Below are 144,179 nucleotides of genomic sequence, written 5' to 3' on the forward strand. Positions count from 1 at the left end.
TGTAATAGCGAGTCTACCCACTCGCATAAGTGAGATCAATTTTTTTATTATGAGTTTCATTAGGTTCAGAGAACAGTTAGTAAGGATCTGGTTCCACTCTTTCTTGAATTCATCCGAATAGGATGTAGTGGAGATTTTTTTGATCCTAAGACCTCTTGGAACCATGTCTTTTGCCATATAATTTTTTTGAATGAAATTGATTACAAGGGCAAAATGCATGAACTGTTGTCAAACAGGTCCACTTATGAAAAACTTAATAAGAAACCAACTAAAGAATACAATGATAAAATTGCAAAATTGGTTGAAGAGGGTGTTTATTTGGCAGTTATTAGTAAAAAACAAGCCGAATATCTATATGTAGAATCCCCAAAATTGCCCATCATGTACGGTCTCCCAAAAGTACATAAATGTGTAGGTTTACCTACCACGCGCCCGATTATATCGGGCATCGGATCTATGTTGGAACTCTTATGCGGGTGGGTAGACTTGCTATTACAACCTATAGTCATGAAAATGCCAGGATATGTAAAGGACTCTAGAGAAATTTTAAAAATATTAAAAAATTGGCAATGGAAACAAAACTATACTTGGCTAAGCTGTGACGTTATATCGCTATATACAAGTATACCCCATGACATAGCAATGAAAGCGTTAGAATTCCATTTAATAGACTATGGCCAATATTCTCAAGATCTCATCAATTTTGCATTAAAAGTAACATATTTTCTTATGAAACATAATATTTTCTCATTTGATGGTGAAATGTATGTACAGAAGTTGGGAGTCCCTATGGGGGCTAAGTATTCACCGTCTCTGGCTAATTTGACAATGGCATATTGGGAACAGACATTTATATACTCTGCTGAGAATCCTTATGTTAACCACATCTCCTGGTATGGCAGATACATCGACGACACCCTCATTATTTGGGGGGGTGATGTGTCTGCCATACCGGGATTTGTGGAATACATCAACTCTAATAAATTTGGTATACAATTTACATTTGTTTATGACCCAAAAAATATTTCTTTTTTAGATTTGGAATTATGTGGTATTGCTGGGGAGTATATCATTAGTCGAACTCACATAAAACCAGTCAGTGGGAACACGATCTTACACGCAGATAACAGTCACCCAGCCCACACCATTAAATCGATACCTGTGGGGGAGTTTACTAGGTTGAAGCGAAATTGCAGTAAAGAGGAGGATAAGCTTCAAGAATTTCATAAGCTAAAGAAGAAATTAAGAGTCTGAAATTATCCAAATTGGACATTGGAGAGGGCTACCAATATAGTGGATAAAAAACAAAGAGAAGAGCTATTGGTATCCAGTACATCAAATAGCCCCGTAAATAAAAAACTTGCTAATAAATTACATCTATGCTTACAATTCTCCCCTCAATTCAACCAAATTACAAGGATTATAAATAAGAGATTACCTATTCTTTATGAGGATAATACATTAATGCACATACTGAAAGATGGAATTAGTGTAGTAGCAAGGAGAGCACAAACCATCGGAGACATAATTGCCCCTAATTCAGCTCGGCCGAAATCTGGATCTAGATCTAACACATGGTTAGACTGCAAAGGTTTTTATAAATGCGGTACCGCAACCTGTAGTACTTGTGCTCATGCGCAACTGGGAAACATTTTTTGGAATTCTGAAAGAACTAAAAATTATAGCATAAATAGCTTCACCAATTGCCACACCAAAAATGTGGTTTATAAAATAGATTGCGCAGTGTGTCATATATCCTATGTAGGATGCACGTCGCAAAAATTAAAAACACGTATAACAGAGCACCTTAGGGATGTAAATTATTGCAATATAACTAATAGAAGTGTTTCAATGGCAGCGAACCATTTTTATGCAGTACACAATGGGGACACTTCAGCTTTCAAAGTGCACGGCATTGAGAAAATCTATCCTCCTAATCGAGGAGGAGATATGAAAAGACGCCTTCTCACAAGAGAGGCATTTTGGATTTATAACCTCAATACTCGCTTTCCTGCAGGCTTGAATAAAAGAAACAAAATATTGTACTATTATTGTTGACTATTTAGTGTTAGTACACTTTTTTGTGTATACTTTTTATTGCATTTTAAGTTATTTGGATATATGTGCTCGTAGGACCTTCACACTAAATCATGTGATCTTCAAGGGGTGGGTCTTAGAGTTACGAGTACTATATGTGCAGCTCACATTTCTGATGTGACAAAGGCATGTGAGTAAGGGTACCGTCTCACATAACGATTTACCAACGATCACGACCAGCGATACGACCTGGCCGTGATCGTTGGTAAGTCGTTGTGTGGTCGCTGGGGAGCTGTCACACAGACCGCTCTCCAGCGACCAACGATGCCGAGGTTCGCTGGTAACCAGGGTAAACATCGGGTTACTAAGCGCAGGGCCGCGCTTAGTAACCCGATGTTTACCGTGGTTACCAGCGTAAAAGTAAAAAAAAAAAACGTACATACTCACCATCTGATGTCCTTCAGGTCCCTTGCCGTCTGCTTCCCGCTGTGACTGAGTGCCGCCGTAAAGTGAAAGCAGATCACAGCGGCGACGTCACCGCTGTGATCTGCTCTCACTTTCCGACCGGAAGACAGTCAGAGCGGAAAGCAGACGGCAAGGGACCTGACGGACATCAGATGGTGAGTATGTACGGTTTTTTTTTTTTTACTTTTACGCTGGTAACCACGGTAAACATCGGGTTACTAAGCGCGGCCCTGCGCTTAGTAACCCGATGTTTACCCTGGTTACCAGCGAACGCATCGCTGGATCGCTGTCACACACAACGATCCAACGATGACAGCGGGAGATCCAGCGACGAAAGAAAGTTTCAAACGATGTGCTACGACGTACGATTCTCAGCAGGGTGCCTGATCGCAGTAGCGTGTCAGACACAGCGAAATCGTAACTATATCGCTAGAACGTCACGAATCGTTCTGTCGTAGCGATAAAAATGCCACTGCGTGACGGTACCCTAAGACCTATATTGGTCAAAACGCGTTGCCATGATTATTACAAGCACCTGTCTGGTCCACTGATGTATAGGATTATGTTTTAACCATTTTGGATAAATAAAGTCTTCACTTGTTTTATCGGAGCTGGAGTACCTTCGTGTTTTGGATTTGCTGCTGCTTGACGTCTGGGTCAGGATGAACTCCCGTGCTCCATGCCTGTTCGTCTGGTTGGTGAGCTGGCTACGGCTTTCTAGCCGATTTTCTATTTATGTTTTAGAGGGCAGAGCAGTCGGCTCTGCAGAGATCCTGTGTGAGGCAAGACAGACAAGTAGAGCCAAGCAGCCAGAGACATATGGCACCCACAGCATGCACAGTTTTACAGTCACCCACAGTAACTGGTCAGAGGTGGACTGGCGTGTTTAGTGACTGTAATCCAGAGGATATGGTTCCCAGTGGCGATCCAGAGGATATAGTGTGCAGTGTATTGCTGTGAGTAAAGAGACATTAACATGGCAGTGCAGTCACCCACGGCAACAGGTCAGAGGTGGACTGGCATGTTTAGTGACTGTAATCCAGAGGATATGTTCCTGGCTGTCATCCGGAGGATATTGTGTACTGTGTAATGCTGTGAGTAAAGAGACATTAACACGGAGGTGCAGTCGGCCACAGCAACAGGTCTCAGGAGGTGGACTGGCATGTTTAGTGACTGTAATCCAGAGGATATATGCCCAGCTGCGATCCAGAGGATATCGTGTGCTGTGTGTTTTGAGTTGAACATTAAAGAGACATTTTGCTTTGAACTCTCCTGGGTCACTGCCTCATCACGGCATACGGTGCTACTGCTGTACTACAGTATATAAAATGATTTTCTGCAGCCCTGATTGTTCATGCACCGCTGTATATGTAATTTATTCAGAATGATTATTGTAGTCTTTTATTTCAGACCTGCTATCATTTGTAGTTTTGCTCAATGCAGCTTTTGCTTGCAATGTGAATAGACCAGTAGATCCAGTGCAGACAAGGTTTTTTATTTTTCCTTTCCTCAGGTATTTACCCTTAAGCACAGTTCAGATCAAGCGTTTTTTATTTTGAGATATATATATATATATATATATATATATATATATATATATATATATATATATATATATATATATATATATATATATGTAAAAAACCCTAGTCTTTACAATTCTGATTGTTCGTGCACCATTATATATAAACGTTCTCTCTTGTTATATAGCTCTGGCAAAAATGAAGATCCCACCACATCAAATCATGGCTGCCCAATCTCCAGACCTGAACCCCATTGAATACTTCTGGAATGTAATCAAGAAGAAGATGAATAGTCACAAGCCATCAAACAAAGAACGGCTTACTTTATTGTAGCAGGAGAGGCCAGGGGTGAACCTAGCCACACTGCTGCCTGAGGCGAACTTCAAAATGGCGCCCCCCCCAAACACATATACAATACAGCCCCCCTATAGGGCTCCCATCTCATATACAGTCCCCCCCATACATTACATGAGTGATAACTATTGTACATTCTAGAATAGGTCATAAATCAGACAGTATGGTCCTCCATACAGTATTCTGGGCACCACAGTGCTCCATACAGAATAATGAGCCCCATATATTGCTCCATACAGTATAATGAGCCCCATATATTGCTACATACAGTATTGGAGGCACCGCACAGCGCCCCATACAGAATAACATGCCCCATATATTGCTCTATACAGTATAATGAGCCCCACATGATGCTCATTACTGTATAATGGCCACACAGTGCTCCATACTGTATAATGGCCACACATGATGCTCCATACTATATAATGGCCACACAGTGGTCCATACTGTATAATGGCCACACATAATGCTCCATACTGTATAATGGTCACACATGATGCTCCATACTGTATAATGGCCTCACATGATACTCCATACTGTATAATGGCCACACATATTTACTCCTACACATGCGGCTGCGCTCCATACATCTTGCACACACGGCTCCACTCTGTACTCACGCAGCTCTGCTCCATACACTTCGCACACACCCGGCTCTGCTCCATACACCCCCAGGTCTGCTCCATACACCTCATACACATTCAGCTCCGCTCCATACACCTCATACACACACGGCTCCGCTCCGTTTACCTCATTTTGCTGTGAAGTAAACATGTGGTCTAAGGACCTCTCCATGCAGGTGAAACAAGCCATCCTTAAGCTGCGAAAACAGAAAAAACCCATCCGAGAAATTGCTACAATATTAGGAGTGGCAAAATCTACAGTTTGGTACATCCTGAGAAAGAAAGAAAGCACTGGTGAGCTCATCAATGCAAAAAGACCTGGGCGTCCACGGAAGACAACAGTGGTGGATGATCGCAGAATAATCTCCGTGGTGAAGAGAAACCCCTTCACAACAGCCAACCAAGTGACCAACACTCTCCATGAGGTCGGCGTATCAATATCCAAATCTACCATAACCCAGGAGTTTATTAAAGCAAAGACGTGGAAGATTCTGGAATGGCCAAGTCAGTCACCTGATCTCAACCCAATTGAGCAGCATTTCACTTGTTAAAGACTAAACTTCAGACAGAAAGGCCCACAAACAAACAGCAACTGAAAACCACCGCAGTGAAGGCCTGGTCGAGCATCAAAAAGGAGGAAACAGCGTCTGGTGATGTCCATGAGTTCAAGGCTTCAGGCAGTCATTGCCAACAAAAGGTTTTCAACCAAGTACTAAAAATGAACATTTTATTTAAAATTATTGAATCTGTCCAATTACTTTTGGTCCCGTTAAAAACAGGGTGGCACATGTTAAGGAGCTGAAACTCCTAAACCATTCATCCAATTTTAATGTGGATCCCCTCAAATGAAAGCTAAAAAGTGTGAACTTCAACTGCATCTGAATTGTTTTGTTTAAAATTCATTGTGTTAATGTCTATAACCAAAATTAGAAAAATGTTGTCTCTGTCCAAGTATATATGGACCTAACTGTACACACCGCCGAGCCGTGAAGAATGTTTTCATAATAAAGGAACCTGTGTGCGAAGACTGGTGAGTGCTGCCGTCATTATTCTTCTTTCAACTGTTCAAGGTTGTTATCTTCTCGGCTCCAGCACCGGAAGTCAGCGGGTTGATTGCAGCTGTATGGATTGCAGAGTTCACAGTCAGTGACAGCGGTAGTGCGGTCAGCTGTTTACTACTATTAACATTAATTCATAGTTTTGATGCCTTCAGTGTGAATTTACAATTTTCATAACCATGAAAATACAGAAAAATCTTTAAATGAGAAGGTGTGTCCAAACTTTTGGTCTGTACTGTATCGCCCTCAAATACAGCACCAGCGACCCTGTCCCAGTTTGCACACACTTTGGAATAAATAACTGCAATCAATCGCTTCCTACAGCCATCAACAAGCTTCTTACGCCCCTCAGCTGGAATTTTCCAAACTGCTCCAGGTCTCTCATATGTGAAGGCGTCCTCTTCTCTCAACAGCAATTTTAAGATTTCTCTGCAGTTGATCAATGGGATTTAGAGCCAGACTCATTGCTGCCACTTCAGAACTCTCCAAAGCTTTGTTTCCATCCATTTCTTCTTGAAGTATGTTTTGGTCATTTTCCATGACCTAAGACACAAATCCAGCTTTCTGACACTGGGCATTACATTGCCACCTAAAAATCCTTTGGTAATCATCACATTTCATGATGTCTTGCACACAGTCAAGGCACGCAGTGTCAGAGGCAGCAAAACAACCCTAAAACATCTATGAAACTCCACCATATCTGACTGTAGGTATTGTGTTCTTTTCTTTGTAGACCTCATTCCGTTTTCAGTAGAAGTGGAATGCTGTATTTTACCTAAAAGCTCTATCTTGATCTCAACTGTCCAGTAGAGGATTTTGGTTACTCACATATATTTTGGCAAGCTGCAGTCTAGCTTTTTTATGTTTCTGTGCTAGTAGTAGGGTCCTCCTGGGTCTCCTACCATAATGTTTCATTTCATTCACATTTGGAAGAATAGTTTGTGCTGACACTGATGCACACTGAGCCTGCAGGACAGCTTGGCTTTCTTTACACCTTGATTGCGGTTTATCCACCATCCGGACTATCCTTTCATCATTTTTTCTCTGCCATTCACGTTCACTGAGATTAGCTAAAGTGACACGGGTTGCAAAATTCTTGATTATGTTGCGCATCATGGACAAAGGAACATCAAGATCTACAAAAAGAAATAAAGAAGCTCACTACGCCATATTTTTCGGGATACATCGGAAAGTTGATGACTTGGAGCCAATTCCTGCTGGTGAAGCTCAGCGATTGTAGACCCAAAGAGGGAAAAAAATGATTTTTTGGCCATAAAATTAAACTTTTTATTAAAAATTAATTTAAAAACAGGAAGATCCATCACGAGGATAAAACCATACGCGTTTCTGACATACACCTTAGTCATAGGATTCTGCACAGAATCATGAGAACTCTGTTTTAACCTATGAACAACCAATGGCAATGCTTATCACAAATACAGGACTAGTTCTTTTAAATAAATTGTGCAAAATGAAAAAGAAAGAATGCTTGATCTGAACTGCACTTAAAGGCAAATACCCCAGGAAAGGAAAAATAAAAAACCTGGTCTGAACTGGATCTACTGGTCTATTCACATCCCCCTTATGTATTGTTGTGAAGAGCTTCACCGCCCCGGAGTGACCGGTATAACCGCACTGATTATTGGTCAGGCGACCAGCTCTTCAGGTGGCCTAAGCCACATATCTGACATTTTATCTCCCAGGTCACACGAAGTATCCACATGGAAGGAACTGCAGGAATTATTTATTCCTTCTTTATTATAGTCGCTCCGTTCTCCTTCAGTATCGGACCGATATCACTCAGTCAAAGCTTCACATCTAGAGATGACTGTGCTTCAGGCTGTAGTTCACACTAGGCTTTTTCTATTTCTCAGGCATTTCATTTTGAACGCAGTTCAGATCAAGCTTTTTTCTTCTCAAGGCTTCTAATATGTAATTTCAACTTCATGTAAGATCTTCTTTTTTTTTTAATTATCACCGTTTCTTTTAGTTTACATTTTTGCATGATTTATATACACTGTGAGACAGTGACTAGTGTTACATGTGAGGGTCACTGTATGTTCCCCCAGGATGTGCACTGAGGCATAATGAGGCCATGAGAGTGCATTGCAGTCACAGGCGTAGCTGTGGTTGCAATGCAGATTAAAGTGACTATAGGTCTTGGACATGCTGGTTGTCCAAGGCAGATTTAGGGAAAACCTTCTCAGGGATTTTGTGTTTTGAAACAGACTGCAGGATGGTATTGGTGCAGTCCATTTCATTCCAAGCTGGGTTTTCCATGTGGCTGAAGGTCACAGGTTGCTAGGTAAAATACCTGCATGTTTGGGATTTGGGTGTGTCAGGTTCAGGGTCAGTGTCAGTCTGGTGTATGCTAGAGGGCAGAGCAACAAATCCAAAACACGAAGGTACTCCAGCTCTGATAAAACAAGTGAAGACTTTATTTATCCAAAATGGTTAAAACATAATCCTATACATCAGTGGACCAGACAGGTGTTTGTAAAAATCATGGCAACGCGTTTCGACCAATATAGGTCTTACTCATGCCTTTGTCACATCAGAAATGTGAGCTGCACATATAGTACTCGTAACTCTAAGACCCACCCCTTGAAGATCATATGATTTAGTGTGAAGGTCCTACGAGCACATATATCCAAATAACTTAAAATGCAATAAAAAGTATACACAAAAAAGTGTACTAACACTAAATAGTCAACAATAATGGTACAATATTTCGTTTCTTTTATTCAAGCCTGCAGGAAAGCGAGTATTGAGGTTATAAATCCAAAATGCCTCTCTTGTGAGAAGGCGTCTTTCATATCTCCTCCTCGATTAGGAGGATAGATTTTCTCAATGCCGTGCACTTTGAAAGCTGAAGTGTCCCCATTGTGTACTGCATAAAAATGGTTCGCTGCCATTGAAACACTTCTATTAGTTATATTGCAATTATTTACATCCCTAAGGTGCTCTGTTATACGTGTTTTTAATTTTTGCGACGTGCATCCTACATAGGATATATGACACACTGCGCAATCTATTTTATAAACCACATTTTTGGTTTGGCAATTGGTGAAGCTATTTATGCTATAATTTTTAGTTCTTTCAGAATTCCAAAAAATGTTTCCCAGTTGCACATGTGTTATGGACCTGGTGGTTAGGAGCACCCGGAATGACCTGATGGTTAAACTAGTAATCGGGACCAGCTCTGGGGAAGTGGGAACTCTGCTGACCGCAAACCCTACTCCTATCACACACACTAGAAATAGCCGTGGAGCGTACCTAACTCTCCCTAGACGCCTCTTCACAGCCTAAGAGCTAACTGCCCCTAAAGATAGAAATAGAAGCCTTACCTTGCCTCAGAGAAATTCCCCAAAGGAAAAGGCAGCCCCCAGGTTTTAGCAAAGGAGGCCAGTTTTCACTAAATAGTCAGAGGATAGAAAAGGGAACTATGCGGTCAGCACAAAAAACTACAAAAACCACGCAGAGTATGCAAAAAGATCTCCACACCGACTCACGGTGTGGAGGTGCAACTCTGCACCCCAGAAGTTCCAGCTAGCAAGGAAATATCATGATAGCAAGCTGGACTAGAATAAGCAATACTAAGAAATATATTCTAGAAGCAGTAACAACAAATGAACTAGCAGGAACTTAGCTTCTGCTGGAGTAGACAGGTCATCTGAGAAGTCCAAGAAAGATCAGAACCAATACTGAGACATTGACAGCTGGCATGAAGTAACGATCTGAGTGGAGTTAAATAGGAAAGCCAGCATAGCAATAAACGAGGGCAGCTGAGAAAGCCAACCTCAAGGACCAGCAGTTCCACTCAAAGCCACTAGAGGGAGTCCAAGGACAGAACTCACCAAAGTACCATTCATGACCACAGGAGGGAGTCCGAGAACAGAGTTCACAACAGTACCCCCCATTGAGGAGGGGTCACCGAAAGGCACGAACTAAATCGGCAGCATGGACATCGGAGGCAACAACCCAGGAATTATCCTCCTGACCATAGGCCTTCCATTTAACCAGGTACTGAAGCTTCCGTCTTGAAATACGAGAATCCAAAATCTTCTCCACCACATACTCCAACTCCCCCTCGACCAACATCGGAGCAGGAGGATCAACGGAGGGAACCATAGGCGCCACATATCTCCGCAACAACGACCTATGGAACACATTATGGATGGCAAAAGAAGCTGGAAGGACCAAACGAAATGACACAGGATTGAGGATTTCAGAAATCTTATAAGGACCAATGAAACGAGGCTTAAACATAGCGAGAAGAAAACCAAACCAAATCCCCAACACGAAGTTGAGGACCAACACAGCGACGGCGGTTAGCGAAACGTTGAGCCTTCTCCTGGGACAATGTCAAATTGTCCACTACGTGAGTCCAAATTTGCTGCAACCTGTCCACCACAGAATCCACACTAGGACAGTCAGAAGGCTCAACCTGCCCTGAAGAAAAACGAGGATGAAAACCAGAATTGCAATAAAAAGGCAAAACCAAAGTAGCCGAACTAGCCCGATTATTACGGGCGAACTCAGCCAAAGGCAAGAAGGTCACCCAATCATCCTGATCAGCGGAAACAAAGCATCTCAGATAGGTTTCCAAAGTCTGATTGGTTCGTTCGGTTTGGCCATTTGTCTGAGGATGGAAAGCCGAAGAAAAAGACAAATCAATGCCCATCTTCGCACAAAAAGACCGCCAAAACCTAGAGACAAACTGGGAACCTCAGTCCCACACAAAGTTCTCCGGAATGCCATGCAAAAGAACCACATGCTGAAAAAATAATGGGACCAAATCAGAGGAGGAAGGTAATTTAGGCAGGGGTACCAAATGGACCATCTTAGAAAAGCGATCACAGACCACCCAGATGACAGACATCCTTTGAGAGACAGGAAGATCAGAAATAAAATCCATGGAAATATGCGTCCAGGGCCTCTTCGGGACCGGCAAGGGCAAAAGTAACCCACTGGCACGAGAACAGCAGGGCTTGGCCCGAGCACAAGTCCCACAGGACTGCACAAAAGAACGCACATCCCGTGACAAGGAAGGCCACCAGAAGGACCTAGCCACCAAATCTCTGGTACCAAAAATCCCAGGATGACCAGCCAACACCGAACAATGAACCTCATAAATAACTCCACTAGTCCATCTATCCGGGACAAACAGTTTCTCCGCTGGACAACGGTCAGGTCTATCAGCCTGAAACTCCTGCAGCACCCGCCGCAAATCAGGGGAGATGGCAGACAGAATTTCCCCCTCTTTGAGAATACCAGCTGGCTCAGGGACTCCCGGAGAATCAGGCACAAAACTCCTAGAAAGGGCATCAGCCTTCACATTCTTAGTACCTGGAAGGTAGGAGACCACAAAATCGAAACGGGAGAAAAACAGCGACCTTCGAGCCTGTCTAGGATTCAACTGCTTGACAGACTCGAGATAAGTCAGATTCTTGTGATCCGTCAAGACCACCACGCGGTGCTTGGCTCCCTCAAGCCAATGTCGCCACTCCTCGAATGATCACTTCATAGCCAGCAACTCCCGATTGCCAACATCATAATTATGCTCAGCAGGCGAAAACTTTCTAGAAAAGAAAGCACATGGCTTCATCACAGAGCAATCAGAACTTCTTTGAGACAAAACAGCCCCTGCTTCAATCTCAGAAGCATCAACCTCGACCTGAAAAGGGAGCGAAACATCTGGCTGACACAACACAGGGGCCGACGAAAAGTGACGTTTCAAATCCTGAAAAGCCTCAACGGCCGCAGAGGACCAATTCACCACATCAGCACCTTTCTTGGTCAAATCAGTCAAAGGTTTAACCACACTAGAAAAGTTAGCGATGAAGCGACGGTAAAAATTAGCAAAGCCCAAGAATTTCTGAAGGCTCTTCAAAGATGTAGGTTGAGTCCAATCATAAATGGCCTGAACTTTAACAGGATCCATCTCGATAGTAGAAGGGGAAAAAATGAAGCCCAAAAAGGAAACCTTCTGAACTCCGAAGAGACATTTAGACCCCTTCACAAACAGGGAATTAGCACGAAGGACCTGGAATACCATTCTGACCTGCTTAACATGAAACTCCCAATCATCCAAAAAGACCAAAATATCATCCAAATATACAATCAAGAATCTATCCAGATACTTTCGGAAGATGTCATGCATAAAGGACTGAAACACAGAGGGAGCATTAGAAAGCCCAAAAGGCATCACCAGGTACTCAAAATGGCCCTCGGGCGTATTAAATGCTGTTTTCCATTCATCGCCCTGTTTAATACGCACAAGATTATACGCCCCTCGAAGATCTATTTTGGTGAACCAACTAGCCCCCTTAATCCGAGCAAACAAATCTGACAGCAGAGGCAAAGGTTACTGAAATTTGACCGTGATTTTATTGAGAAGGCGGTAATCTATACAGGGTCTCAGAGAACCATCCTTCTTGGCCACAAAAAAGAACCCTGCTCCCAACGGTGACGAAGACGGGCGAATATGCCCTTTCTCCAAGGACTCCTTTATATAACTCTGCATAGCGGCGTGTTCTGGCACAGATAAATTGAAAAGTCGTCCCTTAGGAAACTTACTTCCAGGAATCAAATTAATAGCACAATCACAATCCCTATGAGGAGGTAGAGCACTAGATTTAGGTTCATCAAATACATCCCGGTAATCCGACAAGAACTCAGGGACTTCAGAAGGAGTGGAAGAAGAAATTGACATCAACAACGGAACATCGCCATGTACCCCTTGACAACCCCAACTAGACACAGACATTGATTTCCAATCCAATACTGGATTATGAACCTGTAGCCATGGCAAACCCAACACGACCACATCATGCAAATTATGCAACACCAAAAAACGAATTTCTTCCTGATGTGCAGGAGCCATGCACATGGTCAACTGAGTCCAGTACTGAGGTTTATTCTTGGCCAAAGGCGTAGCATCAATTCCCCTTAATGGAATAGGATGCTGCAAAGGCTCCAAGGAAAAACCACAGCGCCTGGCAAACTCCAAGTCCATCAAATTCAGGGCAGCGCCCGAATCCACAAATGCCATAACGGAGTAGGACGACAAAGAGCAAATCAGAGTAACAGACAAAAGAAATTTAGGCTGTACAGTACCAATGGTGACAGACCTAGCAAACCGCTTAGTGCGCTTAGGACACTCAGAGATAGCATGAGTGGAGTCACCACAGTAAAAACACAGCCCATTCTGACGTCTATGTTCTTGCCATTCAGCTCTGGTCAAAGTCCTATCACATTGCATAGGCTCAGGCCTCTGCCCAGAGGACACTGCCAAATGGTGCACAACTTTGCGCTCGTGCAAACGCCGATCAATTTGAATGGCCAAGGACATTGATTCATTCAAACCAGCAGGCGTGGGGAACCCCACCATAACATCCTTAAGCGCTTCAGAAAGACCCTTCCTAAAAATTGCTGCCAGGGCACACTCATTCCATTGAGTAAGCACAGACCATTTTCTAAACTTCTGGCAATATACCTCCGCTTCATCCTGACCCTGACACAAAGCCAGCAAGATTTTATCTGCCTGATCCACTGAATTCGGTTCGTCATAAAGCAATCCCAGCGCCAGAAAAAACGCATCTAGGGAGAATGCACAGTCTTGAGGGTCGCCACGTAACAAAGAAATAATAATTTTGACTTGCTGAATGGGGTCACCAGAGGAGCGGGGTTTCAAAGCAAGAAAAAGTCTACAATTATTTTTGAAATTCAGAAACTTAGATCTATCTCCAGAAAACAAATCAGGAATTGGATTTCTAGGCTCTAACATCGGATTCTGAACTACATAATCTTGAATGCTTTGCACCCTTGCAGCGAGTTGATCCACACAAGAGGACAGACCCTGAATATCCATATCTACACCTGAGTCCTGAACCACCCAGAGGTTAAGGGGAAAAGAGAGACAAAACACACTGCAAAGAAAAAAAAATGGGTTCAGAACTTCTCTTATCCCTCTTTTGAGATGCATTAACACTTTGTGGCCAGCTGTACTGTTATGGACCTGGTGGTTAGGAGCACCCGGAATGACCTGATGGTTAAACTAGTAATCGGGACCAGCTCTGGGGAAGTGGGAACTCTGCTGACCGCAAACCCTACTCCTATCACACACACTAGAAATAGCCGTGGAGCGTACCTAACTCTCCCTAGACGCCTCTTCACAGCCTAAGAGCTAACTACCCCTAAAGATAGAAATAGAAGCCTTACCTTGCCTCAGAAAAATTCCCCAAAGGAAAAGGCAGCCCCCCACATATATTGACTGTGAGTTTAGAGGAAAGTCACAAACACAGGAATGAAACAGGTTTTAGCAAAGGAGGCCAGTCTTCACTAAATAGTCAGAGGATAGAAAAGGGAACTATGCGGTCAGCACAAAAAACTACAAAAACCACGCAGAGTATGCAAAAAGACCTCCACAACGACTCACGGTGTGGAGGTGCAACTCTGCCCCCCAGAGCTTCCAGCTAGCAAGGAAATATCATGATAGCAAGCTGGACTAGAATAAGCAATACTAAGAAATATATTCAAGAAGCAGTAACAACAAATGAACTAGCAGGAACTTAGCTTCTGCTGGAGTAGACCGGTCATCTGAGAAGTCCAAGAGAGATCTGAACCAATACTGAGACATTGACAGCTGGCATGAAGTAACGATCTGAGTGGAGTTAAATAGGAAAGCCAGCATAGCAATAAATGAGGGCAGCTGAGAAAGCCAACCTCAAGGACCAGCAGTTCCACTCAAAGCTACTAGAGGGAGTCCAAGGACAGAACTCACCAAAGTACCATTCATGACCACAGGAGGGTGTCCGAGAACGGAGTTCACAACACACATGAGCACAAGTACTACAGGTTGCGGTACCGCATTTATAAAAACCTTTGCAGTCTAACCATGTGTTAGATCTAGATCCAGATTTCGGCCGAGCTGAATTAGGGGCAATTATGTCTCCGATGGTTTGTGCTCTCCTTGCTACTACACTAATTCCATCTTTCAGTATGTGCATTAATGTATTATCCTCATAAAGAATAGGTAATCTCTTATTTATAATCCTTTTAATTTGGTTGAATTGAGGGGAGAATTGTAAGCATAGATGTAATTTATTAGCAAATTTTTTATTTACGGGGCTATTTGATGTACTGGATGCCAATAGCTCTTCTCTTTGTTTTTTTATCCACTATATTGGTAGCCCTCTCCAATGTCCAATTTGGATAATTTCAGACTTTTAATTTCTTCTTTAGCTTATGAAATTCTTTAAGCTTATCCTCCTCTTTACTGCAATTTCGCTTCAACCTAGTAAACTCCCCTACAGGTATCGATTTAATGGTGTGGGCTGGGTGGCTGTTATCTGCGTGTAAGATCGTGTTCCCACTGACTGGTTTTATGTGAGTTCGACTAATGATATACTCCCCAGCAATACCACATAATTCCAAATCTAAAAAAGAAATATTTTTTTGGTCATAAACAAATGTAAATTGAATACCAAATTTATTAGAGGTGATGTATTCCACAAATCCCGCTATGGCAGACACATCACCCCCCCAAATAATGAGGGTGTCGTCGATGTATCTGCCATACCAGGAGATGTGGTCAACATAAGGATTTTCAGCAGAGTATATAAATGTCTGTTCCCAATATGCCATTGTCAAATTAGCCAGAGACGGTGAATACTTAGCCCCATAGGGACTCCCAACTTCTGTACATACATTTCACCATTAGTGTTGAGCATTCCGATACTGCAAATATCAGGTATCGGCCGATATTTGCGGTATCGGATTTCCGATACCGAGTTCCGATATTTTTGCGATATCGGAATCGGAAGTGTGCGGTGCTTATGGTTCCCAGGGTCTGGAGGAGAGGAGACTCTCCTTCAGGCCCTGGGATCCATGTTCATGTAAAAAATAAATAATAAAAATAAAAAATATTGATATACTCACCCTCGGACGTCCCCTGGCTCTTAGCGGTGCCTCCGTTCCTAAGAATGCAGGGAGTGAAGGACCTTCGATGATGTTGCGGCTTGTGATTGGTCGCGTGAACGGTCACGCGACCAATCACAAGCCGCGATGTCATCAAAGGTCCTTCACTGCCTGCATTCTTAGGAACGGAGGCAGACGCTTGGACCGGTGAGAGCCAGGGCTGTCGGAGGGGTGAGTATATCAATATTTTTTTTTTTTATTCTTTATTTTATACATGAATATGGATCCCAGGGCCTGAAGGAGAGTTTCCTCTCCTTCAGACCCTGGGAACCATTCCGATATTTTGTGTTCCATTGATATGCATTGGTATCGGGTATCGGTATCGGCGATATCCGATATTTTTTAGACTATCGGCTGATCCAATCCGATACCGATACCTTTGCATATCGGAAGGTATCGCTCAACACTATTCACCATCAAATGAGAAAATATTATGTTTCATAAGAAAATATGTTACTTTTAATGCAAAATTGATGAGATCTTGAGAATATTGGCCATAGTCTATTAAATGGACTTCTAACGCTTTCATTGCTATGTCATGTGGTATACTTGTATATAGCGATATATCGTCACAGCTTAGCCAAGTATAGTTTTGTTTCCATTGCCAATTTTTAAATATTTGTAAAATTTCTCTTGAGTCATTTACATATCCTGGCATTTTCATGACTATAGGTTGTAATAGCGAGTCTACCCACTCGCACTGGCACTGCTACATCCACACTGTAAACCCCTCCTGACCTCATACATAAGGCAGCTTACCATGGCAACCAGCACAGTAGATTCCTGCAATCCATGGAGATCCTGATCATGTGACCCCTGACCCCTCCCCTCCTGTGACCTCATCACAGGTCATGTGCGCACAGAGCAGCCAATGTGTGGTGTGCTGCTCTGTGGGTGCAGGGATGACCGGCTGATATTGCACACCTTGGGTTGTGACTAAGGCCTCTTTCACATTTCCACGGTGCACAACGTGGGTAGCGGATGCAATTTTAAGATGCATCCGCTGCCCATTATGAATTTCGGGGAGGAGGGGGCAGAGTTCCGGCCGCGCATGCGCGGTCGGAAATGGCGGATTCGAAGGACGAAAAAACGTTCCCTGGAACGTTTTTTCATCACGACGGGCCGCAAAATCACGGCGCATCTGTTGCATGATGGATGCGACATGTGCCCATTCGTCGCAATAAAAGTGTATGGCAAAAAAAAACGGATCCTGCGGGCACATTTGCAGGATCCGTTTTTTTACCAAAACAACGGATTACGACGGAGGCAAAAAACAGAAATGTAAAAGAGGCCTTACCTAACGGTTAGGTTGTGGGTTGTGAGCAGGGGCGCGCGCACCGCACTAGTGACACTCAGCACATGTCAGGGATTATAGAGATGCAGCACCAGGTGTTCTGACCGCCGCTCTGCCGTTCCCTGTCTTTGGCCGGAGACACACTGGTGCGAGATACGGCCGAGTCTCGCTGGTTAAAAGCAAGCTGTGGCATCGGTACTCCGGAGCGGAGCGTGCGGCTCCATGTATTGCTATGCAGCTGCACGCTCCGCTCCGGAGTGCAGGTGCCACAGCTTGCTTTTAACCAGCGAGACTCGGCCGTATCTCGCACCAGTGTGTCTCCGGCCTTTCAGTGACGACTGCCGCCTGAAGCAAAGGGCTCAACTTGCCTCATGATAGCGGTGCCCCTGGGAGAGGCATAAGGTCACCCAGGAGCAGAGTGAGAGACTGGTGGAAAGCTGCCAAGACGCAGGAAAGCTGGGACTAAAAATCATGGTTATTCCACACAATATTGATTTCTGAACTCTTCCTGAGGTAAAACATTAGTATTGTTGTTACTAAATGATTATGAACTTGTTTTTTTTTTTTTTTGCATTATTTGAGGTCTGCAAGCAATGGATTTTTTTAATTTTGACCATTTTTCTTTGTCAGAAAAAAAATACAAAATTTATTGCTTGGAATTTCGGAGACATGTTGTCAGTAGTTTATAGAATAAAAGAACAATTTACATTTTACTAAAAAATATAAAGAGAAAAATCAGACAAACTGAACATTTTGCAGTGGTCTCTTAATTTTTGCCAGAGCTGTATTTTGTTATTTATGAAATTCTGCTTAATGCAGTTTTTGCTTGCATACTATGTAAGATCACCTGTGATGGGGTGGCTGGGCAGCAGTCACCTGTGATGGGGTGGCTGGGCAGCAGTCACCTGTGATGGGGTGGCTGGGCAGCAGTCACCTGTGATGGGGGTGGCTGGGCAGCAGTCACCTGTGATGGAGGCGGCCGAGCAGCAGTCACCTGTGATGGAGGCGGCCGAGCAGCAGTCACCTGTGATGGGGGCGGCTGGGCAGCAGTCACCTGTGATGGGGTGGCTGGGCAGCAGTCACCTGTGATGGAGGCGGCCGAGCAGCAGTCACCTGTGATGGAGGCGGCCGAGCAGCAGTCACCTGTGATGGAGGCGGCCGAGCAGCAGTCACCTGTGATGGAACGGCCGGGCAGCAGTAACCTGTGATGGGGGCGGCTGGGCAGCAGTCACCTGTGATGGAGCGGCCGGGCAGCAGTCACCTGTGATGGAGGCGGCCGAGCAGCAGTCACCTGTGATGGAACGGCCGGGCAGCAGTCACCTGTGATGGAACGGCCGGGCAGCAGTCACCTGTGATGGGGGCGGCTGGGCAGCAGTCACCTGTGATGGGGGTGGCCGGGCAGCAGTCACCTGTGATGGGGGCGGCTGGGCAGCAGTCACCTGTTATGGGGGTGGCCGAACAGCAGTCACCTGTGATGGGGGCAGCTGGGCAGAACATCAAGATCTCTGGAGATGGACTTGTAACCTTGAGATGGTTGATATTGCTCAACTATGTTGGTTTTCAAGTCCTCAGACAGTTCTCTTCTCATCTTTCTGTTCTCCATGCTTAGTGTGGCACACACAGATACACAATACAAAGATTGAGGCAACTTCTCCCCTTTTTTATCTGGTTTCAGGTGTGATTTTCTTATTGCCCAAACCTGTTACTTGCCACAAGTGGGTGTGAACGAGCATCATATGCTAGAAATAAATATGTTTATCCACAATTTTGGAAAGGTGCCAACAATTTTGTCTGGCCCATTTTTGGGGGTTTTGTGTGAAATTCTTTCCAATTTGCCTTTTTTCTTCTGTTTTTTTTTGTGTGTTGTTCCAATACACACAGAAGAAAGAAACCTGTCTATAACACAATATGTGTAATTGCAATAATTATCTGGGATAAACACTTTATTTTCTGGAGCAATTTCAAGGGTGCCAAAATTTTCATTCATGACTGCATAACATCGGGTACTTTGACCTCCTGTGTATAACATCTGGCCCCATCGCCTTTTATTGATATTAGCCAGACTCATATTCCCCGGTGTATAACATCCGGCCCCTCTTGCATCCTGGTGTTTAACCTCCAACTCCTTGGCCCCCGGTGTATAATGTTGGCCCGTCACCCCCGGTGTATAACCTCCGACTCCTCACTCCTGGGTGTATAATGTTGGCCCATCACCCCCGAAGTATAACCTCCGACTCCTCGCCTCCCAGTGTATAATGCTGGCCCGTCACCCCCGGTACATAACCTCCGACTCCTCACCCCCAGCGTATAATCTTGGCCCATCACCCCCAGTGCATAACTTCCGACTCCTCGCCTCCCAGTGTATAATGTTGGCCCATCACCCCCTGGTACATAACCTCCGACTCCTCGCCGACCCAGCATATAATCTTGGCCCATCACCCCCGGTGCATAATCTCCGACTCCTTGCTCCTGGGTGTATAATGTTGGCCTGTCACCCTCGGTGTATATCCTCCGACTCCTCGACCCCTCGGTGTATAATGTTGGCCCGTGACCCCAGTACATAACCTCCGACTCCTCGCCCCCCAGTGTATAATGTTGGCACGTCACCCCCAGTACATAACCTCCGACTCTTCGTTCCTGAGTGTATAATGTTGGCCTGTCACCCTCGGTGTATATTCTCCGACTCCTCGCCCCCCCGGTGTATAATGCTGGCCTGTCACCCCCGGTGTATATCTTCCAACTCCTCGCCCCCCGGTGTAGAATGTTGGCCCGTCACCCCAGTACATAACCTCTAACTCTTCGTTCCTGGGTGTATAATGTTGGCCTGTCACCCTCAGTGTATATCCTCCGACTTCTCGCCCCCCTGGTGTATATCTTCCGACTCCTCGCCCCTGGTGTATAATGTTGGCCCATCACCCCGGTACATAACCTCCGACTCCCCGCCCCCCGGTGTATAATGTTGGCCTGTCACCCCCAGTGTATATCCTCTGACTCCTCGCCCCCGGGGTATAACCTCTGGCCCCCTGGTGTAAGAGAAAGAGATATATTTCTCTTTAACAAGTGGTCCTAAGGCATGGCTTCAACATGTTTTCCCCCGTAGGATACAGGTTCACCAGGAGGCCGGATATTAGTGGACTGGCAGAGGTTGTGGCTCTTCCTTCATTAGGCCTTTTTTGAAATGTATTCTTTTCACCAAACGATGTGAACTAGTGCTGTTTTCCCATCTTCAGTACATGTTTGCATTGTTTCTGTCCATTGCGGCCGGTTACATCACGAATTCTGCATACACACAAGGTTCTTCTGCTTTACCACCACTGGGTTTGGTGATGTCACCCATTCCTTTTGTGTCACCTCATCATTCTTTATGCCACATTGGCTGATGATGGGTGAGTTTTTTGTAGAGTTGCTTCTAGAGTGCCACGGCACGTCAGTACCAGACAATAGGGCTGCATGGTGATAAGTTCTTTTCCTCCCATCAGACCTATATCCCTCAGTAAGTTGTTGATATCTGGGTGCAGATCTCATTTGTTACAATACACCTCAGTTTTCTGTGTAAATGTAGTTCGCTTTCATTTTTTGATGCATGTCTAATAGAATTTGTGTTTTATCCTTAATCAAGAGATATTTTTTATACTAGTGAGCAACCTGAATCTTCCCCCATCACCTGTGAGTGATATTAATGAGAATTAGATGGAACTGCAGCCACTCATCCAAGTAGTGGAGACCCCATAATGTTACAGAGGGGGTGGTTGAGTGCAGAGGAGCAGAGGGCAGAAAAATTACCATCGCTAAGTATCCCCCATAACTGCAGAGTCCAGACCTCCTCTAGTATCAGCACAAACACTGCGCCCCGCTGGGACCTTTATGCAGCCGTACATCACCAATCACAATGCCGAGCATTGGATGGAGTGATGTAAAGCCGCCACTACTGGACTCTGGAGGAGACGTGTTCCGTGCAGTGGTTGATCGCACTTCTCTGTCTACGTCTGATGGAGGAGTCTGGGTTTGGTGATTCCAGGAGGACATTATCCCCTGACTGCATTGTACCCCCTCTACAGATGGTGGAGGGGGATAATGCTATGGGCTGTTATCAGGGGGCCACCTAGGACCCTCATCTCCAGTGATGGGAAATCTTCATCTTCAACACAAGACATTGTGGCCAAGTGTAGCTTCAGCTTTGTATAATTATAGAGCTGCCGCCATCTGTGTCCCTCCCTTGCCGGTCACACAGACACCGATCCTGCCCATTCCCTACTCATCACACTCGTCTTCCCTGGTGAGTAATTACATATTGTATAACTACTTCAGTCATAAAACGGTGACTCATAATTCACAGTATAATGGTGCGCTGAGATCAGCAAAGAGGAGAAGATGAGCTGAGCCGGATTTCCCAATGTGCCACGTTAGAACACTCACAGTTGATGCCCCGGAACCATCTTTGCCTCTCTGATGAAATCCCAGAGGATAAAGCTTGAGAATCTCTGATCTAGAAAAATTGATAACTCTATAAAAATATCCATCCATAGATCAAAAGATTATTTAGGGTCGGGGTCAGTTATGGTTTCCTGGAGGCATCTTCAATATCACAGATGTGCAAAATTTGGGTTTATGAAAATTGTTTCAAATCCAATGATCCAATGAACTAAAACACTACACTCAAGAAGATGGAGAACTAAACTACTAGACAACAGCCGCTGAAGAACGAAACCACTAAACACCAGAAGATGGAGAACTAAACAACTAGAAAACATGGGTTGGAGAATTAAACTACTAAACACCTAGGGTTGGATAGCTACACCAATACACACCAAGGGATAGTGAACTAATCCGCTAGAAACCAAGGGAAGGAGAACTAAACCACTATACACCAGAAGATGGAGAACTAAACTACTAAACACCTAAAGTTGGAGAACTAAATCACTACACACCCGAAGATGGAGAACTAAGCCACTAAACACCAGGAGATGGAGAACTAAACCACTAAACACCAAGATGTCACTAGCCACCAAGTCTTGAAATCCCCACAGCTTGCGGGACAAACTTCAGTATCTAACACTTCCTCCACTGCTTCTGCCTCCTCTACCTCCTCTAGAGCCTCCATCTGCACTCTCAACCACTCCCTTAATGTGGCACATGTTGCAAAGGTGCAGAAAGAATACCCCCCTGCAATCAGGCAGTGTTTAAATTAATATGCCAAGTTTGAGCAATGGTTACCTCCACTGAACCTAAAGCCAGGGAAAGCCATGTGCAATAACCGTGCTGACCTGGTGGCGGCCCAACAACAGGCAGCCTCACACACGTGCCTCTTTCATGGCTTATGTTCTCAACCATGTGGTACAACAATTTTTCTGCCACTATCCTAGCCTGGATCCGCTGCTGCCGAAAGCACGGTCGCTGTGTGCTCACTTCAGATGTTCGCACCTCGAGGCTCATCGGCTTGCATCAGCACAAGGGTCTTTCGGCCTACCGGTTAACCGGTTGTTATGCGATGTTCCAATATGGTGGAATTCCACTCTGCACATGTTGCAGCAACTGTGGCAGCAGCAAAGAGCCCTGGTGCACTATGTCATTTTACATATCCTGGGCCAACACAGTATGGATGAGGAGCAAATCAGGCTTGCGAAGTTGGCAAAGATGAAGGACTTCTGCACCCTTCTGCACACTTTTGAAATGGCTACAAAGACGATTAGCACTGATGATGCCATCACCAGCATCACTATTCCGGTCATCTACATGTTGGAGCACACTTTAAATAGTCTCAAGGAGGAGGTGGTGGTCCCAGAGGAAGAGGAGGAGGCAGAGGAGGATGTGGAAGGCATAACACTATCTCTAACTTCCGGACTGTCATCGCACAGGCAGGTGACATGGATTGGGTGGATTTCAGTGATCGAGGTGGGCTCATAGTACCAGACAAACTGTTATTGAAGAAGCAAGAGCCAAGGAACAAATGAAAGGGACGAGGAGGAAGAGGTGATGGGCATGCAACTGTCAGGAGATGAAGAGGATAATGATCCCCTCTCTTTTGTCCATGGTTGGCGGGAGGGGATAAAGGAAGCAAGCTTGAGTGTTACCCTGAATTTGGACATCACGGATACGACCGACACATGAGAGCCTTCTTGCTGCACTATCTGCATCATGATGCCCGTGTTGTTAGGATTAGAAATAATGCTGACTACTGGTTTGCCACTCTGTTAGATGCACGGTGCAAGAGTGAATTTTGCTAGATGCTTCCCCCCTTTGAAAGGGATACGTGCATGCTGGAATATTGAAGCGTGCTTGTAGACAATCTTAAGAATGGTTTTCCCCAAGACAGCAGTGAGGCACACAGTGTGCATCCCAGTTCTAGACTTCCAACCCTGTGAACATGGAGTTGTTAACGCAAAATCATTAGCAGCAGCAGCAGTGTAAGTGGCATATGCAATTTTTGCGAGTTGTTTTTCACATTTTTTAGACCAGCCCAGGCACCAGCAGAACAGAGTACAAGTCTGACATGTTGTGAACGACTGAAGAGCATGGTGCAGGATTATCTGGAGCTAATACCAATGCCATCGGGGAGGTTTGGACCCTTTTGCATTTTGGTCTTCAAAAATGGAAGAGTGACCTGAGCTTGCCAGTCATGGCTTGGAGATTTTGTAACGCCCAGTAGCCAGTGTTCTCTCAGAACGTGTCTTCAGAGCTGCTGGAGGGATTAACGTAGCTGGTTTTCCCCTGAAAGTATAGACCACCTAATTTTTATCAAAATGAACAAGCCATAGATCTCCAATGACTTTTGTACTGCAGTTGCCGACTGGTCATACTAAGCAATTGTGTAGTTTTCAATGTGCTGCCTTGATCTCAAATTATTGCAGTCGGTAACACCTTTGTCGTGGCTTCTGTGGCTGCTGTTGCTACTGCTGCTGATGTTACCAACTTGTGCCTTGGTCAGGGCAGCAGTCAGAAGGTCTGTCCACCACTGTTACTTGTACAATTTGCCTTTTTTTTTAAAGCACCAGACATTCCTCCTATTCATCCTCCTTTTGTTTCCTCCTGAGTCACGACAAGCCAAATTTTTGGTAAATGTAGAATCTTATTCTGGTCTCCTTGTCCTTGTGTGTTGGCTGTAGTGGCAGGGATCTCAGAGCACCACTATACTATTTCTACTCTGGGGAAATTGGTATCACTTTAGTTGTGTGTGACAATTATTTTTTGAAGTGTGGAGACTCCAAGTTGGGTCTCCATCTGGTGGGTTGTCTATAGTGGAAGGGTCACTGAGCACCTGTCAGTCATCCTCCTCCTACTGATCAATTTGTAAACTAGAAATGCTGGGCCAGGCCCTGTCCCATCCATCTATGCTTCAACATTATAAAATTTCTACTGTGGGTCAATTGATGCCACTTTTCCTGGCATCTGACCCAATTTTTTGGAAATGCTTGGACTCCTAGTTGGGTTTCCTTCATGTGTGTTGCATGAATTTGGCAGAGCTCTCAGAGCATCAGGCCTACACCTGTCACTCATCCACCTCTTCCTGATCAATGTTTAAGCTCATAATGCTGGTCCAAGCCCTGTCCTAGGCCCTGTCCCAGGCATCCATGCTGTGCAATCATACTATTTGTACTCTGGGTCCATTGATGCCACTTTTCCTGGTGTCTGCCCCTAATTTGAGCCGTTTTGGCAGCTTTTTGGCCCCCCTGGAGGTGTGGTCTATACGTTTGGTTCAGCCTCCCATGCACTCAGCCCTTCAGCCCGTTGTGGTTTTAATTGCAGCAGGATCTTACCTACCTATATAAATGAAGGCTTTCAACCTAGGAGAAGACTCACATTATTTTAGGTTCCCAGCAGATTGAAGATCGCCTTGTCGTTGCCTGCTGGGCTGCATGAATTAGCCAAATGATGTGCTAAGTATCTCCATTTTTTCTTACTATCTAGAGCAGTAATGTTATTCATATTTCATGTTTTCATATTTACATGCTTTAGCGCTACAGAGTGCAACTTTATTTCTTTGTTATGTATAGAGATGACTACTCTTAGTTCGCACCTGTACACACCAGTTTTCTGTTTGGATGTGCCAGTCAGTTTTTGTTATTTATAATCTACTTCATCAGCCCCCTGTTAATATGGGACCACAGGCAGATACTTGGAGGGAAATGGCCTCGCCCATGTCACACCCCAAATATCAGACTGCAGTGAAGAACACTTTAGCATGGGGCATTCCACACCCCCTGATGTGTGACGCGTCCAATGAGGGAGGGAGACCAGTGAGGAGCAGATAGAGCGTCTCTCAGAATTATAACTAAAGTTAGGGTGAAAACATCACAATCCATGTTATCCTAATAGTTCATGAAGGAATGGCCCTTTACAATAATTAAAGTTAAATTTGTGGAGTACCCCTTTATGGACAGACTGTGTGAGACTGTTAGCAGGGAGGCCACAGAAGAGGATACTTCAGTAGTGAAGGAGGGAGATGATGAAGGCGATAATATTTTAGTAGATTATTTCCAATTTGGAGGTGGTCGAGGCTTTGATGTGTGCCATGAAGGACAGGGTAGAGCAGAGGATTACTACAAGGCAGTGGACTTCCAGTGCAGGGGAAAGTGTGGTGTCATTTATGATAGTTAGCTGAGATGGAGGAAACATGATGAGTTCACTTTTGTTCACATTTAGTTTTAGAAAGTGTGAGGAGAATACATGGAATATAATGACAGGGTTAACAACACAAACCGGAGCCAAACTATCAGACATATATAAATAGACAAGGACGAGTAGATGAGAGGTTCAAGCACAACATTCTGGAATAAATAAGTCAAGCCAAAGTAATAATAGTTATATACTGAAGGAAAAAGAGAAGACTGAGAGGAGACTTAATAGCTGTCTACAAATATCTGAAGGGCTGTCACAGTGTAGAGGGATCATCATTATTGATATTTACACGTGGAAACACGAGAAGCAATGGAACGAAACTGAAAGGGAGAAGATACAGATTTGATATTAGAGGAAACTTTTGACAGTTAGGGTGAGTTCTCCTTCAATGGAAGTCTTCAAACAGAGGCTGGACAGACATCTGTGTGGGATGATTTAGTGACTCCTGCATTGAACAGGAGGTTGGAGCAGATGATCCAGGAGGTCCCTTACAACTCCAACATTCTAGGATTCTATGATTCTTTGAAAAACTAGAGATATATTATGATGTTGTCTTATCATAGGACGAAAAGTGGAATGTAGATGTACATGTATGAAACCGGCTGTGATGTCTATTTACCCAGAAATAATCGATTGGGTTAAAAGTTCTGCAAGCAATTAACAGGGAACTGGAAGGCATGGAAGTCTGCGAGGCCACGGGTTATTACTGAGGGGAGATGGCCACACATGGAAGAGATGAAAATATTACTCTTTAGCAAATAGACAAGAGATGAAGATGAAAGTAAGTAACATTATGTTCTGAGGAACTGGAGAGGACTCTGCAAAATTGAGGATTATGGAAGGGACGGTTGATCAGAGGGTGCGAGATGAAGGTCATGACGCAGAGAAGGTCGTGACATGGAATGATAATGAGATATGGCATAATGAAGGATAGATGGGGGCAGGAGTAGGGCGCAGCTGGACGGAGGCCCCCCATGACTGCGTTGAGCCGGTCGGTTTTAAATAATGCCTGCTTTGGGATAGGAGGATAACATGGGGGGGGGGGGGAGGAGCTATAGGGGGAGGTGGTTGGAAAAGTGCGGGAAATCCGCCATTCCATACCTTGATCCAGGCTGAAGAAGACCCACCCACCCTCCCTTTTATTTTGCTCTTGGTTACCGGGGTTTTGTTATGGGGGGGGGGAAATAGTCATGTGGGTTTTTTCGTATATCAATATGTTTATGTAAGTTATACATAAAAAAAAAAAAAAAAAAAAAAAATTTAGGGAGGTTTTGGACGTACACTTTCCATGCGTTTGAGGAGGAATTTCGGGTATTTCTCTGTATATTTGATTTGTTTATTGTCACAGTGGCTGTGTGGTGGGGGGGTGGGGGTTCTTGGAGTTGACGCTGATTGGTTGGGGGAAGGAATTGGAACATAATTACAGGCAATTTAAAATGTTGTGGGGTTTGATCTGGCTTTTTGGTATGGGCTCTGGACGGGGTTTTACCCTGGGAGCTGTTGGTGGTTTTTTCTCTTCCCGGAACGGGATGTACGGTGCCCTCGAGCTGGTTTTCACGGCTGAGGGTAATATGGTGGTCGTTCTTCTTTTGTGGGGTTTTGCCAGATCTTTTAGCTCCAAGAACCCTCCCCTCGAATTGATATGTATTGTTGTATTAATGTTTATGTTATTTTTTGTTAATAAAAGTTGGCCGCTGTGGCCAAAATATCCAAAGGAATATAATTAGTTATGTTTTTATTTAAGGTGGGGTTTGGGACGGTGGGGCAGGTTTTTGGTTTAGGTTATACATGAAGAAAAAGACCGTACTCGGCATACGCGGTCATGAGGTTATGGAAGGTAAAATACTATTAAATCTCGAGGCGTCTCGTTTCTCTGAACAGGATCACAGTTGATATTTATTCGGGCAGGTGAAGAGAAGCTAAACATCATGGCTATCAGAGAAACCATGAGCTGTGGAGGTCAGGAGATGACAGAGAGATAAGCTAAGCTCTTGCTCAATAGCCTCCATTGTGATGTCCATCACAAACATAATGTACGTCATGAAGGTAATTATGGGATGGAGGAGGAAGGGAATTGCTCAAGACTGGAAAATGTTATGTTTATAACATGTAGAGATGTGGAAATAAATGACGGGGAGGATGCTCAGTGAGCCCAGGATGTTTGCACCCTGTGAGATGGAGATGATTGAAATAAATGTATGAATGGAGGAGAGAAATGGAACATTCTGTTGTCGTATGATAATAACCCATTAATAAGGAAAGCACAGGTAGTGATTGCACATCCACAATGTCATCACACCAGAAGTAACATCACTGGCAAGAGATCAACTATTGAAGGCTACAAAATGTAACGGGAGGAAACCAGGAATCGTCACAAAGATGAAGTCACATCATTCAGTAGCTTCATTCACACCCCAGGAGTCAAAGGATTTAGGCCATTAACTCATTTCCAGGACTGTGATCCTTAGGGTACTGTCTCACAGTGGCACTTTGATCGCTACGACGGTACGATCCGTGACGTTCCAGGGATATACATACGATATCGCTGTGTCTGACACGCAGCAGCGATCAGGGACCCCGCTGAGAATCGTACGTCGTAGCAGATCGTTTGGAACTTTATTTCGTCGCTGGATCTCCCGCTGTCATCGCTGGATCGTTGTGTGTGACAGCGATCCAGCGATGCGTTCGCTTGTAACCAGGGTAAACATCGGGTTACTAAGCGCAGGGCCGCGCTTAGTAACCTGATGTTTACCCTGGTTACCATCGTAAAAGTAAAAAAAACAACCAGTACATACTCACCTTCGCGTCCCCCGGCGTCCGCTTCCTGCACTGACTGAGCGCCGGCCGTAAAGTGAAAGCACAGCACAGCGGTGACGTCACCGCTCTGCTGTTACGGCCGGTGCTCAGTCAGTGCAGGGAAGCGGACGCCGGGGGACGCGAAGGTGAGTATGTACTGTTTGTTTTTTTTACTTTTACGATGGTAACCAGGGTAAACATCGGGTTACTAAGCGCAGACCTGCGCTTAGTAACCCGATGTTTACCCTGGTTACCCGGGGACTTCGGCATCGTTGGTCGCTGGAGAGTGGTCTGTGTGACAGCTCTCCAGCGACCACACAACGACTTACCAACGATCACGGCCAGGTCGTATCGCTGGTCGTGATCGTTGGTAAATCGTTATGTGAGACGGTACCCTTAGGGCAGGAGGGATCTACAAGATCAATAGGTGAGATAGAATCACAATAGACATCACAGTTGTATAACAATGAACGGTGATGAGCGACACCACGGATGAGAACTTCATTGTTACAATGAAATCTGTGCTTATTACTCTGTAAATCTTGGATCCTGCATCCCCCAGATTGTAATCTTCATTAGCAATTCATAGAATCATAGAATGTTAGAGTTGGAAGGGACCTCCTGGGTCATCTGGTCCAACCCCCTGCTCAGTGCAGGAGTCACTAAACCATCTCAGGCAGATGTCTGTCCAGCCTCTGTGTGAAGACTTCCATTGAAGGAGAACTCACCACATCTCGTGGCAGCCTGTTCCACTTATTGATCGCCCTCACTGTCAAAAAGTTTTTTCTAATATCTAATCTGCATCTTCTCCCTCTCAGTTTCATTCCATTGCTTCTTGTGTTTCCATGTGCAAATGAGAATAGTGATGATCCTTCTAAAATGTGACAGCCCTTCAGATATTTGTAGACAACTATTAAGTCTCCTCTTAGTCTTCTTTTTTGCAACCTAAACATTCCCAGATCCTTTAACCGTTCCTTGTAGGACATACTTTGCAGTCTGCTCACCATCCTGGTTGCTCTTCTCTGAACTTGCTCCAGTTTTTCAATGTTTTTTTTTTAAATGTGGTGCCCAGAACTGGACTCAGTATTCCAGACGAGACCTGACCAAGGAGGAGTAGAGGGGGATAATTACTTCACATGATCTTGACTTTATGCCTCTTTTAATACATCCTAGAATTGTATTTGCCTTTTTTGCTGCTGCATCACACTGTTGACTCATGTGCAGTCTGTGATTTATAGTATACCGAAGTCTTTTTCCCTCCTGCTGTTGCTTAGTTCTTTTCCTCCCATTCTTTAGATGTAATTTTTGTTTTTCTTGTCCAGATGTAAAATCATGCATTTCTCCCTGTTAAATACCATTCAAATAGTCACCGCCAGTAGCATAGCTACTGGGGGGCAGAGGGGGACATCGCCCCAGGCCCCGTGCTCTGAGCGGGCCCACCCGGAGCTATGCTACTGTAACTGTATCGGCGTGTGCACAGTGCACCAATACAGTTACATTCTGCGGCAGAACAGGGAGAATCGATCTCCCTGCTCTGCTGCCCAGCCACTATGGGGCCCCTGAGCAGGCAAGGGGGGCCTGGTGCCAGCACTGGGCCCCCCGCCTGTCATTGCAGGGTCAGCTGTATCGGCTAGATGCCGATACAGCTGACCGCATTGATGAGAGAGGGAGCGTTATGCTCCCTCTCTCATCATCACCCTGCCAGTGTCTAACTCAGACACTGACAGCGGGCGCAATGACATCACTACCCAGCGCCCGCTGCCCTGAGATGTGCGGGTGCTCGGAGCAGCGGAGGAGCCAGGAAGAAGATAGGTGAGTATTTTTTATTTTTATGGAGGCTGCCTTATACTACAGTCTGCATATGGAAGGGGGTTTGCCTTATACTACAGTCTGCCTATGGAAGGGGGGTCTGCCTTATACTACAGAGTCTGTCTATGGAAGGGGTCTGCCTTATACTACAGAGTCTGCCTATGGGGGGTCTGGCTTATACTACAGAGTCTGCCTATGGGGGGGTCTGCCTTATACTACAGAGTCTGCCTATGGGTGCTGCCTTATACTTCAGAGTCTGCCTACAGGGGGTCTGCCTTATACTTCAGAGTCTGCCTTTGGGGGTCTGCCTAAAGGCCCAGTCTCACATAGCGAGATCGCTAGCGAGATCGCTGCTGAGTCACAAGTTTTGTGACGCAACAGCGACCTCAGTAGCGATCTCGCTATGTGTGACACGTACCAGCGATCAGGCCCCTGCTGCGAGATCGCTGGTCGTGTCAGAATGGCCTGGACCTTTTTTCGGTCGTTGAGGTCCCGCTGACATCGCTGAATCGGTGTGTGTGACACCGATCCAGCGATGTCTTCACTGGTAACCAGGGTAAACATCGGGTTACTAAGCGCAGGGCCGCGCTTAGTAACCCGATGTTTACCCTGGTTACCAGCGTAAATGTAAAAAAAAACAAACAGTACATACTCACCATCTGTTGCCCGTCAGGTCCCTTGGCGTCTGCTTCCTGCTCTGACTGAGCCGCCGTAAAGTGAGAGCACAGCAGTGACGTCACCGCTGCGCTCTGCTCTCAGCTCTCACTGTACGGCGGCTCAGTCAGAGCAGGAAGCAGACGCCAAGGGACCTGACGGGCAACAGATGGTGAGTATGTACTGTTTGTTTTTTTTACATTTACGCTGGTAACCATGGTAAACATCGGGTTACTAAGTGCGGCCCTGCGCTTAGTAACCCGATGTTTACCCTGGTTACCCGGGTGCTGCAGGGGGACTTCGGCATCGTTGAAGACAGTTTCAACGATGCCGAAGTCGTTCCCCTGATCGTTGGTCGCTGGAGAGAGCGGTCTGTGTGACAGCTCCCCAGCGACCACACAGCGACGCTGCAGCGATCAGCATCGTTGTCTGTATCGCTGCAGCGTCGCTGTGTGAGATGGGGCCTTTATACTTCAGAGTCTACTGACGCGCGTTTCGGAGTGGGCAGCTCCTTCCTCAGGGGGCGCCTGGGTCCGGACACTTACCTATCCTACATAGACCTGGTAATGTATTTACACCTGATGGCTGATGTTATCATTAGCAAAGCTGTGGCACTGGCTCAATATTTGTTTTCGCAGCTATGGATACCTATCATAATTTGTCCTACTAGTATGATGTAGCAGGATTAGTGTTCGTGTTCCGGCCTGTTTTTATGGTCATTTACGCCTATGTATTCCCCTATTTTGCACCATTGCGGTCCTTTTGGTAATTTTAATGTTGCTCAATAAAAGCTATATTTTATGGGACTTTTTGGCTGCATGTTTCTTTTGTTGGTTTGTACTTATACTACAGAGTCTGCCTAAGTGCTGCTTCCTTATACTACAGAATCTGCCTGTGGGTGCTGCCTTGTGCTATAAAGTCTGCCTATGGGGACTACCTTATGCTATAGAGCAGGGGTGTCAAACTGCATTCCTCGAGGGCCTCAAGCCATGAGTGTTTTCAAGATTTCCTTAGCATTCCACAAGGTGCTGGAATCATTCTGTGCAGGTGATTCAATTATCACCTGTGCAATACAAGGAAATCCTGAAAACATGACCTATTTGCGGCCCTCGAGGAATGCAGTTTGACACCTCTGCTATAGAGTCTGCCTATGAGGGTGCAATATACAGTATCGAGTCTGTCTATTTGGAGTGCATTATACTACATTGAGGACTATCTGGTGCATTATACTATATGGAGGCTATCTAGGGGCCATCATACAGTGCAGAGATTACAGTAAGGGGTCATCTTACAGTGTTGGAGCCATTAAACAGTTTGGGGGCTACTAAGGGGTCAATATACTGTGTGGGTGGTACTATACAGTGAGGGGGGCATTATCTACTATATAATTGTCTAAGGGTCACTTCCGTCTTTCTGTCTGTCCTGTCTGTCTGTCTGTCTTTCTTTCTTTCTGTCACGGATATTCATTGGTCGCGGCCTCTGTCTGTTATGGAATCCAAATCGCTGATTGGTCTCGCCAGCTGTCTGTCATGGCTGCCGCGACCAGTCAGCGACGGCCATAGTCCGATTAGTCCCTCCCTACTCCCCCGCAGTCAGTGCCCAGCACCCGCTCCATACTCCCCGCAGTCACGGCTCACACAGGGTTAATGCCAGCGGTAACGGACCGCTTTATGCCGCTGGTAACTCACTCCGTTACCACTGCTATTAACCCTGTGTGACCACGTTTTTACTATTGATGCTGCCTATGCAGCCTCAATAGTGAAAACATCTAATGTTAAAAATAATAAAAAAAATAAAAAATCATTATATACTCACCTTCCGCCGCCTTTCCCGCTCCTCGCGAAGCTCCGGTGACCGGTCCATACAAGAGGCAGGTTCCGGTGCTATGGATGGTGTGCGACAAGACCTGCCATGACGTCACGGTCATGTGACCGCGATGTCATCACACCCTGGGACCGGAAGCTGCCGCCTGCACCACACACAAGAACTATAAGGGTACCCTCGGAAGGTGAGTATATGTTTATTTTTTATTTTTTAACCTGTGACATACGTGGCTGGGCAATATACTACGTGACTGGCCAATATCTTACGTAGCTGTGCAATATACTACGTGGCTGTGCAATATACTACGTCGCTGTGCAATATACTACATAACTGGGCAATATACTATGTGGCTGGGCAATATACTAAGTCACCGGGCAATATACTACATGGCTCTGTGCTGTATACTACGTAACTGGGCAATATACTACGCGGCTTGGCAATATACTACGTGGCTGGGCAATATACTACGTAACTGGGCAATATACTACTTGGGCATGTGTGACGCCCGGGAGACCGAGGTACCCAGCACCAGATCAAAGAGGTCCGTCTCTTGAGGGGGATGTCACTAGTGGCTTGACCCGGAGCTGTGGCCTCAGGCGATGCACAATGTAAGGGATATCATGAAGGAACAGACACTTACTTGATCATCAGCAGGTCCTCTCAGCTGTGATGACCCCGATCCTGGATCGATGGCTATTGTCCAAATGAAAGACTGAGGCGCTGAAACATTTAACCAGTTTACTTCAACAAATAGGGATTTGCAACCAATACTGTCACCAGAGTCTGTTTAAGAACTCTGAATTACTTTGATCCTGTCAGGATTTCCACCTCTTATTATGTGTAAAGACCAGAGGTCCGAATAAGATCCAGTGAGTCACAAACCAAGACCAAGGCAGAAATCTCCAACTGTATTTACTCAAAGGCAAAATAATAAAGGTAATATGGAGAATATTAAGGCAGATGCACCCCAAAGATACACTAGCTCAGCAGCAGCTGAAATCACTGTGCCACTCCAAGGTCTCCTGAGAACTGTATGCTACAAAAGACTAATAAGAAATTTACCTAACAGGGCAACTGAAAACAGGAACAAGTGTAAATTGAATGTATGTTATCAGGGGAGCCCCTGGAACGGCACACTGAGTATAACTTACACAACTCTAATATGAGATACACCTCTAAAGTAACAATTAAACACTCTGCGCAGGGATACCCGGGTATCTATAACTTATGGTACCGTATCCTGAGATAGATCTCCTCTCAGGCAGGAATCCGCACAGGCTGCAGCCAGTCCATATCTTCAGCGCCAATAAGTTACAGCAAGCTCCTCTTGTCTTATCGGCCGATGCCGAACCCAAACGCCGGGGACTTAGTTAATGGCCTCACGATATTGTCTCTTCTTCTGTAGCTCCTAGGAATGCTTCCACGACAACCCGTCCGTCTCTGTATCAGCAATCTGTCCAGACTTGTTTCTCCAATCAATGCACAGGTATTCCACAGACTCTCAAATACGTAGTGGGTTTGCAGTAAAGTTTCAGTCTTTCGAAATAAAAGGTTAGCTCCTCTCCAGAAAAACGTTAGCAACAAAAGTCTCTCACAGAGTTGAACAAAAGGTTAGCTTTTCTCCAGGAAAACGTTAGCAATGAAAAGTCTCTCAATAGCTTCTTTTTCTCCAACAAACTCGCAGTAAAATCCACACACAGTCTCTTTGCTATATCACAGCAGCTTCTGCTTTTTCTTCCCGCCTTTCTCTTCTCAGCTCTCACTTCCTTATTTCACTTTACACACGAGACACCAGACCCCACCCCCCAGCACACATTGTCTCTTGGGGTTTTGCAGAGTCTGTCCTCTGCTGCAGCAAGCAAAAACCACAGGGTCCTAGTGCCCTCTCAGTGGGACTACAGTTCACCCTCTTACATATGCGCAGTTTCTGTATGGCCCTGCTGCTGTGTGTGAACTGGCTGCCGACCCAATCTGTCTCTTCTGTGCTCTGGTTCGACGGACAACCTGAGTCCTTTTTGTCGGCTTACCCCCTCTGGGAGTACCGCTGAACTCTGTGTCTGTTGCTGCATCTTACCCTGGTGAAGCTGATATCACCTCACATCCTTCCGGTTGCTGTATTACATATAACGAATATAGCCACGGATCCGGTATCCGTCTCTGCGCCTATTCTGGGTAGAAATTATTGCTACCCGGTTCTCACAATGTCCTTTTTCTCTATTCCTCTTTTCCTACTATGGGTATTACGGGCCTATAATCCGTCATAGGGCTGTTAGGAGTTCAGTTATACGACCTCTCACTTTCAGCTCCCCAACCCCACTGCCAGTCCTTTTCTCAGACCAGAATAGATCAAGGGGAGTCTCTGGAGCTCCCCCTTCTGGTCAGAGATGGTAGTGCAGTCTTGCTATTTTAATATTTGTATTTGGTGTCAATAACTATTTTTGTGGCGAATACCCCTAGGGGCGCCACATTCCCCTTTAGTTAAGAACAGTACTCCGGGACTGTGGGACGATAACATTTTGAAATAACAATTGATATGTACAGAGTCTTAAAAATGAAAAGTTACAAAAACCACTCAAAGAAACAAAAAAAATGGAATTCTGTAAAAAGTCACTTCAAATAGCGTCCATTAATACAGTTTTATCCTTGAAGGTACTAGGAAGCAAAGTTCACAAAGCAGTCTTTCCGGAGCTTTGATTTAGTGTTTCCGGGCTGATAAAAAGTTCAAGAATATGCAAGAAGTTCATACAGGTAAGTCTCTGTAGGTACTGGGCTTAAACGTTACAGAATGATAACAATGACTATAGTCTTATAGTTGGTAATCCGCATACCTGGCCGGTAATTGACCCTGGGTACTACGTAATAGCGGTGTGTCTTTATGTGGTGTACTACTGTCTACTGCGGATATAGTATCTGCCCTCTCTGCTAAAGATAATTCCACCACTATGGGGTTGGCAAGTCCACCGTGAATGGGATCACTCTGATCAGGAATCTGTTCTTCCTGACCTGGAACCTCTTGTAGTACGGGGTCAGCCTCTTCCTGTCTTGGGACTTCTAATATTGGGTTCGGTGTTGGATAAAAGGCCACCATGGGAACCACTACTGCACCATGGTATGTTAGTAGGGTTTTGGGAAAGTCTCCTATACAGGTGTGATACATTTCCTCCTTATTTTCCTTTACTGGTTGAACCTGTATAGGTTGAATAACTTCTGATTCTGGCTGGACAACTTCTGGCTCTTTCAACGTTTCCGGACATAATTTAAGATTGTCTCTTGACACTAGTACAGATGTTAAACCTCCGTTTTTGCTAATGAGACAGATTTTAGGATTATCCATTCTTGTTGGTAAAACTGTGTAGGGTACGGCTTCCCATTGATTATCCAGTTTATTGGTTCGACGATTCCTCTTGAGTACTTGGTCACCCGGTCTTAATGGAGTTGCTAGAGCATTCTGGTTGAAAGTTCGCTCTTGTCTTTCTCTGGTTTGCTGGAGGATTCTTTCCACACTCTCTTGCACTTGGCGATACTGCTTTTGCCGTACGACATCCCAATTGGAGTCTTGAACTTCTGCGTCTGGTTTCAGAATTCCCATTTCTAGATCGATTGGCAATTGGCCGGGTCTTGCACGCATAAGATAAGCTGGGGAGCAGTTGGTAGAGCTCACCGGGACATGATTATACAGATCCACCAAGTCAGGCAATTTCTCTGGCCATTGATTCCTTTCCGTTTCAGGTAAAGTCTTTAGTAGGTCTATCACAATATGGTTCATCTTCTCACATAAGCCCTTTGTTTGTGGATGATAGGCCATCGTCCGGATCTTTTTGCAACTAGAGTTGAGCGACTTTCATTTTTTTAAGATCGAGTCGGGTTTTGTGAAACCCGATTTTGTCCAGAGTCGAGTCGAGTGCAGTCGGCCGATTATCGCTAAAAGTCGGGGATCGACCGAAACACGAAACCCAATGCAAGTCAATGGGGAAGCATAGTCGGCAGTGAGTGGAGGCCAGGAAAACACCTACAGTGCCCATTTTAATGCCAAAAACATCCATTCTTGTTTCTGAAGCTTGTCAATCTTAATTAACTGTATAATAATAGTTGGGCATAGGGAATTGGGGGTCATTTGGCAAAAGTTGTGGGGGGAGTAGGGCTGGCTCAAGTTTTTCGTGGGCCCAGGAAATGCGGACTACGTCACGGCGGTGTTGCAGGGAAAGGTAAGTATTTCAACGTTGCAACTGCTGTGATCCTGAGCAAGCAGGGGGGGCCCACTCGTTCGCATTGGCACTGGCACAGGGCCCCTCAAAGTACGGCGGTGTGTTTGCATGGCGGGGGCGCCTCCCACCAGCAGCGACACTTTTGCGTACTCTGAGGGGCCCTGTGCCAGTGACGTCGCCAACGAGTATGCCCCCCCACCTGATGAAGGAACCTGCACTTTCATCTGCACCTTCCTCTCTGTCCCTGTGTAAGGTGGTATAACATGCGGGAAGGGGAACCTTACTTTCAGCAGGGTCAGATTCTGGCTGTGTAGAGTATAAGGGGAATGTAGTGGTCTAGGTCAATGTACCAGCAGACTCATCTAGCAGTGGCTGGGCAATGGGCAGGATGAGGAGGAAACAGATATAGGGCCAAAGAATAAAGTAGGCTAAATGCAGTTCAAAATTGGTAACAGGACTAAACAGGCGGCATTGCTTTGTTCAGTGGAGTAGCAAACCCAAGAGCAGCAGACACTGTTTCAAGGGCCTAACCACACTAGTAGGCCAAATGCAGTTTAATATGTGATAGTATAGGGCGAAAGCCAGAATGTGGAAGCTCAGCTTTGTTCAGTTGAGGACAACACCAGGCAGGGGCAGACAGACACCTTTAGTAGGCCGGAACAGCCAATTTTTTTTTAAAAAACAGCAGTTAATAAGAGGCAGAAGGTAGAAGCTCAGCTTTATTCAGTTGAGGACAACACCAGGCAGGGGCAGACCCCTTTAGTAGGCCGGAACAGCCAATTGCATTTTTAAAAATGGTAATTTGGAACTGAAGGTTGAAGCTCAGCTTTATTCAGTTGAGGACAACACCAGGCAGGGGCAGACAGACACCTTTAGTAGGCCGGAACAGCCAATGGCATTTTTAAAAATGGTAATTTGGAACAGAAGGTTGAAGCACAGCTTTATTCAGTTGAGGACAACACCAGGCAGGGGCAGACAGACACCTTTAGTAGGCCGGAACAGCCAATTGCATTTTTAAAAATGGTAATTTGGAACTGAAGGTTGAAGCTCAGCTTTATTCAGTTGAGGACAACACCAGGCAGGGGCAGACAGACACCTTTAGTAGGCCGGAACAGCCAATGGCATTTTTAAAAATGGTAATTTGGAACAGAAGGTTGAAGCACAGCTTTATTCAGTTGAGGACAACACCAGGCAGGGGCAGACAGACACCTTTAGTAGGCCGGATCAGCCAATTTTTTTAAAAAACAGCAGTTAATAAGAGGCAGAAGGTAGAAGCTCAGCTTTATTCAGTTGAGGACAACACCAGGCAGGGGCAGACCCCTTTAGTAGGCCGGAACAGCCAATTGCATTTTTAAAAATGGTAGTTTGGAACTGAAGGTTGAAGCTCAGCTTTATTCAGTTGAGGACAACACCAGGCAGGGGCAGACAGACACCTTTAGTAGGCCGGAACAGCCAATGGCATTTTTAAAAATGGTAATTTGGAACTGAAGGTTGAAGCTCAGCTTTATTCAGTTGAGGACAACACCAGGCAGGGGCAGACAGACACCTTTAGTAGGCCGGAACAGCCAATTGCATTTTTAAAAATGGTAGTTTGGAACTGAAGGTTGAAGCTCAGCTTTATTCAGTTGAGGACAACACCAGGCAGGGGCAGACCCCTTTAGTAGGCCAGAACAGCCAATTGCATTTTTAAAAATGGTAATTTGGAACTGAAGGTTGAAGCTCAGCTTTATTCAGTTGAGGACAACACCAGGCAGGGGCAGACAGACACCTTTAGTAGGCCGGAACAGCCAATTTTTTAAAAAAACAGCAGTTAATAAGAGGCAGAAGGTAGAAGCTCAGCTTTATTCAGTTGAGGACAACACCAGGCAGGGGCAGACCCCTTTAGTAGGCCGGAACAGCCAATTGCATTTTTAAAAATGGTAATTTGGAACAGAAGGTTGAAGCTCAGCTTTATTCAGTTGCAGCTTCTTGGCAATAATATAAAGAAGACGAGACAGGACAACACTCGTTGGATGCCATATCTGTGTTTTCACTGGAAAAAAAACTGTCATTTAACTACTTGTAGGAGAAAGTTTTTGTAGCTGGAGGCCACTTTTTGTATTGTACCAGTTTTTGGTTGTATGTTTGGAACTGAAGGTTGAAACTCAGCTTTATTCAGTTGAGGACAACACCAGGCAGGGGCAGACACCTTTAGAAGGACGGAAAAGCCAATTTTTTTAAAAACAGCAGTTAATCTGAGCCAGAAGGTAGAAGCTCAGCTTTATTCAGTTGAGGCCAACTTGAATTAGGGACTGCAGACAGACTTTGCAGGCTGTCCCCTGTGTGGACCATGCATCCAATACATTAACCCATTGAGCCACAAAGGACACATAACCTTCCGTGTCCAGGCCTACAGGTCCATGTGTCTGTTGTCAGGTATACCTTTGGACTGACAAATTGACAGAATGCAAGGACAATGCGGTCTTTAACATGCAGGTGGAGGGGTGGGATGGCTTTTCTCGCAAAAGAATTGTCAACTGGGTAGCTCATAGCGTGGTATATCGTAGTTCATCCTGGCTTTATTAATATTAAATTAAATTAAAAAATAGGCTCTATGCACTTTATAATTGGTTCCAGGGGTACAAGGGCAGCAGTGGTCTGGTCAGTGGAGGCCTAGTGGAAGGAGGGACCGCAGACAGGCTTCGAAGGCCTAACATAATTAAATTGGGCTTGCTGTAGGCACTTTATAATTGGTTCCAGGGGTACACGGGCAGCAATGGTCTGGTCAGTGGAGGCCTAGTGGAAGGAGGGACCGCAGACAGGCTTTGAAGGCCTAACATAATTAAATTGGGCTGGCTGTAGGCACTTTATTATTAGTTACAGGGGTACACGGGCAGCAGTGGTCTGGTCAGTGGAGGCCTAGTGGAAGGAGGGACCGCAGACAGGCTTCGAAGGCCTAACATAATTAAATTGGGCTGGCTGTAGGCACTTTATAATTGGTTCCAGGGGTACACGGGCAGCAGTGGTCTGGTCAGTGGAGGCCTAGTGGAAGGAGGGACCGCAGACAGGCTTCGAAGGCCTAACATAATTAAATTGGGCTGGCTGTAGGCACTTTATTATTAGTTACAGGGGTACACGGGCAGCAGTGGTCTGGTCAACGGAGGCCGATTGTAATGAGTGTCTGCCAGTTAGTAGTCCAAAACAACAACTAAATGTGAATGTCTCGCATTAAAACAAAACAAAAACACTAAAGGGTGCAATCATTAGGTTCAGGGGTGGGTTCCTCTGCGTTGTTTCAGACCTACTAATTTTGCGCAAAGTATTTACTGTGGTAAATAGAGGACACTGCCCCTGACTATGTTAAGTACCATCATACATGTCAACACAATGGTATTGTCAGTGGCAGGTATGGAAGGATGTCAGCGCATAGACTTAACATTGGTGGAAGTGTGAGAGATAACTGTGGAAGTGGTAGAGCAATGTTTGACCTGGGGGTGGGTGAACTCTCTTGTGGCCGGCGTTACAGGCCCAAGGCCCCTCATGTTACAACAGTGTGTCTGACGTTGGGTGCGCACCACCACCGCCAGAGACACTTTATTGTACTATGAGGAACCCAGTAGCAATGCCGTCGACCAAAAGCGAGTACACCCACCTCTTCAGACAAACAGCAGTCTCACGGGTGCTTGCGCCAAGTCGCGATACCACGGCCCCGTGTGGGGAGTTTGGCCATTTAGGGAGGTGTAAACATGTCGTATGCTGGACAATCAGCTGCAGCAAATTAGACATTAGAAAAGTAATTCACAGTAGTCCACAGGCAAGAGCTTTTCATAGGAAAGCTAGGTGTCGGCCGGGCAAGGTGGGGCAAAAGATTTCGAAATCCAGTTGTGGTTCATTTTAATGAATGTTAGATCGTCAACATTTTGGGTAGCCAGACGAGTCCTTTTTTCGGTTAATATTGAACCTGCAGCACTGAATACTCTTTCTGATAGGACACTTGCTGCCGGGCAAGCAAGCTCCTGCAATGCATATTCTGCCAATTCTGGCCAGGTGTCTAATTTTGATGCCCAGTAATCAAATGGGAATGACGGTTGAGGGAGAACATCGATAAGGGATGAAAAATAGTTAGTAACCATACTGGACAAATGTTGTCTCCTGTCACTTTCAATTGATGCAGCAGTACCTGTCCTGTCTGCGGTCATAGCAAAATCACTCCACAACCTGGTCAGAAAACCCCTCTGTCCAACGCCACTTCTGATGTGTGCACCCCTAACACTCCTAGTCTGTTGCCCCCTTGAGCTCGTGTGAGAACGATCACGTGCGCTGTGTGCTGGGAATGCCTGAAGCAAACGGTCAACAAGAGTTGATTGTTTGGTTGCTAATATTAGTTCCAAGTTCTCATGTGGCATAATATTTTGCAATTTGCCTTTATAGCGTGGATCAAGGAGGCAGGCCAACCAGTAATCGTCATCGTTCATCATTTTCGTAATGCGTGTGTCCCTTTTTAGGATACGTAAGGCATAATCCGCCATGTGGGCCAAAGTTCCAGTTGTCAAATCTCCGGTTGTGATTGGGTGAGGGGCAGTTGCAGGCAAATCTACGTCACTTGTGTCCCTCAAAAAACCAGAACCCGGCCTTGACACGCAACCAATTTCCAGTGCCCCCGGGAAAGGTTCCGCATTAAAAATATACTCATCCCCATCATCCTCCTCGTCCTCCACCTCCTCTTCGCCCGCTACCTCGTCCTGTACACTGCCCTGACCAGACAATGGCTGACTGTCATCAAGGCTTTCCTCTTCCTCTGGTGCAGACGCCTGCTCCTTTATGTGCGTCAAACTTTGCATCAGCAGACGCATTAGGGGGATGCTCATGCTTATTACGGCGTTGTCTGCACTAACCAGCCGTGTGCATTCCTCAAAACACTGAAGGACTTGACACATGTCTTGTATCTTCGACCACTGCACACCTGACAACTCCATGTCTGCCATCCTACTGCCTGCCCGTGTATGTGTATCCTCCCACAAAAACATAACAGCCCGCCTCTGTTGGCACAGTCTCTGAAGCATGTGCAGTGTTGAGTTCCACCTTGTTGCAACGTCTATGATTAGGCGATGCTGGGGAAGGTTCAAAGACCGCTGATAGGTCTGCATACGGCTGGCGTGTACAGGCGAACGTCGGATATGTGAGCAAAGTCCACGCACTTTGAGGAGCAGGTCGGAGAACCCAGGATAAGTTTTCAATAAGCACTGCACCACCAGGTTTAAGGTGTGAGCCAGGCAAGGAATGTGTTTCAGTTGGGAAAGGGAGATGGCAGCCATGAAATTCCTTCCGTTATCACTAACTACCTTGCCTGCCTCAAGATCTACTGTGCCCAGCCACGACTGCGTTTCTTGTTGCAAGAACTCGGACAGAACTTCCGCGGTGTGTCTGTTGTTGCCCAAACACTTCATAGCCAATACAGCCTGCTGACGCTTGCCAGTAGCTGGCCCATAATGGGACAACTGGTGTGCAACAGTGTCATCTGCCGATGGAGTGGTTGGCCGACTGTGGTCTGTGGAAGAGCTGTAGCTTCTGCAGGAGGACGAGGAGGAGGAGGGGGTGCGAACGCCTACAGCCAACTGTTTCCTAGACCGTGGGCTAGGCACAACTGTCCTGAAATTGATGTCCCCTGTGGACCCTGCATCCACCACATTCACCCAGTGTGCCGTGATGGACACATAACGTCCCTGGCCATGCCTACTGGTCCATGCATCTGTAGTCAGGTGCACCTTTGTACTCACAGATTGCCTGAGTGCATGGACGATGCGCTGTTTAACATGCTGGTGCAGGGCTGGGATGGCTTTTCTGGAAAAAAAGTGTCGACTGGGTAGCTCGTATCGTGGTTCAGCGTACTCCATCAGGGCTTTGAAAGCTTCGCTTTCAACTAACCGGTAGGGCATCATCTCTAACGAGATTAGTCTAGCTATGTGGGCGTTAAAACCCTGTGTACGTGGATGCGAGGATAAGTACTTCCTTTTTCTAACCAGAGTCTCATGTAGTGTGAGCTGAACTGGAGAGATGGAGATCGTGGAACTTGCGGGTGTGCCGGTGGACATGGCAGACTGAGAGACGGTTGGAGACGGTATTGTTCCCGCCGGTGCCCTAGATGCAATATTTCCGCCTACAAAACTGGTGATTCCCTGACCCTGACTGCTTTTGGCTGGCAAAGAAACCTGCACAGATACTGCCGGTGGTGCGGAAAATGGTGGCCTTACAGTGACGGAAGGGATGTTGCGTTGATGACTAGCTTCATTGGCCGAGGGTGCTAAAACCTTAAGGGACGTTTGGTAGTTAGTCCAGGCTTGAAAATGCATGGTGGTTAAGTGTCTATGCAACTAGTATTGAGACTTTTCAGATTCTGACCTCTGCTTAAGCTAGTAGAACATTTTTGACAGATGACTTTGCGCTGATCAATTGGATGTTGTTTAAAAAAATGCCAGACTGCACTCTTCCTAGCATCGGATCCCTTTTCAGGGATTGCAGACTGAGCTTTAACCGGATGGCAACGCTGTGCTCCAACAGGTTTTGGCTTTGACACGCGTTTTGGGCCAGATAGGGGCCCGGCAGATGGAACCTGTTGCGATGTTGATGCCTGCTGCGGCCCCTCCTCCACCTCCGCTTCTGAACTACTGCCGCCTGCACCCTGTTCCCCCAATGGCTGCCAATCGGGGTCAACAACCGGGTCATCTATTACCTCCTCTTCGAGCTCGTGTGCAACTTCGTCTGTGTCACTGTGTCGGTCGGTGGTATAGCATTCGTGGCGGGGCAACATAGTCTCATCAGGGTCTGATTGTGGATCTGTACCCTGAGAGGGCAATGTGGTGGTCTGAGTCAAAGGAGCAGCATAGTACTCTGGCTGTGGCTGTGCATCAGTGCACTCCATGTCAGAATCTACTTGTAATGGGCATGGCCTGTTAAGTGTTTCACTTTCTAAGCCAGGGACGGTATGTGTAAAGAGCTCCATGGAGTGACCCGTTGTGTCGCCTGCTGCATCCTTCTCTCTTGTTGTAGTTTTTGCTGAGGAGGACAAGGAAGCGACTTGTCCCTGACCGTGAACATCCACAAGCGACGCGCTGCTTTTACATTTACCAGTTTCAGAAGAGGAGGCAAAAGAGCTAGAGGCTGAGTCTGCAATGTAAGCCAAAACTTGCTGTTGCTGCTCCGGCTTTAAAAGCGTTTTTCCTACTCCCAGAAAAGAGAGCGTTCGAGGCCTTGTGTAGCCAGACGACGAAACTGGCTCCACAGCTCCAGACTTAGGTGGAATATTTTTATCCCCACGACCACCTGATGCTCCACTACCACTACCATCATTACCAGCTGACAATGAACGCCCACGGCCACGACCTCTTGCACCAGACTTCCTCATTGTTTTAAAAAATTAACCAAAGTAACTTTATTTGTTGCTGTCAAACAACTTACACGGTGAGCTATAACTTCAGTATGATTTCAATATCCCTTAACAGGTTGGTGAGACCACAAGGAAAATCAGGCACAATGTTACACACTCTGTTTTCTGTGGCACAAAATCACAGAGATGACACACACGCAGGACTGTCACTCAAGCACTAATGTCAATATTATTCTCCCACCTAATTTTTTTTTTTTTTTCTCAGGGAGACTTTAGAAACCAAATAAGATAAAATGTTTTTTTCAGGGACAATTTAGAAACCAAATACTAATAAAAAAAAAAAATAAATAAAATAGGCTTTCTATGGCCCACAATTAGAGAGAGAGAGAGGTGGCACACCCAGGAGTCAAGACTGGCACACAAGCTGAAAGGGCAATATTACTCTCCCACTGTTTTTTTATGTATTTTTTTTTTTTCAGGGAGACTTTAGAAACCAAATAATATTAAACAAAGCAAAAAAATAAATAGGCTTTCTATGGCCCACAATTAGAGAGAGAGAGGTGGCACACCCAGGAGTCAAGACTGGCACACAAGCTGAAAGGGCAATATTACTCTCCCACTGTTTTTTTATGTATTTTTTTTTTCAGGGAGACTTTAGAAACCAGATAATATTAAACAAAGCAAAAAAATAAATAGGCTTTCTATGGCCCACTGAATGAGAGAGAGAGGTGGCACACCCAGGAGTCAAGACTGGCACACAAGCTGAAAGGGCAATATTACTCTCCCACTGTTTTTTTATGTTTTTTTTTTTTTTTCACGGAGACTTTAGAAACCCAATAATATTAAAAAAAACAAAAAAATAAATAGGCTTTGTATGGCCCACTGAATGAGAGATGGCACACACAGGAGTGGCACACAAGCCCTGACTGAGGCCAATATTTTTCTCCCACTGATTGATGTAGTGTTTTTGTGTTGAGGTAGATTTTAGAACACAAATCAAGGAAAAAAATAAATAGGCTTTCTATGGCCCACTCAGTGAGAGATGGCACACACAGGGATGGCACTGTAGCAGAAATGCCAATCTTAATCTTCCACAAAAAAAAAAAAAACAGGGACTGTCCTACAATTACTATCTCCCTGCAGTAATGTAAGCCAGGTATGGCAGGCAGCAATAGGAGTGGACTGATGCACAAATTAAATAAAAAGTGTGGACAAACAAAAAAGATAGCTGTGCAGAAAGGAAGGAACAAGAGGATATGTGCTTTGAAAAAAGCAGTTGGTTTCCACAGTGGCGTACACACAGCAATACAGCTATCACGGAGCCTTCTAGGGCAGCCCAATGAGCTACAGCGCTGAGAGAAAAAAAAAAAATGTAGCTTCCAGTGTTCCTGCACACCGAAGGTGGTGTTGGACAGTGGAAATCGCTGCAGCACAAGCGGTTTGGTGGTTAGTGGACCCTGCCTAACGCTATCCCTGCTTCTGACGAAGCGGCAGCAACCTCTCCCTAAGCTCAGATCAGCAGCAGTGAGATGGCGGTCGGCGGGAACGCCCCTTTATAGCCCCTGTGACGCCGCAGACAGCAAGCCAATCACTGCAATGCCCTTCTCTAAGATGGTGGGGACCAGGACCTATGTCATCACGCTGCCCACACTCTGCTTTCACCTTCATTGGCTGAGAAATGGCGCTTTTCGCGTCATTGAAACGCGACTTTGGCGCGAAAGTCGCGTACCGCATGGCCGACAAGCACAGGGGTCGGATCGGGTTTCATGAGACGCCGACTTAGCCAAAAGTCGGCGACTTTTGAAAATGAACGACCCGTTTCGCTCAACCCTATTTGCAACCATACATATTACAGAATTCTCTGAAGATCTCTGATTCAAAGGCTGTACCCTGGTCAGTGAGAACCTGTTCCGGATATCCAAGGGGTCTACAAAAGTACGTTTGGAACGCTTTGGCTGCTGTTTTTGCAGTTAGATCTTTTACAGGTACTACTACCAAGAAGCGTGAATAATGGTCCACGATGGTCAAGGCATAGACGTAACCGGACCGGCTCGGTGTCAACTTCACATGGTACATGGCTACCAGTTCAAGTGGTTGTTTGGTGATTATGGGCTGCAGTGGTGCTCTTTTGCTCTTTTGATCGTTCCTTCTGAGGTTGCACGGGCCACAGTTTCTACACCACTGTTCGATTGATTTTCTCATCCCGACCCAATAAAATCTTTCTCTCAGAAGTACTTCTAGCTTTTTCCAACCAAAGTGACCAGCACCATTCTGGTAAGCCTCGAGGACCATCTTCACATCTTGTTTAGGCATGATAATCTGCCAAACCAATTCATGTGTTTTCGGATTGGTGCATCTTCTACAGAGTTTCCCTTGATACAGGAACATTTTGCCTCTCTCTTTCCAGAGTTGATGCGTCTCTTCTGGGGCATCCTCATCGGGATATGCACTTTGCTCAGTCAATAGTTCCTTCACTAGCTTCACAGCCAGATTGCTATCTTGGGTGTCAGCCCATCTATGGTGTGCTAACGGATTAATATTCACTTCTTGTTGTTTCTGATAGGTATTTGACTGACGATGTTTTGCCTTGGACTGATGAAAGGCTGGTAGTTCAATTTCTTCAAGCTCCCCCGTTTCTTCTTCTACATCTCTCAAGTGTGGCATCCGGGATAGGGCATCAGCATTTCCATTCTTGCGACCTGCTCGATACTTGATCACGAAGTTCTAATTAGATAACCGGGCTATCCATCGCTGTTCTAACGCACCTAATTTAGCCGTGTCTAGGTGGGTCAATGGATTGTTGTCAGTATAGACAATAAATTCTGCACCGGTCAAATAGTGTTTGAAACGTTCAGTCACAGCCCAAACTACTGCCAGTAGCTCCAATTTGAAGGAACTATAATTTTCTGAATTTCTTTCAGTAGGCTGGAGTTTTCTACTTGCAAAGGCGATGACTTTCTCCCGACCTTCTTGCTTTTGTGACAGCACCGCTCCCAATCCCACATTGCTGGCATCGGTGTAGAGGATGAAAGGTTGATGGTAATCCGGGTACGCCAGAACTTCTTCTCCGGTTAGTGCCTTCTTTAGTTGTTCAAAGGAGTCTTCTCTTTCGTCGTTCCACTGAAAAGGAGGGTTTCGGTTTGAAGGTTTCTTCGTCTGCCCTATCAAAGCATCTTGCAAGGGCGCTGCCAATTTGGTAAATCCTTTTATAAATCTACGATAGTAACCCACTAATCCCAGGAATTGCCTCACTTCTTTTGCGCTGGTAGGTCTTGGCCAATCCCTTATGGCAGTTATTTTCGCGGGATCCGGTGCTACTCCCTCCGAAATCACGATGTGCCCTAAGTATTGTACCTTTGGCTTGAGAAGGAGACATTTGGATGGTTTGATTTTCATACCATACTTGGATAAGGCTTCGAACACCTCTGCCAGGTCTGTTAAGTGCTGTTCGTAAGTCTTTGAATAGACGATCACATCATCTAGGTACAGGAGGACGGTCTCGAAGTTCTTGTGTCCGAGGCAACATTCCATCAGTCGCTGGAAAGTACCGGATGCGTTGCAGAGTCCGAACGGCATGCGATTAAATTTGCTTAGACCCATTGGTGTGGTGAATGCCGTTTTTTCTTTATCTCTCTCAGCCACAGGGACTTGCCAATACCCGCTTGTTAAGTCTAAGGTGGAAAAATAATTAGCAGATTTCAAAGCAGTCAAGGACTCTTCTATCCTAGGCAAGGGATAGGCGTCTTTATGGGTGATATTATTAATCCGCCGGTAGTCTACGCACATTCTCATAGTTCCGTCCTTTTTTTTGACAATCACCAGAGGTGCCGCCCAAGGGCTACAACTATCTCTTATTACCCCGGCCTGTTTCATCTCTCTCAGCATGACCTTCGCGCATTGATAGTGAGCGGGCGGTATGGGTCTATATCTTTCTTTTATCGGAGGATGGTCACCGGTGGGGATTGTATGTTCCACCCCTTCTATCCGTCCGAAGTCCAATGGGTGTTTACTGAAGACCTGTTCATATTCCGTCACTAATCTACACTCACTGGCCACTTTATTAGGTACACCTGTCCAACTTCTTGTTAACACTTAATTTCTAATCAGCCAATCACATGGCGGCAACTCAGTGCATTTAGGCATGTAGACATGGTCAAGACAATCTCCTGCAGTTCAAACCGAGCATCAGTATGGGGAAGAAAGGTGATTTGAGTGCCTTTGAACGTGGCATGGTTGTTGGTGCCAGAAGGACTGGTCTGAGTATTTCAGAAACTGCTGATCTACTGGGATTTTCACGCACAACCATCGCTAGGGTTTACAGAGAGTGGTCCGAAAAAGAAAAAAAATCCAGTGAGCGGCAGTTCTGTGGGCGGAAATGCCTTGTTGATGCCAGAGGTCAGAGGAGAATGGGCAGACTGGTTCGAGCTGATAGAAAGGCAACAGTGACTCAAATCGCCACCCGTTACAACCAAGGTAGGCCTAAGAGCATCTCTGAACGCACAGTGCGTTGAACTTTGAGGCAGATGGGCTACAGCAGCAGAAGACCACACCGGGTACCACTCCTTTCAGCTAAGAACAGGAAACTGAGGCTATAATTTGTACAAGCTCATCGAAATTGGACAGTAGAAGATTGGAAAAACGTTGCTTGGTCTGATGAGTCTCGATTTCTGCTGCGACATTCGGATGGTAGGGTCAGAATTTGGCGTAAACAACATGAAAGCATGGATCCATCCTGCCTTGTATGGAGCATCTTTGGGATGTGCAGCCGACAAATCTGCGGCAACTGTGTGATGCCATCATGTCAATATGGACCAAAATCTCTGAGGAATGCTTCCAGCACCTTGTTGAATCTATGCCACGAAGAATTGAGGCAGTTCTGAAGGCAAAAGGGGGTCCAACCCGTTACTAGCATGGTGTACCTAATAAAGTGGCCGGTGAGTGTATACACCCCTTGTCTTTGATGGATAGGTGTTGAATCTACACCCACGTCTAGCTGTTGGCACCAATCCTCCGATTCTCCATCTGAGCCGTTATTTTCCACCTGACAGGTCGATTCTAAGGGCTCAACGGTTGTGATGTCATTGTTGTCAACAGTATATAACTTTGCCACTGTAGCGTACCTTGGCAAAGTGACCTCTTCCTCTCCACAGTTCAAAAGTCGTACCGGCACCCGTCCCCGGTGGACCTCGACCACCCCTCGTGCCGTGAGTATAGTGGGCCTTCTGTCGGTGTACGCTGGTTCTATTAAGGCTTGATAGTCTCGTCCTTTAGTACCAATGGCCGCTCAACACCATACCAGCATTTCTGTTTTTGGTGGGATTACAATAGACGTTGGATCACTCACCCTCACACTGCCGATTTCTCCACCTGCAATTTCTATCTGTTGCCTTAACATTAATATTTTTATTTCCCTCTGGAGAACTCTCTGCTGGCAGGATCGGGCAGTTTCAGCAATTTGTTGTCAGACAGAAATAACTTCGGAAAAGCAATTCTATAACACATTCATCCCTATCAATAGAGTTGGTTCACAGTTCTGCCGGTCAACATCAACGACAATTATACCCTGTTTCTTCAATTCTGCTTTACCAATCTTTATGGTCTTCTCCCTGAATCCTAGTTTCGGTACCAACTTACCATTACTGGCCCATATATCTAGTTCAACATCAGAGGGTCCTTTATCAATATCTACCTCAGCCCAGTACCTCTTATAAAGGATATATGGTATAGATGAAATCTGGGAACCTGTATCCAGCAAAGCGTTGAGGGGAATTCCGTCCAGCACGATAGGGATGATGGGTCATCCTCCGATGTATCTGTCGTGCCAGGGTGTTGGGCCTTGAAAATTCATTCCTGCGAAGCTGCCTGCATTCCCAGGGGATTCCCGTTTAAATCACAATTTCGTGCAAAGTGGCCTGGCTGCTGGCAACGGCGGCAAATGGGCTGTCCATCCAGTTGGTAGCGGTCACGGGGTCGTCCTCTCCATGTCGGGTATCTCCGGGACCTCATCCATGGAACATCCTCTCTATGGTTTGCCAACTCCATCTTGGGTTCTCTCATCTTCTACATGGTTTTAGCCATTGAAGCAACAACATCAGTTAAAGAGTCAAGCTTTTGCTGAAGAGTCTCATTAGTAATGTGCCCCAGGGACTTAGCACTGACACCGGACGTAGCTGATGTCACTGGTATTCCCCGTTGCTGAAGTGCATCTGCCATGGGTTGTGTGAGATCCTGATCCCGAGGTGCCTCTGCCAGCTGAAGACGTATAGCGCTCTCCTTTAATTGGGCAAATGTCAATTCAGGGTTCTTAAAAACAAGCATGCTCACATGCCCCCGGTGAGAAGGGGTGTAGAGTCCCTCAATAAATTGGTCTCTTAGCAGTTTATTGGCTCCTGTGTTAAAAATGGGTTCAGCCAGTGTAAGTGATTTAAGGGCTTCCTGCAGGTTTAAGGCAAAATCTCTCACGCCCTCATTAGCTTTTTGTTTGCAATTAAAGAATCGTACTTTAGCTTTGCTGCTGGCAGTGGTTTCAAATGTAGCTTTTAATCCAGCAAATATGCGTTCAACAGTACCTTTTAGATCAGTTGCCCATGCCGTGACTTCTCGCTTAGCATGGCCACTTAACTGCATCATCAGGAGACTAACACGCTGAGCTTAACCCACGGGGAACATATCAAAATGAGCCAGCATCTTTTCCCTGAAACCGTCAAGGGTATTAGGTTCACCTTCATACATTGGAAGCCATGGGCCACCCGGGGTATATGGCATCAACACCGGCATGATGGGCGCCACTCCTTGCACTGCTGCGCTGCCAGGCTCTCTATCGACACTCTGTCTTTCAGCTGCATTAGCGTCGTCGGGTGCTGCGACATACTGTACCCCCTTAGTTAATCCAGACCCCTCCGGTCCCAGCTTCCGTCTAGATAATGTAGATTCGTTCGTCTGTGCAGCAGGATGACAATGACATGCCCCCTGCTGCCTCTAACTGCCACACGCTCTGTGATGGTGGATTTTGAAGTTTTTCAGTTAGACTGGGGCTTGGGTAATGACGTAGCTCGATTAACAGTTTTGTGCCTAACGGTTATGAGATGATTACCTCAGGGGATGGCGGCCATTTTTACCCCATTATAACCAATGGAGAAAAGTCACTTTCAATAGTTTTCAATGGAGAATGGGATTTTCTTTAACAAAGTCAATTTCCAAGATTTTTCATCCAAATTTTCACAGTTTCAGAGTCCAATTACGGCACACAATACCCGGTGTACGGGCTGGCCTAATCCTGTTCGTGACGCCAGTTGTGACGCCCGGGAGACCGAGGTACCCAGCACCAGATCAATGGGGTCCGTCTCTTGAGGGGGATGTCACTAGTGGCTTGACCCGGTGCTGTGGCCTCAGGCGATGCACAATGTAAGGGATATCATGAAGGAACAGGCACTTACTTGATCAGCAGCAGGTCTTCTCAGCTGTGATGACCCCGATCCTGGATCGATGGCTATTGTCCAAATGAAAGACTGAGGCGCTGAAACGTTTAACCAGTTTACTTCAACAAAAAAGGATTTGCAACCAATACTGTCACCGGAGTCTGCATAAGAACTCTGAATTACTTTGACCCTGTCAGGATTTCCACCTCTTATTATGCGCAGTTTCTGTATGGCCCTGCTGCTGTGTGTGAACTGGCTGCCGACCCAATCTGTCTCTTCTGTGCTCTGGTTCGACGGACGACCCGAGTCCTTTTTGTCAGCTTACCCCCTCTGGGAGTACCGCTGAACTCTGTGTCTGTTGCTGCGTCTTACCCTGGTGAAGCTGATATCACCTCACGTCCTTCCGATTGCTGTATTACATATAACGAATATAGCCATGGATCCGGTATCCGTCTCTGCGTCTATTCTGGGTAGAAATTATTGCTACCCGGTTCTCACAATGTCCTTTTTCTCTATTCCTCTTTTCCTACTATGGGTATTACGGGCCTATAATCCGTCATAGGGCTGTTAGGAGTTCATTTAAACGACCTCTCACTTTCAGCTCCTCAACCCAACTGCCAGTCCTTTTCTCAGACCAGAATAGATCAAGGGGAGTCTCTGGAGCTCCCCCTTCTGGTCGGAGATGGTAGTGCAGTCTTGCTATTTTAATATTTGTATTTGGTGTCAATAACTATTTTTGTGGCGAATACCCCTAGGGGCGCCACATTCCCCCTTAGTTAAGAACAGTACTCCGGGACTTTGGGACGATAACATTTTGAAATAACAATTGATATGTACAGAGTCTTAAAAATGAAAAGTTACAAAAACCACTCAAAGAAACAAAAAAAATGGAATTCTGTTAAAAGTCACTTCAAATAGCGTCCATTAATACAGTTTTATCCTTGAAGGTACTAGGAAGCAAAGTTCACAAAGCAGTCTTTCCAGAGCTTTGATTTAGTGTTTCCGGGCTGATAAAAGTTCAAGAATATGCAAGAAGTTCATACAGGTAAGTCTCTGTAGGTACTGGGCTTAAACGTTACAGAATGATAACAATGACTATAGTCTTATAGTTGGTAATCCGCATACCTGGCCGGTAATTGACCCTGGGTACTACGCTGGGATCTACGTAATAGCGGTGTCTCTTTATGTGGTGTACTACTGTCTACTGCGGATATAGTATCTGCCCTCTCTGCTAAAGATAATTCCACCACTATGGGGTTGGCAAGTCCACCGTGAATGGGATCACTCTGATCAGGACCACCATGGGAACCACTACTGCACCATGGTATGTTAGTAGGGTTTTGGGAAAGTCTCCTATACAGGTGTGATACATTTCCTCCTCTTTTTCCTTTACTGGTTGAACCTGTATAGGTTGAATAACTTCTGATTCTGGCTGGACAACTTCTGGTTCTTTCAACATTTCCGGACATAATTTAAGATTGTCTCTTGACACTAGTACAGATGTTAAACCTCCGTTTTTGCTAATGAGACACATTTTAGGATTATCCATTCTTGTTGGTAAAACTGTGTAGGGTACAGCTTTCCATTGATTATCCAGTTTATTGGTTCGACAATTCCTCTTGAGTACTTGGTCACCCGGTCTTAATGGAGTTGCTAGAGCATTCTGGTTGAAAGTTCGCTCTTGTCTTTCTCTGGTTTGCTGGAGGTTTCTTTCCACACTCTCTTGCACTTGGTGATACTGCTTTTGCCATACGACATCCCAATTGGAGTCTTGAACTTCTGCATCTGGTTTCAGAATTCCCATTTCTAGATCGATTGGCAATTGGCCGGGTCTTGCACGCATAAGATAAGCTGGGGTGCAGTTGGTAGAGCTCACCGGGACATGATTATACAGATCCACCAAGTCAGGCAATTTCTCTGGCCATTGATTCCTTTCCGTTTCAGGTAAAGTCTTTAGTAGGTCTATCACAATATGGTTTATCTTCTCACATAAGCCGTTTGTTTGTGGATGATAGGCCGTCGTCCGGATCTATTTGCAACCATACATATTACAGAATTCTCTGAAGATCTCTGATTCAAAGGCTGTACCCTGGTCAGTGAGAACCTGTTCCGGATATCCATGGAGTCTACAAAAGTACGTTTGGAATGCTTTGGCTGCTGTTTTTGCAGTTAGATCTTTTACAGGTACTACTACCAAGAAGCGTGAATAATGGTCCACGATGGTCAAGGCATAGACGTAACCGGACCGGCTCGGTGTCAACTTCACGTGGTCCATGGCTACCAGTTCAAGTGGTTGTTTGGTGATTATGGGCTGCAGTGGTGCTCTTTGGCTCTTTTGATCGTTCCTTCTGAGGTTGCACAGGCCACAGTTTCTACACCACTGTTCGATTGATTTTCTCATCCTGACCCAATAAAATCTTTCTCTCAGAAGTACTTCTAGCTTTTTCCAACCAAAGTGACCAGCACCATTGTGGTAAGCCTCGAGGACCATCCTCACATCTTGTTTAGGCACGATAATCTGCCAAACCAATTCATGTGTTTTCGGATTGGTGTATCTTCTACAGAGTTTCCCTTGATACAGGAACATTTTGCCTCTCTCTTTCCAGAGTTGATGCGTCTCTTCTGGGGCATCCTCATCGGGATATGCACTTTGCTCAGTCAATAGTTCCTTCACTAGCTTCACAGCCGGATTGCTATCTTGGGTGTCAGCCCATCTATGGTGTGCTAACGGATTAATATTCACTTCTTGTTGTTTCTGATAGGTATTTGACTGACGATGTTTTGCCTTGGGCTGATGAAAGGCTGGTAGTTCAATTTCTTCAAGCTCCCCCATTTCTTCTTCTACATCTCTCAAGTGTGGCATCCGGGATAGGGCATCAGCATTTCCATTCTTGCGACCTGCTTGATACTTGATCACGAAGTTGTAATTAGATAACCGGGCCATCCATCGCTGTTCTAACGCACCTAATTTAGCCGTGTCTAGGTGGGTCAATGGATTGTTGTCAGTATAGACAATAAATTCTGCACCGGTCAAATAGTGTTTGAAACGTTCAGTCACAGCCCAAACTACTGCCAGTAGCTCCAATTTGAAGGAACTATAATTTTCTGAATTTCTTTCAGTAGGCCGGAGTTTTCTACTTGCAAAGGCGATGACTTTCTCCCGACCTTCTTGCTTTTGTGACAGCACCGCTCCCAATCCCACATTGCTGGCATCGGTGTAGAGGATGAAAGGTGTTGTGAACTATACTTCTTGGCTCCCTCTTGTGGCTTCTAGTGGTATGGCACTGGGATTGTCTTTCCCCAGCTTGGTACCCACCTGGTTCGTTAGGCCAGGGGTGTTGCTATTTAAACTTCCTGGATTCTTAGTCTGGTGCCTGGCAACGTTGTAATCAGTTCATTTCTGTTTGCTCCAGGCTGCTGGTCCTGGTTCTTTGCAAGATAAGCTAAGTCCTGCTTCATTGTTTTTGTTTTCTTTGCATTGTTCTTATTTTTGTCCAGCTTGTACAAAATGTGATTCCTGATATTGCTGGAAGCTCTAGTGGGCTGATATTCTCCCCCCACACCGTTAGTCGGTTCGGGGGTTCTTGAATATTCAGCGTGGATATTTTGATAGGGTTTTTTGCTGACCGTATAAGTCATCTTCCTATATTCTGCTATTAGTCAGTGGGCCTCTCTTTGCTAAAACCTAGTTCATTCTTACGTTTGTCTTTTCTTCTTACCTCACCGTTATTATCTGTTGGGGGCTTGTATTTATCTTTGGGGTCTTTTCTCTGGAGGCAAGAAAGGTCTTATTTTCCCTTATAGGATTAGTTAGTTCTCCGGCTGGCGCGAGACGTCTAGAATCAACGTAGGTACGTTCCCCGGCTACTGCTAGTTGTTGTGCTAGGATCAGGTATACGGTCAGCCTAGTTACCACTTCCCTATGATCTGGTTTTTTGTGTTTGCAGACTTTGTTGAAACCTCTGCGATCCTCTGCCATTGGGGTCATAACAGAAAGGTTGATGGTAATCCGGGTACGCCAGAATTTCTTCTCCGGTTAGTGCCTTCTTTAGTTGTTCAAAGGAGTCTTCTCTTTCGTCGTTCCACTGAAAAGGAGGGTTTCGGTTTGAAGGTTTCTTCGTCTGCCCTATCAAAGCATCTTGCAAGGGCGCTGCCAATGTGGTAAATCCTTTTATAAATCTACGATAGTAACCCACTAATCCCAAGAATTGCCTCACTTCTTTTGCGCTGGTAGGTCTTGGCCAATCCCTTATGGCAGTTATTTTCTCGGGATCCGGTGCTACTCCCTCCGAACTCACGATGTGCCCTAAGTATTGTACCTTTGGCTTGAGAAGGAGACATTTGGATGGTTTGATTTTCATACCATACTTGGATAAGGCTTCGAACACCTCTGCCAGGTCTGTTAAGTGCTGTTCGTAAGTCTTTGAATAGACGATCACATCATCTAGGTACAGGAGGACGGTCTCAAAGTTCTTGTGTCCAAGGCAACATTCCATCAGTCGCTGGAAAGTACCGGATGCGTTGCAGAGTCCGAACGGCATGCGATTAAATTTGCTTAGACCCATTGGTGTGGTGAATGCCATTTTTTCTTTATCTCTCTCAGCCACAGGGACTTGCCAATACCCGCTTGTTAAGTCTAAGGTGGAAAAATAATTAGCAGATTTCAAAGCAGTCAAGGACTCTTCTATCCTAGGCAAGGGATAGGCGTCTTTATGGGTGATATTATTAATCCGCCGGTAGTCTACGCACATTCTCATAGTTCCGTCCTTTTTTTTGACAATCACCAGAGGGGCCGCCCAAGGGCTACAACTATCTCTTATTACCCCGGCCTGTTTCATCTCTCTCAGCATGACCTTCGTGCATTGATAGTGAGCGGGTGGTATGGGTCTATATCTTTCTTTTATCGGAGGATGGTCACTGGTGGGGATTGTATGTTCCACCCCTTCTATCCGTCCGAAGTCCAATGGGTGTTTACTGAAGACCTGTTCATATTCCGTCACTAATCTATACACCCCTTGTCTTTGATGGATAGGTGTTGAATCTACACCCACGTCTAGCTGTTGGCACCAATCCTCCGATTCTCCATCTGAGCCGTTATTTTCCACCTGACAGGTCGATTCTAAGGGCTCAACGGTTGTGATGGCATTGTTGTCAACAGTATATAACTTTGCCACTGTAGCGTACCTTGGCAAAGTGACCTCTTCCTCTCCACAGTTCAAAAGTCGTACCGGCACCCGTCCCCGGTGGACCTCGACCACCCCTCGTGCCGTGAGTATAGTGGGCCTGCTGTCGGTGTACGCTGGTTCTATTAAGGCTTGATAGTCTCGTCCTTTAGTACCAATGGCCGCTCAACACCATACCAGCATTTCTGGTTTTGGTGGGATTACAATAGACGTTGGATCACTCACCCTCACACTGCCGATTTCTCCACCTGCAATTTCTATCTGTTGCCTTAACATTAATATTTTTATTTCCCTCTGGAGAACTCTCTGCTGGCAGGATCGGGCAGTTTCAGCAATTTGTTGTCAGACAGAAATAACTTCGGAAAAGCAATTCTATAACACATTCATCCCTATCAATAGAGTTGGTTCACAGTTCTGCCGGTCAACATCAACGACAATTATACCCTGTTTCTTCAATTCTGCTTTACCAATCTTTATGGTCATCTCCCTGAATCCTAGTTTCGGTACCAACTTACCATTACTGGCCCATATATCTAGTTCAACATCAGAGGGTCCTTTATCAATATCTACCTCAGCCCAGTACCTCTTATAAAGGATATATGGTATAGATGAAATCTGGGAACCTGTATCCAGCAAAGCGTTGAGGGGAATTCCGTCCAGCACGATAGGGATGATGGGTCATCCTCCGATGTATCTGTCGTGCCAGGGTGTTGGGCCTTGAAAATTCATTCCTGCGAAGCTGCCTGCATTCCCAGGGGATTCCCGTTTAAATCACAATTTCGTGCAAAGTGGCCTGGCTGCTGGCAACGGCGGCAAATGGGCTGTCCATCCGGTTGGTAGCGGTCACGGGGTCGTCCTCTCCATGTCGGGTATCTCCGGGACCTCATCCATGGAACATCCTCTCTACGGTTTACCAACTCCATCTTGGGTTCTCTCATCTCCTGCATGGTTTTAGCCATTGAAGCAACAACCTCAGTTAAAGAGTCAAGCTTTTGCTGAAGAGTCTCATTAGTAATGGGCCCCAGGGACTTAGCACTGGCACCGGACGTAGCTGATGTCACTGGCATTCCCCATTGCTGAAGTGCATCTGCCATGGGTTGTGTGAGATCCTGATCCCGAGGTGCCTCTGCCAGCTGGAGACGTATAGCGCTCTCCTTTAATTGGGCAAATGTCAATTCAGGGTTCTTAAAAACAAGCATGCTCACATGCCCCCGGTGAGAAGGGGTGTAGAGTCCCTCAATAAATTGGTCTCTTAGCAGTTTATCGGCTCCTGTGTTAAAAATGGGTTCAGCCAGTGTAAGTGATTTAAGGGCTTCCTGCAGGTTTAAGGCAAAATCTCTCACGCCCTCATTAGCTTTTTGTTTGCAATTAAAGAATCATACTTTAGCTTTGCTGCTGGCAGTGGTTTCAAATGTAGCTTTTAATCCAGCAAATATGCGTTCAACAGTACCTTTTAGATCAGTTGCCCATGCCGTGACTTCTCGCTTAGCATGGCCACTTAACTGCATCATCAGGAGACTAACACGCTGAGCTTAACCCACGGGGAACATATCAAAATGAGCCAGCATCTTTTCCCTGAAACCGTCAAGGGTATTAGGTTCACCTTCATACATTGGAAGCCACGGGCCATCCGGGGTATATGGCATCAACACCGGCATGATGGGCGCCACTCCTTGCACTGCTGCGCTGCCAGGCTCTCTATCGACACTCTGTCTTTCAGCTGCATTAGCGTCGTCGGGTGCTGCGGCGTCTCCGTGCTGCGACATACTGTACCCCCTTAGTTAATCCAGACCCCTCCGGTCCCAGCTTCCGTCTAGATAATGTAGATTCGTTCCTCTGTGCAGCAGGATGACAATGACACGCTCCTGCTGCCTCTAACTGCCGCACGCTCTGTGATGGTGGATTTTGAAGTTTTTCAGTTAGACTGGGGCTTGGGTAATGACGTAGCTCGATTAACAGTTTTGTGCCTCATGGTTATGAGTAGTGTTGAGCATTCCGATACTGCAAGTATCGGGTATCGGCCGATACTTGCTGTATCGGAATTCCGATACCGAGATCCGATATTTTTGTAGTATCGGGTATCGGTATCGAAACAACATTAATGTAAAAATGTGTAAAATAAAAAATTAAAATAAAAAATATTGCTATACTCACCTCTCCTACGCAGCCTGCACCTTACCGAGGGAAGCGGCAGCGTTCTTTGTTTAAAATTCGCGCTTTTCTTTCCTTTACAAGAAGTCCAGGCTTGTGATTGGTTGCGTGCCGCCCATGTGGCCGGGACGCAACCAATCACAGCAAGCCGTGACGTAATTTCAGGTCCTTCAGGATTTTAAAATTACGTTCCGGCGTTGTGATTGGTTGCGTCGCAGTCACATGGGCGACGCAACCAATCACAGCAAGCCGTGACGTAATTTCAGGTCCTTCAGGATTTTAAAATTACGTTCCGGCGTTGTGATTGGTTGCGTCGCAGTCACATGGGAGACGCAACCAATCACAAGCCGGGACGTCACGGGAGGCTGGACACGCGCCCATTTTAAAATGCGCGCGTGTCCAGCCTCCCGGCTTGTGATTGGTTGACCGCGGCGCAACCAATCACAAGCCGTGACGTCACGGGAGGCTGGACACGCGCCCATTTTAAAATGGGCGCGTGTCCAGCCTCCCGTGACGTCACGGCTTGTGATTGGTTGCGCCGCGGTCAACCAATCACAAGCCGGGAGGCTGGACACGCGCGCATTTTAAAATGGGCGCGTGTCCAGCCTCCCGTGACGTCCCGGCTTGTGATTGGTTGCGTCTCCCATGTGACTGCGACGCAACCAATCACAACGCCGGAACGTAATTTTAAAATCCTGAAGGACCTGAAATTACGTCACGGCTTGCTGTGATTGGTTGCGTCCCGGCCACATGGGCGGCACGCAACCAATCACAAGCCTGGACTTCTTGTAAAGGAAAGAAAAGCGCGAATTTTAAACAAAGAACGCTGCCGCTTCCCTCGGTAAGGTGCAGGCTGCGTCGGAGAGGTGAGTATAGCAATATTTTTTATTTTAATTCTTTCTTTTACACATTAATATGGTTCCCAGGGCCTGAAGGAGAGTTTCCTCTCCTTCAGACCCTGGGAACCATCAGGAATACCGTCCGATACATGAGTCCCATTGACTTGTATTGGTATCGGGTATCGGTATCGGATTGGATCCGATACTTTGCCGGTATCGGCCGATACTTTCCGATACCGATACTTTCAAGTATCGGACGGTATCGCTCAACACTAGTTATGAGATGATTACATCAGGGGATGGCAGCCATTTTTACCCCATATAACCAATGGAGAAAAGTCACTTTCAATAGTTTTCAATGGAGAACGGGATTTTCTTTAACAAAGTCAATTTCCAAGATTTTTCATCCAAATTTTCACAGTTTCAGAGTCCAATTACGGCACACAATACCCGGTGTACGGGCTGGCCCAATCCTGTTCGTGACGCCAGTTGTGACGCCCGGGAGACCGGGGTAACCAGCACCAGATCAATGAGGTCCGTCTCTTGAGGGGGATGTCACTAGTGGTTTGACCCGGTGCTGTGGCCTCAGGCGATGCACAATGTAAGGGATATCATGAAGGAACAGACACTTACTTGATCAGCAGCAGGTACTCTCAGCTGTGATGACCCCGATCCTGGATCGATGGCTATTGTCCAAATGAAAGACTGAGGCGCTGAAACGTTTAACCAGTTTACTTCAACAAAAAGGGATTTGCAACCAATACTGTCACCGGAGTCTGTATAAGAACTCTGAATTACTTTGACCCTGTCAGGATTTCCACCTCTTATTATGCGCAGTTTCTGTATGGCCCTGCTGCTGTGTGTGAACTGGCTGCCGACCCAATCTGTCTCTTCTGTGCTCTGGTTGGATGGACGACCCGAGTCCTTTTTGTCAGCTTACCCCCTCTGGGAGTACCGCTGAACTCTGTGTCTGTTCATGCGTCTTACCCTGGTGAAGTTGATATCACCTCACTTTCTTCCGGTTGCTGTATTATATATAATGAATATAGCCACGGATCCGGTATCCGTCTCTGCGCCTATTCTGGGTAGAGGTTATTGCTACCCGGTTCTCACAATGTCCTTTTTCTCTATTCCTCTTTTCCTACTATGGGTATTACGGGCCTATAATCCGTCATAGGGCTGTTAGGAGTTCATTTATACGACCTCTCACTTTCAGCTCCTCAACCCAACTGCCAGTCCTTTTCTCAGACCAGAATAGATCAAGGGGAGTCTCTGGAGCTCCCCCTTCTGGCCGGAGATGGTAGTGCAGTCTTGCTATTTTAATATTTGTATTTGATGTCAATAACTATTTTTGTGGCAAATACTCCTAGGGGCGCCACACATGCATATTCTAGAATACCCGATGCGTTAGAATCGGGCCACCATCTAGTACTGTGCATAAGAGAATATCATACTATGTATATGGGAGCTGTACAGGGGGGAGACTCGGGACATTATTAAATGTAAAGTGGGCACTTACTGTTATAGGAGAGCTTAGGTTACTTAATGTGACTATCAAAGGGGCACACAGGACAATATTACTTTCTAGGGGGCAAAATATGGGCACTGTTTTCTAGGGCACTTGCACTCGACATTACTATATTATAGAAGGGTGCTTTAAAATTTAGAAGGCACAGAGAACCACACAGCAGGTGCAGTAATAGGGACACATACGGCAGCAGTGGCTCAGTATTGGGGTATCAGGGGCAGTAATAGGGACACATACGGCAGCAGAGGCTCAGTATTGGGGTATCAGGTGCAGTAATAAGGACACATACGGCAGCAGCGGCTCAGTATTGGGGTATCAGGGGCAGTAATAGGGACACATACGGCAGCAGAGGCTCAGTATTGAGGTATCAGGTGCAGTAATAAGGACACATACGGCAGCAGCGGCTCAGTATTGGGGCATCAGCAGGATGAGGAGGTTGTGCAGGTTGGGAATAGATGATGATGGGGCTGGAATATGAGAAGTGAAACATGTCTTTGTTGTATTCTCTGTAGACGAGTCCTGGCTGGAAGAAGTTGTAATGTCGGTCTGAGCCAGATGGAAAAGACGGGAAAAGTGAACGATTCCATCAGAAATAACGTCAGCGGTAAGACATTATCTGTAACTGTGCTGTGATCTCTTATATGTTGTGTAGGGCTGGTATCTATCACTGGCCATATGGCGGTAATATCCATGTTGGTCTTTATATACAGATTATTTTCAGCAACAGCGCGGTCATCTGCTGAGGTTCTCCTCCACTATTAGGGCGCGTCACCGTGTTCTAATCAAGGTTACCTGGTTAGGGGCCCACTCAGAAGCTTCACCCCCCTGAACCAAATCCCTAGCTACGCCTCTGGTCACCACTCATTGTTCAAGCTTATCTAGATCCTTCTGAATGCTTTCTCTGTCTTCTCCAGTGTTAAGGTACCGTCACACTCAGCGACGCTGCAGCGATATAGACAACGAGCCGATCGCTGGAGCGTCGCTGTTTAGGTCGCTGTAGAGACGTCAAACACATCAGCTCCAGAACGATGCAGGAGCAATCCTGTGACGTAGACGTGACTCACTTATCGTTCTCACAGGTCGTTAGCTCCATGTTCAACAGTGCTGACATCGTTGCTTTTGCTGTCAAACACGACGATACACGCCGACCTGATGACCAAATAAAGTTCTGGACTTCTAGCTCCGACCAGCGATATCACAGCGGGATCCAGATCGCTGCTGCATGTCAAACACAATGAGATCGCTATCCAGGATGCTGCAACGTCACGGATCGTTGCCGTTCTCGTAAAGTTGTTTAGTGTGAAGGTACCTTTAGCTATTCCTCCTAGATTTGCATTGTCTGAAAATTTGATCAGTTTACCTTCAGTTCCCTTATCTAGATCATTTATAAAAATGCTGAACAACACAAGGCCCAGGACAGAGCCTTGTCGTACCCCACTTGTAACACTGGGGCCCAGGTCAGAGCCTTGTGGTCTCCACTTGAAACATTTATTACCATTCTTTGAATAGGATCACTGAGCCAGTTATGAATCCACCTAACCGTAGCATTGTCAATCCCATACTTGGTCATTTTTTCAATAAGGATAGTATGAGGTTCTTTAGCAAATGCTTTGCTGAAGTCAAGATATATTACATCTACCGCATGTTCCTGATCCACCCAGTCAGTGACTCCATCATAGAAGGAAATTAGATTAGTCTGGCATGACTTATTTGCTACAAACCCATGCGGGCTCTGGTTTATTACTGTATTCGTATCCAAGTACACACGCTGTTTAATAATTTGTTCACAGATCTTTCCTGGTATAGATGTAAGGCTCAGCAGATTCGCTTTCCCCACATGCAGCAGTTGTTGAGAGAATGAGACAGTCAGAATTTCTAACAGCCATGTCTACAGCTGAGCTCCGTCCACTGCTGTTAACCAATTAAATGCCACAGTCAATCTTTAGCTGAGCAATTTAAATGTCATGGTTGCAAGCTCATAGGAACTAATGGGTTACTATTCACTAGCTGGGGGTATATCAGATACTCTCCCTCACATATTCATGCAATTTTGTAATCTACCTTATTAAAAATCCTGGAAAACAGGAAAAGTCACAGAAGATTGGAGAAAGGCAAATGTTGTCCCCGTCTTTAAAAAAGGGAAGATGGAGCCAGGAAATTACAGGCCAGTGCACAACTCTACACAGCCCAACCTGCTCTAAGACGGATATATTCCTCATTGGGTGTTAAGAGTTAATGCTGACCCTGGACTGATAAAACATTCATCCTGCGGCTCTGTTCTCTGATACTGATCTCAGACACATCTGGACCTCATCTGTGATTGTGTCTAGAATCAGCTTTTTCTGGTTTTAACCAAGCAGGTGACATTCCTCCACCAGTGATTCCTCCACCAGTGATTCCTCTACCAGCCAACAACTACTTCATGGACACAACAAAGTGGCCACTACTGCAAGTCCACTTCCCTGTATAGGGAAAATAGGGCTCAACTCTTCTGTGCTGTATGTGACGCAGTATGCTCAGCACTCCACTAATGTTTGTGAGGCAGTATGCTCAGCTCTCCTCTGCTGTATGTGAGGCAGTATGCTCAGCTCTCCTCTGCTGTATGTGAGGCAGTATGCTCAACTCTCCCCTGCTGTATGTGACGCAGTATGCTCATCTCTACTCCCTGTGTGTGAGGCAGCATGCTCAACTCTCCTCTGCTGTATGTGAGGCAGTATTGTTGTGAATTTGCTTTTTGCTCCCTCTAGTGGTTACTAGTTTTTTGACTCTGGTTTTTCTGTCATTCCTTTTATCCGCACCTGGGTCGTTAGTTAGGGGTGTTGCTATATAAGCTCCCTGGACCTTCAGTTCTATGCCTGGCAACGTAGTTATCAGAGCTAGTCTGCTGTGCTCTTGTCTACTGATCCTGGTTCCAGTTATATCAGCTAAGTCTGCCTTTTGCTTTTTGCTATTTGTTTTGGTTTTGTATTTTTGTCCAGCTTGTTCCAAATCTATATCCTGACCTTTGCTGGAAGCTCTAGGGGGCTGGTGTTCTCCCCCCGGACCGTTAGACGGTTCGGGGGTTCTTGAATTTCCAGTGTGGATTTTGATAGGGTTTTTGTTGACCATATAAGTTACCTTTCTTTATTCTGCTATCAGTAAGCGGGCCTCTCTGTGCTAAACCTGATTCATTTCTGTGTTTGTCATTTCCTCTTACCTCACCGTCATTATTTGTGGGGGGCTTCTATCCAGCTTTGGGGTCCCCTTCTCTGGAGGCAAGAAAGGTCTTTGTTTTCCTCTACTAGGGGTAGCTAGATTCTCCGGCTGGCGCGTGTCATCTAGAATCAACGTAGGAATGATCCCCGGCTACTTCTAGTGTTGGCGTTAGGAGTAGATATATGGTCAACCCAGTTACCACTGCCCTATGAGCTGGATTTTTGTATTCTGCAGACTTCCACGTTCCTCTGAGACCCTCGCCATTGGGGTCATAACAGTTTGCCAGGCCTAGAACTGAAGGTCCAGGGAGCTTATATAGCAACACCCCTAACTAACGACCCAGGTGCGGATAAAAGGAATGACAGAAAAACCAGAGTCAAAAAACTAGTAACCACTAGAGGGAGCAAAAAGCAAATTCACAACAGTAGTGTGCACTGGCCGCTAATTTTAGAAATGGCCTTTCTGAAGCCATTAAGAATGTTATGGTGGGTTTTCCCATTCCCACAGGTCTGAATGATACTATGGCACTAGCTATTCAAATTGACCGGCGGTTGCGGGAGCGCAAAACCGCAAATTCCCTCATGGTGTTGTCTGAACAGACACCTAATTCGGTGCAATGTGATAGAAAAACCGCAAATTCCCTCATGGTGTTGTCTGAACAGACACCTGATTTAATGCAATGTGATAGAATCCTGACTAGAAATGAGCGGAAAATTCATAGACGCCGGAATGGCTTGTGCTACTACTGTGGTGATTCTACACATGTTATCTCAGCATGCTCTAAACGTATAGCTAAGGTTGTTAGTCCTGTCACCGTTGGTAATTTGCAACCTAAATTTATTCTGTCTGTAACTTTGATTTGCTCACTGTCATCTTATCCTGTCATGGCGTTTGTAGATTCAGGTGCTGCCCTGAGTCTCATGGATCTCTCATTTGCTAAGCGCTGTGGTTTTACTCTTGAACCATTAGAAAATCCTATTCCTCTTAGGGGTATTGATGCTACACCATTGGCAGCAAATAAACCGCAGTATTGGACACAGGTTACCATGTGCATGACTCCTGAACACCGCGAGGTGATACGTTTCCTGGTTTTACATAAAATGCATGATTTGGTTGTTTTAGGGCTGCCATGGTTACAGACCCATAATCCAGTCCTGGACTGGAAGGCTATGTCAGTCTCAAGTTGGGGCTGTCGTGGTATTCATGGGGATTCCCTGCCTGTGTCTATTGCTTCTTCTACGCCTTCGGAAGTTCCGGAGTATTTGTCTGATTATCAGGATGTCTTCAGTGAGTCTGAGTCCAGTGCACTGCCTCCTCATAGGGACTGTGACTGTGCTATAGATTTGATCCCAGGCAGTAAGTTTCCTAAGGGAAGACTGTTTAATCTGTCGGTACCTGAACATACCGCTATGCGTTCATATATCAAGGAGTCTCTGGAGAAAGGACATATTCGTCCGTCTTCTTCCCCTCTTGGTGCGGGATTCTTTTTTGTGTCAAAAAAGGACGGATCTTTGAGACCTTGTATTGATTATCGGCTTTTAAATAAGATCACTGTCAAATTTCAGTATCCTTTACCGCTGTTGTCTGACTTGTTTGCCCGGATTAAGGGTGCCAAGTGGTTCACCAAGATAGACCTTCGTGGTGCGTACAACCTTGTGCGCATTAAGCAAGGTGATGAATGGAAAACCGCATTCAATACGCCCGAAGGTCATTTTGAGTACTTGGTGATGCCTTTTGGGCTCTCCAATGCGCCTTCAGTTTTTCAGTCCTTTATGCATGACATTTTCCGGAAGTATCTGGATAAATTTTTGATTGTTTATCTGGATGATATTTTGGTTTTTTCTGATAATTGGGATTCGCATGTGGAGCAGGTCAGGTTGGTCTTTAAAATTTTGCGTGAAAATTCTTTGTTTGTCAAGGGCTCAAAGTGTCTCTTTGGTGTACAGAAGGTTCCCTTTTTGGGGTTCATTTTTTCCCCTTCTGCTGTGGAGATGGACCCAGTCAAGGTCCGAGCTATTCTTGATTGGACTCAGCCCTCGTCAGTTAAGAGTCTTCAGAAGTTCTTGGGCTTCGCTAACTTCTACCGTCGTTTTATCGCTAACTTTTCTAGCATTGTGAAACCTTTGACGGATATGACCAAGAAGGGCTCCGATGTAGCTAACTGGGCTCCTGCTGCCGTGGAGGCTTTCCAGGAGTTGAAACGCCGGTTTACTTCGGCGCCTGTTTTGTGCCAGCCTGACGTCTCACTTCCCTTTCAGGTTGAGGTGGATGCTTCGGAGATTGGGGCAGGGGCCGTTTTGTCGCAGAGAGGCCCTGGTTGCTCTGTTATGAAACCTTGTGCCTTTTTCTCTAGGAAGTTTTCGCCTGCCGAGCGAAATTATGATGTGGGCAATCGGGAGTTGTTGGCCATGAAATGGGCATTTGAGGAGTGGCGTCATTGGCTCGAGGGTGCTAAGCATCGTGTGGTGGTCTTGACTGATCACAAAAATCTGATGTATCTCGAGTCTGCTAAACGCCTTAATCCGAGACAGGCCCGCTGGTCATTGTTTTTCTCCCGCTTTGATTTTGTTGTCTCGTATTTACCAGGTTCAAAGAATGTGAAGGCTGATGCTCTTTCTAGGAGCTTTGTGCCTGATGCTCCTGGAGTCGCTGATCCTGTTGGTATTCTTAAAGATGGAGTTATCTTGTCAGCTATTTCTCCGGATCTGCGACGTGTGTTGCAGAGATTTCAGGCTGATAGGCCTGAGTCTTGTCCACCTCACAGACTGTTTGTCCCGGATAAGTGGACCAGCAGAGTCATTTCCGAGGTTCATTCCTCGGTGTTGGCAGGTCACCTGGGAATTTTTGGCACCAGAGATCTGGTGGCCAGGTCCTTTTGGTGGCCTTCCTTGTCAAGGGATGTGCGGTCATTTGTGCAGTCCTGTGGGACTTGTGCTCGAGCTAAGCCTTGCTGTTCTCGTGCCAGCGGTTTGCTCTTGCCCTTGCCTGTCCCGAAGAGACCTTGGACACATATCTCCATGGATTTCATTTCTGATCTTCCGCTATCTCAGGGCATGTCCGTTATCTGGGTGATATGTGATCGCTTCTCCAAGATGGTCCATTTGGTTCCTTTGCCTAAGCTGCCTTCCTCTTCCGATCTGGTTCCTGTGTTTTTCCAGAACGTGGTTCGTTTGCACGGCATCCCTGAGAATATTGTGTCAGACAGAGGATCCCAGTTCGTTTCCAGGTTCTGGCGATCCTTTTGTAGTAGGATGGGCATTGATTTGTCGTTTTCGTCTGCTTTCCATCCTCAGACTAATGGACAGACGGAGCGAACCAATCAGACTTTGGAGGCTTATTTGAGGTGTTTTGTCTCTGCTGATCAGGACGATTGGGTGACATTCTTGCCGTTGGCTGAGTTTGCCCTTAATAATCGGGCTAGTTCCGCCACCTTGGTTTCGCCTTTTTTCTGCAACTCTGGTTTCCATCCTCGCTTTTCTTCGGGTCATGTGGAGCCTTCTGACTGTCCTGGGGTGGATTCTGTGGTGGATAGGTTGCAGCAGATCTGGAATCATGTGGTGGACAACTTGAAGTTGTCACAGGAGAAGGCTCAGCGCTTTGCCAACCGCCGCCGCGGTGTGGGTCCCCGACTACGCATTGGGGATTTGGTATGGCTTTCTTCCCGCTTTGTTCCTATGAAGGTCTCCTCTCCCAAATTTAAACCTCGTTTTATTGGGCCTTACAAGATATTGGAAATCCTTAATCCTGTATCTTTTCGTCTGGATCTTCCTGTGTCGTTTGCTATTCACAATGTATTTCATAGGTCCTTGTTGCGGCGGTACATTGTGCCTGTAGTTCCTTCTGCTGAGCCTCCTGCTCCGGTGTTGGTTGAGGGCGAGTTGGAGTACGTGGTGGAGAAGATCTTGGATTCTCGCCTCTCCAGGCGGAGGCTTCAGTACCTGGTCAAGTGGAAGGGCTATGGTCAGGAGGATAATTCCTGGGTGGTCGCCTCTGATGTTCATGCGGCCGATTTAGTTCGTGCCTTTCATGCCGCTCATCCTGATCGCCCTGGTGGTCGTGGTGAGGGTTCGGTGACCCCTCACTAAGGGGGGGGGTACTGTTGTGAATTTGCTTTTTGCTCCCTCTAGTGGTTACTAGTTTTTTGACTCTGGTTTTTCTGTCATTCCTTTTATCCGCACCTGGGTCGTTAGTTAGGGGTGTTGCTATATAAGCTCCCTGGACCTTCAGTTCTATGCCTGGCAACGTAGTTATCAGAGCTAGTCTGCTGTGCTCTTGTCTACTGATCCTGGTTCCAGTTATATCAGCTAAGTCTGCCTTTTGCTTTTTGCTATTTGTTTTGGTTTTGTATTTTTGTCCAGCTTGTTCCAAATCTATATCCTGACCTTTGCTGGAAGCTCTAGGGGGCTGGGGTTCTCCCCCCGGACCGTTAGACGGTTCGGGGGTTCTTGAATTTCCAGTGTGGATTTTGATAGGGTTTTTGTTGACCATATAAGTTACCTTTCTTTATTCTGCTATCAGTAAGCGGGCCTCTCTGTGCTAAACCTGATTCATTTCTGTGTTTGTCATTTCCTCTTACCTCACCGTCATTATTTGTGGGGGGCTTCTATCCAGCTTTGGGGTCCCCTTCTCTGGAGGCAAGAAAGGTCTTTGTTTTCCTCTACTAGGGGTAGCTAGATTCTCCGGCTGGCGCGTGTCATCTAGAATCAACGTAGGAATGATCCCCGGCTACTTCTAGTGTTGGCGTTAGGAGTAGATATATGGTCAACCCAGTTACCACTGCCCTATGAGCTGGATTTTTGTATTCTGCAGACTTCCACGTTCCTCTGAGACCCTCGCCATTGGGGTCATAACACAGTATGCTCTGCTCTCTACTGTATGTAAGGCAGTATTGTCTGCTGTCCTCTGCTGAATGTAAGGCAAAATGCTCAGCTCTTCTCTGCTTTATGTGAGGCAGTATGCTCAGCTCTCCCCTGCTGTATGTGATGCAGTATGCTCAGCTCTCCTCTGCTGTATGTGAGGCAGTATGCTTAGCTCTCCTCTTCTGTATGTGAGGCAGTATGCTCATGCAGAGCCCCAGAGTCCTAATTGCTGCAGTAATGTTATTCTTCCACCAGGGGGAGTGATATTACGTCTGAAGGTAATAAAGGAGTCCATCTTTCCAGGTATCACGGCATCACACCACACTTCACACTCCTATCCACCAGGGGAGCCATGCTCCTTTCTAGTAGGGCACTCCTCACAGAAGGGTAAAACTGGTGGGCTGGATAGAAAGTTAGAGAGAAGCAGGCTGGGCTTCGCCCAGGTAACATCTAGTCAGTGAGTAGCTGACTGGGTTCAGCCCAGGCAACACCCGTCAGGCAGACAGGGGGAAAGGAGGATCATCTGAGCTGCAGACAGCTGGTCCCTGTCAGGGGTGGGATCCTGACAGAGGCCTAGCACAAGACAGAAAGACACGGAGCTGCACCTGCCCCACGTGCGGAAGCATCCTAAGAAAGGACACGAAGAAAAGTGTATTGTAGAGAGTGAGAAACGAAGTCACAGCACAAGAAGAAAACGCTGGGAGGAGTTCTGCCCGAAGACAGTCAGCCTCCTTCTGAGGCGCGTAGCCAGTGGCCAGAACACCGAGGGAGTAATTGACTCTACGCATTACTTCAGAGACCAGCAGGACAGTCAATTCCAAGTTGGCTGCCCGACCTTAATACCTAAGAAGACACGGTGGCAAATTGTGGGGGTCGGGGCGTCTCTAGGGTCCCTGTTGTGAATTCTGCTCTTGGGCTCCCTCTGGTGGTTGTAAGTGGCACTTTTGCGGGTTCTGCTCTTGGGCTCCCTCCGGTGGTTTTAAGTGGTGCTGCTGCTCCTTGGATTTGGTAGTCAGCAGCTGCTTCCACTGATTGTCTTTCTGGCTCGGCTATTTAGCTTGGTTCTATCCTTCAGCCTGTGCCAGTCGTCAATGGTTCCTGGTTGGATTCACATCTCTGCTTAGATTTCCCTGATATTCTGACCAGTTCTGCAAAGATAAGTCCTTGCTTTGTTCTTTTGCAGTCCACTTATTGTGGACTTAATCTTTCTGCACTTTCTATGTTTTTTCTTGTCCAGCTTGTCAGTATGGATTTATTCAGTTAAGCTGGAAGCTCTGGGAAGCAGATTTACCCTCCACACCTTTAGTCAGGTGTGGAGATTTTTGTAAACTCTGTGGTGGATTTTTCTAGTTTTTAATACTGACCGCACAGTATTCTTTCCTGTTCTATTTATCTAGCTAGACTGGCCTCCTTTGCTACATCCTGGTTTCATTCTGCGTATGTCATTTCCCTCTCCACTCACAGTCAATATTTGTGGGGGGCTGTCCTATCCTTTGGGGATTTTCTCTGAGGCAAGATAGCTTTCCTGTTTCTATCTTTAGGGGTAGTTAGTCCTCCGGTTGTGACGAGGTGTCTAGGGAGTGACAGGAACATCCCACGGCTACTTCTAGTGTTGTGTTAAGCTCAGGAACTGCGGTCAGTACAGGTACCACCTCCTCCAGAGCACGTCCCATGTTGCTCCTAAACCAACAGCTCATAACAGTACGACTGGCCGAAAATGAATTAAATGCATCTCAAAAGAATGAAAGGAAGTTCTGAGCCATTTTTTTTTCTGCAGTGTGTTTTGTCTTTTTTTTTCCTCTTAATCTCTGGGTGGTTCAGGATTTTGGCGCTGGCATGGATGTTCAGGGTTTGTTCTCTCGTGTGGATCAACTTGCTGCAAGAGTACAGAGTATCCAAGATTATGTTGTCCAGACTCCGGCTTTAGAGCCTAGATTTCCAACCCCTGATTTGTTTTTTGGGGACAGATCCAAGTTTTTGAACTTTAAAAATAATTGCAAATTGTTTTTTGCCTTGAAACCCCGTTCCTCTGGTGATTCCATTCAGCAGGTTAAAATTGTCATCTCTCTGCTGCGTGGTGACCCTCAGGACTGGGCATTCTCCCTTGAATCAGAGGATCCGGCATTGCTTAATGTAGACGCATTTTTTCAAGCGCTCGGATTATTGTATGATGAACCTAATTCTGTGGATCATGCAGAAAAGACCTTGTTGGCCCTGTGTCAGGGTCAGGAAGCGGCAGAAGTATACTGCCAGAAATTTAGAAAATGGTCTGTGCTCACTAAATGGAATGAGGAGGCTCTGGCAGCAATTTTCAGAAAGGGTCTTTCTGAAGCCCTTAAAGATGTTATGGTGGGGTTCCTCACGCCTGCTGGTTTGAGCGAATCTATGTCTCTAGCCATTCAGATTGATTGGCGCCTGCGCGAGCGCAAAGTTGTGCACCATATGGCAGTGTCCTCTGAGCAGAGTCCTGAGCCTATGCAATGTGATAGGATTTTGTGTTGTGAATTTGGATTCTGGGCTCCCCCGGTGGCCGCTTGTGGAATTGGACTTGTCATCCTCTTTCCTGTTTCACCTGGTTCCATCAGTAGTGGGTGTCGCTATTTAAGCTCATTTCTCTGGTGGTTTCTTGCCGGTCAACAATGTTATCTGATGCCTCTCAGTGCTTGTTCCTGCTTCTAGACAACTACTAGATAAGTTGGACTTTTGTCCATGTTTCGTTTTGCCTATTTGTTCCAGTTCACAGCTGAAGTTTTGTTACTGTGTCTGGAAAGCTCTCGTTGATCAGGGATTGCTACTCTGGCGTTATGAGTTAATGCCAGAGTTTAAGGTAATCTCTGGATGGTGTTTTGTTAGTGTTTTTCTGCTGACCATGAAAGTATACTATCTGTCTTCTGCTATCTAGTAAGCGGACCTCAAATTTGCTAAGACTATTTTCCTGCTGCGTTTGTTGTTTCATCTGAACTCACCGTCATTATATGTGGGGGGCTACTGTCTTCTTTGGAATATTTCTCTAGAGGTGAGCCAGGTCTTATATTTCCCTCTGCTAGCTATTTAGGTCTTAGGCCAGAGCTGGGCATCTAGCGATAAATAGGAAATGCTACCTGGCTATTTCTAGTTGCGCGGCAGGCTTAGTTCATGGTCAGTATAGTTCCATCTTCCGAGAGCTTGTCCCTCTATAGGCTTGCTATGATCTCTGCCTGCAGAGATCATGACAGTTTGACCGGCCAATAAAGTGTTAAAGACCCAGGTTGAGAAAGGAGAGTTATAAGAAGTCTGCTGGAATTTTTTTTTTTTTTTCCCTCCAGTCTGCCTTGCTGCAGTCTTTTTTCTCTCTCTCCTCCTAATCTCTGTATGGCTCTGTGTGCACCTGACAATAATGGATCTCCAGAGTGTAACTGCGGGTTTGAATAATCTCATCACGAAAGTACAAAATTTACAAGATTTTGTGGTACATGCTCCGGTATCTGAGCCGAGAATTCCTTTGCCGGAGTTCTTCACAGGGAATAGAGCTAGCTTCCAGAATTTCCGAAATAATTGTAAGCTTTATTTGTCCCTGAAGTCTCGTTCAGCTGGAGACCCTGCTCAGCAGGTTAGGATTGTGATTTCCTTGCTCAGGGGTGACCCTCAAGATTGGGCCTTCTCATTGCCAGCAGGGGATCCTGCGTTACGCGATGTGGATGCGTTTTTTCTGGCCTTGGGCTTGCTTTATGAGGAACCTCATTTGGAACTTCAGGCAGAAAAAACTTTGATGGCACTATCTCAGGGGCAAGACGAAGCTGAAGTTTTCTGCCAAAAATTCCGTAAATGGTCTGTGCTTACTCAGTGGAATGAGTGCGCCTTGGCGGCAACTTTCAGAGAAGGTCTCTCTGATGCCGTTAAGGATGTTATGGTGGGGTTCCCTGTGCCTGCAGGTCTGAATGAGTCCATGACAATGGCTATTCAGATTGATAGGCGTCTGCGGGAGCGCAAACCGGTGCACCATCTGGCGGTGTCTATGGAAAAGACGCCAGAAAGTATGCAGTGTGATAGAATTCTGTCCAGGAGCGAGCGACAGAATTTTAGACGGAAGAATGGATTGTGTTTCTATTGTGGGGATTCTACTCATGTTATATCAGCATGCTCTAGGCGTACAAAGAAGCTTGATAAGTCTGTTTCCATTGGCACCATTCAGTCTAAGTTTATTTTGTCTGTAACCCTGATTTGCTCTTTGTCATCCATTGCCACGGACGCCTATGTTGACTCTGGCGCCGCTCTGAGTCTTATGGATTGGTCCTTTGCCAATCGTTGTGGTTTTGATTTAGAGCCTTTGGAGACTCTTATTCCTCTGAAGGGGATTGACTCCACCCCATTGGCTAATAATAAACCACAATACTGGACACAAGTAACCATGCGTATCAATCCGGATCACCAGGAGATTATTCGTTTCCTGGTGCTGTATAATTTACATGACGATTTGGTACTGGGATTGCCATGGTTGCAGTCTCACAACCCAGTCTTGGACTGGAGAGCAATGTCTGTGTTGAGCTGGGGATGTAAGGGTATTCATGGGGACTTACCTTTGGTTTCTATTTCGTCGTCCATTCCCTCTGAAGTCCCTGAGTTCCTCTCTGATTATCAAGACGTCTTTGACGAACCCAAGCTTGGGTCGTTACCTCCGCACCGTGAGTGCGATTGTGCCATAGATTTGATACCGGGTTGTAAATATCCAAAGGGTCGTTTGTTTAATCTGTCTGTGCCGGAACATGCTGCTATGCGGGAATATATAAAGGAGTCTTTGGAAAAGGGACATATTCGTCCATCTTCTTCTCCCTTGGGAGCTGGGTTTTTCTTTGTCTCAAAAAAAGACGGCTCTTTGAGACCATGTATTGATTATCGGCTTCTGAATAAGATCACTGTTAAGTATCAATACCCATTGCCATTGCTTACTGATTTGTTTGCTCGTATAGAGGGTGCTAAGTGGTTCTCTAAAATTGATCTTCGTGGGGCGTATAATTTGGTGCGGATCAGGCAGGGGGATGAGTGGAAGACCGCATTTAATACGCCCGAGGGCCACTTTGAGTATTTGGTCATGCCTTTTGGTCTTTCTAATGCCCCTTCAGTTTTCCAGTCTTTTATGCATGATATTTTCCGCGATTTTCTGGATAAATTTATGATAATATATCTGGATGATATTCTGATTTTTTCTGATGACTGGGACTCTCATGTCCAGCAGGTCAGGAGAGTTTTTCAGGTTCTGCGGTCTAATTCTTTATGTGTGAAGGGGTCTAAGTGCGTTTTTGGGGTCCAGAAAATTTCCTTTTTGGGGTATATTTTTTCTCCCTCTTCCATTGAGATGGATCCCGTCAAGGTGCAAGCTATTTGTGACTGGACTCAGCCCTCCTCTCTTAAGGGTCTTCAGAGATTTTTGGGCTTTGCCAACTTTTACCGCCGATTTATTGCTGGTTTTTCGGATGTCGTTAAACCACTGACTGATTTGACCAGACAAGGCGCTGATGTTGCTAATTGGTCCCCTCATGCTGTAGAGGCCTTTCAGGAGCTTAAGCGCCGTTTTGCCTCTGCCCCTGTGTTGCGTCAGCCTGATGTGAATCTGCCTTTTCAGGTTGAGGTTGACGCTTCGGAGATCGGAGCTGGGGCAGTGTTGTCGCAGAAAGGTTCCGACTGCTCCGTCATTAGGCCTTGTGCCTTCTTTTCGCGCAAATTTTCGCCCGCAGAGCGGAATTATGATGTTGGGAATCGGGAGCTTTTGGCCATGAAGTGGGCGTTTGAGGAGTGGCGCCATTGGCTCGAGGGGGCTAGGCATCAGGTGGTGGTATTGACTGACCACAAAAATTTGATTTATCTTGAGACTGCCAGACGCCTGAATCCTAGACAGGCGCGCTGGTCTTTATTTTTTTCTCGCTTTAATTTTGTGGTGTCATACCTACCGGGTTCTAAGAATGTTAAGGCAGATGCCCTTTCTAGGAGTTTTGACCCGGACTCTCCTGGTAATTCTGAACCCACAGGTATCCTTAGGGAGGGAGTAATTTTGTCGGCCGTTTCTCCTGATCTGCGGCGGTCCTTGCAAGAGTTTCAGGCGGATAGACCGGATCGTTGTCCGCCTGATAGACTGTTTGTTCCGGATGATTGGACCAGCAGAGTCATCTCTGAGGTACATTCTTCTGCATTGGCAGGTCATCCCGGAATTTTTGGTACCAGGGATTTGGTGGCAAGATCCTTCTGGTGGCCTTCCCTGTCACGAGATGTGCGAGTCTTTGTGCAGTCATGTGACGTTTGTGCTCGGGCCAAGTCTTGTAGTTCTCGGGCTAGCGGACTGCTGTTGCCCTTGCCTATTCCTAAGAGGCCTTGGACACACATCTCGATGGATTTTATTTCAGATCTGCCTGTTTCCCAGAAGATGTCTGTCATCTGGGTGGTCTGTGACCGTTTCTCTAAAATGGTCCATTTGGTTCCTCTGCCCAAGTTGCCTTCTTCTTCTGAGTTGGTTCCTCTGTTTTTTCAGAATGTTGTCCGATTGCACGGTATTCCTGAGAATATTGTTTCTGACAGAGGTACCCAATTTGTGTCTAGATTTTGGCGGGCATTCTGTGCTAGGATGGGCATAGATTTGTCTTTTTCATCTGCTTTTCACCCTCAGACTAATGGCCAGACCGAGCGGACTAATCAGACCCTGGAGACATATCTGAGGTGTTTTGTCTCTTCTGACCAGGATGATTGGGTTGCTTTTTTGCCATTGGCAGAGTTCGCCCTCAATAATCGGGCCAGCTCTTCCACCTTGGTGTCCCCGTTTTTCTGTAATTCGGGGTTTCACCCTCGATTTTCCTCCGGTCAGGTGGAATCCTCGGATTGTCCTGGAGTGGATGCGGTGGTGGAGAGATTGCATCACATCTGGGGGCTGGTTATGGACAATTTGAAGTTGTCCCAGGAGAAGACTCAGCGTTTTGCCAACCGTCATCGTCGTGTTGGTTCTCGGCTTTGTGTTGGAGATTTGGTGTGGTTGTCTTCTCGTTTTGTCCCTATGAGGGTCTCTTCTCCTAAGTTTAAACCTCGGTTCATCGGCCCTTATAGAATATTGGAGATTCTTAATCCCGTTTCTTTCCGTTTGGACCTCCCTGCGTCCTTTTCCATTCATAACGTTTTTCATTGGTCGTTATTGCGCAGGTATGAGGTACCTGTTGTACCTTCAGTTGAGCCTCCTGCTCCGGTGTTGGTTGAGGGTGAGTTGGAGTACGTTGTGGAGAAAATTTTGGACTCTCGTGTTTCCAGACGGAGACTCCAGTATCTGGTCAACTGGAAGGGTTACGGCCAGGAGGATAATTCTTGGGTCAATGCATCTGATGTTCATGCTTCTGATCTTGTTCGTGCCTTCCATAGGGCTCATCCTGGTCGCCCTGGTGGATCTGGTGAGGGTTCGGTGCCCCCTCCTTGAGGGGGGGGTACTGTTGTGAATTTGGATTCTGGGCTCCCCCGGTGGCCGCTTGTGGAATTGGACTTGTCATCCTCTTTCCTGTTTCACCTGGTTCCATCAGTAGTGGGTGTCGCTATTTAAGCTCATTTCTCTGGTGGTTTCTTGCCGGTCAACAATGTTATCTGATGCCTCTCAGTGCTTGTTCCTGCTTCTAGACAACTACTAGATAAGTTGGACTTTTGTCCATGTTTCGTTTTGCCTATTTGTTCCAGTTCACAGCTGAAGTTTTGTTACTGTGTCTGGAAAGCTCTCGTTGATCAGGGATTGCTACTCTGGCGTTATGAGTTAATGCCAGAGTTTAAGGTAATCTCTGGATGGTGTTTTGTTAGTGTTTTTCTGCTGACCATGAAAGTATACTATCTGTCTTCTGCTATCTAGTAAGCGGACCTCAAATTTGCTAAGACTATTTTCCTGCTGCGTTTGTTGTTTCATCTGAACTCACCGTCATTATATGTGGGGGGCTACTGTCTTCTTTGGAATATTTCTCTAGAGGTGAGCCAGGTCTTATATTTCCCTCTGCTAGCTATTTAGGTCTTAGGCCAGAGCTGGGCATCTAGCGATAAATAGGAAATGCTACCTGGCTATTTCTAGTTGCGCGGCAGGCTTAGTTCATGGTCAGTATAGTTCCATCTTCCGAGAGCTTGTCCCTCTATAGGCTTGCTATGATCTCTGCCTGCAGAGATCATGACAATTTTGACTAGAGCAGAACGGCAGGGATTCAGACGCCAGAATAGGCTGTGTTTTTACTGTGGTGATTCTGCTCATGTTATTTCTGATTGCCCTAAGCGTACTAAGAGGATCGCTAGGTCTGTTAACATCAGTACTGTACAGCCTAAATTTCTCTTATCTGTGACCTTGATTTGCTCATTATCGTCCTTTTCTGTCATGGCATTTGTGGATTCAGGCGCTGCCCTGAACTTGATGGACTTGGAATTCGCCAGGCGCTGTGGTTTTTCCTTGCAGCCTTTGCAGAGCCCTATTCCTTTGAGGGGCATTGATGCTACGCCATTGGCCAAGGATAAACCTCAGTATTGGACTCAGCTGACCATGTGCATGGCTCCAGCACATCAGGAAGATTGCTGTTTTCTGGTGTTGCATAATTTGCATGATGTTGTTGTACTGGGTTTTCCATGGTTACAGGGACATAATCCTGTGCTGGATTGGAAATCTATGTCTGTGACTAGTTGGGGTTGTCAAGGGGTACATAGTGACGTTCCTTTGAAGTCAATTTCCTCTTCCCCCTCTTCTGAAGTTCCTGAGTTTTTGTCGGATTTCCAGGATGTATTTGATGAGCCCAAGTCCAGTTCCCTTCCTCCACATAGGGACTGTGATTGTGCTATTAACTTGATTCCTGGCTGTAAGTTCCCTAAGGGCTGACTTTTCAATCTGTCTGTGCCAGAGCATGCCGCCATGCGGAGTTATGTTAAGGAGTCTTTAGAGAAGGGGCATATTTGGCCATCTTCGTCACCATTGGGAGCGGGATTCTTTTTTGTTGCCAAGAAGGATGGCTGTTATGACCCCAATGGCGAGGGTCTCAGAGGAACGTGTAAGTCTGCGAGATACAAAAATCCAGCTCATAGGGCAGTGGTAACTGAGTTGACCAAATATCTACTCCTAATGCCAACACTAGAAGTAGCCGGGGATCATGCCTACGGTGATCGCTAGATGACTCGCGCCAGCCGGAGAATCTAACTACCCCTAGAAGAGGAAAACAAAGACCTCTCTTGCCTCCAGAGAAAGGGACCCCAAAGTTGGATACAAGCCCCTCACAAATAATAATGGTGAGGTAAGAGGAAATGACAAACACAGAAATGAACTAGGTATAGCAAAGAGAGGCCCGCTCACTAATAGAAGAATATAGCAAGATAACTTATTTGGTCAACAAAAACCCTATAAAAATCCACACTGGAAATTCAAGAACCCCCGAACCGTCTAACGGCCCGGGGGGAGAACACCAGCTCCCTAGAGCTTCCAGCAAGGTCAGGATATAGTTTAGTACAAGCTGGACAAACATGCAAACAAAAACAAATAGCAAAAAGCAAGAAAGCAGACTTAGCTGAATCTAGCAGGAACCAGGATCATTAGACAAGAGCACAGCAGATTAGCTCTGAAAACAACGATGCCAGGCATTGAACTGAAAGTCCAGGGAGCTTATATAGCAACGCCCCTAAACTAACGGCCCAGGTGAGCAAATAAGAGAAGACAGACGCTCCCAGAGTCAAATCACTAATAACCACTAGAGGGAGCAAAAAGCAAATTCACAACAGTACCCCCCCCCCTTAGTGAGGGGTCACCGAACCCTCACCACGACCACCAGGGCGATCAGGATGAGCGGCGTGAAAGGCACGAACCAAATCGGCCGCGTGAACATCAGAGGCGACCACCCAGGAATTATCCTCCTGACCATAGCCCTTCCACTTGACCAGGTACTGAAGCCTCCGCCTGGAGAGACGAGAATCCAAGATCTTCTCCACCACGTACTCCAACTCGCCCTCAACCAACACCGGAGCAGGAGGCTCAGCAGAAGGAACTACAGGCACAACGTACCGCCGCAACAAGGACCTATGAAACACGTTGTGAATAGCAAACGACACAGGAAGATCCAGACGAAAGGATACAGGATTAAGGATTTCCAATATCTTGTAAGGCCCAATAAAACGAGGTTTAAATTTGGGAGAGGAGACCTTCATAGGAACAAAGCGGGAAGAAAGCCATACTAAATCCCCAACACGTAGTCGGGGACCCACACCGCGGCGGCGGTTGGCAAAGCGCTGAGCCCTCTCCTGTGACAACTTCAAGTTGTCCACCACAAGATTCCAGATCCGCTGCAACCTATCCACCACAGAATCCACCCCAGGACAGTCAGAAGGCTCCACATGACCCGAAGAAAAACGAGGATGGAAACCAGAGTTGCAGAAAAAAGGCGAAACCAAGGTGGCGGAACTAGCCCGATTATTAAGGGCAAACTCAGCCAACGGCAAGAAGGTCACCCAATCGTCCTGATCAGCAGAGACAAAACACCTCAAATAAGCCTCCAAAGTCTGATTAGTTCGCTCCGTCTGTCCATTATTCTGAGGATGGAAAGCAGACGAAAACGACAAATCAATGCCCATCCTACTACAAAAGGATCGCCAGAACCTGGAAACGAACTGGGATCCTCTGTCCGACACAATATTCTCAGGGATGCCGTGCAAACGAACCACGTTCTGGAAAAACACAGGAACCAGATCGGAAGAGGAAGGCAGCTTAGGCAAAGGAACCAAATGGACCATCTTGGAGAAGCGATCACATATCACCCAGATAACAGACATGCCCTGAGACAGCGGAAGATCAGAAATGAAATCCATGGAGATATGTGTCCAAGGTCTCTTCGGGACAGGCAAGGGCAAGAGCAACCCGCTGGCACGAGAACAGCAAGGCTTAGCTCGAGCACAAGTCCCACAGGACTGTACAAATGACCGCACATCCCTTGACAAGGAAGGCCACCAAAAGGATCTGGCCACCAGATCTCTGGTGCCAAAAATTCCTGGGTGACCTGCCAACACCGAGGAATGAACCTCGGAAATGACTCTGCTGGTCCACTTATCAGGCACAAACAGTCTGTCAGGTGGACAAGACTCAGGCCTATCAGCCTGAAATCTCTGCAACACACGTCGCAGATCCGGAGAAATAGCTGACAAGATAACTCCATCCTTAAGAATACCAACAGGCTCAGCGACTGCAGGAGCATCAGGCACAAAGCTCCTAGAAAGAGCATCGGCCTTCACATTCTTTGAACCTGGTAAATACGAGACAACAAAGTCAAAGCGGGAGAAAAACAATGACCAGCGGGCCTGTCTAGGATTCAGGCGTTTAGCAGACTCGAGATACATCAGATTTTTGTGATCAGTCAAGACCACCACACGATGCTTAGCACCCTCGAGCCAATGACGCCACTCCTCAAATGCCCATTTCATGGCCAACAACTCCCGATTGCCCACATCATAATTTCGATCAGCAGGCGAAAACTTCCTAGAGAAAAAGGCACAAGGTCTCATAACAGAGCAACCAGGGCCTCTCTGCGACAAAACGGCCCCTGCTCCAATCTCTGAAGCATCCACCTCAACCTGAAAGGGAAGTGAGACATCAGGCTGGCACAAAACAGGCGCCGAAGTAAACCGGCGTTTCAACTCCTGGAAAGCCTCCACGGCCGCAGGAGCCCAGTTAGCCACATCGGAGCCCTTCTTGGTCATATCCGTCAAAGGTTTCACAATGCTAGAAAAATTAGCGATAAAACGACGGTAGAAGTTAGCGAAACCCAAGAACTTCTGAAGACTCTTAACTGACGAGGGCTGAGTCCAATCAAGAATAGCTCGGACCTTGACTGGGTCCATCTCCACAGCAGAAGGGGAAAAAATGAACCCCAAAAAGGGAACCTTCTGTACACCAAAGAGACACTTTGAGCCCTTGACAAACAAAGAATTTTCACGCAAAATCTTAAAGACCATCCTGACCTGCTCCACATGCGAGTCCCAATTATCAGAAAAAACCAGAATATCATCCAGATAAACGATCAAAAATTTATCCAGATACTTCCGGAAAATGTCATGCATAAAGGACTGAAAAACTGAAGGCGCATTAGAGAGCCCAAAAGGCATCACCAAGTACTCAAAATGACCTTCGGGCGTATTGAATGCGGTTTTCCATTCATCACCTTGCTTAATGCGCACAAGGTTGTACGCACCACGAAGGTCTATCTTGGTGAACCACTTGGCACCTTTAATCCGGGCAAACAAGTCAGACAACAGCGGCAAAGGATACTGAAATTTGACAGTGATCTTATTTAAAAGCCGATAGTCAATACAAGGCCTCAAAGATCCGTCCTTTTTAGCCACAAAAAAGAATCCCGCACCAAGAGGGGAAGAAGACGGACGGATATGTCCTTTCTCCAGAGACTCCTTGATATATGAACGCATAGCGGTATGTTCAGGTACCGACAGATTAAACAGTCTTCCTTTAGGAAATTTACTGCCTGGAATCAAATCTATTGCACAGTCACATTCCCTATGAGGAGGCAATGCACTGGACCTGGACTCGCTAAAGACATCCTGATAATCAGACAAATACTCCGGAACTTCCGAAGGCGTAGAAGAAGCAATAGACACAGGCAGGGAATCCTCATGAATACCACGACAGCCCCAACTAGACACTGACATAGCCTTCCAGTCAAGGACTGGATTATGGGTCTGTAACCATGGCAGCCCCAAAACAACCAAATCATGCATTTTATGTAGAACAAGAAAACGTATCACCTCGCGGTGTTCAGGAGTCATGCACATGGTAACCTGTGTCCAATACTGCGGTTTATTTTCTGCCAATGGCGTAGCATCAATACCCCTAAGAGGGATAGGATTTTCTAATGGTTCAAGAATAAAACCACAGCGCTTAGCAAATGACAGATCCATAAGACTCAGGGCAGCACCTGAATCTACAAACGCCATGACAGGATAAGACGACAGTGAGCAAATCAAAGTTACAGACAGAATAAACTTAGGATGCAAATTACCAACGGTGACAGGACTAACAACCTTAGCTATACGTTTAGAGCATGCTGAGATAACATGTGTAGAATCACCACAGTAGTAGCACAAGCCATTCCGGCGTCTATGAATTTTCCTCTCATTTCTAGTCAGGATTCTATCACATTGCATCAAATCAGGTGTCCGTTCAGACAACACCATGAGGGAATTTGCGGTTTTTCTATCACATTGCATCACATCAGGTGTCTGTTCAGACAACAACATGAGGGAATTTGCGGTTTTGCGCTCCCGCAACCGCCGGTCAATTTGAATAGCCAGGGCCATGGTATCATTCAGACCTGTGGGAATGGGAAAACCCACCATAACATTCTTAATGGCTTCAGAAAGGCCATTTCTAAAATTAGCGGCCAGTGCACACTCGTTCCAATGTGTCAGCACGGACCATTTCCGAAATTTTTGGCAATACACTTCAGCCTCGTCCTGGCCCTGAGACATAGCCAGCAATGCTTTTTCTGCCTGAATCTCAAGGTTGGGTTCCTCATAAAGTAAACCGAGCGCCAGAAAAAACGCATCAATATCAACCAATGCCGGATCTCCTGGCGCCAACGAAAAAGCCCAATCTTGAGGGTCGCCCCGTAAGAATGAAATAACAATTTTTACTTGCTGAGCAGAGTCCCCAGACGAACAGGGTCTCAGGGACAAAAACAATTTACAATTATTCCTGAAATTCCTAAACTTAAATCGGTCTCCGGAAAATAGTTCAGGAATCGGTATCTTAGGTTCAGACCTAGGATTTCTGGTAACATAATCTTGTATGCCCTGCACACGAGCAGCAAGCTGGTCCACACTTGTAATCAAGGTTTGGACATTCATGTCTGCAGCAAGCTTAAGCCACTCTGAGGTAAAGGGGAAAAGAAAAAAAAAAATGAGAGAGGGAAAAAAAAACCTCAACATTTTCTTTCTTATAATCCCACTTCTGCAATGCATTAAACATTTAATACTGGCCTGGCATACTGTTATGACCCCAATGGCGAGGGTCTCAGAGGAACGTGTAAGTCTGCGAGATACAAAAATCCAGCTCATAGGGCAGTGGTAACTGAGTTGACCAAATATCTACTCCTAACGCCAACACTAGAAGTAGCCGGGGATCATGCCTACGGTGATCGCTAGATGACTCGCGCCAGCCGGAGAATCTAACTACCCCTAGAAGAGGAAAACAAAGACCTCTCTTGCCTCCAGAGAAAGGGACCCCAAAGTTGGATACAAGCCCCCCACAAATAATAACGGTGAGGTAAGAGGAAATGACAAACACAGAAATGAACTAGGTATAGCAAAGAGAGGCCCGCTCACTAATAGAAGAATATAGCAAGATAACTTATTTGGTCAACAAAAACCCTATAAAAATCCACACTGGAAATTCAAGAACCCCCGAACCGTCTAACGGCCCGGGGGGAGAACACCAGCTCCCTAGAGCTTCCAGCAAGGTCAGGATATAGTTTAGTACAAGCTGGACAAACATGCAAACAGAAACAAATAGCAAAAAGCAAGAAAGCAGACTTAGCTGAATCTAGCAGGAACCAGGATCATTAGACAAGAGCACAGCAGATTAGCTCTGAAAACAACGATGCCAGGCATTGAACTGAAAGTCCAGGGAGCTTATATAGCAACGCCCCTGAACTAACGGCCCAGGTGAGCAAATAAGAGAAGACAGACGCTCCCAGAGTCAAATCACTAATAACCACTAGAGGGAGCAAAAAGCAAATTCACAACAGATGGCTCCTTGAGACCCTGTATTGATTATCGCCTTCTTAATAAGATCACGGTCAAATTCCAATACCCTTTACCTTTGCTTTCTGACTTGTTTGCTCGGATCAAGGGGGCTAGTTGGTTTTCTAAGATTGACCTTCGAGGGGCATATAATCTTGTTCGTATTAAACAGGGTGACGAATGGAAAACTGCATTTAATACGCCCGAAGGCCATATTGAATAACTTGTGATGCCTTTCGGGCTCTCTAATGCTCCTTCTGTATTTCAGTCCTTCATGCATGATATTTTCCCCAATTATCTTGATAAATTCATGATTGTGTATTTGGATGATATTTTGATTTTTTCCGATGATTGGGAGTCTCATGTGAAGCAGGTCAGGATGGTATTCCAGATCCTTCGTGATAATGCTTTATTTGTGAAGGGGTCTAAGTGCCTATTTGGAGTTCAGAAGGTCTCTTTTTTGGGTTTTATTTTTTCTCCCTCGTCTATAGAAATGGATCCTGTTAAGGTCCAAGCCATTCATGAATGGATTCAACCCACATCTGTGAAGAGTCTTCAGAAATTTTTGGGCTTTGCTAATTTTTATCGCCGTTTCATTGCCAACTTTTCCAGTGTGGTTAAGCCCCTGACCGATTTGACGAAGAAAGGCGCTGATGTGATGAATTGGTCCTCTGCGGTTGTTGAGGCCTTTCAGGAGCTTAAATGCCGATTTACTTCTGCCCTTGTGTTGCGTCAGCCGGATGTTTCTCTTCCTTTTCAGGTTGAGGTTGACGCTTCTGAGATTGGGGCAGGGGCCGTTTTGTCTCAGAGGAGTTCTGATGGTTCTTTGATGAAACCGTGTGCCTTTTTTTCCAGAAAGTTTTCGCCTGCGGAGCGCAATTATGATGTCGGCAATCGGGAGTTGTTGGCCATGAAGTGGGCATTTGAGGAGTGGCGACATTGGCTTGAGGGAGCCAAGCACCTCGTTGTGGTCTTGACCGATCATAAGAATCTGATTTAATTCGAGTCGGCCAAGCGGCTGAACCCTAGACAGGCTCGATGGTCCCTGTTTTTCTCCCGTTTTGATTTTGTGGTCTCGTATCTTCCGGGATCTAAGAATTTTTAAGGCTGATGCCCTCTCTAGGAGTTTTTTGCCTGATTCTCCTGGAGTCCTTGAGCCGGTTGGCATTCTTAAGGAAGGGGTGATTCTTTCTGCCATCTCCCCTGATTTACTGTGGGTGCTTCAGGAATTTCAGGCTGATAAACCTTACCGCTGTCCTGTGGGGAAGCTGTTTGTTCCTGATAGATGGAAAAGTAAGGTAATTTCTGAGGTTCATTGTTCGGTGTTGGCTGGTCATCCTGGGATTTTTGGTACCAGAGATTTGGTTGCTAGGTCCTTTTGGTGGCCTTCCTTGTCACGGGATGTGCGTTCTTTTGTGCAGTCCTGTGGGACTTGTGCCCGGGCCAAGCCTTGCTGTTCCCGCGCTAGTGGGTTGCTTTTGCCTTTGCCGGTCCCTGAGAGGCCCTGGACGCATATTTCCATGGATTTTATTTCGGATCTTCCTGTTTCCCAGAAGATGTCTGTTATCTGGGTGGTTTGTGACTGGTTCTCTAAAATGGTCCATTTGGTACCTTTGCCTGAATTGCCTTCCTCGTCTGACTTGGTTCCATTGTTTTTTCAGCATGTGGTTCGTTTGCATGGCATACCGGAGAATATTGTGTCTGACAGAGGTTCCCAGTTTGTTTCTAGGTTTTGGCGGGCCTTTTGTGCTAGGATGGGCATTGATTTGTCTTTTTCTTCGGCATTTCATCCTCAGACAAATGGCCAAACTGAGCGAACTAATCAGACCTTGGAAACCTATTTGAGATGCTTTGTGTCTGCTGACCAGGATGATTGGGTGGCTTTCTTGCCGTTGGCCGAGTTTGCCCTTAATAATCGGGCTAGTTCGGCTACTTTGGTTTCGCATTTCTTTTGTAATTTTGGTTTTCATCCTCGTTTTTCTTCGGGGCAGGTTGAGCCGTCTGATTGTCCTGGTGTGGATTCTGTAATGGACAGGTTACAGCAGATTTGGACTCATGTGGTAGACATTTTGACGTCTCAGGAAAAGGCTCAACGTTTTGCTAACCGCCTTCGGTGTGTTGGTCCCCGGCTTCGGGTGGGGGATTTAGTCTGGTTATCTTCTCGTCATGTTCCTATGAAGGTTTCTTCCCCTAAGTTCAAGCCTCGGTTTATTGGTCCTTATAAGATTTCTGAGATTATCAATCCGGTATCTTTTCGTTTGGCCCTTCCAGCCTCTTTTGCCATCCATAATGTTTTCCATAGATCTTTGTTGCGGAGATATGTGGTGCCCGTTGTTCCCTCTGATGATCCTCCTGCCCCGGTGTTGGTTGATGGGGAGTTGGAATATGTGGTGGAGAAAATTTTGGATTCTCGTTTTTCGAGGCGGAGGCTTCAGTATCTTGTCAAGTGGAAGGGTTATGGCCAGGAGGATAATTCTTGGGTTGTTGCCTCCAATGTCCATGCCGCCGATTTGGTTCATGCTTTTCACTTGGCTTGTCCTGATCGGCCTGGGGGCTCTGGTGAGGGTTCGGTGACCCCTCCTCAAGGGGGGGTACTGTTGTGAATTCCGCTCTTGGGCTCCCTCCGGTGGTTGTAAGTGGCACTTTTGCGGGTTCTGCTCTTGGGCTCCCTCCGGTGGTTTAAAGTGGTACTGCTGCTCCTTGGATTTGGTAGTCAGCAGCTGCTTCCACTGATTGTCTTTCTGGCTTGGCTATTTAGCCTGGTTCTATCCTTCAGCCTGTGCCAGTCGTCAATGGTTCGTGGTTGGATTCTCATTTCTGCTTGGATTTCCCTGATATTCTGACCAGTTCTGCAAAGATAAGTCCTTGCTTTGTTCTTTTGCAGTCCACTTGTTGTGGACTTAATCGTTCTGCACTTTCTATGTTTTTTCTTGTCCAGCTTGTCAGTATGGATTTATTCAGTTAAGCTGGAAGCTCTGGGAAGCAGATTTACCCTCCACACCTTTAGTCAGGTGTGGAGATTTTTGTAAACTCTGTGGTGGATTTTTCTAGTTTTTAATACTGACCACACAGTATTCTTTCCTGTTCTATTTATCTAGCTAGACTGGCCTCCTTTGCTACATCCTGGTTTCATTCTGCGTATGTCATTTCCCTCTCCACTCACAGTCAATATTTGTGGGGTGCTGTCCTATCCTTTGGGGATTTTCTCTGAGGCAAGATAGCTTTCCTGTTTCTATCTTTAGGGGTAGTTAGTCCACGGCTACTTCTAGTGTTGTGTTAAGCTCAGGAACTGCGGTCAATACAGGTACCACCTCCTCCAGAGCACGTCCCATGTTGCTCCTAAACCACCAGCTCATAACAGGTCCCTATAAACAAGCCTCAGGCCATCCCAGTCATACGGGTTTGTCCTATCCATACCATCTGGGGGACAGAGAGAAAGAACATCAGAAACATCCACGAAAGTTGTGAGGGCTATCCCGTGGTGCTCAGCAGGGAAGTACTACAACACACAGGCGCTAGTAGGAAGGCTACTGATTTCCACCTGGATAAGGGGACTCTGGATTTGCCTTCGGACTGACTGGACTCTGCCTACCCTGTGGTCTGCACCCTGGACTGTGGATGTTGAAGCTTCCAGTTAAAGGTAAAGAGACTGCAATCTTGTGTCCTCGTTATTCCCTGTGCCTCACATCATCCACCATTACCATCCACTCATCTGGAAGCCCTGGGGACATACTTCACCTGTGTTAAGGTATACCATCTAGCTGCCACTCCATCACCCCAGCAGACCCCTAAGCAGCGTCGGTCATCCTGACCGAATACCACAGGTGGCGTCACGAACACCGTACAAACTACTCCTTTAATTGGATGTCCCTCAAAGGGCCACGGACCGGGTTGGGCCACCTTGACATTCCCCACAGAACCGAAGGACCCGGTACCGAGTCCCCCATTGCCCTTAACGTGTCGGTGCTCCACTCAGCTCTCCTCTGCTGTATGTGAGGCAGTATATGCAGCTCTTCTCTGCTGTATGTAAGGCAGTATGCTCAGCTCTTCTTTGCTGTATGTGAGGCAGTATGCTCAGCTCTCCTCTTCTGTATGTGAGGCAGTATACTCAGCTCTCCTCTGCTGTATGTGGGGCAGTATACTCAGCTCTCCTCTGCTGTATGTGGGGCAGCATGCACAGCTCTGCTCTGCTGTTTGTGAGGCAGTATGCTCAGCTCTCCTCTGTTGTTTGTGAGGCAGTAAGCTCAGCTCTCCTCTACTGTATATGGAGCAGTATGCTCAGCTCTCCTATGCTGTATGTGGGGCAGTATACTCAGCTCTCCTCTACTGTATGTGGGGCAGTATACTCAGCTCTCCTCTGCTGTATGTGGGGCAGTATACTCAGCTCTCCTCTGCTGTATGTGGGGCAGCATGCACAGCTCTGCTCTCCTGTTTGTGAGGCAGTATGCTCAGCTCTCCTCTGTGGTTTGTGAGGCAGTAAGCTCAGCTCTCCTCTACTCTATATGGATCAGTATGCTCAGCTCTCCTATGCTGCATGTGAGCCATTATGCTCAGCTCTACTCTCCTGTATATGAGGCAGCATACTCAACTCTCCTCTGCTGTATGTGAGGCAGTATGTTCAGCTCTTCTGTGCTGTATGCAAGGCAGTATGCTCAGCTCTTCTGTGCTGTATGCAAGGCAGTATGCTCAGCTCTTCTTCGATGTATGTGAGGCAGTATGCTCAGCTCTTCTCTGCTGTATGTGAGGCAGTATGCTCAGCTCTCCTCTGCTGTATGTGGGGCAGTATACTCAGCTCTCCTCTGCTGTATGTGGGGCAGCATGCACAGCTCTGCTGTGCTGTTTGTGAGGCAGTATGCTCAGCTCTCCTCTGTTGTTTGTGAGGCAGTAAGCTCAGCTCTCCTCTACTGTATATGGAGCAGTATGCTCAGCTCTCCTATGCTGTATGTGGGGCAGTATGCTCAGCTCTACTCTCCTGTATATGAGGCAGCATACTCAACTCTCCTCTGCTGTATGTGAGGCAGTATGTGCAGCTCTTCTGTGCTGTATGCAACGCAGTATGCTCAGCTTTTCTTCGATGTATGTGAGGCAGTATGCTCAGCTCTTCTCTGCTGTATGTGAGGCAGTATGCTCAGCTCTCCTCTGCTGTATGTTGGGCAGCATGCTCAGCTCTCCTCTGCTGTATGTAGGGCAGTATGCTCAGCTCTTCTCTGCTGTATGTGAGGCAGTATGCTCAGCTCTCCTCTGCTGTATGTGGGGCAGTATGCTCAGCTCTCCTCTTCTGTATGTGGGGCAGTTTACTCAGCTCTCCTCTGCTGTATGTGGGACAGCATGCACAGCTCTGCTCTGCTGTTTGTGAGGAAGTATGCTCAGCTCTCCTCTGTTGTTGTGAGGCAGTATGCTCAGCTCTCCTCTACTGTATATGGAGCAGTATGCTCAGCTCTCCTATGCTGTATGTGAGGCAATATGCTCATCTCTCCCCTGCTGTATGTGAGGCAGAATATTCACCTCTGCTGTATGTGAGACAATATGCTCAGCTTTCCTCTGCTGTATGTGAGACAATATGCTCAGCTTTCCTCTGCTGTATGTGAGACAATATGCTCAGCTCTCCTTTGCTGTATGTGAGGCAGTATGCTCAGCTCTCCTCTGCTGTATGTGGGTCAGTATGCTTAGCTCTCTTCTTCTCTAAATCAAACAAAAATATGTCTATACTAACCAAATTTTTTTAACCCATTGTCTGTTATGGCACAGATACATAGATTACATCTTTTGTCTTTGCGGTAGCACATTGGACTCTGTCATCTTTCCATTCTCAACTCAACAAGGATTGGACAGTGCTACAGATCACTGCACATAGTGATCCAGTCAAAATCATCTTGTTAGACCCCATGGTCAGTGAAAGGTACTGATGGGAAACTTTCCATCAATCTTTTTACAAACAATACAGACTGGAACAATTTACTGCACTTTAGGAGTTATCACCCTTCAACAGTATATAAGTCAATGGCTGTTTCTTTATTCACCGGGGCTTCCTGAATAGTTTCAGAACAGAACATTAGATGCAATTGTCTAGATGAAGTGGAGAATTAATTTATTTAGAGGAGTTACCCCAAAACTTTACATCATGACTTTAGAATTGTTAAACACAGTCTTAAAAATTTTTTTTTGCAAAAACCGTCAAATACTCAAATGAATACACACTACTACTTCCATGCAAAGTAGAAAAGACGAAATAGCAAGATAATTAAAATATTATAGTTTATTAGAAGATGATTAAAAATATATAAAATACCAAAACAAGCTATAGGAACCACATATATCAGAGCACACAGAGACTCCAGAAAAGAAATATTGATCAAAGTAAATGTACCAGGCCAGGTATGCTTAGAGGATTAATGTCTTTTGAAAGTGCATGAACAGATGAATATAATTGGCTTGTGCTAATAATTATATTACCACATAATTATATGTGCAAAAAATGCTACATAAAGTGCCAACTCACAAATAGTTATTAAATATATGTGAAAAAAATAATAATATAAAGAATATGGACCTGCAAATAGCATAAAGTGTCCTAGTGCAAACTATATGTGCATGTAATTAGCTGCCAATAATAAAGTGCTAATGCTCAGTGCAGATGAATAATGCACAGGTGTGTCATTGCAAAATTATAGCTGCAAAGATCCGGCATAAAGTGCTGAGTGTTCAATGCAAAGGCATAAATGTGCACGGATCCGGTATAAGGTGCTAAATATTCAATGCAACCGCATAATGCATACGTATCTCACCGCAAAAATAACCACAGAATGGATCCGACAAAAAGTGCTGAATGCTCAGTGCAAATATATGACGCACAAGTGTGCTACCAACAGGTTACCCCAGCGAGGATCCAGCTTACTCCGTGAAAAAATGAGAAGAGAAGAGACAAAAGCATGTAACCATACCTGACTGTTAAATGAATGCGGTCCCAGAATGTGCGTGTGCTCTCACCCCGACAGCGCCGTTTCGCTAATGCTTCCTCTATGGGGGCGTAACTTTACATGGCAGGAGGATGTGTCTAAATACCGGAGGTAAAGTGAAACTAAATAACTCATTGGTGGGCAAAAGTGGGCGCTTCCATAGTAGTGAAAGTCTGAGCCGGGCTGAAAAGATGACTTCCGGTCCCCGCGCTGGAACGCATGCTGAAATGCATAACGGCCTCTCTGCGCAGGACCGGAAGTCCAGGCTGACTTATACCATGGAAGCGCACCTCCCTTCAATGAGAGGATCGAAAAAATAGAACTATGCTACATGTGAAGAAAAGGAGGGGACAAAACCTGCACGAAATAAGTGAATAAATATGTGAAGAATGTGGTAAATATTAATCCAATCTAAATAAAATATTAATAGTGAGAAAATTACTAATAATACACAAAATATTTTAAACACAAGAAATACAAGAAATACCGAAATATATATATATTAATCATGTGCACTTCTCTTTATATAATATAAAATAATAATATAATAATGTGTCCAATTAATGAACACCAATACAGTGAATAGTGACAAATAAGTGAATACTGAAAAAATAAATAATAAAATACAAAAATATAAAATTGAAAAACAATAATGAATAAATAAATAATAATACATAAAGAATACTGAATAATAAATGTGAAATAATACAAAAATAATCATGAAAAATAGAAAAATAATAATAAAAATATAAATAGCTGGTAAATAATAATATATAAATAGCATCATTGCATTTTTCAAAATTCTAGAGAAAGGCCATAAAGAAAGGCCATAGACATCTCCATAAATACATGTATATATCAACATAAATATGCCACAAAACTATATCCAGACATAAACAATAAAATAATACAAATTCTTCTAATGATGATGATAAAGTTCCGTTTTCTCTCCCGAGGAAATGCCTGATTGACATGAGGATGCCTCCGTATAAGCAGGATGATTTGATTCATATCCTGGAAAGGGCATATGATGACTCCATTATACCTAAAAGAGTGGTTGATTGTATAAAGAAATTACATCCTCGCCTTCCCACGTTCTATCTGTTGCCCAAGTTGCACAAGAATCCCCAAAATCCACCTGGGCGACCGATTGTATCAGGCAATGGTGGCTTATGTGAAATTATTGGCAATATCATTGATCACTATTTAAAACCCATTGTTGGTACACTCCCTTCTTTCATACAGGATACATCAGCAGCCCTCAGACGCATCAATCATATACAACTTGAAGATGGTTCCTTCATGGTTACCGCTGATGTAGAATCTTTATATTCTTCAATTAGACATAATGATGGTCTGAGGGCCGTTGCATTGTTCCTAGAAGAAAATGGTTTGGATAAACCTTTAGCCCAGATGATTTTGGAGTTATTGCGCTTTGTTTTAGAGCATAATATTTTTACTTTCGATCAAAAAATATTTTTACAAAAGCAAGGTACAGCAATGGGGGCCACGTGTGCCCCCTCATATGCTAATCTTTTTTTGGGGGCTTGGGAACGGGAAATTTTCATCAATAACCCTCCAGATGGCATTGAACATGTACAGGGTTGGATCCGTTTTATTGATGACATTTGGTTTATCTGAAAAGGAACCGCAGAGCAACTTACTTCCTTCATACAGAAATTAAATTGTAACAACTTGAATATAAAATTGACTTATAAAATGGGTCGTGATTTGGACTTCCTTGATTTAAGAATTTCCACCCTTAAAAATGGTACCATTGTAACTGATGTTTTTCGAAAACCAACGTCGACAAATTCCCTCTTACACGCATCCTCGGCTCATCATAATTCCACCATAAATGGAATACCCATTGGTCAATTCTTGAGGATTCGTAAAATTTGTACCGAGGAAAAAGCATTCTTTGATCAAGCATGTGATCTTTCTCGACGCTTCGAAGAAAGGGGATATAGTAAAAGACAAATTAAGAAAGGCTACACAAGAGCCCTCTCCAAGTCACGCGAAGAATTGCTATATGCCCACAGTACAAGAGGTATTGAGAAAAAGCAACCAATAAGAATGATAATGGACTATAACAAACAATGGAATGAGGTTTCTTCCATTTTAAGAAGGCATTGGAATGTGTTGAAAACGGATCCCATTTTGAAAAAGATTGTACCAGACCAACCGTCTATGGTGGCTAGACGCTCAAGTAATTTGAAGGACTTACTAGTCCGTAGCCATTTTAGATCGCAGCCAGTTAAACCAGTGTCTTCCATCAAAGGTTTCTTTCCGTGCGGTAGCTGTAAAGCGTGTGGCAATCTGGTTAAAAGCAAATCTTTCTGCAATTTCGATGGGACCAGAAAATATGAGATTCGTAAAACTCTCAACTGTTCATCTAAGGGCGTGATTTATCACGCAGAGTGTCCCTGTGGTAAGGTCTATATAGGCCTTACCACAAGGGAACTAAAAATCCGCACACGTGAACATGTATTAGACATTGAGAAATCAGGTACCATTGATGACATAAATACCTTGAAAACCTTGCCCAGACATTTCAAGATCTTTCATAATAGCAATTCTAGGGGGTTAAAAATAAAAGCCATTGATCAAATTTTATTGGGGATAAGAGGTGGAGACTTGGGAAAGTCCCTAGCCCAATTGGAGAGTCGATGGATTTATAGACTAGGCACACTAACCCCCCAAGGCCTGAATGAAAATCTTGGCTTCAGTGCATTTCTCTAGTGTCATTTCTTTCTCGTATATGGGTGCACGTCTAATTAACGTGCACTTACATACATATAGATACATGTATGTAATTGTCTGAGCTCTTATATTTTAGTTATACAGTATTCCTAAGTAATCGGCTATCCTGTTTTTATTGTGTTTTTACATGGTTTTATATTTAAAAATATTTCTTCGTCTGTCTCTGTTTCTGTTTTTTCACTTATTTCATTTTATTTATTTGGATTTAGTGTCTATTCGGAGATGTATAGTTGGGCTTATACGGAGGCATCCTCATGTCAATCAGGCATTTCCTCGGGAGAGAAAACGGAACTTTATCATCATCATTAGAAGAATTTGTATTATTTTATTGTTTATGTCTGGATATAGTTTTGTGGCATATTTATGTCGATATATACATGTATTTATGGAGATGTCTATGGCCTTTCTTTATGGCCTTTCTCTAGAATTTTGAAAAATGCAATGATGCTATTTATATATTATTATTTACCAGCTATTTATATTTTTATTATTATTTTTCTATTTTTCATGATTATTTTTGTATTATTTCACATTTATTATTCAGTATTCTTTATGTATTATTATTTATTTATTCATTATTGTTTTTCAATTTTATATTTTTGTATTTTATTATTTATTTTTTCAGTATTCACTTATTTGTCACTATTCACTGTATTGGTGTTCATTAATTGGACACATTATTATATTATTATTTTATATTATATAAAGAGAAGTGCACATGATTAATATATATATATTTCGGTATTTCTTGTATTTCTTGTGTTTAAAATATTTTGTGTATTATTAGTAATTTTCTCACTATTAATATTTTATTTAGATTGGATTAATATTTACCACATTCTTCACATATTTATTCACTTATTTCGTGCAGGTTTTGTCCCCTCCTTTTCTTCACATGTAGCATAGTTCTATTTTTTCGATCCTCTCATTGAAGGGAGGTGCGCTTCCATGGTATAAGTCAGCCTGGACTTCCGGTCCTGCGCAGAGAGGCCGTTATGCATTTCAGCATGCGTTCCAGCGCGGGGACCGGAAGTCATCTTTTCAGCCCGGCTCAGACTTTCACTACTATGGAAGCGCCCACTTTTGCCCACCAATGAGTTATTTAGTTTCACTTTACCTCCGGTATTTAGACACATCCTCCTGCCATGTAAAGTTACGCCCCCATAGAGGAAGCATTAGCGAAACGGCGCTGTCGGGGTGAGAGCACACGCACATTCTGGGACCGCATTCATTTAACAGTCAGGTATGGTTACATGCTTTTGTCTCTTCTCTTCTCATTTTTTCACAGAGTAAGCTGGATCCTCGCTGGGGTAACCTGTTGGTAGCACACTTGTGCGTCATATATTTGCACTGAGCATTCAGCACTTTTTGTCGGATCCATTCTGTGGTTATTTTTGCGGTGAGATACGTATGCATTATGCGGTTGCATTGAATATTTAGCACCTTATACCGGATCCGTGCACATTTATGCCTTTGCATTGAACACTCAGCACTTTATGCCGGATCTTTGCAGCTATAATTTTGCAATGACACACCTGTGCATTATTCATCTGCACTGAGCATTAGCACTTTATTATTGGCAGCTAATTACATGCACATATAGTTTGCACTAGGACACTTTATGCTATTTGCAGGTCCATATTCTTTATATTATTATTTTTTTCACATATATTTAATAACTATTTGTGAGTTGGCACTTTATGTAGCATTTTTTGCACATATAATTATGTGGTAATATAATTATTAGCACAAGCCAATTATATTCATCTGTTCATGCACTTTCAAAAGACATTAATCCTCTAAGCATACCTGGCCTGGTACATTTACTTTGATCAATATTTCTTTTCTGGAGTCTCTGTGTGCTCTGATATATGTGGTTCCTATAGCTTGTTTTGGTATTTTATATATTTTTAATCATCTTCTAATAAACTATAATATTTTAATTATCTTGCTATTTCGTCTTTTCTACTTTGCATGGAAGTAGTAGTGTGTCATCATGACTTTAGATGTCAACCTCCCCAACCCTGTAATACTGACACTGAGGATCCTTTTTGTACTTACGGTTTCATGTAAAGGTTTGGGCACCCCTGATCAGAATTACTGTTATTGTGAACAGTTAATCAACTTGAAGATGAAATGATCTAAAAGGCCTAAATTAGAGATGACAAAGTTCTTTTGTATTTTAGGCAAAATTATATATATATATATATATATATATATATATATATATATATATATATATATATATATATATATATATGTATATATATATATATATATATATAATATATAAAGCTGAATGTGTGTATGTGTGTATGTATGTATGTATGTCCGGGATTGGCATCTGAACCGTCGCAGCTACAGGCACAAAATTTTGCACAGTCACACGTCTGGACCCCGAGAGCGTCATAGGCTATGTTGTGAGGTGAAATTTTAACCCCGCGCTTTCCAATTCACCAAATAATTTTGCCCCTATCTACATAATGGGGAAAAAATGAAAGGAAAAGTGTTGGAGGCAAATTAACAGCTGCCAGATGTGAACAAGGGGGACTTAAAGAATGAGAGCGATGGCGCCAAAGAGTATATACTGTACAGTTGCTAAGGTGGGGCCCCGACATGGGATAATCACCACACCACCATGGGGATATGAACACACACACAAAATGCGCCACACACTACCATGTGCTCGAACACATATACCACCCACAGCACACATTTCACCACACATACACCAACCCCGCCACATAAAAGTCGAAACACAAAACTCGCCACGCGCAAAACTCGCCATGCGCAAAACTCTCCACATCCAAAACTCGCCACACGTGCAAAACTCACCTCATGGAAAACTCGCCACACGCAAAACTTGCACACGCGGAAAAATTGCCACATGCACAAAAGTTGCCTCACACAAAACTTGCACATACTCAAAAGGCACCACACATAAAACTCGCCACACGCAAAACTCGCCATGCGCAAAACTTGCTGCACACAACTTGCTACACTAACCTGTCACATGCAACTCGACACACAAAAAGTTGCTACACGCATGTCGCCACACAAAACTCAACACACACAACTTGACACACGAAACTCGCCCTAAAACACACACAAGTCTGGTATTATCCTTCAAAAATAAAAATCTGATTAATAAGCAGACAAACTACAAGAGCAACAAATGTACCATATAGGAATCCGGCAGCTGTCAGTCACATGACCAGTCTATTATGTGTATGTGTGAGCTAATATATACTGCCAGGGGGTGGGCTTACTGTTGGCTGGGGATTTATCAGTCTGCCAATTTAGCTTACAAATACTGAGGTAAAAATACTGACCAAATAACGTGTGAACGAGGTCTAATACAGGAGGAGATGACATACAGATATATACTATATACAGGAGGAGATGACACACAGGTATATACTATTTACAGGGGAGATGACACACAGGTATATACTATATACAGGAGGAGATGACACACAGATATATACTATATACAGGAGAGATGAAACACAGGTATATACTATATAGAGGAGGAGATGACATACAGGTACATACTACATACAGGAGGAGATGACTTACAGGTATATACTATATACAGGAGGAGATGACACACAGGTATATACTATATACAGGAGCAGATTACTTACAGGTATATAGTATATACAGGAGGAGATGACATACAGGTATATGCTATGTATAGGAGGAGATGACATACAGGTATATACTATATACAGGAGGAGATGACACACAGATATATACTATATATAGGTGAGATGACACACAGGTATATACTATATACAGGAGGAGATTACATACAGGTATATACTATATATAGGAGGAGATGACATACAGGTATATACTATATACAGGGGAGATGACACACAGCAGGTATATACTATATACAGGGGAGATGACATACAGGTATATACTATATACAGGAGATGACATACAGGTGTATACTATATATAAGGGAGATGACAAACATTTATATACTGAGGTGAAAATGAGAGGTGTGAGGTGAAAATGAAAAGGTGTGAGTGCAACATGAGAGGAGTGAGGGAAAATAGTGGAGTGATCGGAAAATGACAGATGTGAGGTCGAAATGACAAGTGTTAGGGGGGAATGAGAGGAGTGAGGGGGAAAATAAGAGGAGTGAGGGGGAAAATGAGAGGTGTGAGGGGGAAAATGAAAGATGTGATGGGGAAAATGAGAGGCGTGATGGGAAAATAAGAGAAGTGAGGTGCTATAACTAACCACAGATATTTACTATGCCCAGGCAACGCCGGGCTCTTCAGCTAGTATATATATATATATATATATATATATATATATTCATCTTTACATTTAAAAAATTACAAAGAGGAAAATGGGCTGATGTAAACGTTAGTGCACCCTGCATGGTAAGTACCTAGTAACGCCCCTTTTTGCAAGTATCACAGCTTGTAAACGCTTTTTGTAGCCAGACAATTTCTATTCTTGTTTGGGGGATTTTCATCCATTCATCCTTGGAGAATTCTTCCAGTTCTGTGAGACTCCAAGGCCATCTTGCATCCTCTGCTATTTTGCAGTCTTGCCACAGATTTTCAATGATGTTGAGATCAGGGGACTGTGAGGGCCAATGCAAAACCTTTTGAGGTCATCTTTTGTGGATGTTGACGTGTTTAGAATCATTATCCATTTGAAGAAGCCATCCAACTTGTTTACAGATGTTTTATGTTTACATCAAGAAATTTTTGAAATTTCATTGAATCCATTCTTCCCACTACCCGTAAAATGTTCCCAGTGCCATTGGTTGCAACACAACCTCAAAGCATGATTGATCCCCCCATGCTAAATGGTTGGCGAGATGTTCTTTTCCTGAAATCCTGAAATTCTGTCCCGTTTTTTCTCCACATGTAACTTTGATCATTGTGGCTAAAGAGTAGAGATGAGCGAATCTTTCAAGGTTCGGTTTGATTTGCCATATGTGTCTACGAACGTACCCGAAACCCATTAAATTCAATGGGAGGTCCCCCGAAACCCATTAAATTCAATGGGAGGTCAAACCAAACGTATACACAATTTAAGTGGTGAAAACAAAGCTTTCCAAACAGCTAAGATTAGGGGCAAACACCATGAAAAGTGGCATCAATTGACCCACAGTAAAAATTTACAAATGGCACAGGAGCAGTTAGCCATGGGCCATGCATGAGGTATCAAGGTCTGACCCAGCATTTACAGCTTGGAATTGAAGTTTCAAGGTGTACCTGGTGGTTATGGGAGCGGAGTAAGCCTTGTTAGATGGCAAACCTCACACCTCATGCAACACCTCCAATTTTTTTTCCAACCACATTCCGATGACTCAAACATCAGTTTCATATACTACTGTTGATGGAAAAATGTAAGAATAGTAACACAGGTAGCTGACTGAAAGTGAGTGCAGACCTACCTGTGTGGGAGCTCAATTTACACAGGCAACCAATCAGATGGAGACCCAACTTGGAGTCTCCACATTTCAAACTTTTTTTGTAACAGCAGCAGCAGTAGCAACAGCAGGCACAGAAGACAACACAAAGGTGGCACAGACTGCAATAACGCGAGATCAGTACATGACGCTAAAAACAACACCATCGCCTAATCTGCGACTAGGGTGCAAAAGTAATTGGAGATCCATGATTTTTTCATTTTGATGAAAGTCAGGTGGTCTACACTTTCAGAGGACAGCTAATGCACTTATTCATCACGACTAGTGTTGAGCGATACCTTCCGATATCGGAAAGTATCGGTATCGGAAAGTATCGGCCGATACCGTCAAAGTATCGGATCTAATACGATACCGATACCCGATCCCAATGCAAGTCAATGGGACGAAAATATCGGAATTAAAATAAACCCTTTTTTTCCTTGTAGGTTCATTCTACATGAAGGAAAACAACTATGAATAATGTAGGATGTATTGGGGAAGGTGGCGGAGACATTAAAGGCACAGAGGTTTAGCCCAATCAAATAGAATAGCAGGATTTTGGGTTTTTTTTATGACGTTCGGCGTTAGAAAGATTTTGACTATGTTAATTTTTTTTTTATTTTTTCAGATATTGATGTTTCACTACTTCCACGCCCTTCACCTTCTTTTTTACTTCTCCCACACTTTCTTCTTCATTATCCTCATCATCAGCTTCTTTGACATCAACTTCTTCACCTTATTCATCTTCTTCTTCATCTTCTACCTATTATTTTTTTTGTTACATTGTTCATATTCTTTTTATTTAACTATTATCTTCTTCATATTCAACTTTTTCATCATATTCTTATTTGGGACAGGCATTCCCGTAGTTGTTATCTATAAAAGTTAGAAGATTACACCTTCCGTTCTGCCTGTCACAAAAAAGTTACATTTGTCCGCGTTCAGTTTGGCCTGCAGCATCAGGCTTTATCCAGGGGCACCACGAGGAGGAACGGACTCACCCCCATACACTGCTTAGTCTTCTTCTGCTTATAATTTAGATAATATCTTTTGCTCTGATATTTAGTCTTATGCTTAATGTTCTTCTGCTCTTTGTTCTGCAGCCTCTTGTTCTTCTGCTTCTCGGTCTTCCAGGTCGTCGTCGTCTCCAGGGTCGCCGTCTCCGGGGTCGTCATCATCGGGGTGGTCTTCAGGGTCATCATCTCCAGGGTCGTCGTCATCTCAGTGATTGTCGTCTCTGGTGTCGTCGTCATCTTAGGGGTGGTCTTCCGGGTCATCGTCTTTAGTCTCTTAGTAACATAGTAACATAGTAACATAGTAACATAGTTAGTAAGGCCGAAAAAAGACATCTGACCATCCAGTTCAGCCTATATTCCATCATAATAAATCCCCAGATCTACATCATTCTACAGAACCTAATAATTGTATGATACAATATTGTTCTGCTCCAGGAAGACATCCAGGCCTCTCTTGAACCCCTCGACTGAGTTCGCCATCACCACCTCCTTTGGCAAGCAATTCCAGCTTCTCACTGCCCTAACAGTAAAGAATCCTCTTCTATGTTGGTGGAAAAACCTTCTCTCCTCCAGATGCAAAGAATGCCCCCTTGTGCCCGTCACCTTCCTTGGTATAAACAGATCCTCAGCGAGATATTTGTAATGTCCCCTTATATACTTATACATGGTTATTAGATCGCCCCTCAGTCGTCTTTTTTCTAGACTAAATAATCCTAATTTCGCTAATCTATCTGGGTATTGTAGTTCTCCCATCCCCTTTATTAATTTTGTTGCCCTCCTTTGTACTCTCTCTAGTTCCATTATATCCTTCCTGAGCACCGGTGCCCAAAACTGGACACAGTACTCCATGTGCGGTCTAACTAGGGATTTGTACAGAGGCAGTATAATGCTCTCATCATGTGTATCCAGACCTCTTTTAATGCACCCCATGATCCTGTTTGCCTTGGCAGCTGCTGCCTGGCACTGGCTGCTCCAGGTAAGTTTATCATTAACTAGGATCCCCAAGTCCTTCTCCCTGTCAGATTTACCCAGTGGTTTACCATTCAGTGTGTAATGGTGATATTGATTCCTTCTTCCCATGATTATAACCTTACATTTATCATTGTTAAACCTCATCTGCCACCTTTCAGCCCAAGTTTCCAACTTATCCAGATCCATCTGTAGCAGAATACTATCTTCTCTTGTATTAACTGCTTTACATAGTTTTGTATCATCTGCAAATATCAATATTTTACTGTGTAAACTTTCTACCAGATCATTAATGAATATGTTGAAGAGAACAGGTCCCAATACCGACCCCTGCGGTACCCCAACTCTTGAACTTTGAAATGTAGCAGAAGGTACAAGAAGGCTGAGAAAATGCCGAGAAACAGCTGATGGAACTGGAACTCGGATGGCTACCCGAAGGTCCAAGAGCCAATGGAACTACCGAGGACCAGCTGACGTTACTGGAACCCGGTTACTAAGCAGGAGGTACCCGTGCCTGAAAGCACTACCAAGGACCCCCTGACGTTGGTGGAACTCGGATACCCAGAGGGAGGCACCTAAGCCAAAGGCTCTGCCCGGAACCAGCTGACGGTACTGGAACCAGGATGGGGAGCAGAAGGTAAAAGAGCAAAAGACACTGCCGAGAACCAGCTGACGGTACTGGAACCCGGATGGGTAGCCGAAGGTCCAAGAGCCAATGGAACTACCGAGGACCAGCTGACATTACTGGAACCTGGTTACTAAGCAGGAGGTACCCATGCCTGAAAGCACTACCAAGGACCACCTGACGTTGGTGGAACTCGGATACCCAGAAGGAGGCACCTAAGCCAAAGGCTCTGCCCGGAACCAGCTGACGGTGCTGGAACCAGGATGGGGACCTATTCAAGCTTGTCTTCCTAGAGCCCCAACTAGCAGTGTTGGAGCAAAGGGTCAGCAGGGGGAGCAGAGTGTAGGCCGAAGCCTGCACTGGTGGCAGCTTTGTGTCTGCGTGGCTGTTGGAGGACACGTTGCCGGCTACACAGCAGAGGAACAGCTGGCGGTGCTGAACCCCACTGACAGAGTGGCGGGTGTTTTGCTCTGTGCAGCCAGCACTTCCGGACAGCAACTAGCAGGTGGAGCAGAGTGTAGGCCGAAGCCTAATTGAACCGATTTTAAAGTTAACCTTTAACCCCCCCAAAGGGGTTACAAACTACAAGAGCCACAGCTTGGGCAGCAGTAATGCTGCACAAGTCTAAGGTTGCTCTTTTAATTTTACATAGTTACATAGTTATTATTAAGGTTGAAGGAAGACTGTAAGTCCATCTAGTTCAACCCATAGCCTAACCTAACATGCCTTAATATGTTGATCCAGAGGAAGGCAAAAAAAACCCATGTGGCAAAGAGTAACTCCACCATGGGGAAAAAAATTCCTTCCCGACTCCACATACGGCAATCAGACTAGTTCCCTGGATCAATGCCTTATCAAGGAATCTAATATATATACCCTGTAATATTATACTTTTCCAGGAAGGTATCCAGTCCCCTCTTAAATTGAAGCAATGAGTCACTCATTACAACATCATACGGCAGAGAGTTCCATAGTCTCACTGCTCTTACAGTAAAGAATCCGCGTCTGTTATTATGCTTAAACCTTCTTTCCTCCAGACGTAGAGGATGCCCCCTTGTCCCTGTCTCAGGTCTATGATTAAAAAGATCATCAGAAAGGTCTTTGTACTGTCCCCTCATATATTTATACATTAAAATAAAATCACCCCTTAGTCTTCGTTTTTCCAAACTAAATAGCTCCAAGTGTAATAACCTATCTTGGTATTGCAGACCCCCCAGTCCTCTAATAACCTTGGTCGCTCTTCTCTGCACCGGCTCTAGTTCAGCTATGTCTTTCTTATACACCGGAGACCAGAACTGTGCACAGTATTCTAAGTGTGGTCGAACTAGTGACTTGTATAGAGGTAAAATTATGTTCTCCTCATGAGCATCTATGCCTCTTTTAATACATCCCATTATTTTATTTGCCTTTGTAGCAGCTGCCTGACACTGGCCACTGAATATGAGTTTGTCATCCACCCATACACCCAGGTCTTTTTCATTGACGGTTTTGCCCAGAGTTTTAGAATTAAGCACATAGTTATACATCTTATTACTTCTACCCAAGTGCATGACCTTACATTTATCCCCATTAAAGCTCATTTGCCATTTATCAGCCCAAGCTTCTAGTTTACATAAATCATCCTGTAATATAAAATTGTCCTCCCCTGTATTGATTACCCTGCAGAGTTTAGTGTCATCTGCAAATATTGAAATTCTACTCTGAATGCCCCCTACAAGGTCATTAATAAATATGTTAAAAAGAAGAGGGCCCAATACTGACCCCTGTGGTACCCCACTGCTAACCGCGACCCAGTCCGAGTGTGCTCCATTAATAACCACCCTTTGTTTCCTATCCCTGAGCCAGCTCTCAACCCACTTGCACATATTTTCCACTATCCCCATTACTCTCATTTTATGTAACAACCTTTTGTGTGGCACCGTATCAAAAGCTTTTGAAAAGTCCATATACACTACATCTACTGGGTTCCCTTGGTCCAGTCCGGAACTTACCTCTTCATAGAAGCTGATAAGATTAGTCTGACATGAACGGTCCCTAGTAAACCCGTGCTGATACTGGGTCATGAGGTTATTCCTCTTCAGATACTCCAGTATAGCATCCCTTAGAATGCCCTCCAGGATTTTACCCACAGTAGAGGTTAAGGTTACTGGCCTATAATTTCCGAGTTCAGTTTTTGCCCCTTTTTTGAATATTGGCCCCACATTTGCTATACGCCAGTCCTGTGGTACAGACCCTGTTATTATGGAGTCTTTAAAGATTAAAAATAATGGTCTATCAATGACTGTACTTAGTTCCTGCAGTACTCGGGGGTGTATCCCATCCGGGCCCGAAGATTTGTCAATTTTAGTGATTTTTAGACGCTGCCGTACTTCCTGCTGGGTTAAGCAGGTAACATTTAATTGGGAATTTTTATCACTAGTCATTTTGTCTGCCATGGGATTTTCTTTTGTAAATACTGATGAAAAAAAGTCATTTAGCATATTGGCTTTTTCCTCATCCTCATCCACCATTTCACCCAGACTATTTTTAAGGGGGCCAACACTGTCATTTTTTAGTTTCTTACTATTTATGTAGTTAAAGAATATTTTGGGGTTATTTTTACTGTCTCTAGCAATGAGTCTCTCTGTCTCAATCTTTGCTGCCTTGATTTGCTTTTTACATAATTTATGTAATTTTTTGTATTTATTTAATGCCTCCTCACTACCTACTTCCTTTAATTCTCTAAATGCTTTCTTTTTGTCCCTTATTGCGCCCCTTACAGCTCTATTTAGCCATATTGGTTTCCTCCTATTTCTAGTATGTTTATTCCCATACGGTATATACTGTGCACAGGTCCTATCCAGGATGCTAATAAACGTCTCCCATTTTCTTTGTGTACTTGTATGTCTCAGGATATCGTCCCAGTTAATTGCACCAAGATCCTCTCTCATCCGTTGGAAATTTGCCCTCCTGAAGTTTAGTGTCCTTGTCACCCCCCTACTACACATCTTATTAAAGGATACATGAAAACTTATTATTTTGTGATCACTATTCCCCAAGTGACCCCCAACCCTTATATTTGATATGCGGTCTGGCCTGTTGGTTAATATTAGGTCTAGCAGTGCCCCCCTTCTTGTTGGGTTCTGAACCAGTTGTGAAAGGTAATTGTCTCTCATAGTTGTCAAAAATCGATTACCTTTGCTGGAACTGCAGGTTTCTGTTCCCCAATCTATTTCAGGGTAGTTGAAGGCCCCCATAATAATGACTTCTCCTTGAGTCGCAGCTTCATCTATTTGCTTTACGAGGATATTCTCCATTGCTTCCATTAGTTTTGGAGATTTATAACAAACCCCTATCAGTAAATTATTATTTTTTCCCCCTCCCCTTATCTCCACCCACAGGGACTCTACATTTTCATTAAATTCACCTATATTATCACGCAGGATGGGTTTTAAGGAAGATTTTACATATAGACACACCCCACCCCCTCGCTTATCTGTACGGTCATTTCTGAACAGGCTATAGCCCTGCAAGTTAACAGCCCAGTCATGGCTCTCATCCAGCCACGTCTCAGATATCCCCACCATGTCATAATTATGCTCCAACAACATTAGTTCTAATTCGTCCATTTTGTTGGCGAGGCTTCTGGCATTAGTATACATGCACTTGATGTTCCTCTCTGTACCTCTATTCTTTCTTAAATTACTAACTGTTCTAACCCCACCCCCCATGCCACCGACACCCCCAACTTCCTTATTTGTGCCCAGGTCTCTATCTGCACTATCTTCCCCTCCTATAAAATGAATATCCTCCCCCCCAATCCCTAGTTTAAACACTCCTCCAACCTTCTAACCATTTTCTCCCCCAGCACAGCTGCCCCTTCCCCATTGAGGTGCAGCCCGTCCCTAGCGTAGAGCCTGTAGCCCACTGAGAAGTCGGCCCAGTTCTGCAGGAACCCAAACCCCTCCTTCCTACACCAATTCTTGAGCCACTTATTAACCTCCCTAATCTCCCGTTGCCTCTCTGGCGTGGCACGTGGTACAGGCAGTATTTCGGAAAATACCACGTTGGAGGTCCTTGCTTTCAGCTTGCAGCCTAATTCCCTGAAATCATCTTTAAGGACCTTCCACCTACCTCTAACTTTGTCATTTGTGCCAATGTGCACCATGACCGCTGGGTCCTCACCAGCCCCTCCCAGTAATCTGTCCACCCGATCAGCGATGTGTCGGACTCGAGCGCCAGGTAGGCAGCACACCGTTCGACGATCCCTGTCTTTGTGACAGACTGCCCTATCTGTTCCCCTAATAATTGAGTCCCCCACTACCAGCACCTGTCTGACCTGCCCTGCTCTCCTATTTCCCTCCTTACTGGAGCAGTCACTCCTCCGGCTTTCAGAGGACATGCCTGGCTGCAGCAGTGCTACCCCTGTACTGGCACCCCCCTCATCTGCCAACTTCATCAGGACTAGCCTCCCTGGCACTCTTCCCTCTACCCCGCCTTCTATCTGTCACCCAGCTAACTGCCACACTGTCCTGCAGCTCCAACCTACCATCCCCCTCCTCATCTATCCCATTGAGCGTCTGCTCTGTGAGCAGAAGACTCCTCTCCATATTGTCTATGGATCTCAGTGTTGCCAGCTGCACATTTAGATCCAGTATCTGGGTTTCCAAATGCACAATGTGCTCACATCTCGCACAGCAGTATGCACCCTCGACCGGCTGGTCAAGGACTGCATACATGTGGCAAGATGTGCACTGGATGGCATTAACAATTGTGGAGCACATTTCCTAATGGGGATTGCACCACACAGAAACGTTAATTAAAAATAAATACAAAGTATTAATTTAAAAAAAAAAAACAGAAGCAATTCCTCCCTTGGAAACTCCCTGATTCCAAAGTCACTGAATCACAAGTCACACACTTACCGCCGTTCACACTTACGCTCAGGTCACACTCAGCTCGTTCACACTCGCTGTGCTGAAGATTTATAGATTTTTTTTTCTCTCTATCTCCCCTCAACAGCAATCCACCTTGCTGTTCAGATGCACTTCCAAAAAGGACCTAATTTTGCTCCTTGCACACGCAGAAAGAAACACGTATAACATTTAGGCCCTTAAGAAGTCAAACTGTTTTGGAGGCGTGAGTTCCCTTCGTAATGAGACGCAGCACAGCTGTCAAAAATCCCACCTTGGTGCTGGGTGCAGCCTCCTGAGCGTCGTTATTTGCTGTACAGGAGTCTGCGCTGTCGTGTTATCCCCTGGCCTAGCGCTGTTAGCGCTGCCCATCTTCTGGCATCATGTAATGTCGGCCGGTGCGGTTCGCGATGACCATGAATCCCAGCCCCGCAGTGTCTTAACATTGTCAAAACACTGCGGGGCTGGGATTCAGGGCCTGGCGCAGCACATATGTTCGCCTCTCACACTCGGGTCCTTACACCCGCTTCAGACTGTGCGGCGTCAGCTGATCCCTTATCGCATGCCGCGACCATGAAGCCGCACAGTCTGAAGAAGGCGGAAGGAGATGAGTGACAACAGGCGAAGATATGCACTGCTCATGCCCATCTATCACACCCTCGCAGTCAAAATAAATAAGACACCGAGGGGCGTTGTGTGGGTCAGGGCGGCCGCAGAGGCGCAGGCAGCCAAAGAATGATGCCAGAAGACGGGCAGCGCTACCAAGGGGGTTGCAGCGTGTCATTACAAAAGAAACATGCATCATAGAAAAAATAGGTTGGCGCACCACAATGATATCAAATAAATATATACTGGGGGTGCAAAACAATGGCTAATACGCAGAGCAGATAATAAACAAGAAAAAGAGAGCCATTATACTGTATGCACACCACCAGAAATTATAATGAATCAAACAAGCTTTATTGGTAACATATATAAAAACAATTAAAACCATACATACAAAACTCCCTCCATATACGTGTGCCCAACACTGCCCAATACACAATATTCATACATCAAATATGGCAGATAATCAAATAGTATACACATATAAATAATTACTGGCAAAAGCCGCCCTGTCCTGATCAGCAAAAGATATATCTGTCGATAGCAAAACTCTGTCAGGCTGCAGCTTACCCCCAGCAAATAGTCCTCCTGGTATGTAATGGGTAGGGCACAAGCAAATGCGGCCAAATAATTACCCCAAATAGGAAGAGGGAGCACGGCTGTCACCCGTCCTGAGCATAAGAGGGGAACATGCTGCAGCAGCTAGAAGGTGATCCAGACAGAAAGCTCACAGAATATGGAGAAAATATAGCAAGAACTGGGCAGCCAGCAAGTGAAGGGCAATGGAGGGAGAGCCCAACGCGTATCGCTGTTCAAGACAGCTTCGTCAGGGGAAGTGATGTATGTATGGTTTTAATTGTTTTTATATATGTTACCAATAAAGCTTGTTTGATTCATTATAATTTCTGGTGGTGTGCATCATTACAAAAGAAAGTCACACCACCGGGACGGTTAAATGGTCACAGAGGACACATTTTAGACGTGTTCAGTTCCATGTGTGCAAGGAGAATAAGTTTCTGAGCCACCTTGCACACATGCAGCATTACTGCTGTACAAGGTGGCGGTGAAACATACAAACGCCTGGGGGAGGGGGGACAGGTTCCCTTCAATTTCAGTTCTTGTGTCTGCGTGGCTGTTGCAGGACACGATGCCGGCTACACAGCAGGGGAACAGCTGGCGGTGCTGAACCCCACTGACACATTGGTGAGGTGTTTGGCTCTGTGCAGCCAGCAGTACCGGGCGCCAACTGGCGGTGTTAGAGCCCAGGGGTCAGCAGGAGGAGGAGAGGGAGCAGAGTGTAGGCCGAAGCCTGAACTGGAGGCAGCTTTGTGTCTGCGTGGCTTTTGCAGGACATGATGCCGGCTACACAGCAGGGGAACTGCTGGCGGTGCTGAACCCCACTGACACATTGGCGAGGTGTTTGGCTCTGTGCAGCCAGCACTTCCGGGCGCCAACTGGCGGTGTTAGAGCCCGGGGTCAGCAGGAGGAGTAGAGGGAGCAGAGTGTAGGCCGAAGCCTGCACTGGAGGCAGCTTTATGTCTGTGTGGCTTTTGCAGGACACGATGCCGGCTACAGGGCAGGGGAACAGCTGGCGGTGCTGAACCCCACTGACACATTGGCGAGGTGTTTGGCTCTGTGCAGCCAGCATTTCCGGGCGCCAACTGGCGGTGTTAGAGCCCGGGGTCAGCAGGAGGAGAGGGAGCAGAGTGTAGGCCGAAGCCTGATTGAACCAATTTTAAAGGTAACCTTTAACCCCCCCTCAGGGGTTAAAAACTAGAAGAGACACACCTTGGCCAGCAGTAATGCTGCACAAGTCAAAGGCTGCTCTTTTAAATTTTGTTCCTTGCACACGCTGAATGAAACACGTATGACATTTAGCCCCTTATACAGTCAAACTGTCTTGGAGGCAGGAGTTCCCTTCGTAATGAGACGCAGCACAGCTGTCAAAAATCCCACCTTGGAGCTGGGCGCAGCCTCCTGTGCATCGTTATTTGCTGTACAGGAGTCTGCGCTGTCGTGTTATCCCTTGGCCATGTGTTGTGAACTCTATTTTTGGGCTCCCTCCCTCTAGTGGTCACAAGCGGTACTGTGTAGTGTTGTCTTTCTGCAGGTTGGCTTCATCACCTGGTTCGTTATCCTTGGTTGGCTTCCTATTTAACTCACCTGGATACTCCGTTCCTTGCCTGCTATCAATGCATTCAGTGCTCTTCAGATTCCTTGTGACTACCTTGCTCCCAGTCTCTCCAAGACAAGCTAAGTTCTTGTTTGTTCATTTTTCTGATTATCAGCGTTTATCATGTTTTTTTGTCCAGCTTGCTAAAATGTGATTTCTGTGCTTGCTGGTTGCTCTAGGGGACTGAGTTTCACCCCCCACACCGTTAGTTGGTGCGGGGGTTCTTGAAATCTCAGTGTTGATATTTTGTAAGGGTTTTTTACTGACCGCATAGATCCCTGTTCTATTTTCTGCTATCTAGTATTAGTGGGACTCATTTGCTGAATCTGTTTTCACCCCTGTGTATGTGCCTTCCTCTTACCTAACCGTTATTATCTGTTGGGGGCTTCTATATCTTTGGGAATTATTTCTCTGGAGGCAAGAGAGGTCTTTCTTTCTCTCTAGGGGTAGTTAGTTCCTCAGGCTGGCTCGAGACATCTAGGAATTTTAGGCACGTTCACCGGCTACCTCTAGTGGGTTTGGATAGGTTCAGATTTGCGGTCAGTCCAGTTTTCCACCTCCCTAGAGCTTGTCCTATGTTAGTTACCTTGCTGGAGTAATTTGTGATCCTCAACCACTAAGGATCATAACAGCCCAGGGACAGCAGGAGGAGGAGGTGGAGGAGATAGGAGGGATTGCCACACACACAGCTGGGGAACAGCTGACGTTACTGAACCCCAATAACAGAGGAGCGACTCTTGACTGTGCGGACAGCACTTCCAGACAACAACTAGCGGTGTTGGAGCCCAGGGACAGCAGGAGGAGGAGGTGGAGGAGATAGGAGGGTCCTGTGTCGAGGTTGATGCTTCTGAGATTGGAGCAGGGGCTGTTTTGTCGCAGAGAAGCTCTGATGGCTCTGTGATGAAGCCATGTGCTTTCTTTTCTAGAAAATTTTCGCCTGCCGAGCGAAATTATGATGTTGGTAATCGGGAGTTGTTGGCTATGAAGTGGGCATTTGAGGAGTGGCGACATTGGCTCGAAGGAGCTAAACATCGTGTGGTGGTCCTGACTGATCACAAAAATCTGATTTACCTCGAATCTGCCAAGCGCCTGAATCCTAGACAGGCTCGTTGGTCGTTGTTTTTCTCCCGTTTCAACTTCATGGTCTCATACCTGCCTGGTTCGAAGAACGTGAAGGCTGATGCACTTTCTAGGAGCTTTGTGCCTGACTCTCCGGGAGTTTCTGAGCCGGCTGGTATTCTCAGAGAGGGAGTGATTTTGTCTGCCATTTCTCCAGATTTGCGACGAGTGCTGCAGAAATTTCAGGCGGATAGACCTGACCGTTGTCCACCAGAGAGACTGTTTGTCCCGGATAGATGGACCCGCAGAGTTATTTCCGAGGTTCATTCTTCGGTGTTGGCAGGTCATCCTGGGATTTTTGGTACCAGAGATTTGGTGGCTAGGTCCTTTTGGTTGCCTTCCTTGTCGCGGGATGTGCGTTCCTTTGTGCAGTCTTGTGGGATTTGTCCTCGAGCTAAGCCTTGCTGTTCTCGTGCCAGCGGTTTGCTTTTGCCTTTGCCTGTCCCGAAAAGGCCTTGGACGCACATTTCCATGGATTTTATTTCGGATCTTCCAGTATCTCAGAAAATGTCTGTCATCTTCTCGTTTTGTCCCTATGAAGGTCTCTTCTCCTAAGTTTAAACCTCGGTTCATAGGTCCTTATAAGATTTTGGAGATTCTTAATCCTGTATCTTTTCGTTTGGACCTACCAGCATCTTTCACCATTCATAATGTCTTCCATTGGTCGTTGTTGCGGAGGTACGAGGTACCGGTTGTTCCTTCTGTTGAGCCTCCTGCTCCTGTGCTGGTGGAGGGTGAATTGGAGTATGTTGTGGAGAAGATTTTGGACTCTCGCGTTTCCAGACGGAGACTTCAATATTTGGTTAAATGGAAGGGATACGGTCAGGAGGATAATTCTTGGGTGACTGCCTCCGATGTTCATGCCTCTGATTTGGTTCGCACCTTTCATAGGGCGCATCCAGATCGCCCTGGTGGTTCTCATGAGGGTTCGGTGCCCCCTCCTTAAGGGGGGGGTACTGTTGTGAATTCTGTTTTTGGGCTCCCTCTGGTGGTTACTGGTGGTACTGGCTGACTTTTGTCTTGCACCTGTTCCCATCAGGAAACTGGGAGTTTCCTATTTAGTCTGGCTTCTCAGTCATTCTAGTGCCGGCAATCAATGTTACCAGAGCACCTCTGTTGCTTGCTACCTGCTCCAAGTCTGCAATTCAGCTAAGTTGGATCTTTGGCATTTTTTGTGTTTGTTTGTCCAGCATGCATTTATATTTCTCTTGCTGCTGGAAGCTCTAGTGATCTGAAATTACTACTCCGGTGTCATGAGTTGATAACGGAGTTAAAGTAATTTCAGGATGGCTGTTTAGGGTTTTGAGGTGACCGCGAAGTCCTCTTTTGTATTTTCTGCTATCTAGTCAGAGGGCCTCTCTTTGCTGAATCTATATTCATACTGCGTACGTGTTTTCCTCTTACCTAACCGTTATTATATGTGGGGGGCTACTATCACTTTTGGGGTTTCCCTGGAGGCAAGCCAGGTCTGTGTATTCCTCTACTAGGGGGTAACTAGATCTCCGGCTGGTGCGAGGTGTCTAGGGATAATCGTAGGCACACCCCCTGGCTACTATTAGTTGCGTGTTAGGTTCAGCGTCGCGGTCATCTGAGATTCCATCATTCCTAGAGCTAGTCCGTTTTTGCCTGAGTCCCTGCCATTGGGAACCATGACAGTGCTTTCCTCTTACCTAACCGTTATTATCTGTTGGGGGTTTCTATATCTTTGGGGATTATTTCTCTGGAGGCAAGAGAGATCTTTCCTTCTCTCTAGGGGTAGTTAGTTCCTCAGGCTGGCTCGAGACGTCTAGGAATTCAGGCACGTTCACCGGCTACCTCTAGTGTGTTTGGATAGGTTCAGATTTGCGGTCAGTCCAGTTTTCCACCTCCCTAGAGCTTGTCCTATGTTAGTTACCTTGCTGGAGTAATTTGTGATCCTCAACCACTAAGGATCATAACAGCCCAGGGACAGCAGGAGGAGGAGGTGGAGGAGATAGGAGGGATTGCCACACACACAGCTGGGGAACAGCTGACGTTACTGAACCCCAATAACAGAGGAGCGACTCTTGACTGTGCGGACAGCACTTCCAGACAACAACTAGCGGTGTTGGAGCCCAGGGACAGCAGGAGGAGGAGGTGGAGGAGATAGGAGGGATTGCCACACACACAGCTGGGGAACAGCTGACGTTACTGAACCCCAATAACAGAGGAGCGACTGTTGACTGTGCGGACAGCACTTCCGGACAACAACTAGCGGTGTTGGAGCCCAGGGTCAGCAGCAGGAGGAGGAGGAGGTGGAGGAGATAGGAGGGATTGCCACACACACAGCTGGGGAACAGCTGACATTACTGAACCCCAATAACAGAGGAGCGACTGTTGGGACTGTGCGGACAGCACTTCTGGACAACAACTAGCGGTGTTGGAGCCCTGGGACAGCAGGAGGAGCAGAGGAACACAGTGTAGGCCGAAGCCCGATTGGAGAAAGTCGAAAGGGAACCTTTAACCCCCCCCCAAGGCGTTTGTAGCTGAAAGAGCCAGCTTGTGCAGCACAAAGGATGCAAAAGGAAAAGGTGGCTCTTTTCATTATGCTCCTTGCAAACACAGAACTAAACACATATTATAAAATGTGTCCCCTGATACCGTGAGACCGTCCCGGAGGTGGGACTTTCCTTCGTAATATGACGCAGCACAGCCGTCATTCCTACCCCCTTGGCGCCGTGCCCCGGCTCCTCAGTGTTGTTTCATTCCGTCCCGGAGCCTGCGCTGTTATGTTATCCCTTGGCTAGGCACACTTAGCGCTGCCCATCTTCTGACATCATTTGGTGTAAGGCTGGCAGCGCCTGTGCGGCCGCGCTGGCCGAGAGCCCGCCTCGCAGTGTCGTCTAATGTAATCCCACCGCGGGCCTGGGATCCGTGGCCATGCGCAGTGCATATCCTCGCCTCTCACTCGCCTCCCTTCGGCTTCTTCAGACTGTGCGGCGTCACGGCCGTGGCATGCTATTAGGGATCAGCTGACGGAGCACAGTCTGAAGAAGGTGTAGGGAGATGAGTGAGAGGCGGAGGTTCAGATATGCAATGCACATGTCCATGGATCTCAGGCCCCCAGTGGGATTAAATCAGAAGACACTGTGAGGCGGGATCTCGGCCAGCGCGGCCGCACAGGCGCAGTCAGCCTGACACCAAATGATGTCAGAAGAGGGGCAGCGCTAAGTGTGCCTGGCCAAGGGATAACATAACAGCGCAGGCTTCGAGACAGAATAAAACAACGCTGAGGAGCCGGCGCACTGTGCCGGGGGGGTAAGAATGACGGCTGTGCTGCGTCACATTACGAAGGAAAGTCCCACCTCCGGGACGGTTTTACGGTATCAGTGGACACATTTTATAAGTGTTAAGTTCTGCGTGTGCAAGGAGCTAAACAAAAATAGCTACCTTTTCCTTGTGCAGCATTACTGCTGCACAAGGTGGCTTTTTCAGTAACAAACGCCTTGGGGGGGACAGGTTCCCTTACATTTCAGTTGTTGTGTCAGCGTGGCGGTCTCAGGACACATTGCCGGCTACACAGCTGGGGATCAGCTGACGTTACTGAAACCCAATAACACTGGGTCGTATGTTTTGACTGTGCAGACGGCACTTCTGAGCCTCAACTGGCGGTGTTGGAGCCCAGGAATTTAAGTTCAGGTGGTAGAAAGATGAACACAACAGGAGACCTGGATAACGTATACAGTGACCTAATTATTTAATCAGGAGGAGGAGTGGCAAATTCCTGCGAGATCCAGACCTTGTTCATTTTCAGGAAAGTAAGCCGGTCAACGTTATCGGAGGATAGTTAGTACACCACCTGCAGCACTAAAGACGCGTTCCGATAATACACTAGCCGCAGGGCAAGCCAGCACCTCCAATGCATACTGGCTTAGCTCTGGCCATGTATCCAGCTTTGAGACCCAAAACTTGAAAGGGGAAGAGCCGTCTGGGAGTACAGCAAGAGGGCAAGACATGTAGTCTGTCACCATCTGACGGAACCGTTGCCTCCTGCTGACTGGAGCCGTCTGTGATGGTGTAGACTTTTGTGGCGGGCACACAAAACTGTGCCACAGTTGGGCCATACTGGTCTTGCCTTGGGCAGAGGCACTGCTTCTGCTCCCTCTTTGTACAGAGCCTCCACCACTGCCTGGACGCACTGAGCTGCTTTGTAATGCACTAGCAGCACTTCTCTCAGTTGGAATGGAGAAGATGATGGAATTCACCAGTGTGTCTTGGTACTCCCGCATTTTTCGCTCCCGGTTCAACGGTGTGATGAGGCTTTCTACGTTGTCCCGGTAGCGAGGATCGAGGAGGGTGAACACCCAATAATCAGACATGTTGAGAATGTGGGCGATGCGGCGGTCGTTTCTCAGGCACTGCCGCATGTAATCCACCATGTGCTGCAGACTGCCAACTGCCCAAGAAACGCTGTCCCCTGCTGGAGGCGTGATCTCTGCCCGCTCGTCATCACCCCACCCTCGCTGTAAACACTGAGTACTGGACAATTGTGTAACTCCCTCCTCTGGATGGATGTCTTCCTCCTCCATTGACTCCTCCTCATCCTCCTCACAAAGTGTCCCCTGCCTACGCGTTTGTGAGGAACCACGTGGCGCTGACTGTCCAGAAGATGATGAAATGGTGAATCCTCATCCTCCACCTCTTCCACAACATCATCCCTTAGCGCTTGCAGTGATTTTTCAAGCAGGCAGATAAGGGGGACAGTCATGCTGACTAGTGCATCATCTGCACTCGCCATCCGCGTGGAATAATCGAAGGGACGCAAAACCTGGCAGACGTCCTTCATAGTGGCCCACTCTGTGGTTGTGAAGTCTGAACGGCGCGGAGTGCGACTTCTTTGCGCCTGATGCAGCTGGTACTCCATTACAGCTTGCTGCTGCTCACACAACCGCTCCAACATATGTAACGTGGAATTCCACCTGGTAGGTAGGTCACATATGATGCGATGTTCCGGCAGGTGGTGGCAGCACTGCAGAGCCACAATGCGCGATTTTGCCGTGCTGGAACGCCGCAAGTGAGCACACTCTAGGCGGACCTTGTGCAGCAGTGCATCAAGATCCGGATAGTCCCTCAAAAAACTCTGCACGACCAAATTGAGCACATGTGCCAGACATGGGATGTGAGTGAGGTTGCCGAGGCCCAGAGCTGCCACCAGATTTCGGCCATTATCACACACTACCATGCCTGGCTGGAGATTCGCTGGCACAAACCACACATCGCTCTCCTGCTTGATGGCATTCCAGAGCTCCTGCGCTGTGTGGCTTTGATTCCCCAAAGAAATTAATTTCAAGACGGCCTGTTGACGTTTGGCCACGGCTGTGCTCATGTCGGTCGTAACAGGTAAACGTTCATCACGGGTCCATGAGGAGGTGGACTGTGACGGCTCCTGCAGCGATGATTCTGAGGAACTGGTGTAAGAGGAGGAGTCAATGCGTACAGAATGGATTCCTGCAATCCTTGGAGTGGGCAGGACACGTCCTGCGCCACTCGCACGGTCTGTACTCGACTCAACAACATTAACCCAATGGGCAGTGAGGGAAAGGTATCGCCCCTGTCCATGTTGACTGGTCCACGCATCGGTGGTGAGGTGGACCTTGCTACTGACGGCGTTCAGTAGCGCGTGTTTTATGTGTCCCTCCACATGCTTGTGCAGGGCAGGGACGGCTTGCCTGCTGAAGTAAAAGCGGCTGGGCACATTGTACTGTGGGACTGCCAATGACATCAAGTCACGGAAGCTGTCAGTCTCCACCAGCCTGAATGACAGCATTTCCAGTGACAGAAGTTTGGCAATGCCTGCAGTCAGAGCCTGTGCTCGTGGGTGGTTTGACGAGAAAGGCCACCTTTTCTCCCATGCCTGTACTACCGATGGCTGTAGACTGGGCTGGGAGTGTGTGGATGACTGGGAACGTGGTGCTGCGGGTGGAATTACAGTGGGTCTCTGGACAACAGGGCCAGAGGTTCTTCCACGGCGATCCTGGGAGGAAGCCGAACCAGTTGCGTGTGAGCTGGAGGAAGAGGCAACACGAACTGAAGAGGTGGTAGCTGCCGCTGTTGGTTGGCCTAGCTCTTCAGTGTGTTTTTCTAACTCCGCCGCGTGCCTGGTGCGCACATGTTTCCACATGTTGGAGGTATTGAGGTTGCTGACATTTCGACCTCTTTTGACTTTGTGATGACACACCTTGCATTTGACATAGCAAATGTCATCTGCAACTGTGTCAAAAAAGGACCAGGCACTGCAAGTCTTGGGAGCGCCCTTTTTGGCTTTTGGAAGAGACATGCTCCGAACGGGTGCCAAAGCGGAGGCTGCAGGATCCGCAGTCTTCCCCCTCCCTCTGCCTCTTTGGCCCGTTCGGGGAATCTCTTCCTCAGAGCTGCTCCCACCACCTTCCTGTCCCTCACGCCAAGATGGGTCAAGGACCTCATCATCTACACTACCCTCTGCCACCAACTGCTCCTCCAGGGTAGTCTCAGCAGCAGAGCACTCACCAGAAAGTGGCACCTGAGTGTCATCTGCGGATGCGTCCTGCGATGTGGTGACCGGAGGCACTGGCCCACCCGCCTCTTCAGAGGAAGAGAGAAAAAGTGGTTGGGCATCACTGCACCCTGCCTCTTCTTCCATTTCTCCAATGCTGCTTGGCTGGCCCCCTGTTTCCAAGCCAAGAGATTCAGAGAACAGAAGTAGAGACGGCTCCTGTCCTGGGCTCTCTGTCTGCTTGGGCAATTTGGCAGGTGGTGAAGAGACAGATGGCTGCTCTCCAGTGCTCTGTGTCTGAGAGGATGTGGCACTAATTGAAGTCGATGCATTAGCTGCCATCCATCCGACAACGGCTTCAATTTGGTCTTCACGCAGCAGCGGTGTACGGCGCTCTGCGACAAAGCTGCGCATGAAGGACTGTTCCCTGGTGAAACTGGGTGCTGAGGAGTCACCGGTGCCCGCAGCAGGCACAGAATCCCCACGTCCTCTCCCTGCTCCACGCCCACGCCCACGTGCCTTACTCCCTGCCTTCTTCATCTTGGTTGACTGATAAAGATAAGCAGAAAAGTACTAACGGCTTTGTGTGCTTATTCCTGAACAGCTCCGAGTCCTAACAGGTATAAGAAACACTAATTTTCTAAAGTGTGGACTAGACTTTAATATGAGCTAATGTGGCCTTCACAAATGTAAAGTGGTGTGTTTGGTGAACTTTATTATTTATTTATTTTTTGGGGGCTGAACTGACAACAGAGAGAGCTGCAGTCACACGGAGACCGTGCAGACAGCCGTAAACGGCGCTGCAAGGCCCAAAAAACCTCCTCTACGTTATCCTATGTAGTGTTTTTCCACAAGTTAGCTGGATACGGGTGGAAGGACACTAATAGGAATTTTTTGAAAAAATGTGCAGCAGCCTGCACTACTTAAAACAAAAGGAAAATTGATTTTACGGTATGACGCAGTGAAGAACCCTGAGCTGGATACAACCAGGCTATGGCTGCTCACAGACTACAGGGCGAGCTGCAGTCACACGGAGACCGTGCAGACAGCCGTAAACGGTGCTGTAAGGCCCAAAAAACCTCCTCTACATTATCCTATGTAGTGTTTTTCCACAAGTTAGCTGGAGACGGGTGGAAAGACACTAATAGGAATTTTTTGAAAAAATGTGCAGCAGCCTGCACTACTTAAAACAAAAGGAAAATTGATTTTACGGTATGACGCAGTGAAGAACCCTGAGCTGGAGACAACCAGGCTATGGCTGCTCACAGACTACAGGGCGAGCTGCAGTCACACGGAGACCGTGCAGACAGCCGTAAACGGCGCTGCAAGGCCCAAAAACACTCCTCTACGTTATCCTATGTAGTGTTTTTCCACAAGTTAGCTGGATACGGGTGGAAAGACACTAATAGGATTTTAGAAAAAATGAGCAGCAGACTACACTACTTGAAAAAAAAAAAATATATAGAACAGTATGAGGCAATGAACCACCCTCCCTGAACTGAATACAACCAGCTATGGCCTATGGCTGCACACAGACTAGAGAGTGGGCTGCACTTGTAGTGCCCCCACTGCCGCAGGGCCGAGGGGTACCCGCTACCGGGCCTCTGAGTCTCTGCTCTGGGGTTGTCACGGTGGCTAGACCCAGTCCGTGACCCTGCTGAGGGGCGCCCAATAATAGGTGTGGATGATGATGGTAGTGCGGTGAAGTGCCGGTCGCAGTGAATAACGAGGACACCAGGTTGCAGTCTCTTTACCTCTTTACTGAAGGCTTCAGGATCCTCAGCCCGGAATACGGTTAACCGGGCTGCGCAAGTCCGGCCGGTCCGATGGCACCTCCAGAGTTCCCTTTACAGGTGGAAATCTGTGCCTACCTTCTAGCGCTTGTGTGTTGCGGTCCTCCCCTGCTGTGCTTACGGGATAGTCCCCACAACTGTTGCGTCTGTTTCTCGTGTTCCCTCACAACTCGATTATGATGTTCTTCTTCGTCCCCCAGATGATATGGCTAGGATGCACCCGTATGACGGGTGGGCTCGGAGCTCTTCCTGGACCCTAGTGTCGCCCTTCTCCTGTTGTTGCCCCCTATGTCTTCGTAGGTGATTTGTGTGAGACAGCCCGCCTATAACTGACTGTCCTGCCGTAGGTTTGAAGTTAGGCCTGGAGCTCTATACTTCCTCGGCGTTCCGGCCACCGGTTGCGCGCCTCAGTAGGATGTTGCCTCGTCTTACAGCACGACTCCTACTGGTATTCTCGTTGTTGCGTTGATCTCGTTTCTCACTCAGCACAATAAACCTCGCTTCTTGTCCTTTCTTAGGGCACCGCCGCTATCTCGTGCAGGTGCGGTCCCGTAACGTTCTCTCTGTTCACTAGGCCTCTGTCAGGATCCCACCCCTGACAAAGACCCCCCTGAGTCTCTCCCCGCAACACCCTCTGCCGCAGGATGTTCTCCCTAACTTCCTATCCAACCCCCAGTTTTACCAGACTGTGAGGAGTGGCCTAATACATAGCACCCTTAGCTCCCCCTGGAGGCCAGACTGTGAAGTGTATTGGTGTCTGTGATACCTGGTCAGGTGAACTCCTTCAGTGCCATCAGACGTACCATAGCTCCCCTTAGTGGCGGAGCAACAGTACTGCAACGACCAGGACTCTGGGGCGCTGCACACTCACACACACACACACACACACACACACACACACACACACACACACACACACACAGACCTTGCAGATCGCTGTGAAAACAGCGCTGCAAGGCAAAAGCAAGGTGATTAGTAGGTGAACACAGCGGTTGCTAAATTAGCTTTGGAAAAGAACTATGAAGCAAATAGCTATCTCTAAACTGGCCCTCAGTCAGCAAACAGCGTCCTGTCACTAACTGAATTCACAGCAGAGTGAGCGCAAAAATGGCGCCAGCGACTTTTAAACTGCAGCATGACATCATTTCAGCAGCCAATCACAGCCTTGCCAGTAGTTTCATGCCCTCCATGCTGAACAGGATGTGCCCACACTTGGAATCATTCCTCATTGGCTGAATTCGTGCTGTTTGAATTTAGAACTTCCGATTCCGGTATCCGATACGCGGCAAGTATCAGATCTCGGTATCGGAATTCCGATACCACTAAGTATCGGCCGATACCCGATACTTGCGGTATCGGAATGCTCAACACTAATCACGACACCACCAGCAGCGCTGAATACACGTTCTGAGAGAACGCTGGCTGCCGTGCATGGAATAAAAAATCTCCAAGGTGTGACAGACAAGCTTAGGTCACTTCCATTTTTGAAGACCAAAATTCAAAAGGGTCCAAACCACCCCTGATGACATTGATATTGAGTTCCAAATACTTCTGCACCATCCTCCTCTGTACCCTGTTCTGCTCGTGTACAGGCTGGTATAAAAATGTGTTAAATGACTCACAGAAATTGCTTATGCCACTTACACTGCTGCTGCTATTGTTTTTGCAATGATGCCTTGACGTTCCCAGGGTTGGACATCTAGAACTGGGATGAATACTGTATGCTTCACTGCTGTCTTGGGAAAAACCACTCTTAAGATTGTCTACAAGCGTGTTTCAATACTCCAGCATGCGCGCATCCCTTTCCAGGGGGTAAGAATCTGGCTAAATTTACTCTTGTACTTTGGATCTAGCAGAGTGGCAATCCAGTAGACAGCATTAGGGTTGAGCGAAACGGATCGGACAAATTCAAAAATCGCCGACTTTTGGCAAAGTCGGGTTTCATGAAACCCGACCCGATCCTAGTGTGGGATCTGCCACGCGGTCGGCGATCAGCACGCCAAAGTCGCATTTCATATGATGCTTTCAGCACCATTTCTCAGCCAATGAAGGAGGACACAGAGTGTGGGCAGCGTGATGACATAGGTCTCGGTCCCCACCATCTTAGAGAATGGCATGGCAGTGATTGGCTTGCTTTCTGCGGCATCACAGGGGCTATAAAGGGGCGTGCACGCCGACCGCCATCTTACTGCTGCCGATCTTAGCATAGGGAGAGGTTGCTGCAGCTTCGTCAGAAGCAGGGATATTGTTAGGGAGGGAAGATTAACCCAAACCGCTTGTGCTGCAGCGATTTCCACTGTCCAACACCACCTTTTCTTTGCAGGGACAGTGGAGGCTAGATTTCTGTGCATCAGCTCTGTAGCTTATAAGGCTCCCTGATTGCTGCATTGCTGTTTGTACGCTGCTGTGCAAACCAACTGCTTTTTTAAAAGCAAAAATCCTGTTGCTCCTTTCTGCAGTTATCTTGTTTATTTGTCCACACTTTTGTGTGCAGCAGTCCTTTTTATTGCTGCCATACTTATCCTGAGATCATTGTAGGGAGATTGAAATTGTACTACAGTCCTTGTATTTTTACAGATATCTTCCAGCCACTTTCAGCCACTTACATTGTGTTGTTTTATACACTTGGCCTGTGTTTGGGTTCAGTCTCCCCCCAAAAAAGGGAGATTTAAATTCTCAACAAGTTTATATACACCTTCTACCTTGTTTTACAGTACCATATAACGGTTGTTATTTTGGTTAGATTTTCCAAAAAATGAGGAAGTCTGGTGGAAGGGCCCATGGGCGGTGGTTGCCAGCTGGTACTGATGGTGGTGGCAGGGCCGGCCCAAACGTATAGACGAACTAGGCGGCCGCCTAGGGCGCCGACCCTAAGGGGGCGCCAGAGAAAAAATAGAAAAAATTGTAAAAAATCTATTCAAAAGGCAAAAGGTGTATGGAGCAGAGCTGAATGTGTATGAGGTGTATGGAGCAGAGCCATGTGTGTATGAGGTGTACAGAGCGGAGCCATGTGTATGAGGTGTACGGAGCGGAGTCGTGTGTGTATGAGGTGTATGGAGCGGAGCTAAATGTGTACGAGGTGTTTGGAGCGGAGCGCGTGTGTATGGAGCTCAGCCGTGTGTGTAGGAGTAGCTATGTGTGGCCATTATACGGTATGAAGTATCATATGCGGCCAATATACGGTATGGAGCATCATGTGTGGTCATTATACAGTATGGAGCATAATGTGTGGCCATTATACAGTATGGAGCATCATGTGTGGCCATTATACAGTATGGAGCACTGTGTGGCCATATTTTTTTCATTTATAATTATTCTTTATGAAACACTGTGTTCAGCAGTGCTAAATAGGTGTGGTTGGGACGTGGATATGGGTGCGGCTAGGTATGAATGGGTGTGGTCATAGGCGTGGCCTAAAATTTGCCACGGCGCGCTTCGCGTGCCACAAACTTTGTCCCTCTTTCCCATCTTCAAAAGTTGGGAGGTATGTTAAAAGTAGTAGGGGCGCAACAAAATTGTTTTGCCTAGGGCGCCGTAATCTCTCGGGACGGCACTGGGTGGTGGTGGTGGAGCATCTGGTGGGAGTGGCAAAAGAACAATAGCACCTGCTATTAGTACTAATAGCACCATGTGTGGTATAGAGACCCCTGTGGCAGCTAGGGGGCGCTGTGTGTGCTCCTTGAAATATGCATTGAGGCATATATATGGTGTGCAAGGACCTGTGGTGATGTCACGCTCACCTGACTAGCCATGTGATAGGTACCTGGGTGTGGTTACACCTATGTAAAGATGAGTGTGGGAGTCTGTCATGGTGGACAGATTTCCATGTGTCCAGGGCGGACACTACAGACAGGAGTCTGTGTGTGTGGAGGGGCAAGCCTCCACAGTGTGTTAAGGCTTCAGGCCCAGTCCTGTTTATTTTGGAATATTTGTTTGCAGATATTTAGCCCACTTTACTATTTTGGCCAACTAACTGTGTCAGCCACTTCTTCCAGTTGTCCTCCACCGAACAAAGCAATGCTGCCAGTTCACTCCGGTTACCTGTTTTAAACTGCATTTAGCCAACTTTTTTATTGTAGGCCTACTACCTGTGTCTGTCTGCGCCACACATTACAGCTGTCCTCCACTGATCAAAGCAATGCCGCCCATTCACTCCTGTTACCAGTTTTGAACTGGATTAAAAGCCTACTTACTTTTTTGGGCCTACAAACTGTGTCTGCCCCTCATTACAGCTGTGCTCCGCTGAACAAAGCAATGACACCACTTTACTCCAGTTACCAATTTTGAACTGAATTTAGCCTACTTTTTTATTTTACATTTAAAAAAACTGACCGTCACATCCACACATTGACTAAGTGTGAACAGGTGCTGAACCTAGAGTCACCAACTCATATACAGTCAAGTAAATAAGGCAGCACACTGCAGCGCTGAAACATGCAAACATGAAACATGAAAACTGAACTGCATTACTGCACTAGAAATATGAAAAATGAGAGCGTTTAGCGCATAAAATGGCAATTTTATGTGTACCTGGTAGCCACTTTAGGGCATCTCTCGTATATCAGGTCCTACGCTTTCCTTTCTTCGCTGAGAATAAATGTCTCCATGTGAATGGGTACTTGTGAAACCTCTTCTTAGACTAACATTCTCTCTCTGTGGAGGGGTAATGGACCTGTTGCAATTAAAACACCTGTGGCTAGGAGGCGGAGTGCTCGGTCAGAAGGCTAAAGAATACATTTCAAAAAACTGACCGTCACATCCAAACATAGACTAAGTGTGAACAGGTGCTGAACCTAGAGTCACCAACTCATATAGAGTCAAGTAAATAAGGCAGCACACTGCAGCGCTGAAACATGCAAACATGAAACATGAAAACTGAACTGCATTAATGCACTAGAAATATGAAAAATGAGAGCGTTTAGCGCATAAAATGGCCAATTTTATGTGTACCTGGTAGCCACTTTAGGGCATCTCTCGTATACCAGGTCCTACGCTTTCCTTTCCTCGCTGAGAATAAACGTCTCTATGTGAATGGGTACTTGTGAAACCTCTTCTTAGACTATCATTCTCTCTCTGTGGAGGGGTAATGGACCTGTTGTGATTAAAACACCTGTGGCTAGGAGGCGGAGTGCTCGGTCAGAAGGCTAAAGAATACATTTAAAAAAAACTGACCGTCACATCCAAACATAGACTAAGTGTGAACAGGTGCTGAACCTAGAGTCACCAACTCATATAGAGTCAAGTAAATAAGGCAGCACACTGCAGCGCTGAAACATGCAAACATGAAACATGAAAACTGAACTGCATTACTGCACTAGAAATATGAAAAATGAGAGCGTTTAGCTCATAAAATGGCCAATTTTATGTGCACCTGGTAGCCACTTTAGGGCATCTCTCGTATACCAGGTCCTACGCTTTCCTTTCTCCGCTGAGAATAAACGTCTCCATGTGAATGGGTACTTGTGAAACCTCTTCTTAGACTAACATTCTCTCTCTCTGTGGAGGGGTAATGGACCTGTTGCGATTAAAACACCTGTGGCTAGGAAGCGGAGTGCTCGGTCAGAAGGCTAAAGAATACATTTCAAAAAACTGACCATCACATCCAAACATAGACTAAGTGTGAACAGGTGCTGAACCTAGAGTCACCAACTCATATAGAGTCAAGTAAATAAGGCAGCACACTGCAGCGCTGAAACATGCAAACATGAAACATGAAAACTGAACTGCATTACTGCACTAGAAATATGAAAAATGAGAGCGTTTAGCGCATAAAATGGCAATTTTATGTGTACCTGGTAGCCACTTTAGGGCATCTCTCGTATATCAGGTCCTACGCTTTCCTTTCTTCGCTGAGAATAAATGTCTCCATGTGAATGGGTACTTGTGAAATCTCTTCTTAGACTAACATTCTCTCTCTGTGGAGGGGTAATGGACCTGTTGCAATTAAAACACCTGTGGCTAGGAGGCGGAGTGCTCGGTCAGAAGGCTAAAGAATACATTTAAAAAAACTGACCGTCACATCCAAACATAGACTAAGTGTGAACAGGTGCTTAACCTAGAGTCACCAACTCATATAGAGTCAAGTAAATAAGGCAGCACACTGCAGCGCTGAAACATGCAAACATGAAACATGAAAACTGAACTGCATTACTGCACTAGAAATATGAAAAATGAGAGCGTTTAGCGCATAAAATGGCAATTTTATGTGTACCTGGTAGCCACTTTAGGGCATCTCTCGTATATCAGGTCCTACGCTTTCCTTTCTTCGCTGAGAATAAATGTCTCCATGTGAATGGGTACTTGTGAAACCTCTTCTTAGACTAACATTCTCTCTCTGTGGAGGGGTAATGGACCTGTTGCAATTAAAACACCTGTGGCTAGGAGGCGGAGTGCTCGGTCAGAAGGCTAATGAATACATTTCAAAAAACTGACCGTCACATCCAAACATAGACTAAGTGTGAACAGGTGCTGAACCTAGAGTCACCAACTCATATACAGTCAAGTAAATAAGGCAGCACACTGCAGCGCTGAAACATGCAAACATGAAACATGAAAACTGAACTGCATTACTGCACTAGAAATATGAAAAATGAGAGCGTTTAGCGCATAAAATGGCCAATTTTATGTGTACCTGGTAGCCACTTTAGGGCATCTCTCGTATACCAGGTCCTACGCTTTCCTTTCCTCACTGAGAATAAACGTCTCCATGTGAATGGGTACTTGTGAAACCTCTTCTTAGACTATCATTCTCTCTCTGTGGAGGGGTAATGGACCTGTTGCGATTAAAACACCTGTGGCTAGGAGGCGGAGTGCTCGGTCAGAAGGCTAAAGAATACATTTAAAAAAACTGACCGTCACATCCAAACATAGACTAAGTGTGAACAGGCGCTGAACCTAGAGTCACCAACTCATATAGAGTCAAGTAAATAAGGCAGCACACTGCAGCGCTGAAACATGCAAACATGAAACATGAAAACTGAACTGCATTACTGCACTAGAAATATGAAAAATGAGAGCGTTTAGCTCATAAAATGGCCAATTTTATGTGCACCTGGTAGCCACTTTAGGGCATCTCTCGTATACCAGGTCCTACGCTTTCCTTTCTTCGCTGAGAATAAACGTCTCCATGTGAATGGGCACTTGTGAAACCTCTTCTTAGACTAACATTCTCTCTCTCTGTGGAGGGGTAATGGACCTGTTGCGATTAAAACACCTGTGGCTAGGAAGCGGAGTGCTCAGTCAGAAGGCTAAAGAATACATTTCAAAAAACTGACCGTCACATCCAAACATAGACTAAGTGTGAACAGGTGCTGAACCTAGAGTCACCAACTCATATAGAGTCAAGTAAATAAGGCAGCACACTGCAGCGCTGAAACATGCAAACATGAAACATGAAAACTGAACTGCATTACTGCACTAGAAATATGAAAAATGAGAGCATTTAGCGCATAAAATGGCAATTTTATGTGTACCTGGTAGCCACTTTAGGGCATCTCTCGTATATCAGGTCCTACGCTTTCCTTTCTTCGCTGAGAATAAATGTCTCCATGTGAATGGGTACTTGTGAAACCTCTTCTTAGACTAACATTCTCTCTCTGTGGAGGGGAAATGGACCTGTTGCAATTAAAACACCTGTGGCTAGGAGGCGGAGTGCTCGGTCAGAAGGCTAAAGAATACATTTAAAAAAACTGACCGTCACATCCAAACATAGACTAAGTGTGAACAGGTGCTGAACCTAGAGTCACCAACTCATATAGAGTCAAGTAAATAAGGCAGCACACTGCAGCGCTGAAACATGCAAACATGAAACATGAAAACTGAACTGCATTACTGCACTAGAAATATGAAAAATGAGAGCGTTTAGCGCATAAAATGGCCAATTTTATGTGTACCTGGTAGCCACTTTAGGGCATCTCTCGTATACCAGGTCCTACGCTTTCCTTTCCTCGCTGAGAATAAACGTCTCCATGTGAATGGGTACTTGTGAAAGCTCTTCTTAGACTAAAATTCTCTCTCTGTGGAGGGGTAATGGACCTGTTGCGATTAAAACATCTGTGGCTAGGAGGCAGAGTGCTCGGTCAGAAGGCTAAAGAATACATTTAAAAAAACTGACCGTCACATCCAAACATAGACTAAGTGTGAACAGGTGCTGAACCTAGAGTCACCAACTCATATACAGTCAAGTAAATAAGGCAGCACACTGCAGCGCTGAAACATGCAAACATGAAACATGAAAACTGAACTGCATTACTGCACTAGAAATATGAAAAATGAGAGCGTTTAGCGCATAAAATGGCCAATTTTATGTGTACCTGGTAGCCACTTTAGGGCATCTCTCGTATACTAGGTCCTATGCTTTACTTTCCTCGCTGAGAATAAACGTCTCCATGTGAATGGGTACTTGTGAAACCTCTTCTTAGACTAACATTCTCTCTCTCTGTGGAGGGGTAATGGACCTGTTGCTCTTAAAACACCTGTGGCTAGGAGGCGGAGTGCTCGGTCAGAAGGCTAAAGAATACATTTCAAAAAACTGACCGTCACATCCAAACATAGACTAAGTGTGAACAGGTGTTGAACCTAGAGTCACCAACTTTTTATTTTAGGCCTACTACCTGTGTCTGTCTGCGCCACTCGAGTCATTACAGCTGTCTTCCACTGAACAAAGCTGAGCTTCAATCTTCAGGCTTTCGGCCTGCATATAGAATATGAAACTGCATTTGGCCTACTAGTTTGGTTGGGCCCTACTAACAGTGTCTGCTGCTCCTTGGTGTTCTCCTCCACTGATCGAATCTGAGCTTCAATCTTCAGGCTTTCGGCCTGTATAACATATGTAATGCAGTGACCCCTGTAACAGGTAGGGGGCGCTGCATGGTCTCCCCAGTATACGCACGGAGGTATATTAAGGCCATAGGTGTGCATGGATGTGATAGTGAGACAGTGTCCGGCATTGTGGTTAATGGGAGGTATGTGTCACAGGGATGGATGCTCCCTGTGATGCAACCCGGAGTATCTTGTCATTAGAGTACGTGAGCACTGATGATGTCATTTAGTGCACCTGGGTCCGGGTTGCGGGTAGCCATGAGAGATGGGAGGGTCTGGCTACCCACATACCTCACCACTGGGTGAGGGCACTCACTGTACCTTTTTCCCTATTTGGCAGTGTGGGTATTTTGAGGACCTGCAATGATGTCAGGATCACATGATCAACCCATGTGATATACCTCACCTATGGGGTGTGGTTAGAAGGTACATAATGTGACCAGGGTGGGGGTCACATGGCCCTGTGTATGTTCCTGTGTTGGAAGCCTGGGAGGAGGCTTCCTGGAAAGCACATACTGGCGTGGGAGGTCCTGGGTGGAGGACCGGATCCCTGAGCAGCGCACAATGAAACTTGGGGAAGCTACCATCCTCCGGTGGATCTGGACTAACTAGATATGCAGCAAAGGCAAGTTGGTGATTCCCGAGAGGCAGTTTTCCCAGTGGACTGACAAGGAGTCAGCAGGTGGAGCAGGAGCTCCCGTCAGGTACATGTACAGACTGTAGGTACTTGTGATACGAACTGTGTGGTAACCCATGGCAACTGGTCAAGGGAGGACCAGCGTGTTTAGTTGCTGCAACCGTAGTGTCGTATGTTGGTGCCTGTTGTGCTCCATGGACATTAGTCAACTGTATGGCGTGCGGTCACCCACAATAACTGGACAGAGAGGTTCAGTGTGTTTAGTGACCGCGGTTTAAAGCCGTATACCATGGTGTGAAGACTAATGTAAAGACTGTTTGCTGGTTATTCATATTTTCTGTGGTTTATGATGCCATAATAAACCATAAAGACTGCTTTGTTTTGAAAAAACCGTGCCCGTGTGCTGAATATCGTGGCCAAGCGAGTGTCCCCCAATACACTCAGTAAGAGCAATCTTACACATATTAAACTGCATTTGGCCTACTAGTTTGGTTGGGCCCTACTAACGGTGTCTGCCACTCCTTGGTGTTCTCCTCCACTGATCAAAGCTGACCTTCAATCTTCAGGCTTTCGGCCTGTATTTAGAATATGAAACTGCATTTGGCCTACTAGTTTGGTTGGGCCATACTAACGGTGTCTGCCGCTCCTTGGTGTTCTCCTCCACTGATCAAAGCTGAGCTTCAATCTTCAGGCTTTCGGCCTGTTTATAGAATATGAAACTGCATTTGGCCTACTAGTTTGGTTGGGCCTACTTACGGTGTCTGCCGCTCCTTGGTGTTCTCCTGTGCTTCAATCTTCAGGCTTTCAGCCTATATTTAGAATATGAAACTGCAGTTGGCCTACTAGTTTGGTTGGGCCCTACTAACTGTGTTTGCTGCTCCTTGGTGTTCTCCTCTACTGATCAAAGCTGAGCTTCAATCTTCAGGCTTTCGGCCTGTATAACATATTAAACTGCATTTGGCCTACTTGTTTGGTTGGGCCTACTAACGGTGTCTGCCACTGCTTGTTGCTATCCTCGACTGAACAAAGCAGTGCCGCCTGATTACTCCTGTTACCAATTTTGAACTTTATTTGGCCCACTTTATTATTTGGGCCTACTAACTGTGTCTGCCACTCATTACAGTTGTCCTCCACTGAACAAAGCAATGCCGCCTGATTAGTCCTGTTGCCAATTTTGAACTGCATATAGCCTACTTTATTCTTTGGGCCTATATCTGTGTTTCCTCCTCATCCTGCCCATTGCCCAGCCACTGCTAGATGAGTCTGCTGGTACATTGACCCAGACCACTACATTCCCCTTGCACTCTACACAGCCAGTATCTGACCCTGCTGAAAGACTGGTTCCCCTTCCCGCATACTATACCACCTTACACAGGGACAAAGAGGAAGGTGCAGATGACAGTGCAGGTTCCTTCATCAGGTGGGGGGCATACTCGTTGGCGACATCACTGGCCCAGGGCCCCTCATAGTACGCAAAAGTGTCTCTGCCGGTGGGAGGTGCCCCCGCCATCAAACACCGCCATACTTTGAGGGGCCCTGTGTTGTGAACTCTGTTTTCGGGCTCCCTCTTGTGGTCACAGGTGGTATGGTGTGACTTTTGTTTTGGGCTCCCCTCTGGTGGCTTTGTTTGTTATCCTGCAGATCTGTGGCTTATCAGCTGCCTCATTAGTCACTGGGAGGTTCCTATATAGCTCTGTTTCACTTCCACTTGTTGCCGGCTGTCAATGTATTCAGTGCCTTTCTGATTACTCCTGATAATCTTCGGTTCCTGTCTCTTCTGAGAAGCTAAGTTCTGTTTAATCATTTTTTGCTCATCAGTTTGCAATATTATTTCCGTGTATGATGAGTTTGGTCCAGCTTGCTAATATGTGATTTTGCCGCTGGTTAACTCTGGGGTCAGAGTTGCTTCCCCCGCATCGTGAGTCGGTGCGGGGGCTCGAGTAATCTCTGTGTGGATTTTTTGAATAGGGTTTTATATTGACTGCACAGTTCCCTTTCTATTTTCTGCTATCTAGTCTTAGTGGGCCTCATTTGCTAAATCTAATTTCATCTCTGCGTTTGTGCTTTCCCCTTAACTCACTGTTAATATTTGTGGGGGGCTATTCTATATCTTTGGGGTCATTTCACTGAGGCAAGCGAGGACTTTCGTTCCCTCTAGGAGTAGTCAGTTTCTCCGGCCGTGACGAGACGTCTAGGAATTTTTTAGGTAACGTTCCACGGCTACTTTTAGTTGTGTGCGGATAGGATCAGGTTGCGGTCAATTCAGTTACCACTTCCCCAGAGTTTGTAGTCTGTTCAGGTACTTAGCTAGTCCGACTTGCGATCCTTGCCACTAGGATCATAACAGCCCTGTGCCAGTGCCAATGCGAACGAGTGTGCCCCCCTGCTTGCTCAGGATCACAGCACTTGCAAAGTTGAAATACTTACCTCTCCCTGCTCCACCGCCGTGACGTAGTCCACGTTTCCTGGGCCCAGGAAAAACTTGAGCCAGCCCTACCCCCCACCACTTTAGCCAAATGATCCCCAATTTTCAATGTCTAACTATTATTATAAGGTAAATTAAGATTGACAAGCTTAAGTAACAAGAATTGATGTTTTTGGCATTAAAATGGGCACTGTAGGTGTTTTCCTGTCCTCCACTCAATGCCGACTTTGCTTCCCCACTGACTTTTTGCAATAATTGGCCGATTTCACCCTACCCGACATTTGACAAAGTCGGGTTTCGTGAAACCCAACTCGATCCTAAAAAAGTAAAAGTCACTCAGCTCTAGTGAACAGCTCTGGAGGATGGCCCATCTGAGGTTTCCCACAGTCAGTTGAGCGTTTGGAAATTTAGGACATGGTGGGAAACAAGGGTGATTGGGGTGCCAGTTCTTAGGATTCTGCTGTGTGTGATGTTAAGATGGAGGAAGAGGCCACTTGATGCAGCGCTTGTCATCCACTGGAGCACATGCTCTTTCTGAGCCTCATCTACAAGGTGTACTGCTGCTCGATGCCAAAGAAAGGGAGTCAAGTAGCCTGTCCAGTGTCCAGCTTTCATTCACATTAACACCAAACTCAGGTACACAACAAACCCCAAGCCTATCCCACCTTCCACTACTCATGTTGTAAGAACCCTTCCCCTCTTGTACTCTGCTGTTTCACAACCTTAGGCTCACAGCTGTCAGTCACCTGTCACTAAATGAACAATCACTATTTATTTTCTTAGTGTGCCTCAACAACACTGTTATACCTAACGATTGTTATGTGGAAATTGGGCCTTTTGATTTGTCTCTGAAACACAGTTTTATTGCAATCTGCAGTAACTAATGGAGCCTCCAGAGACGGCCTCACAGTTTTTGCACAATCTACTTCGATGCGGGAAGATCGATTTCACACAGGACAGGATCCTTTCTAGCTTACTGACAAGTTCACTTTCAGCACTATCAGGAGCCACCTCTCTGCACTGTGACACCGAGAAAATGGCACCAGCAAAACAAGATGTCCGCTTTCTATATGGCCAGGGACATGTGACTTAGGCAGCCAATCACAGAAGACCTTGTGTCATGACATTGCGGATGGTTTCTGTGCCCTGATTGGCTTCCAGAATTTACATACATTAAGTTATTAAAGAAACAAAAATTGCACTCCGCCGCTCCTCTGACTTAGGTACACCCACTTCCCTCAAACAACACACCACCGCCACCCTGACCCCCCCCCCCCCGCTTTATAAAGCTGGGAAATTCCCATCACCGGCCTTTCCTAACACTGATAGTGATCAAGAAGCCATAATCTTAACATGCTAATTGATGTCTGAAGCCTTGGTCAACGTCATCTGAGCACACAAATCTCCAAGGGCGCCCAAAGTGCAAAGGAAATGCGTCATCTGTAACGTTAGGCCTTTTAGATCAACTGGCTGACCTGTTCACAATAACAGTCATTTTTACTAGGGGTGCCCAAACTATTACATGCCACTGTATGTGGTTGGGTGAAGCCATGATTTAAAAAGAGAAAACACAGTAGTTAGACAATAAATGGCTTCACCCAACCACTAACCATGAGTGGAGGAAAAGTTTTGGTGTTATCATTCATATTCTCTGACAAAAGGCCAAGAAAGCAAAAATTCTGCCGGGATATGTAAACTTTTGAGCACAACTGTGCAAATATAAGCTGCACAAGATCATTCACAGACACGGGTCCAGCCTACAGAAGGGTTATCCCCTTACACCCAGATTCCAACAACACTTTTTGCCGTGTTTTTAACTCCCACAAAACTTGTGCAATAATCTAGTTAGAGCTGACCAAGGTCCTTAACAGGAAACCCTCCGACAACAACCAGTGAAACCAAGGAAGAAAGGGGCAATGTACTAATGTACACAAGGTGGAGGCTAATCTTCACCCTCAAATGGGGACAAGGATCGCCTGGTGAAGGCTTCTCCACTCGTGACCCAAAGTATGTCGTGTGTGCGATGAAATGCCGCGTGGTAAAGTCTATGTCGGTGAAACAACCCAAGCGGGACAAAACATCAGAACCCCAGTCAGACATTAGGTGCGGCAGACAAACCCTTCGCTTCCTGTCCCACCGTCACACATCAGGTCGCTCCATCCCATAATTAGTATTTCATGTCCTTGAGCAAGAACCGTGTTCTGGCAGAGCAGGATCTCATTATCTGATTACACAGCTTCAGACCCGGAGGCACGCTGGATTCATGTGCTACAGGCATTACAACCAATTAACATAAAGCACCAACCCATTTCCTCAAATAAAGGATGGGTCACACTCCAAATAAGCTATAAACATACTGACCATAGAGTCCTTAAACTCAGTCACGAAGTGTATTTAATCTTAAAAACCAATCTTTATTACACATAGACAATACAAAACATTAAAATAGTGCCTCAGAATCAGAATACATATACATTCAAGGTAAGCGACGGGAACTACAAATACATTTTATCCAATAAATATAGACGATACGCCTCTGTGCAACTCAATGTAAGCACACCGGCCGTGCAAGTGACCCCCTTATGCTGTCAATATTAGAATCTGCACCAATTGGGCAAACAGCCTGATACATATTACCTTAGTGGATTCACTGTTCCCCTGCCTCGTGGCACGCTATCCCTTGACAACCCCGACGCGCGTTTCACATCCGCTTCCTCCTGGGGGCGTGTCAAGGATCAGGCAGCATAGGTCTTTTAAAATCCGCGTGTACCAATCAGATTGCTCAAATCGGGATATCCCCGACGCGTCACCTGGGGACGCCCGCTGCTGTCAGCCGGTCCCGCATCTGGATACGCCCTCCACCCATCTACCAATACAAAAAATGGGCTGGCCCTGGCTCCTTTGCCGGAGAAATCTTTCACCCAACCCCTGATGACGCATAAGGGAATGGTCCCGGCTCCTCCACCAATCAAGTGCCGAGGGCCGCTTCAAGCAAAGCAGCCAGACACGCCCTCAAGCCGGCAATGTCAGGAGGCATTAAAAAAACATCTACAGCGAAATATCCTACAGGTCGAGCACTTATAGCACCAAAACGGGGTAAATACCTAGCAGTTCCAGACTATATCCATAAACCACCCCACAACCCAACCGCACAGGAACAGCGAGGAGCATCAGCACCCCACCTGCAGAACAGGGTACCAGACACCACCATCGCCTCCAAAGCGACCGGGAATAGCGTGACTCATATATAACCCAATATCTACATAACACGAGGCCTTACCCATATAGGGCTAATAGGTACCCCCAAACCCCTAAGCATTCTACACACAATGATGCCACCAACACCATAATTGGGTGAAAACATCACATGAACATTGATAATTCTTTATGACAGACTGGCCACTTTGTAATCCATATCTTTGTAAACTTTGACCATAATTATTAGTCAGAGTGACTCAATATCCCCAATGGGAACAGTTTCACATCAATGTCCCAAATGAATCGTCACTTATACATATATATCAGATGGAATCATCCTGTGCCATGCGTTCCGGGGTGGCAGCCAAAGGTAAGGTCCCCCATGCTCCAGATTATTTGTCCAGACAACATCGATACACCAGTGGTAACTTCTTTATCCAAGATATAACCGGGGATGTCACTGGAACCATGATGCCCTCTTGATGTTGCATCCCGACCAAAAGCTATCATTAACCTCCTAACATCTCTTCATAATATTCGGCTTTTAAGAGGCCCTTTAATATTGTCTCTTTAGCTCATGGCCTCCACTTGAGTGTCCAAAAACCGTCATCCGATGGATAAACCATCCAGCCACAAAGAGGGTGTAAAATACGAGAATCTGAAAAGTAGACGCGCAGAATTAAAACCGAACACTCAATTCTTAACCCTTACAATTATATGCAAATAAAACCTAAACCCAACACTAAAAACAAACAAATTAAAAACGACTGACAAACAGCCCATACCTATATCTATGTATATGTACACAAGTCAACAAAAAGCAATCACAGGAAGGATCCAAATCCCAGATTTTCGTTTAATCCCTGCGGAGCCAGGGTGCCTAACCGGTATATCCAGCGGCTTTCAACCTGGGCCAACAGTTTCCCCAGATCACCACCTCTAGGACCCAAACTCACCATATCTATACCCTTCACTTTCATCATCCGAGGATCACAACCATGATATTTTTTGTAATGCCTCGGAATTGTCTTGAGACTAGAAATGTCCTCCACCGTTTTTGCCTTCTCAATGTCCAGAAAATGCTCCCGGACACGAACTCTTAACTCTCTAGTGGTAAGGCCAATATATACCTTACCACAAGGGCAGGTTGAGTGGTAAATCACCCCCTTAGATGTACAGGAGATGAATTTCCTAATTTCAAAGGTTTTAGACCCGTCAAAATTTGTGAACTTCTTGCTCTTAACACAATTGGCGCAGGCCCTGCAGCGACCGCACGGAAAGAAACCTACCAGGTCCTTGTTGATATCCCGTTTCTTACTTGGCTCATAATGACTATGCACCAAAATATCACGAATGTTTCTTGACCTTTAAAGGTGATTTACCACTCAACCTGCCCTTGTGGTAAGGTATATATTGGCCTTACCACTAGAGAGTTAAGAGTTCGTGTCCGGGAGCATTTTCTGGACATTGAGAAGGCAAAAACGGTGGAGGACATTTCTAGTCTCAAGACAATTCCGAGGCATTACAAAAAATATCATGGTTGTGATCCTCGGATGATGAAAGTGAAGGGTATAGATATGGTGAGTTTGGGTCCTAGAGGTGGTGATCTGGGGAAACTGTTGGCCCAGGTTGAAAGCCGCTGGATATACCGGTTAGGCACCCTGGCTCCGCAGGGATTAAACGAAAATCTGGGATTTGGATCCTTCCTGTGATTGCTTTTTGTTGACTTGTGTACATATACATAGATATAGGTATGGGCTGTTTGTCAGTCGTTTTTAATTTGTTTGTTTTTAGTGTTGGGTTTAGGTTTTATTTGCATATAATTGTAAGGGTTAAGAATTGAGTGTTCGGTTTTAATTCTGCGCGTCTACTTTTCAGATTCTCGTATTTTACACCCTCTTTGTGGCTGGATGGTTTATCCATCGGATGACGGTTTTTGGACACTCAAGTGGAGGCCATGAGCTAAAGAGACAATATTAAAGGGCCTCTTAAAAGCCGAATATTATGAAGAGATGTTAGGAGGTTAATGATAGCTTTTGGTCGGGATGCAACATCAAGAGGGCATCATGGTTCCAGTGACATCCCCGGTTATATCTTGGATAAAGAAGTTACCACTGGTGTATCGATGTTGTCTGGACAAATAATCTGGAGCATGGGGGACCTTACCTTTGGCTGCCACCCCGGAACGCATGGCACAGGATGATTCCATCTGATATATATGTATAAGTGACGATTCATTTGGGACATTGATGTGAAACTGTTCCCATTGGGGATATTGAGTCACTCTGACTAATAATTATGGTCAAAGTTTACAAAGATATGGATTACAAAGTGGCCAGTCTGTCATAAAGAATTATCAATGTTCATGTGATGTTTTCACCCAATTATGGTGTTGGTGGCATCATTGTGTGTAGAATGCTTAGGGGTTTGGGGGTACCTATTAGCCCTATATGGGTAAGGCCTCGTGTTATGTAGATATTGGGTTATATATGAGTCACGCTATTCCCGGTCGCTTTGGAGGCGATGGTGGTGTCTGGTACCCTGTTCTGCAGGTGGGGTGCTGATGCTCCTCGCTGTTCCTGTGCGGTTGGGTCGTGGGGTGGTTTATGGATATAGTCTGGAACTGCTAGGTATTTACCCCGTTTTGGTGCTATAAGTGCTCGACCTGTAGGATATTTCGCTGTAGATGTTTTTTTAATGCCTCCTGACATTGCCGGCTTGAGGGCGTGTCTGGCTGCTTTGCTTGAAGCGGCCCTCGGCACTTGATTGGTGGAGGAGCCGGGACCATTCCCTTATGCGTCATCAGGGGTTGGGTGAAAGATTTCTCCGGCAAAGGAGCCAGGGCCAGCCCATTTTTTGTATTGGTAGATGGGTGGAGGGCGTATCCAGATGCGGGACCGGCTGACAGCAGCGGGCGTCCCCGGGTGACGCGTCGGGGATATCCCGATTTGAGCAATCTGATTGGTACACGCGGATTTTAAAAGACCTATGCTGCCTGATCCTTGACACGCCCCCAGGAGGAAGCGGATGTGAAACGCGCGTCGGGGTTGTCAAGGGATAGCGTGCCACGAGGCAGGGGAACAGTGAATCCACTAAGGTAATATGTATCGGGCTGTTTGCCCAATTGGTGCAGATTCTAATATTGACAGCATAAGGGGGTCACTTGCACGGCCGGTGTGCTTACATTGAGTTGCACAGAGGCGTATCGTCTATATTTATTGGATAAAATGTATTTGTAGTTCCCGTCGCTTACCTTGAATGTATATGTATTCTGATTCTGAGGCACTATTTTAATGTTTTGTATTGTCTATGTGTAATAAAGATTGGTTTTTAAGATTAAATACACTTCGTGACTGAGTTTAAGGACTCTATGGTCAGTATGTTTATAAGGCATTACAACCAACAGGGTTAAATTGTGACTTTGGTGTTTCCAGTTTTCGTTGATTTTTCCAGTTTCTTTCTCTTAGACCTCGTGCCCACGATCAGGAAGAGCAGCGTTCTACATTACACGCACAGTGGATGGATTTATAGACATCCTGCACCCATTGTGCCTCTATTTACTGCTGCGAACACTCCCCGACCGTGCGGGATTACGAGCCGCAGCATGTACATCTCTATAGTGGAGATGGAAGTCTGCGCTGTGCATTTTAGCCAACAGAGTGCGCTCCACAGTGCGCTCCATAGTGCGCTCCACAGTGCGCTCCACAACGGTCACTTTAGCGCACAGCATTTCACTATTCCACACTGTATACGGTTTGCACCCCGGTAAGTGGGCCTTGGGGCCGCTCTGTACATGTGCACTTCTTCTTACTTCATGCTCCCAGTGACTCCTCCTGGTGGTCACATGTATAATATTCATCACCATTGCTCTCACTACAGCCTGATCCTCTGGCTCCCCCTTGAGGTCAGACTGCATTACTGCTCTGCAGTGCACAATGGCTCAGTGCTCACACTACACCCTCTTTCACTCACTATTCCATGATACCTCTGAGGAGTTGTCTCTACATTTCCATAGAGCATTTTTCGGTCCCGTCCTGATATATGTAAATATGGTGATTATTCTTAACATATGGTGACGTACTCCCATTTTGTCCTTTGATTGACATCGTTTCACCCTTATTTTGTATATTTATTTGATTGTATCACATACTCGGATTTGTCATTTTGCTTTTTTCTCCGTTTCCTTCCTCGTTATACCTGTAGGTCTGAAGAAGGACTTGTTGACCTCAGACGTCACTGATTTGCTTTGTTGGATTGCAATTCTGATTAAATCTAAAATATTTCTTGCAACTTTATAGAATGTGAATTCTGCTCCGTATCTGAATACGTGGAGCGAAGTCCTATCCGGGCACCGAGTCCTCGTACACCGTGACGTTTATGCCAGTTAGTAGAGTAAACCCCGCACTCCGGTGGATGCCTTGAAGATAATTTTAATGCCGCACACAATAGTGCAAAAACAACAGACGTTTCCATCAGTGAGACCTTCCCCAGTGTACTGTGATAAAAAGAACATACAAAAATAACCAGAGTACTTACATCCAAAAACAAGAAGATCAATCATGATGGGCCATTAGGGAGAGGAACGCAGAATAGCAACTTCATAGTATCAGAGGGGAAAGGTCAGGGAGAGGGAAATAAAGAGAGGAACCTGCCCGACTGCTGTCATGTTAGATTGTAGGGACTGTAATTACACAGCATCCATTTCAGTGGAATCTGTGGGGTAACGCAGTGTTGGAATCAGCATTGTTGTAGGTACTGGTACAGATTAGAAGCAGAGGGTTTGAGCGCCCACCCAAGCTACGGAGAAAGACTGGAGCTTCAGTGGCTAAGCGGTCGCCAGTTAAAGGTAGAGCTGTACGTCTAATATCTGGTACAAAAAGGGACACACATTATACATAAATATATACATATATACATATGTATGAGCAACCCTGGATGGTCCAGATGGATGGAGTAGTGGATGGTTGGTGGATGGCCACCATGTCCCAACAAGGCTACGACGTCAGCGAGGAGGTGGAGGAGTCATGTTTTGGGCTGGAATCATGGGGAAAACAGCTGGTAGGGCCCTTTAAGGTTCTTGAAGGTGTGAAAATGACCACAGCAAAGTATATAGAGTTTCTGACTGACAACTTTCCTCCATGGTCTAAAAAGCAGAAATGTGCCTTCAGGAGAAAAATCATCTTCATGTATGACAATGCCCCATCTCATGCTGCAAAGCAACCTCTGAGTCATTGGCTGCTATGGGCATAAAAGGAGATAAACTCATGGTGTGGCCACCATCTTCCCCTGACCTCAACCCTGTAGAGCAGTGATTTTCAACCAGTATTCCACGGCACACTAGTGTGCCGGGACACATGGTCGGGTGTGCCGTGGGGGAAGTTCCCCAAACTATGCTTTAACCCTTTCTACCCTTTCAATTTGCGCTGCCTGGCACAAGCATCTCAGTCAGTGCAGGGCCAGGCACATAGGGGTTAAGGACACAGCCAGCGTGACATTGTGGGCGGAGAGTTCTCCTGCTCTACTCTCCTGGCTGCTGCAGTGCTGAACTTATCAGGCACAGGCAGATTCCCGGAGCTCCTACCGGCACCTGAGTGAGTGCCATGCTATCGCTGTATGTTCTGACAGTCTACTCTGGGTGACCTGGGGCGGCCATGGGCTGGGCGGCTGCAGCTGACATATATATATACTACAGCAGCCGCTTAGCCCAGGCCCCCAGCACAGCCTGTATAGATACAGTGTATATAATATATATACAGGACAGGTGCTGGGGGCCTGGGCTGGGCGGCTGTTGAAGTATATACACTGCACAGCACCTCTCCCCTGTATATATACACCGCACAGTACCGCTCCTCCTGTCCTGTATATATACACCGCACAGTACCTCTCCCCTGTATATATACACTGTACAGTACCCCTCCTCCTGTCCTGTATATATACACTGCACAGTACCACTCCTCCTGTCCTGTATATATACACTGCACAGTACCACTCCTCCTGTATATATACACCGCACAGTACCTCTCCCCTGTATATATACACTGCACAGTACCTCTCCCCTGTATATATACACCGCACAGTACCACTCCTCCTGTATATATACACTGCACAGTACCTCTCCCCTGTATATATACACCGCACAGCACCTCTCCCCTGTATATATACACTGCACAGTACCTCTCCCCTGTATATATACACCGCACAGTACCTCTCCCCTGTATATATACACTGCACAGTACCTCTCCCCTGTATATATACACCGCACAGTACCACTCCTCCTGTATATATACACTGCACAGTACCTCTCCCCTGTATATATACACCGCACAGCACCTCTCCCCTGTATATATACACTGCACAGTACCTCTCCCCTGTATATATACACCGCACAGTACCACTCCTCCTGTATATATACACCACACAGTACCTCTCCCCTGTATATATACACTGCACAGTAACTCTCCCCTGTATATATACACCGCACAATACCACTCCTCCTGTATATATACACTGCACAGTACCACTTCTCCTGCCCTGTATATATACACTGCACGGTACCACTCCTCCTGTCCTGTATATATACACTGCACAGTACCACTCCTCCTGTATATATACACCACACAGTACCACTCCTCCTGTATATATATGTAGCGCCCCCACTGCCGCAGGGCCGAGGGGTACCCGGTACCGGGCCTCTGAGTCTCTGTTCTGGGATTGTCACGGTGGCTAGACCCGGTCCGTGACCCTGCTGAGGGGTGCCCAATAATAGGTGTGGATGATGATGGTAGTGCGGTGAAGTGCCAGGTTGCAGTCTCTTTACCTCTTTACTGAAGGCTTCAGGATCCTCAGCCCGGAATACGGTTAACCGGGCTGCGCAAGTCCGGCCGGTCCGATGGCACCTCCAGAGTTCCCTTTACAGGTGGAAATCTGTGCCTACCTTCTAGCACTTGTGTGTTGCGGTCCTCCCCTGCTGTGCTTACGGGATAGTCCCCACAACTGTTGTGTCTGTTTCTCGTGTTCCCTCACAACTCGATTATGATGTTCTTCTTCGTCCCCCAGATGATATGGCTAGGACGCACCCGTATGACGGGTGGGCTCGGAGCTCTTCCTGGACCCTAGTGTCGCCCTTCTCCTGTTGTTGCCCCCTATGTCTTCGTAGGTGATTTGTGTGAGACAGCCCGCCTATAACTGACTGTCCTGCCGTAGGTTTGAAGTTAGGCCTGGAGCTCTATACTTCCTCGGCGTTCCGGCCACCGGTTGCGCGCCTCAGTAGGATGTTGCCTCGTCTTACAGCACGACTCCTACTGGTATTCTACTTATTGCGTTGATCTCGTTTCTCACTCAGCACAATAAACCTCGCTTCTTGTCCTTTCTTAGGGCACCGCCGCTATCTAGTGCAGGCGCGGTCCCGTAACGTTCTCTCTGTTCGCTAGGCCTCTGTCAGGATCCCACCTGTTATGACCCCAATGGCAGAGGGTCTCAGAAGTGATAACCAAGTCTGCAAACACAAAAACCAGCTCATAGGGCAGTGGTAACTAGGCTGACCGTATACCTGATCCTAGCACCACAAATAGCAGCAGCTGGGGAACGTACCTACGTTGGTTCTAGACGTCTCGCGCCAGCCGGAGAACTAACTAACCCTAGAAGGGAAAAGATAGACCTTTCTTGCCTCCAGAGAAAAGACCCCAAAAGTTGGATACAAGCCCCCAACAAATAATAACGGTGAGGTAAGAAGAAAAGACAAACGTAAGAATGAACTAGGTTTTTAGCAAAGAGAGGCCCACTGACTAATAGCAGAATATAGGAAGATGACTTATACGGTCAGCAAAAACCCTATCAAAATTTCCACGCTGGATATTCAAGAACCCCCGAACCGTCTAACGGCCCGGGGGGAGAATATCAGCCCCCTAGAGCTTCCAGCAAAATCAGGAATCACATTTAGTACAAGCTGGACAAAAAATAAGAGCAATGCAAATAACCAAAAAATAAGGAAGCAGGACTTAGCTTATTTTGCAAGAACCAGGACCAGCAGACAGGAGCAAACAGAAAGGAACTGATTACAACGATGCCAGGCACCAGACTGAAAATCCAGGAAGCTTAAATAGCAACACCCCTGGACTAACGAGCCAGGTGGGTACCAAGCAGAGGAAAGAAACTCAAAGTGTCATGTCGCTAGTGACCACAAGAGGGAGCCAAAAAATCCAATTCACAACAGTACCCCCCCCCTTAAGAAGGGGTCACCGAACCCTCACCAAGACCACCAGGACGATCAGGATGAGCAGCGTGAAAGGCACGAACCAAATCGGCCGCATGAACATCAGAGGCGTCCACCCAGGAATTATCCTCCTGACCATAGCCCTTCCACTTGACCAGATACTGAAGCCTCCGTCTGGAGAGACGAGAATCCAAGATCTTCTCCACCACGTACTCCAACTCGCCCTCAACCAACACCGGAGCAGGAGGCTCAACAGAAGGAACCACAGGCACAACGTAGCGCCGCAACAAAGACCTATGGAACACGTTGTGAATGGCAAACGACACTGGAAGATCCAAGCGAAAGGACACTGGATTAGGGTTGAGCGAAATGGGTCGTTCATTTTCAAAAGTCGCCGACTTTTGGCTAAGTCGGCGTCTCATGAAACCCGATCCGACCCCTGTGCTTGTCGGCCATGCGGTACGCGACTTTCGCGCCAAAGTCGCGTTTCAATGATGCGAAAAGCGCCATTTCTCAGCCAATGAAGGTGAACGCAGAGTGTGGGCAGCGTGATGACATAGGTCCTGGTCCCCACCATCTTAGAGAAGGGCATTGCAGTGATTGGCTTGCTGTCTGCGGCGTCACAGGGGCTATAAAGGGGCGTTCCCGCCGACCGCCATCTCACTGCTGCTGATCTGAGCTTAGGGAGAGGTTGCTGCCGCTTCGTCAGAAGCAGGGATAGCGTTAGGCAGGGTCCACTAACCACCAAACCGCTTGTGCTGTAGCAATTTCCACTGTCCAACACCACCTTCGGTGTGCAGGGACAGTGGAAGCTACATTTTTTTTTTTTCTCTCAGCACTGTAGCTCATTGGGCTGCCCTAGAAGGCTCCGTGATAGCTGTATTGCTGTGTGTACGCCACTGTGGAAACCAACTGCTTTTTTCAAAGCACATATCCTCTTGTTCCTTCCTTTCTGCACAGCTATCTTTTTTGTTTGTCCACACTTTTTATTTAATTTGTGCATCAGTCCACTCCTATTGCTGCCTGCCATACCTGGCTGAGATTACTGCAGGGAGATAGTAATTGTAGGACAGTCCCTGTTTTTTTTTTTTTTTTTTTTGTGGGAGATTAAGATTTGCATTTCTGCTACAGTGCCATCCGTGTGTGTGCCATCCCTGTGTGCGCCATCTCTCACTCAGTGGGCCATAGAAAGCCTATTTATTTTTTTGCTTGATTTGGGTTCTAAAATCTACCTGAAAAAAAAACCACTACATCCATCAGTGGGAGATTAATACTGTCCTCAGGGCTTGTGTGCCACTCCTGATCCTGACTCCTGTGCGCGCCATCTCTCACTCAGTGGGCCATAGAAAGCCTATTTATTTTTTTGCTTGATTTGGGTTCTAAAATCTACCTGAAAAAAAAAACACTACATCCATCAGTGGGAGATTAATACTGTCCTCAGGGCTTGTGTGCCACTCCTGATCCTGACTCCTGTGCGCGCCATCTCTCACTCAGTGGGCCATAGAAAGCCTATTTA

The sequence above is a fragment of the Ranitomeya variabilis genome, chromosome 2 (genome assembly GCF_051348905.1).
Source record: "Ranitomeya variabilis isolate aRanVar5 chromosome 2, aRanVar5.hap1, whole genome shotgun sequence".
In the NCBI taxonomy this organism is placed as follows: domain Eukaryota; kingdom Metazoa; phylum Chordata; class Amphibia; order Anura; family Dendrobatidae; genus Ranitomeya; species Ranitomeya variabilis.